General features: G+C 41.5%; 3 protein-coding genes across 3 annotated transcripts; 1 reads left to right on the top strand and 2 right to left on the bottom strand.

Moving 5' to 3' along the window:
• Positions 1-36,045: 36,045 nt before the first annotated feature.
• On the bottom strand, positions 36,046-88,008 carry PTPA (protein phosphatase 2 phosphatase activator). The gene is made up of 10 exons (XM_063432644.1): positions 87,934-88,008; positions 84,211-84,320; positions 78,874-78,960; positions 67,021-67,146; positions 65,636-65,753; positions 60,220-60,319; positions 59,548-59,672; positions 58,148-58,248; positions 50,586-50,693; positions 36,046-37,795 (listed from the first exon to the last, which is right to left on the bottom strand). The coding sequence occupies exons 1-10, from the start codon at positions 87,956-87,958 to the stop codon at positions 37,721-37,723; spliced, it is 975 nt and encodes a 324-aa protein (XP_063288714.1). The 5' UTR covers positions 87,959-88,008; the 3' UTR covers positions 36,046-37,720.
• Positions 88,009-88,533: 525 nt separating this feature from the next.
• Positions 88,534-121,170, top strand: CRAT (carnitine O-acetyltransferase). Its single transcript, XM_063432636.1, has 14 exons — positions 88,534-88,897; positions 93,878-94,138; positions 96,050-96,168; positions 107,052-107,105; positions 107,207-107,372; positions 109,849-110,023; positions 111,577-111,755; positions 112,357-112,457; positions 112,875-112,994; positions 115,113-115,235; positions 116,230-116,365; positions 117,899-117,961; positions 119,865-120,002; positions 120,087-121,170. The coding sequence occupies exons 1-14, from the start codon at positions 88,871-88,873 to the stop codon at positions 120,300-120,302; spliced, it is 1,878 nt and encodes a 625-aa protein (XP_063288706.1). The 5' UTR covers positions 88,534-88,870; the 3' UTR covers positions 120,303-121,170.
• A 1,728-nt stretch (positions 121,171-122,898) lies between these two features.
• DOLPP1 (dolichyldiphosphatase 1) lies at positions 122,899-132,090 on the bottom strand. The gene is made up of 8 exons (XM_063432632.1): positions 131,998-132,090; positions 128,231-128,331; positions 128,048-128,132; positions 127,093-127,192; positions 125,859-125,957; positions 125,628-125,756; positions 124,647-124,736; positions 122,899-124,010 (listed from the first exon to the last, which is right to left on the bottom strand). Exons 1-8 carry the CDS (start codon positions 132,071-132,073, stop codon positions 123,974-123,976), a joined length of 717 nt encoding a protein of 238 aa, XP_063288702.1. The 5' UTR covers positions 132,074-132,090; the 3' UTR covers positions 122,899-123,973.
• Between the last annotated feature and the right edge of the window lie 12,089 nt (positions 132,091-144,179).

The raw sequence follows: 144,179 nt of genomic DNA, 5'->3' as shown, positions 1-144,179 counted from the left end.
TTTCACTTTCAAACAGATGTAATTTACCTTAAATAATTGTATCTCAATCTCTAAATTGAACTTTAATCACATACAGGAGGCTCTTGCAGGGTCTAGCAAGCTATTAACATAGCAGGGGATAAGAAAATCTAAATTAAACAGAAAAGGGCTCTCTTTACAGGAAGTGTATATGGAAGGCTGTGCAAGTCACATGCAGGGAGGTGTGACTAGGGTTCATAAACAAAGGGATTTAACTCCTAAATGGCAGAGGATTGAGCAGTGAGGCTGCAGGGGCATGTTCTATACACCAAAACTGCTTCATTAAGCTAAAGTTGTCCAGGTGACTATAGTGTCCCTTTAAGTAATTTGAAACATTTTTTTTTAAATCATTAAATCACTTGAAAAGCTGTTAATGGACAAACAGAAATAGTAAAGATAAAAACCTATAAACAGTAGGTAATGTTCAGCAGTTAGTTACTAAAGTGTAAAAATCTAAATTGTGACTGATGCTTAAAGGACCACTATAGTGCCAGGAAAACAAACTCGTTTTCATGGCACTATAGTGCCCTGAGGGTGCCCCAACCCTCAGGGTCCCACTCCCGCTGCGCTGAAGGGGGAGGAAGGGGTTAATCCCTTACCTTTTATTCCAGCGCCGGGCTCCCTCAGCGCTGGGACTCTCCTCCCTCTTCTCATGTCATCGGCTGAATGCGCATGCGCGGCAAGAGCCGCATGCGCATTCAGCCAGTCAGGGCCGGTGCAAGGATTTTTGCCGCCCTAGGCAAAAAATTTTTGCCGCCCCCCCATATGTCCTGCCCACCATGTGACATCACAATGCCCTGTCCATATGCTCTGCCATATGGGCCAACGCCAGTCTTCACAAAGTGTCTTTTATCTGAAAAGACAGTGTGTTTACATTAAAAAGCCTACAGGCACAGGCTATAGACACCAGAACCACTACATTACGCTGTAGTGCTTCTGGTGACTATAGCATCCATTTAATGTGAGGTAAATTAGAGATTAGTGCCACTAATAATATATTGGATTGCCTACTTACCACCAGATGAGGACAAGAGGCTGATGATGGGCTCAGTCTGGCTCCACAGGTCTGGTGTAGAAGAGGCTCTCTGGAGACTGTTTTTAACAGTGCTCACAACAATTAACGAACAGGAAGCAGCTTCATTTTTTAGGGCCCCTTACACAGCTCAAGGTCTGGGCCCCCAGGGCTTGACCGTGAGTATGCCTACAATGCCCACCCATAAATCCACCTACATGGCCCATCCATGAGTTGGGGATGTTTTATATGTGCAATTTGTGTAAGGGGGATGTAGTGTGTTTATAGGGGATGCAGTGTGTGTTTGCGTATAAGGAATGCATTGTATGTTTCTGGGTGTGTGTGTGTGTGTAAGGGGTGCAAGGTTTGTTTCTGTGTTTGTAATGTAGTTTCTGTGTGTAAGAGAATAAGTGTTTGTGTGAACGTAAGGGATGCATTGTGTGTTTCTGGTGTGTCTGTGTGTGAGTAGGAATGCATTGTATGTTTCTGGGTGCTCATAGTGCTCTCCCCTCCGGTCAATTATTGATTTCCCCTTCCCTTCTGTCCCTCCATGTTCTCCCCTTCTGTCCCTTAGTGCTCTCCCTTGGCCCCCTGTCCCACTGCAGTCCCCCCTTGGTGGTCTTCCCATTCCCACCTCACCCCCCCCCCCTTAGTGGTCCTCCCTCTCCCAAACCCCTTAGTGGTCCTCCCTCTCCCAAACCCCTTAGTAGACCTTCCCCTACTCCCCCCACCCCCTTAGTGGTAATCTCCCCCTTCCCCCTCAGTGGTCATTATCCTCTTCCCCCCCCCCTTAGTGGTCCTTACCCTCCTCCCCTCTCCTTAGTGGTCCTCCCTCCTTTGGTGGTCCTTCCCCCCTTAGTGGTCCTCCCTCTCCCAAACCCCTAGTGGACCTCCCCTCCTCCTCCCTCAGTGGCCTTACCTCCCTACCCCCGTTCTCCCTGTGTTCCTTCACCCCCCTCCCCTAGTGGTCCTTACTCCCCCCTCCCCTAGTGGTCCTTACTCCCCCCTCCCCTAGTGGTCCTTACTCCCCCCTCCCCTAGTGGTCCTTACTCCCCCCTCCCCTAGTGGTCCTTACTCCCCCCTCCCCTAGTGGTCCTTACTCCCCCCTCCCCTAGTGGTCCTTACTCCCCCCTCCCCTTGTGGTCCTTACTCCCCCCTCCCCTAGTGGTCCTTACTCCCCCCTCCCCTACTGGTCCTTCCTCCTCCCTCCCCTAGTGGTCCTTACCCCCCCTCGTGGTCCATACCCCCCCTCGTGGTCCTTACCCTCCCCCCCTAGTGGTCCTTACCCCCCCTAGTGGTCCTTACTCCCCCCTCCCCTAGTGGTCCTTACCTTCCCCTCCCCTAGTGGTCCTTACCTTCCCCTCCCCTAGTGGTCCTTCCTCCCCCCTCCCCTAGTGGTCCTTACCTTCCCCTCCCCTAGTGGTCCTTACCTTCCCCTCCCCTAGTGGTCCTTACCTTCCCCTCCCCTAGTGGTCCTTCCTCCCCCCTCCCCTACTGGTCCTTCCTCCTCCCTCCCCTAGTGGTCCTTACCCCCCCTCGTGGTCCTTACCCCCCCCTCGTGGTCCTTACCCTCCCCCCCTAGTGATCCTTACTCCCCCCTAGTGGTCCTTCCTCCCCCCTCCCCTAGTGGTCCTTCCTCCCCCCTCCCCTAGTGGTCCTTACTCCCCCCTCCCCTAGTGGTCCTTACTCCCCCCTCCCCTAGTGGTCCTTACTCCCCCCTCCCCTAGTGGTCATTACTCCCCCCTCCCCTAGTGGTCCTTACTCCCCCCTCCCCTAGTGGTCCTTACACCCCCCTCCCCTAGTGGTCCTTACTCCCCCCTCCCCTCCCCTAGTGGGCCTTACTCCCCCCTCCCCTCCCCTAGTGGTCCTTCCTCCCCCTCCCCTAGTGGTCCTTCCTCCCCCCTCCCCGAGTGGTCCTTCCTCCCCCCTCCCCGAGTGGTCCTTCCTCCTCCCTCCCCTAGTGGTCCTTACCCCCCCTAGTGGTCCTTACTCCCCCCTCCCCTAGTGGTCCTTACCTTCCCCTCCCTAGTGGTCCTTACCTTCCCCTCCCCTAGTGGTCCTTCCTCCCCCCTCCCCTAGTGGTCCTTACCCCCCCTCGTGGTCCTTATCCCCCCTCCTCCCCTAGTGGTCCTTATACCCTCTCTCCCCCCTAGTGGTCCTTATCCCCCCCCCCTCCCTCCCACCCCTAGTGGTCCATATCCCTCCCCCCTCCCCTAGTGGTCCTTACCCTCCCCTCCTGCCTATGTAGCGTGGCCGGGCGGCGCAGAACGCGGGACAGGAACCTCTGTTTCCTGTACCCGGCTGCCGGCGGACTGAAGGGAAGCGCTCACTGAGTGAGCACTTCCTGTCATTCCGCCGGCAAAAGATATTTTTCAAGTTATTTTTATTTTTTGTTTTTTTTTATTCTTTCATTTTGAAATTGTCGTTGCATACAATTCGAGACAAAAGTACATAGGATATCATACAAGGCCATACCATCCGACTGTCCAGTAAGATATGATGCATGTTAGTCCATTGAAAGCCGCAGTATCACCTCATAGTCTCTGATAAGCGATAGTAACAGTTGTATATCTGACGACAAGGTTTTTTAGAAATATATAGAGAGATAGTACAACCATGGTTTTAACGATTTAACCACCCCTGTCCTACCCTCTTGCTGTTGACAAGTGTGTGTGAATGTATATATATGTGTGCCGGGCCGCCATCAGGGGGTGAAAACCATGATGGTTTCACGGCCCCGGCGGTCCTGGGGGGCCCGGACTGCTCTGGCAGTCCTGGGTCCCACTTTCCCTCTCTGCACACATAGATAGCGAATATCGCTATCTCTGTGTGCAGCCGCGGTCCCCCGGCTCCCTATTACCGCAGAGGTGGCCCAGCACACTGCCTCTACTCTTCTCCTCTCTTCTAATAACTCTCGCGAGACCCTGCTACCATGGCAACGCTCCGCGGTTCTCGCGAGAGTTATTGGAAGAGAGGAGAAGAGAAGAGTAGAGACAGTGTGCTGGGCCCCCTCTGTGGTAACAGGGAGCCGGGGGGGCCCCCCCACCGAACCACCAGGGACTGGAATCTCCCTCCTCCCTGGACACAGGTAAGAAGCAGGGAGGGGGGAGAAACATTTAATTACTTTAATATACACTAACACAACACCCACACTGCATACACTAACACAACATACACTCTGCATACACTAACACAACATACACTCTGCATACACTAACACAACATACACTCTGCATACACTACACACTAACACACACTCTGCATCCGCTACACTAACACACACTCTGCATCCGCTACACTAACACACACTCTGCATCCGCTACACACTAACACACACACTCTGCATCCGCTACACACTAACACACTCTCTGCATTCACTACACTAACACACTCTCTGCATTCACTACACTAACACACTCTCTGCATTCACTACACTAACACACACACACTCTGCATTCGCTACACACTAACACACACTCTGCATCCGCTACACACTAACACACACTCTGCATCCACTACACACTAACACACACTCTGCATCCGCTACACACTAAAACACTCTCTGCATTCACTACACTAACACACACTCTGCATTAACTACACTAACACACACTCTGCATTAACTACACTAACACACACACTCTGCATTAACTACACTAACACACACTCTGCATTAACTACACTAACACACACACTCTGCATTCACTACACTAACACACACACTCTGCATTCGCTACACACTAACACACACTCTGCATCCGCTACACACTAACACACACTCTGCATCCGCTACACACTAACACACACTCTGTATCCGCTACACACTAACACACACTCTGTACCCGCTACACACTAACACACACTCTGTATCCGCTACACACTAACACACACTCTGCATCCGCTACACACTAACACACTCTCTGCATTCACTACACATTAACACACTCTGCATTCACTACACATTTACACACACTCTGCATTCACTGCACTAACACACACTACATTCATTACACTGACACACTCTGCATTCACTACACACTAACACACACTCTGCATTCAATAAACTATGCACACACTCTGCATTCACTACACTAACATACACTCTGCATTAACTGTACACACAGCATCCACTACACAAACATCCTGTATTCACAGTACACACACTACATCCACCACAAATTGAAACACTCTGCATTCACTATACACACACACTGCGTCTAATACACCCACTACAAACACTGCATCCACTAAACACATTTCATCTAGTGCATACAAACACTACATCCACTATACAAACACACACTACATCACTGTACACACACACTACATCCACTACACAAACACACCCTGCGTTCACTATACACACTGCATCCGCTACACAAACACACACTCTGCCATAACTGCACAAACCGTATCTAATACACACAAACACTACATCCATTACACACATTCGAATTCACTTCCACTATACACACCACATTCAGTCCTGCATCATTGTCAGCGGACTAGGTACGGCGTGGGCGGGCCCGGGAGGGAGGGGCCCAGACCTTGTGCTTTGTCAGGGGCCCCAAAATTTCTGATGGCGGCCCTGTGTGTGTGTGTGTATGTATATGTATGTATGAATGTGTGTGTGTGTGTGTGTGTATATATGTGTGTGTGCAGGGCCGGATTAACATAGGGGCTGATGGAGCTGCAGCTCCAGGCCCAGGCCCATGGAATAGGCCCATTTAAAAAAAAAAAAAAAATTTTTTTTTTTTTTTTTTTTTTTACACACTACTCTTAGGTTTGTCACCTGACTGGTATTTTACTGGCACAGCCGGTATTTGAGGTTGCCTGGCCATGCCGGTATTGAAGTAATACCGGCAATACAAATGCAGGTATTTTTCTCAGAATAAATGGAGATTACTCTGCAATACCAGCACCGGCCAGTAGGGGTCACTGTGTGTGGAGAGGGGCAGGGATAGGAAGTTACAGCATATCCCTGCCTCTCTCTACTACTCAGTGATCTGTGGGGGAGCAGCTACACAGCACAGAGAGTCCAGAAAGCAGCTCTACAGCTCAGGTAAGTGAGGGATGGGGGGAAAGGCAGTAGGGACACATGGGGACACTGAGACACTAGGGGACACATGTGGACACTGAGACACATTGGGACACTGGGACACTAGGGGACATATGGGGACACAGACACTAGGTGACACAGACACTTGGGGACACATACACTAGGGGACAGATGGGAACACAGACACTAGGGGACACAGACACTGGGAGACCTGGAAACACTGAGACACTTGGGGACACTGGAAAACATGGGGACACTGAGACACTAGGGACACTTGGACACATGGGGATGCTGAGACACATGGGGATGCTGTGAGACATAGGGACATTGGGAGACACTGAGACATTGGGACACGGAGACACTATGTCCCCATTTCTCCCAGTGTCCCCATGTCCCCCATCCAGTGTTGCTAGGGTCTCAGTGTCCCCAAGTCTCCCAGTGTCTGTGTCCCATGTCTCTCAGTGTGCCTAGTGGCCCCATGTCTCCCAGTGTCCCTATATGTCCCAGTGTCCCCGTGTCTATGTCCACAACTGTCCCCATGTCTACCAGTGTCCCAAAGTGTCTGTCTCCCAGCCAGTGTCCCCTAGTCTTCCAATGTCCCCTAGTCTCCCAGTGTCTGTGTTCCTATGTCTCAGTGTCCCTAGTGTCTTTGTGTCTCCAAATGTTTCAGTGTCCCCATGTCTCCCAGTTTCCCTAAATGTCTCAGTGTCCCCATGTCTCTCAGTGTCCCCGGGTCTCTCAGGGACACACTGAGACAAATAGGGACACTGAGATACTGGGAGACTAGGGGACTGGGTGACATGGGGACACTGACACTGTGATACATAGGGACACTGAGACATTGGGTGACTTGCGAGACTGAGACACTGGGAGCAATCCATCTATACAGCAGAATCAAACTGTGAGTAGTTTGTTGGTGTTTTTACAGAATTTTCTCTGATTCACTCCTTTTGATTATGCAAATAAAGGCTGGTATTTTTTTTCCAAGAAAGGTGGCAACCCTTACTACTCTTCACATACTCTTGCTTAAAAGAGCACTATAGGGTCAGGGACACAATCATGTATTTCTGACCCTATTATGTTAAAACCACCACCCTGGCCCCTTCTTGCCTCCCTAAGTATAGTAAAATATAACTTGTATTCAAGTCTGCAGCTGCTGGCTCTGCCTCTGAACTGACTGTCTGCTGACATCATCAGAAGTGGTGGTCTGAGCAAATTACAATACTTCCCCCATAGGATTGGCTGAGACTGTCAACTAGGCAGATATGGGGCAGAGCCAGCACAGGTCCAACATAGCCCTGGCCAATCAGCATCTCCTCATAAAGATAAATTGAATCAATGCATCTCTATGAGGAATGTTCAGTGTCTGCATGCAGAGGGTGGAGACACTGAATGGCAGTGCTGCACACTAGGCAGTACTGCCACAGGAAGCACCTCTAGCAGCCATCTAAGGAGTGGCCAGTGGAGTTATTTTCTCTGAAAAGACAGTGTTTACTGCAAAAGGCCTGAATGGAATGATTCTACTTACCAGAACAAATACAACAAGCTGTAGTTGTTCTGGTGACTATAGTGTCCCTTTAAGTTTGGAAGCTTAAGAAGGATGAATGGGAACAAAACTTGTGTGGACTGGCTGACAATAAAATTAGTTTAGGTAATGCAGACGTTGGTCTCTCTAACACTGTGGCATGTCCCCTTTCTTCTACACTCACTACATACACCTTTTCTCTGTCGCAGACTATATACCAGGAACTTCTGCCTGCTAGTAAGAAGGTAAGGAGCCAAGTGGACCAGCGAGTGCTAGGGGACAGTCCTTGGAAAGCATGGAGTGAGCGCGTCATTAGATGCATTTATGTCAAGCTCAGGGTGCTGCCTGCATAGTATGCCCTTAGTTGGACAGCCTGCAGGATTGGCGGGCAGCCTGACATGCATTCATGCCAGGCTGTCCTTCAAATTCTTTGGACAAACATGCCCCCTTTTTGGGCATGTTCTCCCCTTTTGGCAGGTCTGGTGACGTGATTCGCACCAGTGGCACACCCTTTTACCCCGCCCATTGACTTCCTGCTTCACTGGACACTGCTGTTAGGGGTTATGGATTTACTTGAAAGATGAAATCATAAATTGGAGAGAGATTAGCATAGAGTATGTGTTTTCTTATAGCTGCATCCTATGAGTTTACCTCCAGCACCATCTTCATCAGATACATGACGCTTGGGAGGAATGACTGTTTTAGTGTTTTAGATCGATAAGATTCCGTAATTAGGCCCATCATAATTGTCAGCACCAGGCCCAGTGTGATCTTAATCCGGCCCTGTGTGTGTGTATGTGTGTATATATATATTAATTAGTATGAATAATACTAGTAGGTAGGTACATGTACTGGCCGAACCAAGAAACGAAAGAGCAAACATGTAGATAGAACGAAAAAGGGGAGGGGAAGAAGAGGATAGGGGAATAAAGGAGTACCCATGATGTTCTCTATGTGAGAGCTATCTACCATAGTTAGGGTAACCATTCATGGTACCTGGGAATACCTATTACCTCTAGAGAGCTTTCCTTCCCTCTTGTTTCTGCTCGCCGGGGTGGGGTTGGAATTATGTTTACTGGGTCAAGGGGCAAACTACCTCCCCCCCCCTCCCAGCTCTCACCTCTCCCACATTTTTTCTTTTAGGTTAAAACATTTAGCTTAATGTGGGGACCTCAATAAATTTGGAGAGCTTTTATAGCTATGAACCTGCGTTGGACATTTTTCTTTTTGGATTCTATATTGAATGACTGTGGAGTCATAGTTCATTTTTGCACCTTCTAGGGGTGAGGATGTATATATGGATATATATGGTGCCTTTTTTGTAAATCCGCTATTATTTCAGGTCTACGACATTGGCCTAGTTTTGTAACTTTTCTCAACAATTCCCAGTATTCCCGGTACAGTAACCCTGATTGACCCTGGCATGTTCTGTACTTGAGAATAGTTCACGAAAGGATACTTTTTGAGATCTACGTAGTTTTCATGTATCCACTGGATTGTACATTGTTTTCTTCTACTAACCGTAATGTACGCAGTTTAATTATTCTTTCAGAAGTTTGAAAGCCTACGTTGACATTACAGAAAATAAAAACTGTGACAGATATTTTCAAAAACGCTCAGAATTTTTTTTTTTTAAACTTCAGAAAAAGGAAGGTGTATCAACTAAGTGACCTCTCACGTGAAATGTATTAGATTTATATTTCCAGGCACTTTCTTTACCATAGGATTTCCTATATTTTTTCATGACATTAAAAGACTTCAAGTATTGACCATATCCTCTCGTGGGGCAAGAATGTTGCCTGTTGTAAAAATAAGGGTCAAAAAGGAAAAACCAAAGGAGGTCAGTAAGCGTTTAAAATAAAATTTAAAATAAATTCTATTTTTTTTTTTTTGCTGTGTCCTTCGTAGCTGCAACAGTGCTATGTCTGTCCAGTGAGTTGGTCCTGCAGACAGTGCCTGCTAGTGACCTATTCAAAGAGGGCAAGAACCCAGTGCTGCAGGGCCAACAGGAGAACAGAGATGGCCTTCATGAGGAACAAATTGGTCCTTTCAGTGTACGCATTCAGAAGAAGGGAGTTTGCAATGTCCCCTGTCATGCAGAAGGCTCGTTGTGATGAGGGAATTATGAGTCTAACCCTTCCAGACAAGATTAAATGTTGAGGCAAAAGCCATAGCAGAATAAGTGAGCTCTGGTGCACATAGTCTACTCACAATGCTCTCCACAGAACAACTTTTTTCGGTTAGCCATTCTACACGTGACACTCTTATTGTGTCCGGTTTGCAACCAATTTCCAGCAACACAAAGGCTAAAGTCACAGAGTGACACAGCCTTTACTGATAAAACTGACAAGACGAAATAGCTGTCTGATGTTCTTTCTCCGGAAACACAGTGTCTAGCAGTCTCTCACATTGTCCTTAAAATGTCATAAAGTTTAACCTGCTCATTGCCAGGGAGGTGAGCTACCAATTTTAAGGGTTAATGACGCATCATATTCCCCAAATCCTCCAAAATTACCCTCCAAGCATCAGTGTTGTTACCTAGTAATATAAGATGAAAAAAGTCTGGTCCATAAAGTTAAGCCTTCTATTGCTGATCTAAGAAAACACAAACAAAACATTCTTTTATACCATATCTTCTATAATGACTGGTCATTTTATAAAATTCCTGAATGAGCTTGTTGAAAGTGTGTAATGGATTAAAAAACAAAAACATATTAGTTGGCTATTAAAGGGGAACTTGTCCTAGGATTTTTTTTGATTTTTTTTATATGGTAAATTTATTTAGCCCCTATATTTAACAATATGTGATTGTACAGGATGAAAAATTTAATTAAGTTAAGAAATCCAAGGGGGGCGGAGCCTGGCAGCCGAGCGGAATGGTCGCACACACTGAGAGCTCTGCACAATCTGGCTCTTAAAAAAGCGACCCAAAACTTACAGCCCTCGACACTACAATATCGGGAGACATACCTAGCTCCCACACCAGTGGTGCTCCCAGCCGTGGTCGGTGGATAACCCCGGAGGAGGATCTGAGGCCTACAAAAGGCCTGGAAGCAGCGCACGAGAGGGAGGCGGCCGATCCCTCAGCCTGCTATCGAACACTTACCCGGGAGGACCAGCCTGCAACATCTCCCCCCCACCCCCCAGCCGGCGGGGGTTATCCCGGCAACTTTTAACGGTGACTAACTTGTGAAGTTCCTGCCACGATACACTTGAGACAAACTACCCGCCAAGACCAAGATGGCGGACACAGTGTGCATCTCACTGCCTCAACCCATCCGACTGTCTCTGCAGGAGAGGCTTGACGCCCTATTTACAAACTTCTGGGCCACTTTAGCCGCACGCCGGCACAAGCCTGATGGAGCCCAGCCTGAACCAAGCGTGCCGCTCACACCAGGGCAGCCCACGACTCCTGGACGAAGCTGTGATGCAGCATGGCCGCTAAGGAAGGAAAAACGGAGGCCACATAAACGAACATGGCGCCGGAAAATCTGCCCGGCAAGGTCCAGCACCCGTCCTGAAACACAGACCCAACCGGGAAAGGTACGAAACCTATCGACGGCTAAGCACCACCGCAAGCACTCTTCAAACCCACTTACACCCAGCCAACACCAACAGAGGGCTTATCTTGCACCGAGCAACCTGGCACCTTCATACCCAGCTAGCCCAAAGAGCCTGCCTCACGACGCACCGAGAAAGGTCGCGACCGCTCGGACGGACCCTGCAAACCGCAACATGTCTGTCCCACTCCCACGACTTACCAGCAGACCGAGGGCGTCTAAACCTGAAGTCGGAGCTATGACGTGAAGTACAGCAAGAAGGTTTGCCGGACCGAGCTCTGCCGCAATCACCCTTAGGGGATCCTGCCTTACCAGCACAGGGGGTTGGCTGATCACAGCAGAGATGCGTCAACTGGGACACTATACTCAATATTGGCGGTCCCATCTCATCCCGGACTTCTCAATGGGTCTGAATATCCATATACTATTGCAATGCCCTCTACTGATTTAATCTGCATGCTCCTATCCTAGGGCAGTACCCCAGTAATGTCATACACAAACCGGATTTATATGCTTATACTGTCATGTAAAATAGAGACACATATTTGCAAGTTTTACAATCATAATTGCACCCAGCAGCTTCTTGTCACCCTATGTCTAGGCTACATACTAGGCCAGCTACTTCCTATCTTTAGCCACCATAAGTAAGAACCATGAGCAAGCCTGTAAGATATCACACTAGAACTACTAGCCTGTAAGCTTGTCCAGCTACTATTCACAGTAACCAGCTACCGTAAGCACTGAGTAGCTATACATAAACTAACTACAGCCGTTGACACACAACTTGGTGAAAACGCCCTAATAACGATAGCAAGTACGTAGCCGGTTTTATCCCAGCCGCATACAACGCCAGCCTACTCAGATATAGTATGCTCAGCTTGGCTACCCCATACAAAAGCGCGCCCACGCTCCTGCGCCTAGACAGATGTGGATAGCTAACACTCAGGGACACTTACTGTTCCAGCACACTCTAAGCTCAACTGTTAAACCACGTTTCGTACTGTACTAACTAAGCATGATAATTACTACTCAAACACTTGTTTACCAAATCGCATGAAAATCGAGCCTGCTGAAGCTGTTGTGGTGATACAGGCACGGTTGTACCCACCTGCATATCAAAAATAAAGAATTTAAAAAAATAAAAAAAATTAAGAAATCCAAGCCTCTCTATCCTGCATCTTGGCCCCTTGTCAGTTATTGTTATAAACTCTGTCAGCAGAGAGAAAACATACAGAGCAGGAGAGCAATGAAACCATGTTTACATCTCTCCTAATTTACAACGTGTGCCTTGGTTGTGCCTGGACTGTGATGTAATTTGCTAACTCTTTAAAATAATTGGGAGGGAGGAGGGGGCAAACAAAAAATCAAAATGATTTTTTCAATGTTTTTTTAATTCAAAGGTGTGATTTCAAGAAAAAAAAATATGGTTTCACTTTAGGATCAATGAAAAGTCAAAGGATCAGGTCCAACCAACCTTGGTGAAAATTCAAAGTGGCTATTTTGATTTCACTTTGGTAAATAAGCCTGCCAATGTCTCCGCTTTCAAGAGGCTATCAAAGAAGTGTTTGTGTGGTTGGCAAAGATGTCTCCAGGTTAACGAGGCTATGGGATTGATCATGACCGTAACTTGTGGACGTAGGTTCGGAAATGGTAGTGGACACGTAGATGTACACAAAGAGTGCTTGGATCATTTGTTTTCAAAAAAATAAAATGTATGCTTTACATTTGTGTGAGGTTATTGTTTAATTTGCTGTGTTTTTGGGACACTAATATTTAATACATGAAAAAATATGTACAGTTCCAAAACCGAAAGAAATGAACGCTAATGGTAATCGGTTTGATACGATGTACAGTTATTACAGAATTATAGGTTCATGCCTATGAATGCCAAGTGTCAGTTGGTGCAATGTGGCATATTGCATAGAGTTCTATATATTGAGTATTCCTCTAGTGGGGTTTGGTACAATAAATTGTCTCTGGTACTCACAAGAGTACTATTATTATTTTATTATTTATATAGCGCCAAATTCCATAGCAGGGGAACAGAGGGGTTGAGGGTCCTGCTCGATGAGCTTACATGTGGCGATTTTTTTTAATTTGGAATATGACATTGTCAATTATATCCACCCTGAGTGGTAATAACAAATAAGACCACCACGAGTGAACTTGGGCTTTATATGGAATGCCCAGACAATCTTTCAGATTATTCACATTATACCATAAAAATACAAAACTTGTAACTTTCTATTTCTTACCAAAACTCCCAGCTTTTACATACAGTAGCAACCGATTGGGATATCCTGATTGTGGTAGAGAAGAATTTAAGTCCAGAGAGCCTTTGGTAGGTTACCAGTGTGGGGCTCTCTCTTCATTTGATTCTTAAGATGGTGAATGGGAAAAAGTATAGTTTTTGGGCCCCTGTCTAATCTCTGGGCCCTAAGCAGCCACTTAAAGAAACACTCTGGGCACCATAACAACTTCATTGGAATTAAGTGGTTAGGGTGCGAGGAGTTTCCAGACGCTAGCTTCCCTTTAGGGTATAAACCTTAACAAATGGCTCAAACTGTTGAATCCAGTAACAGGGAGCTCTACCCTCTCCTTTTGGTTTTGTATGAGGCTTGAATCGGGAAACCTTGGACAGGACCGCCGCTGATTGGCTTAGAGTGTCAACTGACATTCTCAGCCAATCAGTAGCTCCCTATTCACAAAACTGCTTGCGAAAAATACATATCTTTCCCAAGCCATTTTGTGAATGGGGAGCTCCTGATTAGATCATCAGCAGACACTTTCAACCAATCAGCGGAGCCCCTGTCTGAGGCTTCCTGATTCAAGCCTCAAACAAAAGCGTAAGGAAAGGGGCACAGCTAACCAGTGCTGGATTCAACAATTTTTGGGGTTAAACTATTTCATGGTTTAACACCTAAAGGAAAGCTGGTGCCAGGAAATCTCCTGGTACCATAACAACTTCATGCTTGTAAGGTCCCTTTTAGGTCATCTAAATATTTATTCCAGCTATAGCCTTTATATTTTCCTTCAGACATTCTTTATTTCATTTGCAAATTATAAATAACAAAATGTTAAAAATTTCTAATACCTCAAAATATATCTATTTATTACACCTTAATCAATAAACGAATGGCCGTATGCATGTTTTCTAATATTAATTTTACACTTTATAATTTCTACTAATATAAAACATTTTGTTGATAAAAGGGCAACTCTGTAACACAGACCAAGACTGAATAGGGACTAGGTTTTTTTTATTTTTTATTATTACAACATAGTACTCCGAGGGATATAACCTTATGTTCCACAGCATTCTGTTCCATTTGACTTTAGCGCAGTTCATTCTTTCTTCTTCCATTGAACATACCATACTCTTGAGTGTGTAGAGCACTGCTGTTTATCCAGGTTGGGTTAAGGACATTTGGAGATTATACTTTTAAAGGGGCAGTGCATAATTTATTAATAAATCGGCTAAACATCCATAGTACTGGTTACAATGAGTAAAGGATATAATACAGCCTATGGTTTATCAGTTCTACACAATTCTAGATTTTGTTAATAAAGAAAAAAATCTTCGATTCTGCTATATTGTTCAGTTTGACTAGTTTGGTCTGAGATATGGAAGACCCTTGTAGGTTCTCCATAATTCCCTCCATTCGCAAATAAATTCCTTAAAGGGACACTACGGACCCCTAAAGCACTACAGCTTAATGATTTGCTGTATGTGTGAAGTGTGTCCCCCCCCCCCCCACTTTTTAAATTTTATTTGACAAAAAGTGTAGATTTCAATGGAAATTGCTTGGCACTTTTATAAAATAAAGGAGAAATAAAGGGTTTGTCTGTTTGTGTTTCAGTGTTTGCGTAATAACTGGCAATGTGTGCCATAAAACATAGAGTTAAACAGAAACTATAAAAAAAGAACATGTTATAACCGTATGCTACAGTTCATTCTGTAGGGTGCCACTGGTGTGTGGCTCGTTGATTGGTGTTTCTTTGCCGCCAACATTGGAGAGGTGCACTGAGGTAGTGCCATCAATGCAGAGATTAAGTCACTGAATCCTGAGCCTGAGATGTGTTCCGGTTCCAAGATGGAACAAAGGGTGTCACATTAGGTATGTCCCAGTGATGGTGTGTTGCCGGTCTCGTTGGGTTTCCAGTGTGTCTCGTTAGGTCTAGGGCTGCGAGGAAAGTGGGGGCATCCGTTGGGGAAGTCGCTGTGTGTATCTTTCCTTCCTTGAGGACCGTTAGGGTTCGGGACGCGGACCAGCGGTAGGCCACTCCTGCCTCCTGCAACTTAGTTGTGATGGGTTGCATGGTCTTTCTCCAGAGAAGGGTTGCCCTAGTGACGTCCTGGTAGAATGGGAGCTGGTGTGATTCAAAGTCCATAGAGGCCCTGTCTTGGAAAGCCTTCATAAGCTTTTGCTTATCCGTGAGGGTTTGGTATTTGAGGATAATATCCCTTTGTCGAGCTCGTTGGGGCGCGCTGGGGTCTATTGACCCTGTATGCGCCATCCAGCGGGATTAGTTTAGCTTGTTTGGCGGGTAGAGTTGTGGCCATCAGCCGCCTAAGGAAGTGTGGCAGCTCCTCCGCGGTCACTGCGTCAGAGACTCCACGTATTTGTATGTGCTTGCGCCTGCTCCTGTCATCCAGGGTGTCCACTCTGTGTGTCAGAGAGGAGTGCAGAGTTTTCATTTGTTGCACAGTGTCCTCTAGGGCTGCCAGGCCTTGCTTTATGTCGATCACCTCTTCCTCCGTGGCTTGTACACGGTCAGTGACCGCTTGCACTTCTGTTTTAACTAGGGCAATGTCAGCGTCAAACAACAGCTTGATTCTATCGTAAAGGTCTGCAATGTCCTTTTTAGTGGCGTGTGCAGGGTTGTGGGACTCAGTTGTGGCGGCTGTCGCTGCGCCTGGTTGCAAGCTTTCGTTCCCGCTCCCCTCTTCAGTCTCTTGGGACTCTATCGTGTCTGAGTTAGCTGGGGGAGTTGAGTGCTCAGCCGTTTTGGGCCTGGAGCATTTGAGGAGTGTCCCTATGTCTCTCGCCTCTTGTATGGGCGCCCCTATCTGTTTCTGCGTTTTTCGACCCATGTTTGCTATGTCTGGGTTGTTTTGATAGGGGTTTAGGTACTCACTCCAGTCCGCTAGGAGCTCGGCGTGGTAAGTTGCGGCCCTCAGGCTTCCAGACCGAGGCTTCTGCCGGGTCTTGCGGGATGGCGCTGAGGTCGATACGACCCCTGCCTGCTGTATGTGTTTGTAATTGGCGGCTCGAAGTTATTTTCACCGTTTTCGGTGTTTGTGGAAGTTCAGGTACTGAGCTGTTAGAAATGGCGTCTAGGCTGTAGCGGTGCCAGGCCACGCCCCCCCTGACACTGGTTTCTTATTTTTACTGTCATCATCTTCTTCACTGGCATCAAGATTGTATTTTGATAGATCCCCTTCTTCATCTTCATCATCGTCGTCATCATCATTCCGGTCTTACCCCCCGCGGCACGTCCGCCCTCCAGCAGCCCCCCTGGCCATGTGAGAGTCTAATAGGCCTTTTAGCATAGCAGCAAGCATGATAAGACGTTAAACAGGAGGGCATGAATGTTAATGCTAGAGCCTTTATTTTACACATATGTTTAACCCTGTCTTTTCAATTACTGAGTGCCTATCACTGATATGACCCTAACTTTGCTGTTACACCCACAACCATACTGGCATTAACCACTGCTTGGGTGAAAGAGATATGTCCCTCATGTTAAATTGCATGCACTGTTGATTTCTACAACTATGTACTGTCTGGTAGAGCTTCATTTGGATGCCCTTCTTGTTTAATTTGTTTAATTTGTTAAGCAACCTCTATGTCTTAGATTACTGTCATGGCAATATAACTACAATCTGATGTGCAACTAGTTGAGTTAAACGCAATTTTAACCTAGCATGTTATACCATAAAGCGACACCTATTAGCTTGTTATCTTTACGTAACCTCAAACAAAAACAAAAAAAAGTGCATTGTCTATCTACCCCCTACTGTAACTAATGTCTTGAAATCAGCATATGGAATGCCATTGGGGTACCATATGTATGCCTGTAACCACTATACGCACTGCAAAAATAAAGAATTGAAAAAAAAATAAAAAAATAAGGAAGTGAACTTCCTCATTATGACATCTTCAGCAGAAAGGGCGGGCATAAGGTGCCTGGGCATCTCACTGTTTTTGCCAAACTACCTCAAACCTACAAAACTGTTCACCAAATGGAGGGACTTCCTAATACCATAATAACTAAAATAAGCTGTAATGCTTATGGTGTTTGGAGTGTCCCTTAAATTGTAAAACTGTAAACTTTTATTTTAAGCAGAAAGACTTATACCTGGGGAAACCTTTTTACTCTTAAACTGCGCCCAAACACTACAGCAGTGACCTTGGCACCCCTAATAAAGGGGAGATTTGATCTGGAACAGTTCACTTTCAGGTAGAATATAAATGGCACAATTCTTTATTTTAATATAATCACATAAAAATAAAACATAAAGACACCATACAAATTCGAAACCAACAACATTTCCTCTTTTCAGGACTTGAGCAGATCTACATTGATATTGCGCAAGGAAACGCAGCCCATCACTAAACTCCTCCAAAAAGCGGGACTACCGTACCGATGGTCAACCCCCAGGTCACTGCTGGTCACAAAGGAAGGGAAAACATACAAAGCAACTGACCCGGCAAACGGCCCTGCCTTCTTGACAGCGCTGGGCCTCACCCCGCAAGGGTTACCCATTCCGGGTACACCTAATGCTCATTTGAGAGACTTTGAGGACTCCCCCTATCCCACGCGTGTAGGAGAACAAGGCCCAGAAAGCTGAACTCATCCAAACAAAACCAGTACACAAAGTTTATATTCTTGTTTTTTTTTCTCCCTTTCAATGTTCATATTATCACAATGTTTCTCATTTCGCAAAATCTCTGATCCGGAGATGCCACCCACACTCTCTTTCTTAGACCCAAGCAGCAGGGCGGCAGCCCCGAACACCGACTCCAGCACTCCCCCTTCCTCCCCCCCCATGCCCTAGGGTTAAGGGACATAGTTGACCATGGAGCGCTACACTCCACACCTGGATCTCAACATATAGGGAACACATAACCACAGCGCACGGCCACAATAGGTGTACCCCACTGATTAAATGGATAGCCACGCTCCGAGCTACATCCCATCCCCATATAGACGACACCCTACTTGCTAGGCCGCAGACTACCCGACACCGGCTCAACGCGTTTAGGGACCGGTTAGACCCCAGCGCCATATAGTGACACGGGTCTGCTAGACAGCTGTGCTAGTGCATCGCTAGTTGCGCCTACCCCGCTTTTACGCCCCTCAATCCCCATCTGCAACCCAGCAGCCCTAAGACTAAGACCACCCGACACTAAAGGGGAAAACCATGCACCTACTAACAAACGGGGCTACCAGGCCAGAGGCACAACATCCCAGGTCCCCAAGATCACCAATGCCATGTTATGAGACTGATAGCTTACTAGCGCCTAGCCCAAAACAGACACCTCTCCGTGGCTGAGCCACTACATCGCAATTCCTAGCCTAGCACGTACCAGTACTAACGGAGGCAAATCGCTATAACCTAACAGCCCATTATATTAAAAAATGTGCAATGTATGTTTTAGCCAATTTACTGTATTGACATGTTCGGAATACCAAGTTAACTCTTTGCTGTTGTGGCAAATACACAAATGTCTGTAATAATGCTATTGCACTAAAAATAAAGAATTAAAAATAAAATGTACAATAGATTACACTATTCCTTTCTGAGCGAAATAAATTGCCCAAAATGACCAATTGTTTTCTCATAAGTCTTATTTTCTAACCGCACTATTAGAGCACGGGGGCTATTAAAAATAATCGTGGCTCCCAGGGAGATGAAGCTGCTGGGAGGAAGATTAGTCTTTTCAATAGAATCTCCAGCTCACCTAGTACCACATGCAAAGCTTTTACTGTGCAGACTGACATCTGAGAAAATTCTTCAGCTTCCAGGGTAGGCTGACGGCTTACGGCTTTGAAAGCAAACTCCACGAATTGACCAAGAATGTACGAACTTCTCCAAACAAGCTAACAGGCACCTATGAATGTGCACTGAACAAAATTATAAATGCAACACTTTTACGTTTTTGCCCCCATTTTTCATGAGCTGAACTCAAAGATCGAAGACATTTTCTATGTACACAAAAGGCTTATTTCTCTCAAATATTGTTCACAAATCTGTCTAAATCTGTATTAGTGAGCACTTCTCCTTTGCCGAGATAATCCATCCACCTCACAGGTGTGGCATATCAAGATGCTGATTAGACAGCATGATTATTGCACAGGTGTGCCTTAGGCTGGCCACAATAAAAGGCCACTCTAAAATGTGCAGTTTTACTGTATTGGGGTGGTCCGGGGGGTCTGAAATCCAGTCAGTATCTGGGGTGACCACCATTTGCCTCATGCAGTGCAACACATCTCCTTCGCATAGAGTTGATCAGGTTGTTGATTGTGGCCTGTGGAATGTTGGTTCACTCTTCTTCAATGGCTGTGATTGCTGGATATTGCTGGATATTGGCAGGACCTGGAATACGCTGTCGTATACACCGATCCAGAGCATCCCAAACATGCTCAATGGTGACATGTCCGGTGAGTTTGCTGGCCATGCAAGAACTGGGATGTTTTCAGCTTCGAGGAATTGTGTACTTTGAGTTCAGCTCATGAAAAATGGGGGCATAAACAAAAGTGTTGCTTTTATAATTTTGTTCAGTGTATTACTTAACGTATTGGCTGGAAAGAACAGACGCGAATATGAATGCTACAGACGGATCATTGAATGGGTCCAGTGAGCTGGGGAATGATGCAGATTGTAAATATAGCTACATGTTATCAGTATGTAACGTTTGCATTATGTTAGCTGCTTTAGAGCGGCTACTTTTGGGTACTGTGGAGAGTCCTGGTTTGTGTCAAACCGCTCAAAAAAACAAGTCGCAACGTTAGCCTGCAAGCACTCGTCACGGAATATTTTAAAAAAATTGTTTGACAAAAGCCACAGGGTTTACACTACACTACCTTAATGAGCTGGTGTGGTTGTGGTGTATAGAGTTCGTATACCTATAACTTTGTACACTACAACTTTTAAATGTAGAATTCTTTCATTGTAAAAATAATTTAAAATAGTGTAATGAATGCAAATACCGTATTTTACTGCACAATGGTCGCATATTTTATGCCTAATTCCTTCTCTTAAAAACTGTGTGCGACCATTATGTGAAGCTTTATTTTTTGCGATATTATATGTGACCATTATGCAAAGCTTTGGATTTTTTGTAACCGTTTTTTTTTTTCTTAACAGTTGCTGATAACATTATAGTTGCCGATAACACAGCATATTTTCTAATGCATTACGTAAACTCTGATCCTGATGCCTGTCCTCCTGTCATTTCGTAATACATTGCATAGATAAAATGCATCAAAATACAATAAACTGATAGCTAATAAACCCCCTCTTCAGTATAAGATCCGTAGGCTGTTCGCTATCAGTTTTCAAGAATAAGAATGTCTCACAGCAAAAACAGCAATGGTCTATGATGTGACTATCACGTGATGAATTGAATTTGAACCAATTTTTGGATAGAAAAAACAGGGTGCGACTATTATGTGGTGAAAAACAGTAAATCTCTTTCATGACCAAATATTCAATAAATGTTTGCCTAAAAAAAAAAAAATAGATTTCTTAAAGGACCACTATAGGCACCCAGACCACTTCAGCTTAATGAAGTGGTCTGGGTGCCTGGTCCAGCTAGGGTTAACTACTTTTTTTTCTTTTTTTATAAACATAGCAGTTTCTCTGAAACTGCTATGTTTATACTGAGGGTTAATCCAGCCTCCAGAGCCTCTAGTGGCTGTCTTATTGACAGCCGCTAGAGGCGCTTGCGTGATTCTCACTGTGAAAATCACAGTGAGAAGACGCCAGCGTCCATAGGAAAGCATTGTAAATGCTTTCCTATGAGACCGGCTGAATGTGCGCGCGGCTCCTGCCGCGCATGCGCATTCAGCCGATGACGTCGCGAGGAAGGAGGAAAGGAGGAGGAAAGCTCCCGCTCGGTGCTGGAGAAAGGTAAGATTTTAACCCCTTCCTCTCTCCAGAGCCCGGCGGGGATGGCACCCTCAGGGCACTATAGTGCCAGGAAAAAGAGTTTTCCTGGCACTATAGTGGTCCTTTAATTGCAAACTCCAGAGGCATTGCTTGGGAGGGGGTTTTGGGGGTTGAAAGCCAAGGTGTGGGTGTTCTTTACCCTGGGACCTCTACAGGTTATGGAATGGAAGGAAGAAACTAGTGTTTTTTTTTACATCAGTCATAGAAACATAGAATGTGACGGCAGATAAGAACCATTCGGCCCATCTAGTCTGCCCAATTTTCTAAATACTTTCATTAGTCCCTGGCCTTATCTTATATTTAGGATAGCCTTATGCCTATCCCACGCATGCTTAAACTCCTTTACTGTGTTAACCTCTACCACTTCAGCTGGAAGGCTATTCCATGCATCCACTACCCTCTCAGTGAAGTAATACTTCCAGATATTATTTTTAAACCTTTGCCCCTCTAATTTAAGACTATGTCCTCTTGTTGTGGTAGTTTTTCTTCTTTTAAATATAGTCTCCTACTTTACTGTGTTGATTCCCTTTATGTATTTAAATGTTACATCCGCATCTCAGCTGAATCTCAAAGCAGCCATCAGATGATAAAAAAGTAAAAAATCACTAGTATAGTACTGACTACAACGAAAGGGCATGGTCACCTCCTAGGGTAGGGGTCATGGAGCTTTGCTTTGGCTTAAGCCCAAGGTGTTTTTTTTTTTGTTTTTTTTCAATCAGGAAGGGTTTATTTGAGCTTATTTGAGTTTATTTGAGTCTGTTTTATATCTGTTTCCCTATTTTTGATCCATAAAAAAGGGGAGATTTCCTGCTAATTACTGCAGTTAACTACTAACAGGCTGGATTTCCTTGGTAAACAATAATAATATTTTTTTCAGTGTGCTCAACTGTTTCTTTTTTTTTTTTTTTAATTCTTTATTTTTCTCGTGCATTGGATTACTTAACAGAGTAGCCTTTGGCGCCACAACAGCGGTTACAGGCGTTTCGACGGTGTACATTGTAATGGCAAAAACATACAGCACATTTTTTTTTTTTTGAATGAAACAGGCTAGGAACATTTTTACATTGTAAACGTATTAAGCATAAACATTTGAGTGTTCGATGTAATTGTAAATTATATACACGTGTAGTTCAGTAGCTTAAGATTAGTGTTCATGTTGAGTGTCATCGTTTCAATTTCTCGATATTGGTTTGGGTACGTTTATCTACGCTTAAGAGAGGGACATGCATTTTATACAATGACGTCTGGTCTAAATCATCACAACATACACTCTGCCTTGTATATTCTAGCGACAGGCCTAATCTCCAGCATCACAAGTTAGGTATATCTTTAAGGCTCATCATAAGTGTGAATCTGCGCTGGAGCCGAACATTTCTAATGCAGGTTATGCGTGAGTGAAGGTTAGTTAACGTTCTTTTTTAGGGTGCCCTTAATGCTAGCAATTTTTAGGTGGTTAAACAGAAAAAAACTGAAAATAATTAATAAAACTTATTAAACATGCTAAGGCCAGGCAATGATCCACAGGTATAACATCACCCAGACTGCTCAAAAGTTCATTGATCTGCACACTGCACATTTCAGTATCCGATGCTTCGTGGGTGGTAGTGGACACATGGTCGGCCATTGCCTGTTCGCGTGACTCGGTGTTAGTGTCCTTCTAGGCTGAGGTTCTAGCGATGTCTCTCCAGGTGCATCTCTTGGGCTTGCCGCAAATGGTGTAGTCAGTAGGTTCGGGTCTGGTATGAGCCCTCCTGAGTGGGTGAAGAGGTATGGGAGATTGTATATAAAAGTCTCGTGGTGTAGGCAAGCGGTGCCTGGTGGTGTGCGGGCGGTGAGAGTCATCGATGTTGCTGTGGTATCGGCTTGGGTAAGTGGTTTAGCAGGGTTACTGGACAGTGAGTGGAGCTTCCGTGGGCCCCCTCTATGCTGGTGCTACCCTCCAGCCCCAGCCCGCTCGCCATGTAGTCGGATGGCAGGATTGTTTGGGTAGGGATATTGCTTAGCACTGTGGTCCCGCATGCAAACCGGCGAGGTTGCGTCGGCCATTGTGGATCCTGGCGCCGCCATTTTAGTGCCCTGGCTCATAGCGCATAGCTATGTAGGGCAGAGTTTCCCTCCGATGGGGACCGGGATAACCCCCCCGGTCCATGGGGGGGAAGCGGGGCCTGCAAGGCATATCCCAGGGCTGTCGCAGGGTGGCCAGGTTCACAAGCAGGACGGCGGCCGTCCGTCCCGCTCTCCACCCCAATGGGCCGCAGGCCCCAAAGTCCCATTTCGCTCCCTGGGGCTCTGGAACTCCCGATCTCAGGGACTGCGGTGGCTCCTGCTCCTGCCAGGGTGTTCAAGACGGTCTCTGGTCACTCAAATTGTGTTAATGTTGAGGTTTTGTGCCATTTGGGACCAAAGTCATCCGGAGCCTCTCTGGCCTGCGACCGGTCAGCATGGCGGTCAGGCCCCGCCCCCGCCCAAGGTGTTTTTGAAAGCTAGTAACACCCCTGGCGGAGACACAAATTTAATTTCCAACATCGGGCCAAAGTAGGTGTGCAATTTCTCTTGAATTCACCTTAAATGCAAACTTTTTAGTAAATAACCCTGACAAACTATATGAGAACGTCACGGAATTCCCTTAGTTATAAATGTATTGTTCCACAAGTGTACACAGACTGGAGTCTGCCTTCAACTTATCCTTACCTGGATTATTTATTTATTTTTGTATTAAAGGGACACTATAGTCACCAGAACAACTACAGCTAAATGTAGTTGTTCATGTTGCTACTGACTGTCCCTGCAGACTTTTTAGAGAAAGTCAGTGTTTACATCACTGCTTAGGAACACCTCCAGTGGCAGTCACTCAGACAGCCAGGAGAGGTGCTTCCTGGGTCAGTGCTGCACAATGTGCAGCGCTAACGTTCAGTGTCTCCACGATCCGCATGGAGTCGCTGATTGCTCCTCACACAGATTCAATGCATCTCTATGAGGAGCTGCTGATTGAAACAGCATTAGCCTGCCAATGATTTTCTATGGGATCAGTTGATGATCTCAGCCAAGAAGGCAGAACGGGGTAGACGCCAGCCGCGATGAGACCGCCGTGACGCTGGAAAATAGTTGTTTTACTCCTTTTTTAAGTAAGAAGTTGGGAGCTGGGGGCCCAAACGGCAATTTTAAAATTATAGTGCCAGGAATACACCTTTGTATTCCTGACACTAGAGTGTTCCTTTAAGCTATGTTCTGATTGTCCGACTAAAGCAAGCATCCATTGGTTCCTGTAGCATTTCTCTTTGCCTTTTGTTTTATTACAGCTTGAAGTAAAAGCTACTTAGGAGCCTCTGTTAGCTCTTCTGAGGTGAGCCCTGCCTTGCAGGACTAGTTCTTTGGCCGAGAGAGTCGCTACCGGGCTTAGCTCAGAGAGCTTCCAGCTCTGTGTCAAATGTAGTGGAGTAAGAAAGTGGCATCCGGCGGACCCATAGGGCTGCTGGCACCATAACCACTACAGTGTGATGTAGTGGTTATGGTACCTGGAGTGTTCTTTTAATATATATATTTTTTTTGTAAAGATAGTGCTAAAACGGGGAACATGACAGATCACATTTCATCAGATTTTAAAAGTGTAAATACCGATTGTTTAGAAAAGTGTAAATACAGATTGTCTTTAGCCCGTGTCACACATTGGCTACGGTTGCAGAGATTGTCAAAGCTCTCTGCCTTTCCCATTACCTACATCGAGCTCCCCCTCTTTCTAGGTTCAAAGCTCCCCGACGCCAATCTTCTGCGTCACAAGGTTTCTACAGGAGGGGATTCAGCTGTGAGCCTTCGTTAAAATGTACCAAAATCAAAGATTGGAGCAATACTCAATGAAAAAAATTTATTTCCTCATTTAAGAAAAACCCTTTAGAAACCGCTGTGGCATGGACAACAGAGAGTCTATTTATTTTGTGTTGATGCTATTAAATGTATAGTTTTTATGGCTCTATGTATTTAATCATGTTCTCCCATGAAGAGAAACCAGTATTTTTATACCTTATGAGCATGAATCTGTTTTCAGCCTTGCAGTAGCAGTAATGGGCTGGGAAATGTTTAATTAATCCAAGAGCTGTTAAAACGGAAGCATGCAGTGACTGGGACCCCACGTGTCAGAATCTATCGGGCTTGGTGTGTCAAATTAGAAAGGAAAATACACTATTTTGTGATGTTAATCTAGAAAGATTCACAAGCACTATTTTTTTTTTTTATTATTAAAATGTGAATTTTTGGGGAATTTAATCAGGTATTTACAAATGTAAGGCCAGAACTGCTGAGCCGAAGCAGTTTGCATAACAACATTTTGGCATAAAATTTGTAATTCCCTGGCGAACTCCTGACGTGTCACAATTTAGTGAAAAACCCTGAGGGTTATTCACCAAACCATGAATTTAAAATGGACTGTGACTTCTCCGGTATAAAGTCAATTATGCAAAAAGTCACTTGCTCAGAATAAGGCAGGCACAAGGCCCCTGCCCTTCGGTCCGTAGCTATGTAATAAGAAATTTAAATACCAGCAGCACTGACTCTTGGGTGAAGGTTATCATTCAAAGCATCTAATAAAGCAGACCTGGCAACGTTTGGACACATCTAGTGTAAGGATAGAAAAAGACGCTGTAGGTGTTTAAATGGTGTCAGGATCCCTCTGCCTGTTACAGGTTATCCCCAGCTGCTCTGGACCTACTTGATTCGCTGTTAAATTCTATACATGCGCACACATGCTTGGGCTGTTCTTCCACAGTGCAAATCTTAAAGCATGCCGACGTATGTATGGCACTGTGGGGGTTAAACTCATTTACATGGTGTACTCTGGCTATGCCAGGAGAGGGTGGTACACTATATATTATTAAAGGGACACTATAGTCACCTGAACAACTTTAGCTCACTGCTCAATCCTCTGTGATTTAGGAGTTAAATCCCTTTGTTTATGAACCCTAGTCACACCTCCCTGCATGTGACTTGCACAGCCTTCCATAAACACTTCCTGTAAAGAGAGCCCTATTTAGGCTTTCTTTATTGCTAGTTCTGTTTAATTAAGATTTTCTTATCCCCTGCTATGTTAATAGCTTGCTAGACCCTGCAAGAGCCTCCTGTATGTGATTAAAGTTCAATTTAGAGATTGAGATACAATTATTTAAGGTAAATTACATCTGTTTGAAAGTGAAACCAGTTTTTTTTTCATGCAGGCTCTGTCAATCATAGCCAGGGGAGGTGTGGCTAGGGCTGCATAAACAGAAACAAAGTGATTTAACTCCTAAATGACAGTGAATTGAGCAGTGAAATTGCAGGGGAATGATCTATACACTAAAACTGCTTTATTTAGCTAAAGTAATTTAGGAGACTATAGTGTTCCTTTAAATAAAATAATGGTGTGGAATTCAAAAAAACCTTTGCTTATCAAGCTGTACATTACAGGGCTACTTCAAGCACCATAACAATTTCAGTGATTTGAGTTTATCCCACGTTAACATGATGGGAAATTAAACAGCCAGCCCAGATGACCGCGTAGGACAGGGGTAGGCAACCTTCGGCACTCCATAATGCTGGCAAATCATCTGCAGTGCGGAAGGTTGCCTATGCCTGGCACAAGACATCATCAGCCAACCCGGAACAAGAGTTCCAGGCTGGGTAATGTCAGTTCTGTGCTAATTTCAATGCAAAGATACGCACTGGTTGGCTGAGAGGGGTTAGCCGACGCTCTCAGCCAATGAATAAGTGGCAGGATCGCCATCCGGATCCTGCGGTGCTAAACTAGCCTTTAGAGGAGACCCGGCACCTGGCAGGACACGTTAAAGGGCAAAACAAATGTTGCATCATAATAATGGAACACTACCAGCTACTCCTATCATCACAGCCATTCCAACAGGCTATTATAGGAGCTTGGAGTAACACTTCAAGCTTGGAATTGACATTTGTGCTTTGAAATTTTAGTTCGGAACGCAGAATTGTAAAGAAGAAAAAAAAAAAAGTCTCCGACTAAGCTATTATGACATCCAATTATAAATCTACTGATCAATTCCCAACAATTCAAGGATTACTGAATAACCCTGAAAACATATCAATATTTCAGGATAAGGAAACTAAACTTTTATTACCTACAATACACTATTACATATTTTAACGTGCATACCAAATCACCTTAGAGGTTAATTCACTGAAAAATGGCTTATGGCATAATTGGCTCCAACTGTGATTTAACACGTAGGTTGAAATCTATAACCTACTTACCAGCCTTCCCAAATCCAGCATAACATTCCTGATATAGGGCACTTATGCCATTATCCTGGATTCGTTCTTCTGAACGGACTCATGGGCGTTTATGCTTCAATTTCACTCTGTACACGGGCATCCCTGCTTGGCTTCCTTTCTGGGCAGCCAGTTATTTTGGCATGCATCCGTGCTGGGATTGCATGCTGCCATTAACGGGCGCAGTGGCATAAATGTCATCGCTGGCATGTCTCCCTACTGGCCAGCTTCTACGTCTCCTAGATTCAAAATTGCCAAACTTGGAATGTATGACGTAAGCTAGTTTGAGCTCTCGTCATCTCTCGTTCCTGCACTTAGAACGTGCCCTGTCACAATTATGCACGTTGTTTACTCATTGTACTGTGAAATGCTATGGTACCTAGTCAGAAGGCTGTAAAGCCAATGTAGTTATAATAACCAGACTCTTACATTATGTCACAAAATTAATTCCACAGCCTAAGGAAAAAACAAATATGATTATTTGTGAGGATACACATACAGTAACGGTTATTTAGACATGTCTAGAGCACACGTGAACCCCTATTGTTGTTTAAAATCCCCTCCACAGCTGTAGAGTTCAGGAAGTTACAGTTACTGGGTACCTTGCTAGGACAGAGCTGCCATCGAGTATAGTGCAGGGGGGGGGGGGACACCTTCCCAGGGAATTGATTAACTGGAAATCGAGGATGTGGCTGAACTGCCATCAAAACAGAGGTGGTTTGAAAATTAGTGAAGCTCGGTATTTATTTGAGAAAGGGGGGGGGGGGGGGGGGGGGAGAAACTTGATAAGCCAACCCTAGCAAAGAAAAATAATACATGAACCCACATCAAAACATCTGCTGTAAACTAAAAGATGTTGGGACAATATTTTGGGCTTTTTATTAGCCAAATAGAAGATTAACAAAGTTACTGTCTGTAACTTCAAATCAGTGATCCACACTTACTTAATATCGCAAATCCCAAGTAACATTGTGGAAGACTAAGATTTAGAGAACTGTCTTCTTTCTCCTTTGCTCACTCATAGTAAGATCAAATGCTTTCATTAAAGTAGCACGGTAAGTTTAAGGTTTTTCAGATAGGCAGAATCTTTATGACGAAATCGTATAGAAAGCATTGAAATTTCAGTGACATTCATACAAATCAGAAGGAACATTGGGACCTTTTGCGCAAGCTCATCCAAGCTTCCCCATAGAAAAGCATTGTATTCCATGCTTAATTAGTAGCTCCCACATCAATGACCCAATTTTATTCAGCGCCTCTAGTGGCTGCCAGTATTACAGTCACTCTTACTGAGAGGGTAGTGGATGCATGGAATAGCCTTCCAGCGTAAGTGTTAGAGGTTAACACAGGGAGGGAGTTTGAGCATGTGTGGGATAGGCATAAGGCTATCCTAGCTATAGGATAAGGCCAGGGACTAATTAAAGTATTTAGAAAATTGGGCAGACTAGATGGGCCGAATGGTTCTTATCTGCTGTCACATTCTATCTTTCTATGTTTGTGTCACGGTAATATACCCCAACACGCAGGAATAGTTCACAGTCAAGAGACAAGAAACAGAGTTCGTCTTACCGGACCTTAGAATGGCCGGACTAGGACGAGAGAAAGACAGAGTCAGAACAAGCCGAGGTCAAGGGAACTGAGAGACAGCGTAACGTAGAACAAGCCGAGGACTGGTACACAGAGGACAAAACAGCGGATAAGCAAGCAAGGATAAGGAGAGAGCGGAGTCAGGAACAAAGCCAAGGTCAAGCACCAAAAAACCAACTGAACGATACAAGCACTAAAGGGAACTGGACAGAAACCACGATAGGGCAAAGAGCAAGGGAAACAGGTGAGTATAAATACCCTAAGGTTCACTTTGATTGGCCCCTGTCATATCCACGCCCCCAAAACGTGAGTGTATGGGGAATGTGGCCTGACAGGGGCCAATGGGAGACTGATTCTAATTAAGTCTCCCACTGTTCCTTTAAGAGCGCGCCCGAGACGCGCGGCGCGCTCTTAGTGTCGGGCGGGACATGTGACCGCTTCTCGCGGTCACAGCCCGCCTGACTGATCCCATCGTTGGCTGAGCCGCGTGCGGCTCGTGCAGGAGCAGGACCGCGCGCGGCGAGAAGGGAGGACCCCGGCCGGCCCCTGGAGAGGGTAAGTACCGCTACAGTACCCCCCCTGAAGACACGCCCACCGGGCGGGGAGGAGCAGGCCTGGCAGGAAAACGAGCGTGGAAAGAACGCACAAGGCGAGGAGCGTGAACAGCGTCAGCGGAAATCCAACTGCGTTCCTCAGGCCCATAGCCCTTCCAATGTACCAGATATTGGAGGCGACCCCGAAGCAAGCGAGAGTCAATTACAGCCGCCACTTCAAACTCCTCATGGCCCTCCACCGAAACCGGAGGAGGAGGGGGGACATGCCGAGTAAAACGGTTGCACAGGAGGGGTTTTAACAAGGAGGTATGAAACACGTTAGGAATGCGTAAATTTTTTGGAAGATCCAATGCATACGAGACAGGATTAACCACATGCAAGATACGAAAAGGACCAATAAAACGAGGGGCCAACTTCATAGAAGGCACACGAAGACGAATATTGCGAGTAGAAAGCCAAACCCGGTCTCCCACAGCATAGGATGGAGCCGCCCTGCGATGTTTGTCAGCGTGAACCTTCTGGCGAGCAGCTGAGGCCACCAAAGAACACTGAACCTGCTCCCAAGTATTACGTAGACTAGCCAAATGTTCGTCCAGAGCTGGCATGCCCTGTAAGGAGAATGCAGCTGGAAGAACCACGGGATGCCGGCCATAAACAACGTAAAAAGGGCTGTTACCGGAGGATTCATGAGCAGCATTATTACGAGCAAACTCAGCCCAAGGAAGCAGGTCAGCCCAATTGTTCTGATGGTGGGACACGAAACAGCGAAGATACTGCTCCAGAGATTGGTTGGCACGTTCAGCAGCTCCATTAGACTGGGGGTGGTAGGCTGAAGAAAACGAGAGGGAGATACCCATCTCTGCACAAAACGCTCTCCAGAATCTGGAAATAAACTGGCTACCCCTATCGGACACGATCGAAGTGGGAATACCATGCAACCGAAACACCTCCCCGGCAAAGATAGAGGCAAGTTCCTTGGATGATGGCAATTTGAGAAGAGACACAAAATGAGCCATCTTAGAAAAACGATCCACAATCATCAGGATGACAGTTTTACCATTAGAGGGAGGTAATTCAACAATAAAATCCATGGATATATTGGACCATGGCCTCTCGGGTATGGGCAACGGATGCAACAACCCACAAGGAACTCTGTGGGAGGACTTCATACTGGCACAAGTGCTACAGGCATTAACGTAATCGGTGACGTCCTTGCGCAAGGAAGCCCACCAGAAATATCTAGAAACTGCTGAGACTGTCTTAGAAATACCAGGGTGTCCAGCAGTTCTAGTGTCATGATATAATGACAAGATGTCTCGTCTCTCTGGTATATCAACGAATAGCTTATCAGCAGGCCTCTCCTCAGGAGCCAAGTTTTGTTTAGCCTGAATAGTTTGTAAGAGAGAAGACGAAATAGAAAGAACAGTAGTCGCTATTATTCTGTCAGGCGGAATGACAGGGGTAACATCGACCTCGAGTTTGTCAGTAGTTTCGAATTGTCTGGACAGAGCGTCAGCTTTAGTATTACGATCACCCGGTCTGTAAGTGATTATGTAATTAAAACGAGACAAAAAGAGAGACCACCTGGCCTGCCTAGAAGACAATCTTTTTGCTTCACTAAGGTATGAGAGGTTTTTGTGATCCGTTAAAATGAGGATAGGATCCCTGGTACCCTCTAGCAGATGTCTCCATTCCTTGAGCGCCAAAATGATAGCAAGGAGTTCACGATTGCCTACATCATAATTCCTCTCTGCTTTGGACATCTGTCTGGAAAAGAAGCCACAAGGGTGTAACGGCTTTTCAGGTGAATCTCTTTGAGACAAGATAGCACCTACCCCTATCTCAGAAGCATCAACCTCAAGAATAAAGGGCAGTGAAGGGACAGGATGCTGTAAAACAGGAGCAGAGGCAAATGTAGCTTTCAAGAATTCAAAGGCCTCGAGTGCTTCTGGTTTCCAGACATGAGTATTACCATCCTTCTTGGTCATTCTGGTTATAGGCGCTACAATGGCAGAAAATCCTTTAATAAAACGCCTATAATAATTAGAGAACCCCAGAAAACGCTGAATGGCTTTCAAACCCTGGGGCAGAGGCCATTCCATAATGGCAGACAGTTTCTTGGGATCCATACGAAAACCCTTGGCAGAGATTATATAACCCAAGAATTGGACTTCAGATTGATCAAATGAACATTTTTCGAGTTTGCAATAGAGACCGTTAACCAGAAGAGTTCTCAACACTAATTTAACATGCATGTGATGAGTCTGTAAATCATTAGAATAAATTAATATGTCGTCCAAGTATACTATAACGAATGTATGTATAAATTGACGTAGGACATCATTAATAAATTCTTGAAAAACTGCTGGGGCGTTACAAAGACCAAAGGGCATCACAGTGTACTCGTAGTGGCCACTCCTGGTATTGAAAGCAGTCTTCCACTCGTGATCCTTTTTGATACGTATGAGGTTGTAAGCACCCCTAAGGTCCAATTTAGTAAAAACTGTGGCCTGTTTAAGCCTATCAAAAAGTTCTGTGATCAAAGGTATGGGGTACGCATTTTTAACGGTGATTTTATTAAGGCCCCTATAGTCAATACAAGGCCTTAATTCGCCATCTTTCTTAGACACAAAGAAGAACCCAGCCCCTGCCGGGGAAGAGGATCTTCTTATAAATCCCTTCTCTAGAGATTCCTTGATATATTCCTCCATAACCAGATTCTCCTGAGGAGATAAAGGATATATTCTCCCTTTGGGAGGCATCGTACCAGGTAATAAATTAATTGCACAATCGTAAGGCCTGTGAGGTGGCAATCTTTCAGCCTCCCTTTTATCAAAAACAGATTTAAGAGACAGGTACTGAGAGGGTATGACCGTAGGCACGGGAGGAATATGAGTAGAATTCAAAGGGGTGACTTTAACAACACAAGACTCTTGGCAAGAATCACTCCAAGAAACTATTTGTCCTGACTCCCAATCAATGGTGGGATTATGAGTACGTAACCAAGGATACCCTAACACGAGGTGAGAGGAAGGAGAAGTAATGATCTGAAACCGAATGGTCTCAGAGTGTAACACCCCTGTAGACATATGTAGGGGAACAGTCTCATGTGTGATAATTGGAGAGCATAATGGTCTACCATCTATGGCCTCAACGGCCAAGGGTGTCTCCTTCTCTCTGGTGGGTATGTTATTCTCCTTGACAAAACTGGAATCAATAAAGTTTTCGGCCGCTCCGGAATCAACCAGGGCTAGTATATTCCCTGCTATGCAGTCACTATCAAGGTGCAGGGAAACAGGAAGAAGTAACTTATTAAGAGGCAAATGTGAGGACTGTGATGTCACACCCAAGGCCAGTCCTCTATACGGTCTTAGGTGCGATAGTTTCCCGGACGCACGGGACATTCTTGTCTCATATGACCCCTCCTACCACAATAAAGACAAAGTCCCTCCTTTCTCCTATAAAGCTTTTCGGCGTCGGTAAGTTTAGCAACCCCTAACTGCATAGGTTCCTCCTCAGAACCTTTAGATCCCTCGGGAATCTCAGCTCTAGGGGAGTTAAAGGGAACAAAATGTCTATTTCTGGACCTGGTATATAACCTGTCACGGATCCTGTTATCTATATCGATAAGATAGTCAATCAGGTCCTCCAGGGGTACAGGGAGGTCCTTAGCTGCTACCTCATCTAAGATAGTATCAGACAGACCTTCCATAAAGGCAGTAGTAAGGCCATTATTAGTCCAATCTACCTGTGAGGCAAGGGTCCGGAACTGAATAGCATAATCGGCTACAGATTTAGATCCTTGCTTTATTCTCATTAATGCCCTGGCGGCATTTTTTGACCTTTTAGTCGTGTCAAATGTTCTACGGAACGCTGTGAGGAAGCTATTGAAGTCGTGTACCATAGGCCCATTAGCCTCCCAAATAGGATTTGCCCATTCTAGTGCCTTATCCGTAAGCTGGTGCATAAGAAAACCCACCTTAGATCTGTCAGTGGGAAATGAACGTGGGTACATTTCGAAGTGGAATTCCACTTGATTAAGGAATCCCCTACATGTCTTAGCGTCCCCTCCATACCTAGGTGGCGGGGTTAGATGTGCAGAAGCATTAGACATATTAGCTGTGTCCGGTATAGGGTTTACAGGAGGCGTAGGTACAGGTACCGGAACAGATCTGGATAACAGTGTCTGGATGGCTTGAGCCATTTGATCCATACGGTGATCCTGTTCTGCGAATCTAGCCTCATGAGTGGCCATCTGCTGACCTAAACCTGCGGGGTCCATGGCCCTATCGTAATGTCACGGTAATATACCCCAACACGCAGGAATAGTTCACAGTCAAGAGACAAGAAACAGAGTTCGTCTTACCGGACCTTAGAATGGCCGGACTAGGACGAGAGAAAGACAGAGTCAGAACAAGCCGAGGTCAAGGGAACTGAGAGACAGCGTAACGTAGAACAAGCCGAGGACTGGTACACAGAGGACAAAACAGCGGATAAGCAAGCAAGGATAAGGAGAGAGCGGAGTCAGGAACAAAGCCAAGGTCAAGCACCAAAAAACCAACTGAACGATACAAGCACTAAAGGGAACTGGACAGAAACCACGATAGGGCAAAGAGCAAGGGAAACAGGTGAGTATAAATACCCTAAGGTTCACTTTGATTGGCCCCTGTCATATCCACGCCCCCAAAACGTGAGTGTATGGGGAATGTGGCCTGACAGGGGCCAATGGGAGACTGATTCTAATTTAGTCTCCCACTGTTCCTTTAAGAGCGCGCCCGAGACGCGCGGCGCGCTCTTAGTGTCGGGCGGGACATGTGACCGCTTCTCGCGGTCACAGCCCGCCTGACTGATCCCATCGTTGGCTGAGCCGCGCGCGGCTCGTGCAGGAGCAGGACCGCGCGCGGCGAGAAGGGAGGACCCCGGCCAGCCCCTGGAGAGGGTAAGTACCGCTACAGTTTGACTCTTGGTGGATTTAACGCTGCAATGTAAGCCACTGCACCCAGACCACTTCATTGAGATTAAGTGGTCTACATGACTCTAGTGTCCATTTTAACAGTAACCACTGGTTCTGGTCAGAGTAACTCTTCCACTCCTGGTTCTGCCTGCCAAAAAAAAAAAAAAGGTCTGAATTCTTCCTCAGCATGCTGTGTGTGATGACTTATTTTGGACTGGCTGATGATGATGCTTACACCTTTGACAGTAGAAGGGTTAATCTCTGTACGTGTTTCTTTTCATAGCGTAACGATGTACATACAAATTGGTCATGGTGCTTGAAGCAGCCCTTTACGAAGAGAAGTCTTAGGCAAGAACAGATTAACTGGAACATTTCTCCAAAGCAGCATTTTGTTCCAAACACTGCTATTTTAGTGAATACATCCCATACCAAAAATATCCTTCTTACAAAACAACACGTTCTCCCCCGACCCCCTTAAAATTCTCAATTTTAATTTTCACGCCCTACCTGGCTCTCTGGGAAATTGGGAATAGCATGAAAATAAAATGTCAAGAGTGAAGGAATGCTTGCATATGGCGTCTCTTGGATACCATACCATCACAAACTCTGAAGACATCGTGTGGCATTGACGTTACCCTCTTTATGAGCGTAAAGCAGAGGTAACTTCTTACTGTATAAACTTGTCAATAGCATTTATTGGGGAATGGAAACTAGAAATGGACACTTCTAAGGTTTTAGAGAGCCTGTGAGGACCAAATTTGTCTCTCACACTCCATACGCTTTACTTGCACTAGGGTAAGTTCTCACTCTATATTAACCTTTCTGTAATCCTTTCCTCTTTCATAATCTGTTCCTCTTTTCTTATGTAGATCTATTTAAAAATACAAGACAAGGACTATTTTGTTTATGTATTTTTGAACTGTGAAAATGGGGAGGCAACAGGAATATTAAACCGTTTGGTGGCACGCTGATGACTAGGGTGGAAGGTTGGGAGAGAACATCCAAAAATAAATCTAGTGCAACCATCACAGAACCACTATAAAAGATTAGTTACATTTTAAAAATGTTGGCCATGCAACAAACATTGTTGGACCTTTCCAGGTGGAGATGGAGCCAGCACCACCGAGCGACTTTGGCGTTGGAATAAGGTGAGTGTTTTGCTGTTTTTTAAACCCTTTAACAAAGGGAGCAGCTTTGTATTCCTAATACTATTCCTTTAAATGGCGAATTTTACAAAATATGCAAAATTTCTAGCATTACATACGAGGTAAGGTGCTTAATTCTTGAATGAGATTTCCCCTTCCCCCCCACTTTTTAAAAACAGGCTCTTACTTACAACTGCGGAAAAATGTTTATTCACAAATATCCCATTCTAAACAGTGGTAGACCAACCATACAAGAGTCTTGATAATTTATTGGAGCTGTTCCCTCACAAGACCTACACAATGCAAAGGAAAGCAGGAGTCTGGCAGTCACGTGTCCTTCAAGTAGAACAATGGCCTTGACACTGATTATTATTCCTACACAAGTCTCCTTATAGCTGGCTCTAATACATTAGCAATACAGGCAACAATTAAACTACATCTTGTCATACACGGAAGAGCTTCAATCTACCCACTGGAGTGTCCTGTAACAAAATAATCCCAAATTGTATGTCAGGGTTGTCCCTTATGCCAGGTGAGTTTTCAAGATACTGTTTATCTTCTGGTTTGAAGCTTGACATATTACACACCGTCCCATGTCCAATTTAATAGGAAACCAATGGATCTGCTTATGGTCGAATGTGCTGGGGATGTTCTCGCCAATTTAAGCAGATCTAAAAGCATGTTTAGCATTAGTGCAAAAAAAACCCCCCAAAAACGCCCCAAGGTGAAATAATTGGCGCTAATATAAACAAATGCCAATAGTGATTAGTGCAGGGGAAAATTTGTGTTCTATATCCACTGTGAGCTCCCGTGAACAAATTAAAACAAAGAAAATGTATCTGTGCAAACATGGCTCATGAATACTTCTATTTATCTTCAAAGATTTTGGTAACGATGTCACACACAAAAAAAAAAAAAAAAAAGGACAAAAAATGGTGAAATATGCTTTGACTACCGAACAAACATCCGCCCCAAACTACTGAATTTCCAGCTCACATTAGTCAGAGGAATCAATATTGCTCAATGGTTTTTTTTTGTCCAATTTGAAAAGAAAGGCGACTTCCATCACATCCATAAGAGCAAGAGAGGAGCAGAAGGTAGGTAAACAGTACTTTATAATTTTATATATATATAGCTAATATAAATAAAATGCTCACACAAAGTCAATTGTGAGAAGTCGTCTACTTATGGGTACAGGTTTTTCAGTCTGCAGTTTGGTAAACTTGCCCCTCTCAATTAGAAAGCCAAGTTTATAAAGATGCCGAATGAAGAAGGAAAAAAAAAAAAATTTAAAAAAAAAAAATCGGCACAGCAAGTTTGGATTTTACATGTGACTATTTTATGTTTTAAGTAGTAAAATGAATGTGCCTACGCTTTTACGATTACCATTTACCTACCTTCTGGTCCCCTCTTTCTCTTATGAATGTCCATGTGTGCCAACTCAGAGGCAGAACATCAAATACCTATTTTGCTGGGATTGTACCAAAAACACAGTTCATGTGTAGTATTTATTTCCCTGAAGAATGCACGATAAAAATCGACTAGTTTGGGGGAAGAACTGTTCACTATTCGATATATTACACTATTTCTTGTCCTTGTATAATTAATGCATCTTTCAAGAAAAATATAAGTATTTAGGTGTTGTGAAGTTGCACCAAGGTGTTTATGTTTAGCACTAAACGCATTTATGTACAAACACGAACGTCCTTCTTAAGATTCAATGACAAAAGCCACTGCTCCCTTTCGTCCATAATGGGTGTAAAAATATAAGCATGGGGTGGAACAGGCCATTCTGTGGTCGGAATGGTGTTAAGAGGAGAGGGCATTGCGTCAAGAGCTTCTGCTTGTGTCACTCTAGATCCTTAAGGTTTGACAGGGAGGAGGGGGAGAAGGCTGCCAAATTTAAAATGTTGAATCACAGGAAACTTCTCCAAGCACTGCAAAGAGAGAGAGAGAGAGAGAGAGAAAGAAAAAACTTTAGACAGAATTATTTGCAGTACATGGGGTTCATGGAAAATAGCAAGAAAATGTACATTGTACATTTACCTTTGTCCTAACACAAATATATAAAAAATATACAGTATACAAATTATTTATTGTGGTCTCTGTGCCATTCTAAGGTGAAAGCAGACCAAACACTAGAATTCCATGTTGTGTGTATTGTGCTTTTACTAATGTAAATTCCAGACAGAATACAATAATAAAAAAAAAAGCCACCTTAAAAAGATCTACCATCTTTAAAAAAAACAAAAAAAAAAAAAAAAAAACACCCCCAATAAAATTGCAAAACTCCCCCTCCAATTTACTATGTACATTCTGTAGGCTTTAGATTTATAGATTGCGCATATTAACGCTCGTTCTACAATGCTGCTGAATGTGTTGGTGGCATTATATAAAATACATTCAATGGTTACACCAAACACCAGGACCATTTCTGCTTTTAGAAGTGGTCATGTTAGAAGGAATCTGTATGTATAGATTTATCTTCACTTTTGTTTGCAGGGCTAGTTGCACCCCCGGCAGACATGACTCTGTTCTACGTGGTCTAATGTCAATTATATGCAAAACGTTTGCACTGTGCACTGGCGACAGACACCACCAGCTTCTATCCATGCAGGTAGCAATGTCCTCCCCCCTCATGTCAGCCTCCTTCCATTGTTTAGTGCTAGTTTTTCCTTTTTTTTTTTTTAAGTTATATCCTTTTGTCCACCCTCCATTTCCTTCCTTCCTTCCTGGCCCTGAGCAGGTGAGGACAGGCCAATCAAATGCTCCTATATTAGAAGAATTTGATTGGACCTCATGAGAGAAGCACTGACATCAGTTGGGGCGTTCAAACCAGCTAGGCAAGTTCCTTTGTTTTACCCTGTTTTCTTAAATATAAATGAGAGGGACAACAATTTACTAATGCCCAACAGATTATGCTAAATAATAATGAAAAAGGGCTGGATTAACGCTTTCAAGTATTTTAGAAGAAACAATATAGTGAAGATTTTCTCTGGTTTCCATTTATGCTTCAATAAAAACACTATAGGAACCAAACAACCTTAGCTTAATGAAGCCGTCTAGGTGTATAGATTATGCCCCAGCAGTCTCACTGCTCAGTTCTCTGCCATTTAGGCGTTAAATCGCTTTGTTTATACTGCATTGTCACACCTCACTGCATGTGACTGCAGAGCCTTCCTAAACACTTCCTGTAAAGAGAGATCTAATGGTTAAACTTCCTTTATTGCACAGTCTTTTTAATTTAGAATATTTCCTGCTTTGTTAATAGTCTTCTAGACTCTTGCAGGAGCCTCCCGTGTGTGATTAAAGTTCAATTTACAGAGCAGAAGGTAAAAGAATCTACAGCAAGTTAACATCTGACTGGAAATGAAACCATATGTCAGTCACAGCCAGGGGAGGTGTGGCTAGGGCTGCATATACAGAAACAAAAGTGATTTAACTCCTAAATGGCAGTGGATTAAGCAGTGAAACTTCAGAGGCATGATTTATACACCAAAACTGATTTATAAAGATAAAGTTGTTTTGGAGCCTTTAGTGTCCTTTTAATGGTGCAGCTGTTATTTTTACCAATCTCAACTGAACACATTTTATTTATCCAGGAAAAACAACAGACTGAGTCATCGTTTCAAGAAATGAACAAGTAAGGGAAAACTAGCTAGAGTCTGCTGCTCCCCGCCACCACTACCTTTGACAGAGCCAGAAGTTCCTAAACAAGAATGTCAGTTAGCTTCTTGAACTAAGCCTTTAAATGTAAGGCTTAGCTAATTGGCTGAGAGTGTCAGCTGATCTGTCAGCCAATGAGCTAAGCCTGGCAACTTACAACTCTCCGGTGCTGGTATGAAGGCAGGCAGCAGCTCCCGGCAAACCCCAGCTAAGAAGTTAAAACGTTCAAAAACGGTTTGACTCCATACAATGGTGTGTTCACTGAGGCACTCTGTCCTGGCACCACAAGCACTAAAGCGAGCTGCAGTAGTTTTGTCAATCTTTCTTTTATTAGAGACAAATAAGATGGGGTACATAAGAGAAATTGGGGGAAACGTTCAAATGAATTACAGTATAGAGTCAGTACAGCAAGATTAAATTACATTTCCTGAATTGCGATGCCTCAATTTTTAAATTTTTGTCGTTAAAACTTTAGTTAGAAAATACAGGCTATGGATCATAAGATCCGGTTAGTAACATGCTAAAATATTAGAGGTCATACAGTTGGTTACACATGTGTAGACAAGAAGCTCACAGTTGAAAGAAACAGTGGTTAGACATTAGGTTAAATGTTATGAGTGTCGATCAGTGAATTAAAACATAAACAACGTGTACTTATATTGCATGTAGGGTCCTATTCAGTGTAGTGTACTGCTAATTAACAGCTTTAGGCCAAATAAGGTCCTGGAAACTCCTATATGCGCCATAGGAAAGACAGTGTTAGATATCTTATCAAGATAATAGTAAAAGAGGAAATGAGTCGAGCATAGGGAGTCCAAGGAGGTCTAATTAGCAGGTAAAACAATATGTGCTATGCTTATGGACTACATTGCCATATGTGGCTTTAATAACTTAAGATGCAGGTGAGTTAAGCTAAGAGGTACCTGCTACACTCTGCTGAGGCAAGTAAGGCTGGTACCTGAGGAGTCGGGTGAGGAGCACCTCAGTGAGTGGTTTAGAAAAGAAAAAAAGATAAATAAAAGGAAACTGAGTCCTCGGCAGTCCAGTGGTGCTCATGACCATCTTGTGTGTAGGAGCAGCAGGTATCCCTGCGAAATAACAGGTAGGTATGGGACACCTGCCGCTAGTCCGTCTTAGGCCCTCAACCCACGCCAGTCCTTGCGGCCCGCCGCCCGGCAGCAAGAATCCGCTCGGCAATATGCTGTGGCCAAACGGTCTCGATGGGGTGTTGTGAGGGACGTTGGAGCCGGACAGATTTGGTGATGTGAGGCTGTGCCGTTCCCCGAGTTGCTGTGCGGGTCTGCATATGCCAGGTTGCGCTTTGGTGGTCGGAAGGGTCAGGTTCCTCTGGGTGGGGAGTGTGTCGAGCGGGATCGGTTGTGTCGTTCCGGTAGTCGTAGGACCGTCTGCCAGTCTCGGAGGGAGATGTCGTCCGCACTCGCCGCTTCGGTCCCCGGTTCTGTTTCTGGCCGGAGACCGCTCCAGTGGCTGGGGGTATGTGTCTGCCTAGTTGACGCCGGGTCGCTGGTCGTATCCATGTCGCCAGTGCACACATTACTGAGTGGAGGGACCTTCCTCTGATCTGGAGTTTGGTCCACAAGTGATTGCCGATCCGTTCAAGGAATACACAAATGTTTTCAGGTGGCTTAGTAAGGGAGCGTTTTGGCGCTGATTGTGCTTTGGCCGCCATCTTGATTGGACCTCGAGCTGCAGTAGTTATGGTGCTCGGAGCATTCCTTGAACACACAATGCTATTTCACCAGCTGACATTTATAACACCACTGTGGATTATTTTAAAACCGAAAAAGCATTATCTACAGTGGAAGTCAATGTTGCTACTTTAAAAATTGCCCTGGATTGGCAATATAATTTCACTTGCGTAGCCTACTCTCGATGGGAGAATCACAAGATTGTGAATAAGCCAGGTTTGTAATGGCAACACTGCTACCCATCCTAAACATTGTGATTATTAATACACAATAGACTTGTACTGCTGCTATCAATTAGAACACTCACAGGATTCTAGCCGTCATTTATTTTAGACCTGGAAACATTCTCCAAGTTACCTTTGGTTTCCGTTTAGCGCTTTTGACTTGAGATGTAAAATTCCCTTTCATTCCTGACCATTTACAATTTAACGAACGTTATAGAATACATGCTCCGACTGAAGCACATTCGGGGTTATTCTATAAACTAGAGAAGAATTGACGTGGAAAATGCAACTTTTAGTCCAAAATAGACCAGATTAAAAATTAAAGAGCTCAGTTGAAAAATTGTTCCAATAGAATGTTTTCTTTACAAAGTCACAGTTAAGTAGACAAACTTGTCAGTTCATTGTATTATGTTTTTGGATTGGAGTACAGATCTATGGAACACTCAGATTTAAAGCACCTTTCAAGGTGAGAAGGTGGAGTTCTGTCCCGAACGAGTCCTTTAAAGTTCTGCTGTTTGCACTGTGTTGCTTCGTGTTTTACATAGCAGTAAATGCTGTTAGGATAACGAACAGGCTTGCTGATTAAGACAGGATGAAACACAGAGGGAGGGGACTGTTTGAGTTCTTGGTTTCTACAGGAAGTTTACTAGTAATAGACTTTCCACGTATGTGTGGGAAGAGACAGCAAGATCTGCAGCTGTGCTTTCCAAACAGGGCAATAAATGGTGTTAACTCTTCCCAGTATCTCATGAGGTGCTGTCAATTTGCCCCCAAGCTGCACCGTATCAAAATCTACTATGATAGCTATCCTAATCATCGAATATACAAATACAGTACTTCTACTAATTGAAGGCATTTTGCCTGAACTTGCTTGAAGCACACACACACACACACACACACAGCGTCTATTCTTGTCTAACGAAGGAAATATCATACACAGATTATAGAGATTTCAACAACAAAAAAAAAGTCTTCTTTAAAATTAAATATAGAAAAGAGATCTTACACCACTATTATGTGAAACAAAAAGATTCAACCAATAGCTTTCCGGAAGACATTCTAAGAATATATAACAGCAGAAGTATAAATATAAAACAATAACAAACAAGGCAATATGCTTCCGCAATATATTATTTTATTATTTATATAGCGCCATCAGATTCCGTTGCGCTGTACAATGGCTAGATGCGGGGCTCTATATTCATGGATTCTAATAGGATTGCTTTAAAAACTGTATTCACTAATTTTGTCCTTCTTCACCATGTCCCATGTTCTCCAGAGGTACTCCATCTGGACACACTCCGTATATGCCTGCACTAATCCCCCTGGTGCTGTGATTTGTCTGACCATTGTCTAACCTTGTCAGTGAGAATTTAGCCCAGCACAGAACCTACACAGGGCCCTGCATAGTATCTTTAAGCTACCATGCCCCTATCTGTTTACACCTTAACGGATGCACAATATCTCCTTAAAGGCTTTGTCAGATCTGGTACCAAGAAATGTAAACTATTTGGTATTGGCACAAGATCTAGCATTGAAGGAGATATAGTGCATCAGTTAAGGTGTAAACTATTTGGGATTGGTACCAGATCTGGCATTGAAGGAGATATTGTGAATCAGTTAAGGTGTAAGCTATTTTAGTGTACAAGGTTAATTTGTAGTAAACATTACATTGTGTGTAAAAATAAAATAAAAAAAATAAATTAAACTTCATACAAGAAGCAGGCTTTTTTTTTTGTCTGTTTAAGCTATAATCTTAAAAACTGATCCAAAGTTTCTTACAGGTCACAAAATTCAACTATTTTGGGAATACCTAAAAGTACAATTTTTGCAGTTAAGCATACCTTCAACATAAGTTGGAGTCCACTGATGGTTGTACATACAGCCATCTTGCCCTAAGGAAACACAACATAACCTGCAGACTTGGAATTGCGGGATGCTGTGCAAATCATATGGAGAGAGAGAAGTATTCGCCCTGTTCATTTCTGCACCATACTGGACTACGGTGAAAGCCATATTCACGTAGAGCTTGGAACAGGGTTCAAAGTTTCCACTGATCACTAACCACTGATCAGTGAAACTTTAGCCCTGGTGAGTGGACATTTACCCCTGAATATGCTATAGCTTGAAGTAGCAGGCCTGGCTCGTAGCGTATACCTTTAAATTTTATAAGATGTATATTCACATGTGCTGAGGATTTGTAAGCACAAATGTTTTATTAACAACCAAGTCTAGGTCAGGAGTAGATTTTGGACTACATCTCCCATAATGATCTTATAGCCATAATGCTGGCAAAGCATCAGGGGAGATGTAGTTCACAATACCCTGAGTGCCAAAGGATGATTTCCCCTGATTTAGCTCATAGAGATAATGCAATAAAATAGGCATCAAAAATAATGAATCCATAAAAAAAAATACCACCTATTAACTTGTTTTCTGCCTCAGTATGTAGAATTTAGATCACTCTCAAGTAGCTTCGTTCATGAAAACACATGAATGACGCCATGTCTGTTTTAATGAATTGAACTATGCAGGGAGACCAGGACAAGGCAGCTATAACCTCTGCAAGGAGCATAGGTTGTTATGGTGCTTTAGTGTCCATCCAATGAAAGCATTATGTAAACATATACTACAAGAATGCATTAAAAATCAGGTCTATAATATAGGGTGCCATTCTGATTACAGTCCTGCCCTTAATGGCGATACTGTGCACCGTATTAATGAAGGATCTGGCAATAGACTGAGAATTATTTCATAGCAATTGAAAGATAAAAACACATTTTGATTTTAGATTAAGGCCAAGGTCTGCCGTTACCATCTTAAAAGCTAGTTGGGGCCGGGGATTTCTTCACCTCTTGTCTCTGTTATATTTCGTATGTAATAATAATAATATTATTTAATTAATAAATACATTTAAAAAAAGCAATTTAAGTGGCACTTTTTTCTCTCTTTATTTTAAGTATTATAACTGAACATCAATTCACTTCCACCCATCGAGCATGCAAAAGTTAGTTTGTGATTTAATGAAAATAAAGCAAGAATTATATATTCAGCGGCACATAAAGAGGAGGTGGGGGTACAGGACATTGTACATCACAACATTATTTTACATTGTAAACAGCAGAATTGTGCCAAGAGATCAAGACGATAAAGGCTTGGTTCTATTGATTCCCAACCGAGGCACCCCAGATGTTTGCAAACTACAGTTCCCATGATCCTTAGCCAATCATAGGGTGCCAAGATTAGCCATCACTGTGCGTTGTGCTACTGCTAATTTGTGATGATAGTGAGTCTATCCTTACACACCTGGTGTTTTAGACAAAGCGGATTTATGGTAAGGATTGCTGGCGTGGCTTTATTTTACAAAAATTAAAAAAAGTGATAGTAAGTATGATATCAAGCGGGAGCCTTTTACAAATCTGTAAAGTCCAGGGTTAATAACATGTATGTATAAAGTTGCAGTAATGATAGATAACGGTGAAAGCAAGCAAAGGGAACAGGATCCTAGGAGCCATAGGAGTCCCCTTGTATCCTCTGTTAGCCCGAGCGCGTTGCAGCTGCCGGCTCTGCTGATGTCATGAGGGAGGCTGGGGGAGTGTAGCGATCAGACCACATGGAATTCCAACCAGGGTGAAAGTTCGCCTCGCTTCCCAGAGACTCTGGGGCCTGGAGGAGACTGAGCAAACAACAGCCCAGCTTCAAACCTAAATGCTATGCTGTTCTGCAGCCAGGAGTGGGTTTCATTTGGTAGGGTGAGAGGAACACACATGAGAGATGAAAGAAGGAGAGGTTTAGAAGTGGTTAGTGTTAGTCACAAGCGAGCACACATGGAAGCAGTATGCAAGAGGAAGGGAGCAGCGCTTTGGAAAAGTCAATGTATGGAGCTGATAATTAGCTCCAATTTAGTGCGCCTGGGAGGTATAATCGCCGCCTGTAGATATGGACCTGGTGTCTTGGTCCAGGTGGGCGGGGGGGGAAGGGTGCCATAATACAGAGATATGAAAGAAAAACAGAGAATGACACCAATATAGTGTAGTATTTATGTTTAAATAATAAAAAAATAAAAAGCTACAAAACTCACTCACATTTAATGGAGCCTTCTTATAGCTCCTAGTAAATAACGTGGAGTGGAATGATCCCCACTCTTGGATGTATATAGCAGAGATCCTCACCGTGGAGTATATGGATAAAACAAAGTAAAATATAGTTGCAGTATACAACACAATGCTTGGTTGTATAGGGAAAGATATAAGCAGTAGAAAGAGGGAAGTGCTCATGCCATTGTACAGATGAGACCTCACTTGGAGTATTGTACGCAGTACTGGAGACCGTATCTTCAGAAGGATATTGATACTTTTGGAGAGAGTTCAGAGAAGGGCTACTAAACTGGTTCATGGATTGCAGGATAAAACTTACCAGGAAAGGTTAAAGGATTTTAACATGTATAGCTTGGAGGAAAGACGAGATAGGGGGGATATGATAGAAACATTTAAATACATAAAGGGAATCAACACAGTAAAGGAGGAGACTATATTTAAAAGAAGAAAAACTACCACGACAAGAGGACAGTCTTAAATTAGAGGGACAAAGGTTTAAAAATAATACCAAAAAGTTTTACTTTACCAAGAGGGTAGTGGATGCATGGAATAGCCTTCCAGCTGAAGTGGAAGAGGTTAACACAGTGAGGGAGTTTAAGCATGCGTGGGATAGGCATAAGGCTATCCTAGATATAAGATAAGGCCAGGGACTAATGAAAGTATTCATAAAATACGGGTTCTTATCGGCTGTCACATTCTATCATGTTTCTATCAGAGTAAAAATTTGGTTTTGCTTAATCCATAAGGCGTAGGTGGTATATAGCCCACCAAGGAAGATGATGTTCAAACATCAGGATAAAAGGAAGGTCGGTATAAGAGATTAAAATTTTGTTTTACCGAAAACTCCTCTTAAAAACAGAGTAAGATAAAACACCAACGCGTTTCACCTATTACTCAGGCTTTTTTAAAGTGTTACAGGCAAAGGGACCTTCACTGTTTATATAGCAGAGTACAGATTTGAAAGAAACGGTCACGTGGTCGTCAAGTAATTAGCATTAAAAAAAAATATTAAATGTTTACTAAGAAGGGGAGAGGATAACAACACATATGGATACTTTAAAATATAAAAATGAAATGGCCAATATGAACAATGTAAATAGGCAAGGAGAAAGTAGGACCAACATGGCAACGAGGCCTGCGTCACATGGTTGGCACGGCGCAGTAAAACAGATAAAATGAAGAGTAGACTATATAGCTGATACGCAAGAAGGAGGGAAGGTGGAGAGGCTGGGAAAACAGAGATGAAAGAGGGACATTTCTATGTTTTTAAGTGGTTAGTCACAAGCGTTCGTTACACATGGAAGCAGCATGTAAAGCTGCTATAGGCTGTAAGGGGACACCAGATCTGCAGGACTGTACGGCTTGGTATCCACAAATACTTTAGGTGTTTATTCAGAAAAACGAGGATCGGAGAGCACCAACAAGAAAGAGAAATGCTAGGACAAAAAAAAAATTATAATAAAAATCTGCGTTGGGACATTTTTTTCTACAGTAACTTGTCTATTTTGCCCTAGAATTTCAAATCCCCAATGAGTTCTGCACAATTCACATTCTACTGAATAACCCCACATATTTTCCTTAAAAAGTCTGCTAAAAAAATAATAAAAAAAAAAGTCTGCTATAACAGCTTAATCATTGCAGCCATTGTGGGCTACAACACCCATCAAGCTGGACAGGAAAACCGTTTTTAATACCACATCAGACAGCCAGACTGAGGCTCCCTAGTGCGATCTCTGAACTCTGCTGCTTAGTGATGCAGACTCAACTGTGAGAACACATGGGAGTGTTTATTCAGCAATCTCCATGATTTAGATAGCTATAGCCGAGGGCTGAACTCTGAAGTTTCACTATTCAGCATATTGCTTGAAGAACTGATGGGTTCGTCTGGTTTGGCGTTCTCCTGAATTCTCCTGGACCTGTAGTTTTACAGCTGAATTCAAAAGGCAGGCAATGTTAACTTGCCGAATTCCAAACTAAAAAAAAGCTAAACTTAAACGGAGTTTAACGAAGAAAAAGCCGTGTTCTGATTGAGTTTACTGAAGCCAGCAGTTCTTCCCAGTCTCAGTATTGAACTCAGCAGAGTTCTAGATGAGCCCAATGGGACGGCTGCATTTATATTACCAACTGACTAAAAACCATAATTCTACTGAACCGAAATTCAAATGCCAAAATTTAAGGCACACTATAACGTTATGAATCCAAACACTTCTTCACCTGAGGATTTAAAATGTAAGACTTACCTTATATTCGTCAATCTTGCTGATCTCATCCAACCCAATGCTTCCCCATAAAGGAGCATTGGGAGGCTGTTGCGCATGCACAGCAAAACACAATGTGTTGTGCCAATCAAATGCTCTCCATGAAAAGCATTTGATAAAGTAGCTGTGTCGAACTTGGCTGATATGCTGTGATTAGGGTGTTTTTAGTCTTAAGTTGCAACTGTAGCCAAGTTGGTGACTTTTTACAAACCAGCTATTTTGTGTTCTGCCATTTCTCTGCAATTCGTAGCTCAGTGAATAATCCTTCTGCTTTCACTATTGCTGGGTTTTCGTATGACAACTATCTTTTCGAGATTATATTCTCGCCCCAACAAAGTCTACAGGTGATCTCCCATGTCACTGACAAACTAATCAGTAGATATCGCAGCCTCCTGCCACTGTGCAGCAATGCAAAATATTACGGCACACACAAATAAACATCGTGCAACCAGCCGCAAGTGTATTCAAACTGTACTGTAATGCAAATCTAACCCAGGATGCCCAAAAAACTGTAAATAAAAAAAAAAATAGATTTAAACAAAGCTCATCCTCTGAAGAAAAGATGGGATTTTCTAAATTATAACCGAAAAGTAGAAAACACGAAACAGAATTGTGTTTAACACTTTCTATGCTGCATCGAGCTCACTCACAGAATAAAAAGGGTTAAATTGCAGGGCCATGAAACTTCCCAGCCAGCACCTGGTCTGTGTGTGGATGCATAGACAAAGCCTGGTTTGCAGGAAGGAGACAGGACAGACTTCCAACAGACGCCTCCCAGATTACAGAGGTATGTGGGTGGAACCACACACAGGATGTGAAGCGGAGGGGTGGGGGGGGGGGGGGGAGATTGAGGAGGGGGGAGGAGGAAAGACTGATTCAGTTCTAAGGAACTTTTAACCTCTTTAATCCTTTGTCCCTTCATGCCTTAGCAGAGACATGGAGGGGGTTAACACCAGCTGACTGTTAACAGGAATTAAGCCTTCTCTATTAACTATTTGAAGACACAACATTCTAAACCCCCCCCCCCCCCCCCCCCCCCGCCCCCTCCCCTTCTTTCAGATGCTGATTGCCTTAACTCTGTTTCCCATCAGAAGAGTATGTTTATGGCACCGAAAAAAGTTAATAATTAAATTGAAGCTAAAATACACATGGCGATTTGATTGTAGATGGCTACAGAGTAGGTTAAAAACTTAAATAAACGTTAAATAAAATCTGGGATTATTCACTAAAAATTAAACTGAATTAAACTGTAATAAATGGATAGGACTTCAAAATGTAGGCAAACAGACGATTTGGAAAAATTCTCCAACTCGACTAGAATAGCTTGACTACTTTAGCCTAAATTTTATAATTTGGGTTTCAATTCTCTATAATTCTGTGTTTTTATTAATTTATTTAATTTTTATTAAAGGGACCCTATAGCATTAGGAATACAAATCTTTATTCTCAACACTATAGTCTTAATGTCTGTATTAGTCCCGTCCCCCGGCACCCACAATGTACAATAAATAATAATAAAATAAAAAAAAAATTATAAAAAAAAGATTTCCCCCACTGCCAAGCCTCCTTCGGTGCTGCCGGTGCTCGTCCTTGCATTACGTCCTCTTGAAGGTGTGCCTACAGGATGATGGTCCAATCCAGTGTTCCTTATAGAGGAGCTCTGGGGAGTGAAGGGGCATGTGCAGCGCTGGCCACAATCCGCCAATGATTCTCTTGTCATAGAGAATAAATGAATGCATGACTCCCTAGGACAACCCATGATGGCACTGCGCATACAAGACTTGGAGGCATAGCTTGAAGCCGAGCTTCTAAGCCTTCAAATTATTAAAATCATGCTATTTAGAACCTAGGGCATATGGGGTAGGGGACGACGACTACTGTAGGCACTATAACAACTTCATTTAGATGAAGTTGTTTTAGTGAGCACCATGCTTATTCATATGCTTATGTAATTTTCAAAAAGTTATAGTTACCTTTTAACATGTTTGTGGAGGGAGAAAAAAATTCCTAAATGCAACAGTAATAAACATCAATATGGAAATCAAAAGCACACAGCCAGGATTACGTTATTTTGAGCCACACACATCTTCCACGTTTGTGGCTGAGCTGGATACGCCTTCAACAGATGACCTGCTGGCTGATAGACCATTTTTGATAATATTTTCGTGCATAAAAGAACACATTCTGCCAAAGGGAAATCAATTAATTAGCCACGGGAGTTTCTGTAGGATTTATTTTGTGATTAATCCATTTCCCTCTATCAGAATATAGAGGGAGGCATTTTTCATGTATATCCCAACAGAGCATGGCATTTGTGTATAACCAGTACCAAGTGTCCAAATCTGCTACCTCTAATAAACGGTCATTAAAGCCATTGGAAGCTAGGATATAATTCTTTTTCTATAACCTTGTTACTTCTCTACCCCATGTCAAACCAAAACAGATAGTAGATTTGTGACTGGAGGCTATTCTGTAAAGCGGGGGTTTCAAACCTTCTCATTCAGCTGCTGTGGAACCACAATTCCTGTAACTCTGTGGCAGAGAATGTAGGGAAATGGAGTCTAAGTCCAAGGCTGTACTGGATCATTGACTATTAGGATATTGTTTTATGCTTTTTATAGACAATCTGTCCATTGGATGTTACCAATGTACATAATACACATTTCACATTTTCAATGGTTCTAGTCTGAAGGAGAATGAATGTGATATATTAAACCCACTGCAAGATTGGTGGGCTCGGCTATCTTGTTCCATGACGCCATAGTTCGCTTACCTCGGCCTTATACATGCGAACGAGCCCTTGGTTCACTTTAGACCAGGAAGGGACCGCGCTGATATTCCAAAGCTGGTTGGAGTGCTCCGCAAATGGGCCTGTCTTCATCTACGAATAGAAAGAAAGAATTTTACTGAGAGAGGTTAAGGCCGGTCATGCTCTGGAAGCAATTTTCCAATATGGCAGGTAGACTGGAATAAACACACAAGGAGCAGCTGTTTTGTTTTTGCAGCAAACTTCATAAAATGACTAAAAAAAAAAAAAAAAAAAAAATATTCGTTGACATCACTTAGATCCCTGTGAAAAACAAAATTTTGGAGGTTTTGTACCACTATAAATAAATGGTTCACTACTTACTTGTGCTCAGTCATAGCACAAAATATGTGGTTGCAAAATAGTTTATATTCAAACAAGGCTGGGAAGAAGGGAAATGTACACATATTATGGAGGCGTTTATTTATTAAATTGAGAACTGCCGAGAATTGACGAGTTACAGGCCAGAATAATGGAGATGGAAAAGCAGATCAAAGAGTAGAAGATTTTTCTTCTTCAGTTTGGCCAATTTTGCAATTCCCTCCAAAATATCAGATTTTGAGACTAAACCTCTAAAAGTTCATTATGCAAAATATTCGGGCATAAATTTCGTACGACTCACTGTTCTAATGATCATTGCTAACTTCTGCTGTCAAGTAGATCTCTTACTTGGATTGCTAGCCTTTCTGACTAGAGTTTGAACTTTGCACTGGTTTTTCTTCACACTTTTGAAAAAAAATATTTGATATTTTCAGCGTACAAAGAGAGGTTCTATTGCTGTAAAAACATTACAATGCCATAAGACAGTAGGACGAGATTTACTACACTAGGAATTGTGCACAATTCTCTAAAGCTGGATTTATGTAGAATTAAAAATGTTGGCGTTTCTGAACATGAAAAATTCTCCAATTTGGTTATTTTTCCTCCACTGCTATCTTGGCTTCGAATCTGAAATCTCGTCTAGTCCTCACAACGCTCGTTTAAGCGAATAATCTTAAATAAGTTGCTTGACACTCTGACAATTAAATGGTTAAAAGATTTGAAAGCAGGAATACTGTCCCAATCTGTCAACGTTGTATCCGTTAATAAAAAAGGGCGTCTAGATCTATTTCCAAATATTTATTTTCAGTGAAGCTGTGCTATTTACAGAACGGAATGAAACGCAATGTGATTTGCAGTACGAAACGCAATTTTTTTGGTTCGGTTTACTGCTCTCCTGTTTCCCAAGACACTTCCTGGTTTTGGCTATCAGTGTTCCTTCCTGAATTTCGAGATAAAATACCTGCAATTATCCAATAGGACTGCAGCAACATCAAACCTCCCGCCTACCCCCTTCCCTCTTTAATAACTTGTCATTCTATTTGCCTGTACAATCTTGTAGTCCGTTTAATTGCTAGGTTGCACTGAAGCAGAGACATGCAAACTGGCATTTCACAAGCCGGGACTTTCCCAGCGCTGACACTAATCTGTTATAATGCCAGACAGTAACCAGTGCACCGTATATGGTTAATGGTAAAACTTACCAGGGGCCAGATTTCGAGAAACAAGCACAATGGAGGGTATAGGTGGAAAACCTAGGTTTAACCCTTTGATATCTGACAAAACAAAGAACGAAAACTGCTATAGAACGTACGGCTGCAGACAAACGGAAATTTTTGCGTTCTCTCTTTTTTTTTTATTTCCTCTAAAAACTGAAGAACTTCCAGTTAAGAGAGAGCAGGAGGAGGAACTATTTTCGTTAAAAAAAAAATAAATAAAAAAAATGATATTACATAGACATGACTGCAATTTGGATATATATTTTAAATATCGACATTTATAAAAGGTTTTTTTCATGTGCAGCAGGAAATTACGCACATATATTTATTAAGAATTGTTTGTTTGTGTGTGTTTGATACACACACAATATGTACACAAGCAAATCCGAAGTACATTAAACACTTAATTTGTTTTTGTGTTGCTTGATAAACGTATTGTACAGAAAAATAAAAAATTGAAAACCAAAAAAAAAACACTTTTCCTCCTCATTTGAAGGATAAGAATTGTATAAAAATTGCCTGTTTTAAAAAGGGCCAGTAAAATAGAGAAAGAACGGCATACAAAGAGAATCCAGGGATATGTCAGAGGAGAGAGACTGCAACAGAAAGAGTCCAGAGCTGAGAGAGAGAGAGAGACATCACATGATGGAGAGGGGAAGAGAGAGAGCCAATCCTTCAGTATCCTCAGGGGGATTGTATGAGTCAGAGAAGCCATATTGAGCAGGAAATTACTCACACAGGCTTCTACGTTCCTGACTCTACTCTCCCCAGAGAATGAGCCTTTTGTAAATGGTTCCTCAGTCAGTAAGAGGAGGGAGAGCGGGGAGGGAGACAGGGGGAGATGAGGGATAGATGAGAACAACCCCTTCCTGTCAGTTCCTTCCCTTCCAGCAGTAACCTGAAACCTCCCTTCTCTAGATCGAGAGCAGGGAGGGGGAAAAAAAGAATTTCTCCTCCAAATTTAGAAGGGCAGAGTGAAGTGGAAACTGTGTTGCGAGAGATTTCTCAGGCATGGCAGGCTTCACTGTGTCCTTTTTAATTTGCTACAAGTCATTTTCGTTTTGTTGTTTCTTTTTTTACTCATTTAGAACTTCAGCGATTTTACACTTTATTCTAGTACATGTTTAACACTTTCAGTGCCTCGGTGTACGCAAGACTTTAACCCAAGTGTGGCTGACAATTTGCCCTTCGGTTCTTGTAGCCTTTCCACTCGCATGGTGCAATGCCAGCATATAGGCTGGCAAAGGGCAGTGAGGGTCGTACGATGGCTACAGGGCTGTCTTTTGGTCACCCCTGCTTTAAACAAAGGCTTTGCCCTGGAACGGGGGGCATATGCCACCTGCTCAGTGCAAATGTTCCATGCCCACAGAGGGAGGGGTTAAATATATTTTAGACACCTTTTTAAACAACGCCAACAACCTTAGCCATTTATGTTCCTTAGGGTACAAAAGCTATGTGCGCAGAGTGAAATTTCCACACAGTGCCCATCCCTACCAACGGAAAGCTGTGCCACGCATGGTTAGGCATACGGTTGAGCAACAGGGAGCTATTAAAAAAAGAATACATTGCTGGGCAGAAGGGAAAGGAACCGGCACTAAACAGGGCTATTTATGAGCCAGTTCACGTTTCCGTCTTTTTTCGGTAATGGTTACTGAGTGACTAAGGGAATATGCAAACTATATTAAATACTTTGAAGGGGGAAGTATATTTAAAGGCACTGTATTGTGCAAAACATTACAGAGCCACGTTGTTCTTTGTCAAACCTTTGGGAGTAGTTTGCAAAAAAATCAGGGCTGTTCACTCCCCCCACTGCCATCCAGGTTGGACACAACAGATATTTATTTTGAAGAGTAAATTCTGCATTATCATTGCTGCCCAGGAGGAGGTGGGCTCTGGGTGCTGTGGAAACCCACATTATGTTGTCAGACCGCACCTACAGCATTTGACAAAGAACCAGGGATGGCATTGAGATATTATTGGCAATCAAACTACAAAATTTACGCCAAAAGAAATAGGATTTTCTAAATATTTCAGACTAGATTTTGCTTTGTTGTCAATTCACAGCCTGCTTCCCAAGACGTGTCCCTTTGCAGAGGCTGTTCGTCACTGGGACCAAATTTGGAAAAAAAAAAAAATTCCTACTGCAGCGTCCTACTTTCTGGGAGCTAAATTGTTTGATGTGTATAAGTGTATTACACAGTATCCGACTTGTAAATCTCACAGTAATGATAGTAAACGTGTTCAGAAATTACATAATTTACTATTGTTAGGTCATGAAGTTACTAAAAAAACTTTCTCTAATCATCTAGTACAGAGATAGGCAACCTTCGGCACTCCAGATATTGTGGACAACATCCCCCATAATGCTCTTACAACCGTAATGCTGACAAAGCATCATGGGAGGTGTAGTCCAAAACATCTGGAGTGCCGAAGGTTGCCTATGCCTGGCTCTAGGAGAAGGCCATATCTTGAGCAACACTGCTAAAAGTGCACAGGTTTACTCATCTGAAATTATGGAACGCGTCTCACAAAAACAGTTTAGTGAATAAACCCCCACGAGATATAAAACAATATGACTGAACTGTAATGATTTTTCAGTTATCTGGCTTGAAAGTTTAACTAAAAAATAAAAAAATAAACTTGGTATTCTCCCCCCAAAATTGACTTTTTGGCAATTATGACTTATGCCCAGATGACAAAATATCCATTTTTATACAGGACATGAAACAAGTCAAAGATAATTTTCAAGGGAGTGGACCTCTAAACAAAAAAAATGGGTCGTATACCTTTAAATATGCATCCGCTGCAGTCAGCAAGTCAAGAGTAACTTGTCTTGGTACATGAGCATTAAAAGGTAACCTTATATTTACCCTTCTGTTAATGTATACACAAGAATGTTCCTGTGTTCAACACTGTAGCACACTGATGCTAATCACTGCAGGTGTTCTGGACGCACTGCTGCTGTTCCCATGTTGCTCAGCTAGAATGTAGAGTGCCTGAGCATCATGTGAGTGCGAGTCACTAGCAATGGTGGTGCCAAGGGGAGCGATCAGTGCTGTAGGATGTGTTTTTGTCTGACAATGGTTTAAAGGCATTATTCGATAAACGGTGTTTACAGTGATTATAGTGCAGTTTGAAAGAAATTCTGTACATTTTTTTAGTAAAATCAAACCCAAGTTATATAACATCTGTACTGTTTTAGCCACAAAAAGGCAGATCCAGATAACCTGAAAACCTTTTTTTTCTCATTGACTAAATACATCAGGGCTATTCGATAAAGTGTGAATTACCAGGGAGGTTTCCTTGTTGGGAATCCCGGCATAACATTAATTTACTTTGCATTCCTTATCATTAGTGAATAATTCTGCTAATATTTTTTAAAATTCAGCTGTCTATATTTCCTTTTCTACTGTCCTTTTAAAAGGAAAAATAAATAAATAAAAATAATAATGAATCAAATAGATGTAACTTCCATTATTTAGAGGATTTTACATATGGTTTCCATGAGGAATGCTTAAGCTGGCCTTTTAATTGATAAGGATCCCAAAGCCTGTTTTACAGGCTCACACGCTATTGGAATGAAAGGTGCCCCCAGGGTTCAATCCTGTATTTAGCCACTGGGGGGCAATACACAGTCTTAATGCACAAAAGGCTGGTATTCTCTCACTGACCGTGTTCATTCAAGTCTGATGTCGGGGGAGTTGGGTGTTAAATACCAATGCAGACCTACCCATGGAAACACTGCATAAAAGGAAAGTGGAGAAAATGACAAACTCACTGCTCTTATTTATGTTAAGACACCTTTAAAAGTTCTGCATCATAATAAATGAAATGTATTTATCTTTTTCCTTGTATAGGCGGATCTGGAAAAATGACCACAACGGTTTAATTTTTATATATTTTTTGGTATTTGTACTGGGAAAAAAAGCAGCACTTTGAGAGGTAAACACTTAAAAGATACATGCAGTTTATAACACAGAACATGTTATTTTTATGCATTTATAATTGATGGCATGAACTACAAGCAGAACATTCCACTTGCTTACTTAATAAAAACATGGTTGCAAAGCGTTTTATGTATTTTAGATTTTCAATGACTGGTACTTACATAACCCAATCCTGAATGATTCTCAAATTTGTCCTGGACAGATTGGGCCACAAAAGCCTTAGTATACACCTCTGACATAATTAATAGCACGTGTTTCAGCCACGGATCTATGGCTGCTTGTCTGTCATTTAATCTATCAGAGACAAAATGACCCATCTAGGCTCCTGTAAGAGGATCCTTAAAGGGACACAATAGTCACCAAAAAACAACAGCTTATTGTAGTTCTTCTGGGGACAACAGTCTGTCCCTGCAGGTATTTCATGTATACACTGCCTTTTTGGAGAAAAGGCTACAGCCTAGGAACACCTCTAGTGGCCACTCCTCAGACAGTTTGCATGAAGATGCTGAATTTTCCTCAGAGAGATGCATTAAGTCAATGCATCTCTACGGCATTTGGCCCCGCCTCCGCGGCTGAGATCATCAGAATTGACGACCCCAGCCATCACAATGCTTTTTTATAGGAAATCATTGTGATTGGCTGAGATCAACAATTCTGATGATGTCAGCCAAGGAGGTGGGTCAGGGGCGGAGTCAGAGGCAAGGAGCCTTGTGTTGCACTGAAAAAAAAAAAAAAGGTGTGTAAGTCACATTTCTAACCCTAGGTAAGGGGGAAGACCACCTAAACTGTGGTTTTAGAACTAGTGTCAGGAATACACATTTGTGTTCCTGACACTATAGTGCCCCTTTAAATATACATTATGAGTAGAATTTGAGGACAATGAACAGATTTGTCAGTGAGTGACATATCTGTATTAAGGACAGGAAGACATTAAGGTATAATAGCTTTTTTTGAGACTTGTTCATTAAAATCAAATTCCTTTTAATCCACACCTGAAAGATTCGATCGGTCTGGTACTTATCTGTGGAGTCCTATTCATAAACTAAGACTCAACAGGTAAATCCCACATGGATCAATTAGTTGAGATGTGGAATAAAGGAATTTGATTCGGACAAACTAATTTTTGCACAAATCTTTAATATATATATATATATATATATATATATATATATATATATATATATATATATATATATATATATATATATATATATATATATTGTGTACTGTGTCTTTAATGCACATATGTCCGACTTACTGACGGATATTACCCTGAAACAGAGAAAAATAAACCGCACTCAAATCCACTTAAAACCGAGTGCACCGAAGCAGTATCAGCAAATCAAAAAAATCTTCAGGCACTCACGGAATTAAAGGACCACTATAGGCACCCAGACCACTTCAGTTCAATGAAGTGGTCTGGGTGCCAGATCACTCTAGTTTTAACCCTGCAGCTGAAAACATAGCAGTTTCAGAGACTGCTATATTTCACGGAGGGTTAATCCAGCCTCTAGTGGCTGTCTCACTGACAGCCGCTAGAGGTGCTTCCGCAAGTCTCACTGAGTATCACAGTGAGAAGATGCTGACATCCATAGGAAAGCATTGAGTAATGCTTCCCTATTATTATTATTATTATTACAAACAGCTATGGGCTGTTTAAATGCGCGCACGGCTCTTGCCGCGCATGCACATTTGGCGCTGACATCTGCAGGGGGAGGAGAGTTCCCCAGCGCCAAGGGAGCCCGCCGCTGGAGAAAGGTAAGTGGCTAAAGGGGTTTTAACCCCTTCAGCCCAGCGGGAGTGGGGCCATGAGGGTGGGGGGGGGGAGAACTATTAACACTATAGAGCGAGTTTGTTTTCCTGGCACTATAGTGCTCCTTTAAAGACACAGGCAGATTTATTGCACAGGCAAAGCAACATTTGACCTATTAATCTTTATCAAGCCCACCTTTATCAAGGTATTACCCTGAAAATTGAGCGTGTCTACTGCCTTTGGGGATCTGATTTGGGCTATCCTGCCTAATAGATAAAATAAGCTTCTTACCTCTGTAATAAACAAAATACATTCCAGGAACATGTAATCGTTGTAATTTTCATTCACCACCTTTTCATCCACAAAATGCCTGGGTTCCAATGTAGGATTATCTGCAAATAAAAAATGGATTACTCTCTCTATTCATCTGATAACATGATTACTGATCAAAGCTATTTCTTATAGATGAACAGCCCATATAGTATAAGATTTATTTTCAAAGTTATTTCTCAAATGGCAAAGCCCATTTTTTTTGTTTACTAACCTATCTGCTTAAAGGGACACTAGAGACACCAGAACCACTACAGCTTAATGTAGTGGTTCTGGTGTCTATAGCAATTCCCTGCAGGCTTTTTAATGTAACCACTGCCTTTTCAGAGAACTACTAAAGGTGCTACCTAGTGCTGTGCTGCACAGGAGGGCTGAATGTTCCCCAAAGATAATTGATTCAACGCATATCTGTAAGGAGATGCTGATTGGCGCAGCATGGCGTTTTGTCGCACAAGTGCAATAGCCTCCCAATGCTTTCCTATGGGAAAGCATTGGATTGGCTGAGATCATCAAGTTTGATGATAGCAGTGATGGAGGCAGAGCCAGCCCCGGTGAGACCGGCACGGCTTGGGAAAAAAGAGTTTAAACACCTTTTCACTTTACAGAGCGGGGGCAGGACAACTAAACCGTTTAACACTGTAGTGTCAGGAATACATGTTTATGTTCCTGACACTATAGTGATCCTTTAATTACCCTTAAGTACTCAGAGGTGTGCCCATGTCACATGGCTCTTGGGGCGAAAACAGCCTCCACACAGTAGAAATTTTTATTTTTTATTTATGTGTGTCTCTCACTTTGCACACCCCAATCCCCTAAAATTCACTTACAATGAAATACACAGACACACAATAATATACACTCACTTAATTTTCCACAGTGAAGTCCATCCAGCCTTCTTTTTCTTACCTTATAAGGAAGCTGGAGTAGAACCTCATCCATGGAGGGCAGTGGTTTGCTGCACAGATATCCCTGCTCCCAGCATCAGTACATGGAGCCGGGCAGGAGGCAGTGCAGAGACATCCCAGCAGCTCTAGCACCACCCGCTCCGCAGCCACTTTAAACAGGCCCAGAGCAAGCTGGGCATGCCCTGGCCGCCTGTCCCCCAGGTCACACAACTACCGGGTTAAAACACCATTGGATGTACTACAACTCCCAGAATTCTTTGAATGCAATCGCTGGGCAACTAATTATTGGCATCGTTGTTTAACATCTGGGGAGGCTGGAATCTAACAACCTTGATGGACAGACAAAGACCGTCAAAGAGAAGGGATACTAGTGTTTTGCTTTTCCTCATATCTATATGACTCTACATTGGGATGCTGGAAGTACAGGTTAATATTGAAGGGTGATCTATTCTTTACCTACAAGTTGAGCACTGCCCCATATAAATGGAAGGAACTGGAAGTCATCTAGCCCCCAGACTCCTTGGCTGCCAGCCGGTTCCATTCTGTAGGTTTTCTGAAGCTTTCTCATGACCTCAAGGTAGCTGTTGAAAGTAAGAAAAGAAAACAGTATGAACACTGTACCAGATATGGTTTGCCGTTTTTATTTCAACGGAACACTATAGGGTCAGGTATACAATATGTCTATTCCAGATCCTATAGTGTTAAAAAACACAATTTAGCCCCTGACTGAGATTGTCAATTCTGATTATCTCAGCCACGGAGGCATGGCGAGGGGTAGAAGCCAAATGCTGCACTGGCCATTTAGCTTCTCCTCATAGACATGCATTGAATCAATGTATCTCTATGGGGAAAGTTCAGCATCTCCATGCAGAGTGTGGGGACGCTGAACGTCAGTGCTATATGTTGTGCAGCACTGACCCAGGAAGCACCTCTAGTGGCTGTCTGAGTGACGGCCACTAGGGAGGTTACTAGGTAGTAATGTAAACCCGGCTTTTTTTCCTGAAGCTGTAGTTCTGGTGACTATAGTGTCCCTTTAAATAGAACATTCTGTGAGACTTGGTTTCTCAAGAAATACTATGGATACAATACAATACAATGGAATTATCCCCTGTGGGTACTGGGTCTTACCGATTAAATACTCTAAAGACGATGGCCAGTTGGTCGTCCACTTTGAGAACTTCAATTTTACAGAGGCAGAAAAGGAAGGCTGCAAATGCAGCTTCGTGACCTGCAAAAGAAAATCGCTTGAGCTTGTGCAGAATGAAATCCACGCATCTTCATTGAACAGACACACAGTTATGGAAGGATAGCTTATACCATGCCAAAGGCACCCAGTGGGTTATTAGGGACTTTTGCTTAGACCAACACGTTACAAGGGGACATACAAGGTGTGGGTTGTAACGAAACAAGACACCAAAGAATAATGCACCTCTGGCAGTTATTGTCCCTGAAACCTTTATACCCCATAAGTCCTAGGACAAATTTGATCAAACGATGTCAAGTCAGGTGTAAGCAATACCAATCAGTTTCTGACAAACCTAACCAATCAGGTGAAACCAAACTCACATCAAACTCAGCAAGACCTAGGTTTTCAAGTCCTGGTTTAGAGCTACTTTAACCTGTGGTGCATTTTTCGCTTGATAGATCACATAGCAGCTTAATTGAGCAGTGTTTAGTCTGCTGAGTGGTATCTGAAAAAGGGCACACCTCATAGCTTCTGGTGTTTACATTTAAATGGACTTATATAGCGCTAGAAGTACAAACTTTTATTCCTAACGATATAGTGCTCTAGTTGCAGATAACTATTACTTTTTTCTCCAACTGTTCTGTCTCTTGCAACGTTATCCAGCTCTTGAGCGAATGGCTAAACCAATGCTCCTCATGGAGGGGTACTCAAAATGGCTGCTAATTCACGGCAAGTTTTACTTGATCATTTTAGAGAAAGCGCCTCTAGTGGCTATCTGGATGACAGCCACAAAAGGTGTGTTTCACCCTGCAATGCAAACATTCTATACACAGTTTATACAAAACTGCGGGTTTTACATTGCATAGTTAAAATTACAGGACCAGCACAACCAGGCAATTTCACAGAAATAAAGTGGTCTCAGTGACTTTAGTGGTCCTTTAGCGGAGTATAATTTAAATCACTGGTATACTACACACTCCTTATTCTTTGAAAAATTGTACACTATAGATATGCATTGTGGAGGTATAAAGTGTGAATTGTTGGGAATTCAGCCCGATTACAAAACACACAAATTGAAATATAGATGTGTTATCTATCTGACCCTCTATACAGAGGCAAAGTAAATACCATTGAGATTTGAAAATACTGGGGACAGAGCATTGGAAAAAATGTGGAAATCTGCTATTAAAAAGCACCAAAAAACTTCAGCTTAATGAAAGAGGTTTAGTGTATAGATCATTCCCCTGCAGCCCAACTGCTCAATGCTCTGTCATTTATGAGTTAAAAACACATTTATTTTTATTCAGCCGTAGCCACACCTCCCCTGGCTGTGACTGATGCAGCATCTCTACACCCTTCCTGAGAAATAGCCATATTTTTTAACTTCTGATCTCTTGCTCTGCTAGTAGCATGCAATATGCCTTTTAATTTCAATTAACAGGACAGGAAGTAAGAGTTTCTAAAGTAAACACACTGTGCTGACTGAAAATGCTGTGTGAGTCACATGCAGGGAGGTATGATAAAGGCTGGAAAAACCAAGTGATTTGAGTAGAGAATCTATACATCAAAACCGCATTCAATAAGCTAATGTTGTTTTGATGCTTAGAGTGTCCCTTCAATACAGTAAAGTCTGCAAAAAATAAATAAAAATAAAACACGTTGCTGCATATTGCAATTTACTGTTTAGAACTCTAACTACTCAACATACTTATTGACATTTTTTACACTCCTTTGTTGTAAATAAGAAAAAAAAAAGAAGAAAAGTTCTTAGAGTGACATGCATCACTTGACAAGTTTTTTTAAACTAGCAAATACTTTTAAAGAAATATACAAAAATATAAAAAAACTAAAATAAAGTAATAATTGCATTGAAAAATACGTAACAAACATTTCTTAACTTTCTATAAACTTGGTCAGATAGCATTGTTGGGTACGGATCTCAGTTAGGGGAGATTCTTCAGCCCCCATCCCCTCCTTTTACCCACATATATCTCAGTTTCAGACCAGGCCACTAATGAAAGAAACAGGGCATCAATGAACAGCAGCAGGAGAGAGAGAAACCCGACACTGGAGCCTGCTCTGCGTGAATCACACAGATCAGACCCCTCACTTCTCCCTCTGTCAAGATGTTATAAGGTGAAGAGATCTTCCAACTGCACATGGGTTTATCCGTCAGACATGCCCAATGCAATTTTTCCAGCATTTCTAGGGACAGGACGCTGATTGGTTAGATCACGTTCCCCCTGAAATGGGTGTGGAAAGCATAAGAAGGAAGAAGCGGGCACATTTAAAAAAAGAAAAATTAAAAAATTATTATATTTATCTGCTTTTTCAGCCAACTGTCTCATTCAAAGGTAACTTTTTTGAACGAGACTGTTGTCTCAAAGTGATGCATGCCCCATCAAGTTTTCTAGGCTTTATAAAAATGGTAAAGCTTTGCAAATATATAAAAATAGACTACATTGTACAGCGCCACAAACAAAACAAAAACCCCAAAGACAACAACAAAAAAAACTGCAAGCACACGGCATGTGATTAGCCAGCAAACAGAAATGAACAAAATAACAATACATTAGTCTTCAAACAGTGAAATATTAAAATCACTATAAAATAGAAGGGGGATTGTTCAAAGTTTTAATTCTGTATTTCCTTTAAAAATACATCTCTCAGTGAGCTGCCTGCCAGCCTATTCTTGTTCTGTATCAGCACAGATTATGGTCTGCAAGCAGACAGAATGAGAAGGAGGATGTAGTTCATTTACTGAGCAAATGCACAAAGGCTTTATTCAATACCAACTTCAGGCTAAAATAGATGCATCGGAAACATTCTCCCAATCAGGTGCCTTTCCAGCTTGACTATTTAGGTCTACATTTTGCAATCTTGTTTTGAGCTTAACACAATTCACTGTTTAGTGAATAAAACCCACAGAGTCTCCGAGATCGAGGCTGAGGAGGCTGATCTGATTCTGGAGAATACTTCTTGTAACATTAGGCAGGTTCCTTTATCGCTCGCAGTACACAGGTTAACTCTTTAGGCAGCCACTCACCTTGCCTGAACTATACGGTGTATTAAGCCACAGCTGGCAGACCTGACATTAGTCTCGTGATGGTTAACCCGGTGCACTCCAGCTGGCCAAGAATCATGTGAAACACAGTAATCACTATAGCACAAAAAAACAAGGTTGGCCATAACCAGAATAGACTAACGGGAGCCCTGGATAAACAATGAAAAATACAAACGCAATTGCAACAGAACAGCACAGATCGCACAGTGTATCACTTTACAGTAAGTTCTTTCGAGCTGCGCCCACATCACCTCTTGTTCCTGCGTGCCAAACGTATTCTGTAGCTATCATTTGCATGCATCAGCCAGAGAATATGCTGGCGTTCTATACGTATATATGTAATAATACAAAAACCATGATAGCGAAGCGCGATCATCAGTTTTATATATGGTGGGCTAGAAGGGATGGTAATTCATAAGCCACAGTGGAAGAGTTATAAATACGATTATAACCAGACTGATGGGCCGAATTAGTATTTTACCAGTAACTATGTTAACCCAAGTGCAATAATGTAAGCTTTGGCATAATTTGTAGTTTATTCCCATTATATAGCACCAACACGTTCTGTGGCGGTGTAGAAATAATAATGTTAAAAAAAAACCGCATGCTAGCATTTTGTTTCCAGATAAGGTGGGCAGCTATACAATTCTATTGTGAATCCGGTATATATTTTGTATTTTCAAATCATGCCACGAATACTAGATCTCAGATTTTGCAAAGTGAAGACAAGTAAACAAAAATAGGAAACAGGGAAGCTGTTTCCTTGAAAAAGGTGGCATTATTCATTACTGGTGAAAGCCTGCCTAAACTCTGGATCCCTCCCGGTGTGCTACACAAGTGAGATGTTATGCATGCCCATGGAGTATTGTGTGCGTAAAATCTCCTCTGTGTTTATAACACATCTTGCATGTCTACCAGTGTTCCGTTGAAACACATGTGAGTGATGCGGTCACCCCATGGAGTAACGAGGCACAAACTGTTTTAAAGTGACTAACTGAGAACCAAAAATGATGTAAAGGAGAGCGAGAGAAAAAGAGAGAGGGGAAAAGAAAATCTGACAGATCAGGAAGCAGTGGGCAGGAGAGTATTGAGAGAAACCTCTGCAGGCGACAGGCAAGCAGACACCTCTGTAGCAACAGAGCCCCCTAGAGTCTAAACACAAAACTGCAGCTTACACTTCATTTCCCCCTCTCTGCAACCAATCATAATGTCAGTGACCTGTGGATAATATTGCTTTAGAGATGATTGGGTCTGTAACCTCTTTTTATAGCTATGATCCTTTAAAGAAATGTAACCCTCTCACTCACAGGACAGCCAGACCCCACTTTTAAAGGCTGGATGCATGCGGAAATGGCATTTTGCAAGAGAGCATGAGTTAAGACCATGATTCTCAGTCAACCCTTAGCTAAAACTATCGCAGAGACCCCAGAAACATGCCCCTGAAACATTAGCTTTATATTACTAAAATGAAACATAAATAATAGCATCATCTATTGTCACAGAAGGTATTTGATGTCACTTTGTGATTTCTCAGTTTGGCTTTTCCTTACAAAATTCCCTCTCATCCTCGTGAAAAAAAAACAACCCAAAACAATAATAAATGTTTTCTGTTTTCTTAATTTAAACACGGTTTACACTGAAATGATTTAAGGGAAAACTGTCACTTTCCAGTATTGTTATATTATGTTTACTTGTGCGGACATTTAACAAATATGTATTTGCAAGGTGTCAAAAATGAATTTTAATGTAGAAATCTAAACCTTTTCACCCTGCTACTGGGCGCCTCCATCTTGGCTTCCTGTCAACCATTGTTATAAGCTCTGTCCTTTGCACCTGGCAGTCAGCATAGAGATAGAATACATGGAAGAGGAGATATGAAACCGTGTTCCGATTTCTCTCCACTCGCAATGTTTACCCTGGCCTTGCCTTGTCTGAACTGGAACTAAATCTGTAATATAATTCTAAAAGAGAATGGTGCCTCTCATGAAAATAAAATGTTAACACTGGTTATAGGTGATTGTCAGCGTTTTATGCAATGATGTGATTTCCAGAGATGTCACGGTCCCACTTAAATTATACCATAAAGCTACACACTTGTGTGGAGTGGAAATGGGAGAAGGAATAGCTTAATTGTGAAACGGTCACTCAGCAGAGGGGAAGCAGATAAAGGTTAAATGTTTATACTAATCAGCAAGTAGGAACAAAAAAAAAAATACAATATAGATATGATTTTTATTATTCTAATACTATGCACAACTGTAAGCTACAAAGAATAACAACAATTGTCCAGGTACCTGTGCCATAGTCAATACGGGTAGAGTTGCCGACGGATTCCTTAAGGTACACGGCCACTTCGGGTACTGCCGCACTTAGTGCTGGTGGGATAACGGTGGAAACCAGGTTTTCTGCTTCCTATGTCAACGAGACGCAAACATTATATCGGTACTGTTTAACATAGCAAATCAACACTGGACCTTCGTTTTCCCAAGGAGTAGTCAATAGGTACCTACTGTTAATTTACAATGGTCGGCAGAGGCTCACGGGTGTTGTAAATAATTAAGAGACGTAGAGCTGCCGTTTGTCTCCATTGTTGTGAGCTTAGTTAAGAGCAATTGTAACGGTTACGAGCCTCTACAAGAAATTTGTTGTACATGGTTGAATTGAGTTTTTAAATCAGCCTTTACCCCCTATGTACTTATTTGTAACAAGGGTGCAGAAAGGAAATTCTTACAGTTTCATGTCTGTGTTTAGAATTCCTAACTCTCAAGACCGCAATATTTTTAAAGTGAGCCTGCCATTTTTCAACACCCTTGACCAAATGGGATATGCAATCATGACCTGACAGTCTTTATCATTTCTCTCCCTTAACTCAAATTTTTCAGTATTATCACATATGAGGAGGAGGGATTAGCCTATAAGAGAGAATAAAAAAAAAAAAAAAAAAAAAAAGTCAAACTATACTGTTCAGAATATTTTAAAAAAAACGAAACAAAAAAAAATCCTCAAGATTTGCTATTTTTGAAAGGGAGACAAAGATTGTAAAAGCAACATTTTCACTTTACGCTTACAGTCCTGACCATGAGTAGGAGTTTGTTAAATCTTTGAGTTACCTATCCAGCGATGCTCTCCGAGTGGACCTGTCAGAATACTAGGCCTAACCTCTATCAAGCCAGGGATTCTAGCAATCAGCTCTGTGTTATTATATACACTGAAGGGGAATGCGGTGGTTGTTATGGAAACAAAACCATTTATACTTGGAAGGGTTCCAGATTAATAAAATCTTTAAATAGAATCCACTATTCTCTGCACTGTGTCGGAAGACTTCTACCGTGAAAGTTAAGAAGTATCCATGTATTTCACATTAAAAAAAAACCAGTATAACGATAGTCAATCTTAAATACTGTGAACAAGAAGTGGTAAAAATTATATACCCTAGAGGCCGTGACGGGGTTAACCATTTGAGTGGCAAATTATTCAGCAGGTGTGGTTAAATGATACCAGAGGCCAGTGCAGCTAAAATGAGTTCCTAATTAATAGTCCAAACCAGTGGATTGTAGGTGAACCATTTGGGTTCCTCATGCATTTATGGATACAAAGTATCCCCTCTCTTTTGTAACACACTCTGCTGGAGACCCCAAACCATAATTGGCCGCCCCTGTAGTTCTCTCGTTGTTCCCACCTGATCCAGCTTTCCGTACCAGGTGCGAAAGGCCTTGTTGCCGAATCGTGACGGTTGGTCCACTGGGGGCGTTTCATCAATCCAGCGATCCAAGATGTCCAGGAGCTCCATTAGCTTCTCGGTTGCCTGTGTAGATGCCAACAACAAACTCAGCTTTCCATTAGTCTACAACTCCCTACAGACACCAACCCCAGCTACCGGGCACTATGGAAATACTTTGTGTTTTCTCACTTTATCATGCATTCTTCCCCAGCCACAATCAGTGGTTAAAGACTTGGGGCTCATATTCTAATAATTTGGAAAATTACTGGAGATACAGTTACATGAGAAAATGTACGAACCAAAAATATAAAACACAACCAGTAGGGGGAGCCCCGAAATGCACACCCATTTCCTGGTGACATTACTTTTCTTTTTACAATTCATTTTAACTTTAGCAGAGAGGGCTCTTGGATCTTTTAATCGTGCCCTACTCCTTGGCTGCTGCATTTCCCATTTCAACCTACAACATAACAATGAGCAACTAGCGTTGAACCCTTCGATTGCCAGTGTGAACACAGTAGCCACAGTGGGGTGAACTTGTTAATAATGTAATGAACAGGGTCTTCGTTTCCCTGTTCTGATGCCTAATCAACATGGGCTATGATCAGACAGAAACGGCCCGACTGTGCTGGTTACAGATTTGCGTTGCAATTAAGAATCAGGGAGCGAGGCGCTTGTAAAACAACGTATACGATTTACATGTATACCATCCTCACAGCCATAGGCAGCTCATTACGGGCAAACCGGCTTCCTGCAAGCCTCTTGCAAAAGCAGTGACGGGCTGAATAATGGCTGGCAGGGGATGTTGTACCTCTAGGCTTAGAAGCTGGAGAAGAGGAGGCGGGGGGAAGGGTATGACAGTCACGCATCCATTGCTTTCTGCTGCTTTTTAAAAGGGATTAAAAACAGCAGAGCTGTATGCATGGAGCAGGCCCCAGCTGCCAGCCCAGGCAGCCTAATACATAATTAAAGAGACACAAGGGTTTGCTGGTGTCTGGGTCTCTTTGAAAGGCAGTGTGGAAGCGCAGCCGTCTTTCTATTGTCCAGCTAAATTAATATTGCAACGGAAGCAAAAGGCTATGTGCCCAGCGTAGCCAGGGTCAGCGGCAGCAGCAGCCAGCGAGGGCACTGGATGAAAAGCCATTCTGTGAAGCGGGGTAATATTGTACCTGACAAGGCAGAAGACTGAAAATAAATGAACTATATAAACCCACACAGACCTTTCCATAGCAATATAAACGTACAGATAGATTGCAAGCTCACAGGCTGTCTTACATAGAGCTCATTATAAAAGTGCTGCAAATGTTACATTAAAGCCCTGTTAGTAACTGTTAAATAAAGATCGAGAGACACAACGTATGACCTCTATACCTACTGCCCTTTTAGATATTGTGACACACTCAATTTTGCCAATATATATTTTGATTCCAGTCCACTAGTATTTTCTATCTGTGCATGGATATCTAACACATAAATATAGCTATACTCCCACACCCGTTATCTGGATAAGAGAACATAGATTACCTATACATATGCAGAAGTGAGACAGATAGACACACATACAGAGACACACACAAACACTTCTTTTTCATGTTGCAGCCTTCTGCTACAATTGTTTAAATTATTTTATTTTCACATCAGTCTACCCTGAATGCTCACACCCATTATACCCAAATAGTAAACAAAATACTATAGGTCAAGAAAAATAACAAAAAAAACACACTGAAAATTCGGCCTTACATATAACAAGTTCACTAGCTGTGTTATTACATTGAATGAAACAAATATATTTGTATTGCAACAGTTTCTCCATAACATCCATTTAAAATAGTGTACGACCATTGACATTGTAATGGTGCACAATCTGTAACAGCACAGTATCAAGGGATCACCATTACTAAAGGGACACTGTAGACACCATAACCATTTCGATGGACTGAAGTTATGGTGCCTGGAGTGTGTAGGTGCAGGTTCCGCATCACGACTAAACAGCTTCCATTGACGATATGGCAGAGATATGTTTCCACCTCTCACCATACCAATTCGTACCAGAGATTGGCTGAGAGATGTCAGCTGACACTCTCAGCCTATCACTGCCCACAAACCCTGGTATGGAGTGAAAAAGAGTATAGCTCCGTCTCTGTATTGGAGAGAGGTCTGCAGGAACAAAACCAATTCGCAGGACCTTGCACTCACAGACTAAACACCATACGCACTTCAATCCACTGAGGTGGTTATGGTAACTTGAGTGTCCATTTAAATCAAACTTTTTGACATAGCTATTTTAAAAGTTAAAGGGGCACTATAGTGACAGGAACACAAACGTGTATTCCTGACACTAGTTCTAAAACCACCCCCTCTTACCTCTGTTTAAAAAGGGGATTTACTGAATTTTTTCCAGAGCCACATGGGGCTCCTTGCTTCTGGCCCCGCCACTCTTCCTTGGCTGACATCATCAGAATTGACGATCTTAGCCAATTACAATGCTTCCCATAGGAAGGCATTGGATTGGCTAAAATAGTCAATTCTGATGATCTTGGCAAAAGAGGTGGGAGGGAGGGGAGGGCGAGGGCAGAAGCAACGAGCCCTGGCCAATATACATCTCCATATAGAGATACATGGAATCAATGCATCTCTATGGGGAATGTTCAGCGTCTACATCCACAAAGCAACTTCAGTGGCCACTGGAGGAGTCCCTAGGCTGTAATGTAGACACTGCCTTTTCTCCGAAATGACAGTGTTTACAGCAAAAAGCCTGCAGGGACAGACTGTACTCACCAGAACAACTACATTAAGCTGCAGTTGTTCTGGTGACAATAGTGTCCCTTTAAGCCAAGACAATAAATTATATGTATGTAAGTGCATTTTGATGACATCAGATCAGTGCATCAAAAGGCTCTGAGAAACGGTTATTCATACTCTGTCAGCTATACAATGACACCTTAAAATAGCAAATTAAAATTAATAAATAAACCAAATCAGCTGTGTTTTCTGCAAGGCTATGTTGAATATATTTTGTATTCCTAGCAACGCACAGCTTAGTGAGTAAATCTAACAGAGAATCACGCTGGAAAATGAAACAGACTGCGTGTGACAGCAGTACTATGCACACAAAGAGACAGAGAGACACACACAAAGACAGCTCAAAGGATTTATTGGCAATTACAGCTCAGGGTCAGAACTCAGGTGGACAGTGGCAGCATCGCTCCCCTAAAATTTCGTTATTTGTGACCATCAACAAACGCAGATTTTAAAACAGGATTTATGGCTGTGCAACGTCCATAAGCAATTACTTACATTCACCAAAACTAACAAAATAACAGTCACACAATTTAAAGCAATAGAAGTTACTTTATTCTACTCTGCGGCAGGTTTCATTTTTAGTTGAGATGCGATATTTCCTTTAAGTAGGCAGACCCATACTTCACAAGTGTCCCTATTTCAGGTCTAAAGCCCTCTGTCCCTCATGTCTAGGAGCTCCATACTGTTGGGGTGTCGGAGCGTATAACAGAGCTCCACAGTCATATGTCTTTAAAACTACAATAAATGTGTTTAGAAATCAGTCTGCGTAAAGAAGATACATTATTATTTATATAGCGCCATCAGGTTCCATAGTGCTGTACAATGGGATGTGTTCATATTCTGAATTACATTTTAGTTCCATACATTGTTAGAAGTAAATCACCTAACAATTCGAAGACCAGCTATTAAAGGAGTATATAGGTGGTTGTGGGGTTTGGCTCTTTAAAGTATGACAACACTACCTGTGAATATAGATTGTCCTGCTTATTGTGTCAATTCTGCTTCTTAACAGTTTTCATATCCCATTGTCTAATCGTGTGAATCTAAGCCTCTGGGCAGGGACTGAAACTAGGGTTCCCATGCTATTATTAGAGTGTCCCTGGGATGGATGCATCCTATTCTCCGGGCCCTAGGCATCTGCCCACAGTTAGATGTTTACTTCACAGCACTGCCTTCCCGGGGCAATGGAAACACTGAAGAGTCTTATAAAGGCTTTCTGGAGAATTCATTTTAGTACTTTACAATTTAAAGGGTCAAAGAGTTAATTTTAGATTGGGGAATGGGATACAAACCTAACATTGTGCAAATAAGTTAAGTCCCTGTCAAAAAAAGGTTTAGAATCACTGGTCTAAATGTATTACCATTATTTAATAATACCTATTGTTTATAACAATGACTAACAAGAGACCCAAGGGGCAAATGAAAGTCATAATGAAGGGTTATGCTATGGATCCTCTATACCTGGTCCTTTTGGGTGCCTACGCTAAAACTCTTCTTCTCCTGCATGAGAATTCAGATGTCTCTCAACAGCTATGCTTGCTGTAGTGGTTATGGTGCCAGTGGCGCCAGGTGCTGTTCCAGTGTAATTTGTCTAACCGTTTTACTATTATTACTGGTATTTATATAGCGCCAGCATATTCCATAGCACTTTACAATATTATCAAAGGGGGAGATTTCACAATAAATGAGAATTACAAAAACTTACAGGAACAATAGGTTGAAGAGAGCCCTGCTCAAACGAGCTTACGGTCTATAGGAGGTGGGGCGTAAAACACAACAGGACAGGAGGTAGCAATCAAACAAGGTTGGAGTAAAGCAGAGCTGGAGGAGACAATAGAGTGCTGCCCTTTAGGAGAGAGCAAGGGACAGGTATGTAAGCTAGAGGTTACTCTGGGAGGCCATTAGCTTTCCTAACGAGATGGGTTTTAAGGCACTTAACAATTGAAGACTAGGGGAGAGTCTGATGGCGGTAGGCAGGCTATTCCATAGGAAGGGAGCCGCCCGCGATAAGTCCTGCAAGCATGAGTTGGCCATACGGTGCAAGCAGCGGACAGGAGAAGATCCTGGGCATAGCGGAGAGACCGAGAAGGGGCATACCTGCAGATCAGTGAAGAGATATAAAAGGAGCTAGAATTGTTCAGTGCTTTATAGGTGTGGATTAGTACCTTGAATTGACTCCTGTAGGATACAGGAAGCCAATGTAAGGACTGACAGAGGGAAGGTGTGTGAGAGGAGCGACAGGAGAGGAAAATCAGTCTAGCTGCAGCATTCATTACAGACTGTACCGGGGCAATACGACTTGTGGGAAGACCAATTAGGAGAGAGTTACAATAATCCATGCGAGAGATTACTAGAGCATGGACAAGTTCCTTAGTAGCATCCTGCTTAAGAAAGGGGCAGATGCGGGCTATGTTTTTAAGACTGAATGTGAGGCCAGAATCAAGTATAACGCCAAGACAGCGTGCTTGCAAGGATGGACTGATGTGGGTACCACTAACTTGAAGGAAGAGTGAAGGAGAAGGATCAGTATTAGGAGGAGGAAAGACAAGTAGTTCAGTTTTAGAGAGATTGAGTTTCAAAAAGCGGGAGGACATCCAATCAGAGATGGAAGAAAGTCAAGCAGTGACACATTGCAGGAAGGCAGGGGAGAGGTCCGGGGAGGAGAGCTATATCTGAGTATCATCAGCGTACGGGTGGTATTGTAATCCAAATTAGGTTGTAAGTTTGCTAAGAGAGGCAGTATAAAGAGAAAATAGAAGGGGACCAAGTACAGAGCCTTGGGGGACTGCAACCAAGACAGAACGAAGGGAGGAGGTATCATTAGAAAAGGAGACACTGAATGAGCGTTGTGAGAGATAGGAGGAAAACCAAGAGAGGACAGTGTCACAGAGACCAAGTGATTGAAGAGTTTGGAGAAGGAAAACATGGTCAACAGTTTCAAATGCAGCAGAGAGGTCAAGAAGAATTAGTATAGTGCCCTTTGGATTTAGCTGTGATTAGGGATCAGTAGAGTGGAGGGGGCGGAAGCCAGACTGAAGAGGATCAAGGAAAGAGTTGGAACTGAGGAAACAAGTCAGATGGGCAAAGACCAGTCTTTCCAGAAGCTTTGAGGAAAAAGGGAGCAGGGATATAGGACGATAGTTAGAAGGGGAGGATGAGTCGAGACATGGTTTCTTTAAGATGGGTACTACAGTAGCATGTTTAAGGGCAGCAAGGACAACACCAGAAGAGAGAGCGCAGTTGAAGATGTGTGTGTTAAGGAAGGCACAAGACAAAAGGAGAGAGATCTGATAAGGTGAGCCGGGACAGGATCAAGCGGGCAAGTGGTGGTGCGAGAGGAAAGGAGAAGCGCAGCCACCGCTTGTTCAGTAGCCTGGGAGAAAGTCTAAAGGGTAGGAAAGGCATGATCCAGGTGTAGTTGAGAAATAAAGGGGCAAGGTGGTTAGAATTCTTTCCTTAGCTGTTCAATCTGGTCGGTAAAGTAGCATGCAAAGCTATCAGCTGTAAGATTAGTTTGGGGGGTGGCCACAGCAGGGCAAAGAAGGGAGTTAAAAGTATTAAAAAGACGCCTGGGATTGCGGGAGCATGAGCTAATCAGGGAGGAAGAGTATGACAGTTTGGCTAAGGGGAAGGGCTGTGCTGTGTGAACGCAACATGAATTTGTAGTGGAGGAAGTCCGACTGGGTGCGTGACTTCCTCCAGCAGCGTTCAGCACAACGGGAGCATCTCTGCAGGTAGCGTGTTGATTTTGTGTGCGACGGTTGGTGTTCTCCTCAAGGTGCATGTTTGGAGCGGGGCTGCAGCGTCCAAGGCAGAGGTTAGGGTAGTGTTACATGAGGAGATAGCCAGTGAGGGACAGGAGAAAGTAGGGATGGATAGAAGTTGGGAATCAATATTAGCTGATAGCTGCTGGAGGTCAATGTAATTCAGATTTCTTCTTAGTTGAGGGGGGGTTAGGTTGAGGATGATGGTTACAGGGCTATTGAGAGCAAAGGATAAGGGGTGGTGATCTGAGAAAGGAAATGGGAGTGTTGCAGAGATTAGAGATTGTACATTCATGAGAGAAATTTTTAGAATGTTTTATGACAACTTACCTGGGTCCAAGGCTGCATCTCCTGCTGGGGAATTCAGTTAACTGAACTTAAAGGATCACTATAGTGTCAGCAAAACAAAGCGGTTTTCCTGACACTATAGTGCCCTGAGGGTGCCCCTACTGTTAAAACCCCTTCAGCAGCTTTCCTTATTCCAGCGCTGGGCTCCCTTGGCGCTGGTGACCTCTCCTCCCCCGCCGACATCAGAGGAGCCGAATGCACATGCGCGGCAAGCGCCGTGCGCACATTCAAGCTTTCAATAGGAAAGCATTTTTAAATGCTTTCCTATGGGCACTCTGCGCGAAGGAGGCATAATATGTCTTAACTTTCTCTGAAACTGCTATGTTTTCATCTGAAGGGTTTAAACCTGAGGGACCTGGCACCCAGACCACTTCATTGAGCTGAACTGGTCTGGGTAACTATAGTGTCCCTTTAAGGACAAAAGCAGAGACACTCAATGACACTATAATAACAATACATCAGTCTGCAGTAGTTATGGTGCTTGGAGTGTTTCTTTAATGAAGACACAGGCACTTTCGCCAAGAGAGTAAAGAGATACTGTCAGAATCCTGCCTATGCAGATGGATTAGGTATGGCTGTTTCAAGCAGTTTAACACTCTCTGCATGATAAACTGCCTATAAAAAGCAGTGGTAGCAATCAGGTACCCCCTAGTCTGTTCTAAACCTACAAATCCCATTATGCTTTACCTGCAGCAACTGGAGGTGAGGTCAAGGGGGATGGCACAATTTGTATATTTTTTTTTTTTTTTAATTAGGCTACCTTAGAATATTTCATTATTCTATATTTTAGAAATGACAAACAGTGATGCAAAACCAGCACAAAATGTACCCGTTCACATCTAAATGGATATAAACAGCACTGAACAAGATGTGCTCGGTGTGTATTGCAGCATCGCACATGTGCTGGCTGCAAAGGGAGTGCGTCACGCGGTGTGTCACAAGCCCCATCCTGCAGACGATGAGATAATTACGTTATTCTGGAGATTGGACCGGCGCAGTGATTGCAAGGATGTCACAGCAGTGATCTGTAAAGGGGGTCCGTGGATTCTTTTTTGTAGTTGTTGCAGGCAGGAATAACCTAGATTATTAGAAATTTGCCTGTACACTTTTTATGTACCATTTGTTGTATATTTAATAAAATATAATAAAGATGAGAAGATAAATTTGTGGAACTGTGCCGATTCGGTGTCTTGGACTGGCAGAGGATTCTAAACAGTCCATTAGACAATGTACCTGTATCTTTAAATATATTTTCTTATCACCACTTCTAAAAGGAAACTCCATGCTGTAATCCTTAAAGATAAAGAGGTATCTACACATCTATTATAAAACTACAATTCCATCATGAATTACCAACCTATAGCAACTAAAGGTGAGACAGTGGTCTAAAAAGGAATAGCACCTTCAGTGTGTTATAACAGAAAACAGGCCCCCTAAGTATGGTTCATTATCTCATGTACATCTCTGACCTTCTTTAACACTACTTAAAGGGACACTCCTTGCTGAAATTGGTACGTCTTCATTGCAATATATAGGTAAGGCATTCAAATACAAGCAAAAACAACAAATGTTAAAAAAATAAAATAAAATAAAAACATGCATACTACTGGGAGGTTTGAATGGACAAAGCAGATCTCAAATGCCCCCTATGGGCTTCAATAGCATGCATAGATCAGGAAGTGCTCCTAATTTACTGTAGTAATCTGGTCACAAACAAGAGCTGTCTATAAACCAGTCATCTTAACACAGTACATAGAATGTGTGTTTATAAGTTTACATACACAATCTCACAGAATACAAATAACGATCTCAACAGACAAACGACACATGCAGATATTATATTCTAAACAATGAATACATTTCTTCTCCCATAGGAACTGACTGTGGCTCACTAAGGAAGGTGTCAGCTCCCCTCATCGTTCACCCACCTCCTCATGTTCACACTCCCTACTCCCCCGACACCCACTGCGTTCTTCAATCAACCCCCCTTAACATCTGCCTCTGTCACTCAGCAAGCAATCCTGTTGTGATAGATACAGACTGATCTGATATTGAATATTATACTTTTTCAACATGTATTTTATCTGACACACAAAGAGATATGAACACACGTCACATAGTATTAGTTTCAGGACATAATATTAAAATATACACAAATGAAATGAAATAATATTTGGCAGATTTGTTTTTATTTGACATGCAGATATACAACACCTAGCAGGAAAACGCAGAGCACAATTCAGGAGAAGATGGGATAAAACATTAACAAAGGTGGGCTTTTGTCCAGAGCCCCCTGTGCCATTTGATTCATTTTGACTACATTGACTGGGTTCTGGTGGATCCTTTTGGATCCTAGCCCATAGCCCCGGATCCTTTTGGATCATAGCCCATTATTTATTTATTTTTTATATTAAACGTCAATTGCCAAGTGTACCTGCAGAAATGCAATATGGAACATTATGACTGTCTGTGCTCATTTGCATGTCAAGCTGGGAACTCTGGGATAGTTGTAGGAACACGATTTCTAGAGTTTCTGTTTCCAAGAAGGACAACTTAAGTCCAACTTGAAATACGAATGTGATGCATAATAGTAGTTTTGTATTTGCGTTGTAGGGAGTTTTATTGTATCTGGTCTCACCGCAATCGTGTGGTACCGAGCTACAATATGCGTCGTCAGCCATGTTTCTGCTGAAACTGTCCAGTGTGCAGCGCAATAGATCGGTGCTTTATAACCAACAATAAAAACAGGGCAATAAAATTATAATCACTGTCAAACATTTCTGTTTGTAGTGCAGCATTTATCTCACTTTATACAGTATAGTTAAATTAGTTTTGTACCCACTCTATGCTTCACATTTCTCGATTCACAATATGATGCACAATCAGGATTGTTAAAGGGACACTATAGTCACCAGAACAACTACAGCTTATTGAATTTGTTCTGGTGAGTAGAATCATTACCTTCAGGCTTTTTGCTGTAAACACGGTCTTTTCAGAGAAAATGCAGTGTTTACATTACAGCCTAGTGATAACTTCACTGGCCACTCCTCAGATGGCGGTTAGAGATCCTTCCTGGGTCATGGCTGCCTAAAATGCATCCAAACATTCAGTATCTCCTCCCTCTGCATGCAGACACTGAACTTTCCTCATAGAGATTCATTGATTCAATTCATCTCTATGAGGAGATGCTGATTGGCCAGGGCTGTGTTTGAATCATGCTGGCTCTGCCCCTGATCTGCCTCTTTGTCAGTCTCAGCCAATCCTATGGGGAAGCACTGTGATCAGATCAGGTCACCACTTCTGCTGAGGTAAGCAGGCAGGTCTAATGGAAACGGAAAAAGTATGCAGCTGCAGACTTGAATTCAAGTAAGATTTTACTATATTTACGGAAGCATGAGGGGACCAGGTTAGCTAGATGGTGGTTTGAACACTATAGGGTCAGGAATACATGTTTGTGGTCAAGACCCTATAGTGATCCTTTAATGAAAGTGTGAAGTTCCGGTTATTAAAAGTGAATTTCAAATTTTAGGCAAAACAGTTGAACTGGGTAATATTGGATAAGTCCAGTCAAGACTGCATTGAATTAACAAGCTATGCTCTACTGCAGAGGAAACCAGCAGGCAGCTGTCCAGTCAGGGAACTACATTTCCCATGATGCTATACCAGTCTAACAGGGTTATTCACTAACGTGAGAATTACCAGGAATTCAAAGTAAATTTAAAGGGATCCTATAGTGCCAGAAAGGTTCCCTCCTCCCTCGGCACTGGGTCAGGCTCTGCCCATGCTCCTCCCCCGCCGTCAGCCTGCGGGGTAGACCTAATGCGCATATGCGTCAATGGTCGCGCTCGCATTAGGATTTCCCCTTAGGAACGCATTCATCAATGCTTTCCTATGGGGGAAATCTGACACAGAGCGTGAGGACGTACAGCGTCGGATAACGGACAAAAGGTCAGTTTGGATTTCGGAAGCCCTCTAGTGGCTGTCTGGTAGACATGTTTTACATTGCAGCACCAAGTGCAAGAGGGTCACAGCACGCGGACCACTTCAATGAGCTGAAGTAGTCTGGGTGCCTACAGTGTCCCTTTAAACTGTAAGGTCAAAACAGCCAAACTGAAAACAGAATTGACTGGAAGAATTTTTAGTAATTTGGTATTTTGGCCTAAATTGTTCAAATTCAGTCTGAATTTCCAGCAATTCTCACTTTAATTATAAAAAAAAAACAAAAAAAAAAAAACGTTAGGTTTGCATCATCACCATCTTGCAATAGCTGTGCACCTACTTGTTGGTCACATGTACTTTAAAGAAACACTCTAGCGATAGGAATACAAACCTGTATTCATAACGCTATGGTCCCCGCATTTGCAGAGTAGTTTAAGGTCTCCCGCCCATTTTTCAGTAAAGTCCTAAAAAAAAAAAAAAATCTTTTACTTATCTTTTCTCCAGCACCCAGACTCCCTCTGTGCTTCCGAATGCTCCGCCTCCTGTGATGTTATTCGGCTCTTTAGCCGATGGCCAATCCAAGAGGAGCATTGGAAACTGATGCACATGCACGGTGAGTGTCACACACATCCAAATGCTAGTCACGGGAAAGCATTGAATTCAACCTCATGTAACCGGGTTTTACTTGGTTGTTCTAGAGGAAGCGCCTCTAGTTGCTGTCTGCAAGACAGTCACTAGCGGTGTGTTTAACTTTAAATTGTAAACATTGCAGTTTCTATAAAACATTGCAGAGTTAAAATGATAGGACCACGTCACGCATAACAGTTCATTGAGATGAAGCCGTCTGGGTGACTTTAGTAGTCCTTTAAGGAATCTGACGCACTAAGTGGATTCTTCCCACCATATACTTTTATTAGACTGGTTATTTAAGAAAGTGGTCCCAAACTTGCACACCTACCTCGGAGACTTTGTATTCACAGGTCAACTTCTTTCCTTTGACTGCATCATTTAAGGCCAGGACAAAACCCATGTAATCTGCGTAGGCCTAGATCACAAGAGACAGATATCAGAATGGTACATAAAAAAAAGTGCCCTTGCGTTAGAAATTGGAAAAAAAAAAAAAAAAAATATTGGTTACTTTAAAGGGCAGGCCTGGCCTTCTTAGTGGTTATGGTGCTGTGGTCTAGGAGAGATGTCTATTGGAATGAGGGGGTTGCCTTGTTCCCCCCTCTTTCTACATGTATCTGCCTAGTGCTGAGCTCATGTGGACAGCGATGGCACTGAAGACATGTATGAGCGCACAATGTGAGACTGTGGTGGCAACAGGAGAAAGTTAATTTTATGTCTGACAGTTGGTCAGTGTTTATTAAAAATAAAATTACGCCCCATGCCCATGGTGCCCAAGTCCAAGGTAGTAGGTAGCACTGCACATTTTAAATTGTGATTCATTAAAAATGGAGTGAATTTAAAAATAATCAAACACCAGGAACAAGCAGTTTGAATAGGAATGACATAGTAAGAAGTTAGTATGAGGTGACCGAACAGTACTGCCTTTATATACAGATTGATGCCCTTAGTAGGCGCATGCGCAATTACTGATGAGACTGCTGGGAAGTTATGGTGAAACAAATACAAAAGTGCCAAGGCAGCCCCAGACACGAACTCATGAAAAATAAAAAAAGACACGAAGGAGTTAAAATCTATTTTTATATAATCTAAAGGATTCCTGTCCTGTTCCCTATAACCTTTGCTCCTTTTAAAGGAGCATACAATTGCATGTATACATGGAGCTAGCAGATTTGCTGGCATATGCATAGATTGGGAGAAAAAGCTCTTTAAAAGTAGGTCTTTCTCACACCCGTCAGTCAATTCTTCCAGACAGAATCTAACAAGGGAGAGCAGAAGAGGCCTTCCACAGGCGATCCTTCTGCTCTGCGAACACAGTAACACGAGCACATGCGCTCTGGTTGCCATGGCAGCATCATGACTTTGTCCTATAGAATTATTTCCCTCTACACTTTTTTTATTTATTTATTTTAAAATTATTGCGATAAGTGCACAATTGTGTTTTTACAATAAAAGTTCCGACAAGCTGACACGGTTATTGCTAGCTAGAGAATACAGGAACCGAGTGACTGACATCATTCAGATGCCAACAACAAAGCCAGTGTCGGCAAGACAGAGGAGGTTTGCCCCTGTGCGGGGGACGTGTCCCCAAGCAGGGCAAATCAAACAAGAAAGCAGGCAAAGCACATTAGGAGTGGAGGTCATCATGTTGGTGGATCAGAGGTGAGGCAAATTAAAGGAACACTCCACTGCCAAAATACTAAATACCCGGTAAATAAAATACACTGTACAGTAGATATACCGTACTCCAAATGAAAACATGAATGCATTTAATTATGCATTTTTTCCATTTGGAGTATATCTAAAAACTTGCAATAGTTGCAGGTCTCAAGTTTGCTAACCTTTGCAAATCCTTCCCTTCAAGCCCCGCCCATACTTTCTGTGGCTGTCCAATCAAAGACTTCTCAATGCAGCTCAATGAGAAGTCTGAGTAAGGCTGGTGCTCTGAGCAATTGCTGCCAATTATATTTAGCTCCACTGAGCTAACCAAACCAGGATGTAACAGGACCTGTTGTCTACTTGAACACCACAGGGCTGTAAATAGTATAATTTATAAAAAAAAAAGTGTAAATTTCTTTTGAAACATAGAATGTGACGGCAGATAAGAACCATTCGGCCCATCTAGTCTGCCCAATTTTCTAAATACTTTCATTAGTCCCCGGCCTTTTGTCATAGTTAGGATAGCCTTATGTCTATCCTATGGATGCTTAAACTCCTTTACTGTGTTAACCTCTACCACTTCAGCTGGAAGGCTATTCCATGCATCCACTATCATCCCAGTAAAGTAATACTTCCTGATGTTTTTAAACCTTTGTCCCTCTAATTTAAGACTGTCCTCTTGTTGTGGTAGTTTTTCTTCTTTTAAATATAGTCTCCTCCTTTACTGTGTTGATTCCCTTTATGTATTTAAAGGTTTCTATCATATCCCCCCTGTCTGGTCTTTTCCCCAAACTATACATGTTAAGAAATTTTTTCAAATCTGTTCTTCTTGCTTTAGGGGTCTGGAGTGACCCTTTAATATCTGAAATATTGACATTAAATACCATGTGTATTTCTGTGTTAAAGTGAATGTTTCATGACAGGTGTCCTATAAGGTGGTTCTGTCACCTCATACTAACTTCCCCCACGTGTGTATGTATGTGTGTATTTGTGCATGCTTTTAAGCAGATTGGCCCCCATCAGAAATACATGCCTTAGAAGCAATCTAAAATTATCTGAGGCGTACCTATGGTTGCTCCTCCGGTGTCATTACACTTCTCCTCCTTACTACTCACATTGTTCCAGACAGTAATGTACCTAAGAAGGGCCACGGGAGAGGACTTTCTCTGACCCGTCTGCACTGTGCCCCCACCGTCCATGCACAGGAAGTCACCTCCATGATTGTACGCTACTGGTAATCACTAGGATTGGCTCTCAGAGTGATCGCACTGCACAGGAACTAATAAAATCACTATTGCTGAACTCTCTCACTGTTGAGACAGCTAGTAATAACCCAGTGAGGCTGATTTCAGCAATCACTGCTGTAACCAGGTACCCAGCTGTCAGTTACAGCATATGATCACTGGGAGCGACTTTTACAATGTTCGTTAGCTCAACATTCTTGGGCTATTACTGGAAAGTCTCAGTGCAATTGCGGTGTTTAAATGGAAATCACATGATGCCTACTTGTGATAGACATGTGATTGCTGGGGGTGAGGGACTTCCATACTATTTCACAAATGAGGCATAAAGAAAGAGAAGAGTACCAGTTTGAATTGTGTGCTCAAGTGGTTATGGTGTCAGGAGTGCCCTGTACCCCTCCTATTTCCCCTATGTAAGTAGTCAAACTCTTTGTCAACGGTTTGTTTTATTACATGAGGTCGGCCAGACACCAGATCTTGCCACCAGATGAGATCCGGAAGCTATGAGCCATGCCCGGTGATGCAGGACCTAGCTCATTGGCTGAAATTAGTTAGCTGACGCTCTCAGGCATTAAAAATTCCAAATTAAGGATGAGCCCATTCTTTTTAAGTTTTCTTTATTTATGGTTTCATTTTTCAATTTTGAAATTTCAGGAATCTTACAAACAGACTCGGCGATACAGTTGCAGAGGTAAAGAATATACATGAACCATTAGCACTGCTTTTGAACATTGGCTAACAGAGTTCTAATGAATTACGTTTTCTTATTAAGATTGCCAGACCATTATTTCAGTAGAAGAGGTCTATAGAAAAATTTTAAAAAAGATCGAACTTTTGGGATTGTCTAAGTGAACATAACTACAAAGTATTGTCGTCCCGGTCCCCCCAGTAAAATTAAATATGGAACCAATACCTTAAATCACTAAAGGGACACTCCACCTCATAATAACTTAATCTCAAAGATTTCACAGGGGCTGGAGTCCCTGAGCACTTTTTCACCTAAACCGTTTTTGAACGGTTTAACCTCAAAGCTGTCCCCCAAACAGCTGTCTATCGTATCACCTCAGTCCTTCTCCAGCTGCCACAGTGATCATAAAAGTTTAGCCTTGGGGGTTGGCTGAGCAACCTACCCCTAGTCGATCATTGTAACAGTTATTACTGGTACCCAAGGCAAACCGGTGCAGCCAAGAAGAAGCACAGAGGAGGGGAAGCTGTAGCAAGGCACCCAGGAACTCTGGAGTGTTGCTTTCATACAAAGTTGATTCATACACACATACGTATAGGTTTTTAAACCTCATATACTACATTTCCATTCATCTGTGAAAAAAAATATGTTCTATCATACTCATCATTTCCACTAGCTCTGATTTTATCTAAGGAAGATTTTCCTTTGCACAACAAAAATAAATAAAATAAATGAAGCTCTTTCGAGTTTTGGAAAACATTCTACTTATACTTTGAGTGTTACATGGTAATGGCTGCATTAATACTAGAATCCTTTTGCAACTGTATGCAGTAAACTATTGATCATTTTAAAGAATCATAAATCAAGCCACAAGAAAATACACTACTAGAACCTTACTCCCAAGTCATGTGGACTGAAATCAATTTAAAAGGCATGTTTTAAATTTGACTTCATCTACTGACTGAAGCCAACAATAGAACCAATCCTAAAATCTGTGATCTCTGCAGTGTAATATGAATTTATATCACTAGAGGGCGCCTACAACACATTCTCTGACTGCAATGATGTGCACTTTGTGTTTGTTGCTAAGCCTACGTTTGGTCTAAGAAAAAATATATTCAAATGCTACAAGGGTGTAATGATCAACAGCAGATAGCTTGATTTTTCACTAGGAATATTGATGGGGAACATGGGGCTTCATGATCCTTTTGGCTTTTTAAAGGGACACTAGAGGCACTCAAAACAATTGAAGACTAAAAAATGGTAAACAATGTAAGTGCCAAAAGAATTCAAACACCGTTTTTCACGTTTAAGTGTCAAATAAGCAATGCTTTATAATGTGATAAACGTGAAAAGTGCCTGGTAGTCCTCTGAGTAGTTCAAAAGAGCGTGTAAAGAGGTCACTAGTTGTAAGTGCCAGATATGAGCAAAAAAGTTTTTTGCGATTTCCCAACATTTTCGCTTTTGGCACTTACTACGTTTACCACTTTTAGTCCTCAATTCATTTTACTGAAGTGGTCTGGGTACAGAGTCCCTGTCTCATAACTCGTCACTGTAAAACATTGCAATTTTAAAGAAAATACAATGTTTACATTGCACTGTTAAGACAACCTCTAGTAACTGCCTTTCAGGCACTTCCTGGTCTCTAACGGAGTTTTACTCCTTGAAATAATGTTGGACAGCCTCATGCTTTAGTTTACTACTTTTCTATAGGTAAGTACTAGTTCCCTCAACGGCGTTACGTCGCGGGAGGAGAAAATCTAGCCAGAGCTGAGAGACCTCGGTGCTGGAAAAGGGCAGGTGGGAGAAAAACATTTTTTTTTTAACCCTTTCAGGAGCAGGGGGGTGGGGGGACCAAATAAGTTAGGGACAGGGCACACTATGATGTTAGGAGTACAAGTTTGTATGGTACTACTTAAAATGGGTTTGAGTAACCCTTTAATATGGACAAAGTTATTTGCCTCGTCTAGCATTTCTTCGCATCCTTGGCAACCCTCACAACTACATTTTCAGAGCCTCCGCAATATCCCATAAATATAATAAAAAAATTACAATCATTAACAGAATATAATAAAACAAACACCTGGGATCGCTTCCATTTGGCCATATCAGGAACTGTACTGATTTCCTTCTTTGGGACAATGAAGCAATGTCCATGAAGAGATGCAGGGACCTCATCCTTTGGAGATGGGTCTGAAAGAAAGGAAAAATGGTACAATTTAAATAAACATGTGACATCAGTAGCTATTAAACATGTAAGGTAGCCACATAGCTTTGTTGAACAAAAGTCTCTTAATATGGATCACACATTTAATACATTTCAAAATAGTAACATGAGTGACCCTCAACTTGAAAAACAGAAAATGACATCAGATAAAGTCGTGAGGCCTATTTTACAACCAATGCGTTTTACTTGTCTGGCGGTAAGGCGAAATGCATTGTTGCAGGCTTAGAAAATGCAGATGACCAACAACTCTCTGAACATCATCCTGAAAAATTAGGTGGTTTTTAATATTTTAATGCTATGTGAGAGTAGCCAGCAGTTCATCTCGCTTTGCTGCTTGGGTTAATGAGAAAGCATTAGCCTGAACACAAATAGAGCAGCTATGATCGGCTGGGAGTGACAGCTGACTGCTTTCAGCCTATCACCATGCCCATTCCGATATGACCAAGTATGGCTAGAAGGAAGTGTGTAATCTCTGCCTTACGCACACCTCCATTGGGGGCGGGGCTATGGGAAGCCTGATACCCTCATTAAGTGTTGAACTGCTCATGAATGGTTTAACCTTGAATGGAGGGACAGTGCCAGGTGAATCCAGGCACTATAATCACTTCAATGAGATGAAATAGTTATAGTGCCTACTGGGTCCCTCTAAGCTGTTCCTCCTCAGTGCTGCCAAATCCCTTTGACTCCTTCCCAGAGCCATCTTCACTATTGCACTTTCACGCAAGCACAAGAGTATAAAACAGTCAAATGAGGGTCCTGCAGGCCATAGGATCTTCCATATATCCTCATGGAAGTACAATAAGGTGCCATGGACATCTACTACTGCGGTACGATGCCGGTTCCTATCAGCTGATGGCAAAGGCCAGTAGAAACTCTGCCTTTTGCCAAAGAGTGTTTACTACATGACACAAAGTAGAGATTTTGTCTCATTATATTTTGCGCATTCTAAAACATCAAAGAAATCCCAACACAATCAAAATGCATTCTGTAAAGATCCTATTTTTAGCAAATGCTTGGAAGAGATAGATCCACTTGAAAAGACTATGATGCCTCGAATTCTTTTTTTAACAGGTGATAATATTGACTTTGAACAATCATTTTTATATAAAGTCGCTCCTGTAAGAAGTGGCACTAGCAGATTCGTAAATCCCTCTGTAATGATAAAGACTTGCAGCAAAGTGAGAAATAAACATTTCGTCCCTCTGCTTCAAATAAGCAAGTAAACCTCTCATCTACAACCCAGGAATAGTCATGAAGTTACAGAGTTACCATTTATCGTTCAACATTATCATAGGACTCAAAGTCCATGGATCAGTATTGACGTGAGCCACACAAACATCACAAAAACTGATAAAACGTTATAGATTTTGAGGAGTAAACTCTTCCTTTGATTGTGTGGTAATTAGAGCTGAACTTTTGTTATTATAGGACTCGTTCACACTAAATGAAAAGGGTAAAGTTCAGGTTTCTGCGGTCCTACTTTATCACGACAGTTGGCAAACTTGTGCCCCTCTACCGTTCCACTGTATTTGTGTACCAATGGTGACATAAAATCTTCAAGCAACTGGAGAATGACAAAGGATTAGAAAATAAATGTCTCAAAGCAACTATTTGGAGAAAAATACAAATTATTAGTTTAGAAATATGCATCGTTAGGGGAAACAAATGACTTTTGGTTTTATGCCACCAGTGATTTTGTCAGCAATTCTGTCTCCACAACCAATAATCCCAAGGCAGATACGAGCCTTGACAAATGGTTTTATTGTGCAGTGTAAGTGCTTGTGTTTAAGATTTCTGTGTTATCTATGCCAAGATTTACCTTTCACCTGGAAAAGTTTCAGTAGATAAACTAGCTCATAGTTCAGCTGGCATAGTATTCAGGTAACAGTGGAAGATTATTTAAAGTAACAACAGTGGAACTGATTTTATCAAAAGGAACACAGATTATGGGTCCAAAGCTAAATAAATAAGAACCATTAATTGGGTTTTATTACAAAAATACCTACTACTCAGCTGCTCAACATAACATGATGCCCTAAGTGCATAGCCTCAGTGGGAGACGTATTAAAAATTAAAAACAATCATGATTTATCATGGAGGATGAAATGGGATTACATATGATGATGTCATCAGTAATGTCCTTACATGTGTCATTGTGAGGAGCCCTAGTAATTTGGGGAAAGTAAGAAACCTGTGCATATTTGCAAAGACGCATGTCAAAGCTTTAAGACTCCCAGCTGGATGATTTACTACGATAAATAGACAGTTGAACAAACAACTAGGAAGTAGTGTTGAATCCCAGACATGCGTGTACTAACAAGTTACGTACGCAGCACGAACACATATCAGGCATTTCAATAATAACCTACGGGTAATTCCTGATCTAAAGAAAAAATAAAAACAATAAAAAACAGCTAGTAATGATTTTATGACAATGCACTCATTGGAATAATAATAATAATAATAATAATCGATTTGTACCCCAGCATAAAGAGGAAGACTATACTTCTCCTAGAAAAGCATTGGTTTCAGTTTTTCTTTAAGAGAAGTATTGTAAGAGCAACTCTGCAATTGCCACACATGTCCTAATTCTAAAGGTTCCTTAATGGGTTGTATGCACCCAACATTATGTTTCATTATGGGAAGCATCACTTTGGCTAGCACTAATAGTTTCCCAGGGGATGAGAGAAACTGCGACAAGGGACTGGTTAGCCAATTAAATAAACTATTAAATAACTACCACAGCCCGCTCTTTCTTTTACTCCCAGAATAAATTGCCAAACTGTATTACAATCCACTAGATTGCCAGCTCCACAGACCAAAAAGAGAATACGTGATGTTACATTTATTTAAAGGGACACTATAGGCACCATAACCACTACAGCTTAATATAGTAGTTCTGTGGAAAATAGAGTGTCTCTGCAGCCTGTGAGAAGAGGCAGTGTTTACACTGCTGCCTAAGACCATCTCTAGTGGCTGTCACTCTGACAGCCACTAGAGGACCTTCCTGGATGAGGTCCTACAAAGATTGCAGGACCTACATACAGTGCTCAACACCCACTGTAGAAATGCACTGCATCTCTATGAGAAGATGTTGACTAGTTGCAGGGCATTTGTTTTGTTTTTTTTAACATACTTCTGGTAGAGTAGGGGCAATAATCTATATAGGTGGCCTAACACTATAGCATTAGTGTCCTACAGCTGTAATGTTCTTTAAGGGACATCACTATACAGGGGGAGGAATAATTAATTAATATAGCACTTTTGCACAAACTTGATCTACAGAGAGAATAAACTCTCAGCAGCCAAACTGTGATCACAGCTGATTTGGAAAAAAAATTGAATTTCGATTTGATTATTCTGGCCTGAAAATATATACATATATATTTTTTATATAAATATATAAATTACATCCCACCAGGGCAGAATGTAATGAATAACCCTGCCAGAGTCGTGTTTACATTATCCAGGCTCCCACATGGGACAGATTCCATAGTAACAGGTCCCAGCATGATGGCCCCGCACCCCCACGTGTGTTTGGTTATAATTTGGGGTGTCTAGGTCCCCTCACTGACAGACCTGTCTGCTGCTCCCTCTCAGCCATCTTCCTGCAGCCGGGATCTCTTCACCTTTTACCTCTCACCTTTCACCCCCACCAGGCGGCCACGCCCACCATGGCTTCGATTTAACTATTTCATCGCGATTAAATTGGGGATAAAGTCACCTTTTGCAGTCCTACAGAGAGCCATGATGAAATGAAACATACCCGAAAACGTTTAATGCAAAAAATAATAGAAATATATCTCCCAACTTATGGCACTTGCCCTTTACCAAGATGGCCGCCTTACAGCCTGCAGACGCCATATTTACTAAGGGCAAGTGCCCATACTTTGCTTATTCAATCTGTTTGGAGCAAAATACGACAGAATTACCACATAAACACAAGATGTAGAATATTACTGTATGGGAATGACAAAATATAGACACAACATGGCTTGCCCTTAATAAATAATTCTGGGCTCTGTTGTGACGTAATGACTAGCAAAGCATCACGGGAAACGTAGTCCGCAGCCTTTTTTTTTTTTGCATTTAAAAAGTAAACATTTGCGAGCTGGAATTCTGCCATCGACAAACATGGCGCAGGTATTTCCGCATCCGCCATTTTTGAAACGGGCAGCTGGTTTTTTTTTTCACTCCCTTGCCCTGCCTTACATTTCTCGGCTATGATTGTCCGTCATATGAGAAGTGATCATAAACGTGTGACCAACATAGCTGTTTGGGGTTTTTATGCGAAGTATTAATTTATATGAGGTAGCTCTCCCTTGGTAAACATGGCCGCTGCGCCCCTCCTAGGATTTCCCAGGGCAGCACACAGTCCTGTGGCTCCTGCAGGAATGAGCTCCCAGTGCAGTGGACCCTGGTAACACTGTCCTTGTGACTGACAGGCACAGTGACAGCTCCCAACTTTGAACTCAAGGACTTTGGACTGGGGTTCCCCTTTTTTCTCTCTACAGATATGTTGTCTTTCATTGCAAGAAGCATGGTGAGTACAGCTGTGTGCTGGCCAGGGGACTCTGTTGGGTGTGATCATAATTGATAACTTTTGGGGTTCACTTGTATACTTTATTATGGGGGTTCACTTGTATACATACAATGTTTTTTTTCCCTACAATATATGAATGCATGACCCTGCAATGTACATGGAGGATTCCTGGATTGCTGTCCCAGAGCCCTAATTGCTCCTGTATTTTATTTAGGGGACTTTGTGACACAACAGGTGCTATTTTTAGATAAAGTGCTAAATATGGAGTTGTCTCCATGGAAACACTTATAGAATGTCTCAACTTTGTGTCTGAGAATAGCACTTATTTTACCTCTTTAAATATACCGGTAGCTTACAATATGAAACTGTGTGAATATTATTTATTTAACACGTTGTACAGTGCTATGGAACATGTTAGCATTTTATATGTGTTTACGCTGCGGACGCTACCGGTTTTAGATCGTTAACACATTTTTAGCAGATTTTGTACGTGTGAGGTATAGCATTCTTCGATAGTTCTGATCTGGTAGATTGCCCGCTCGTTCTGTTATTTTTAACCCATGTGTATATCTGTCACGATAAAGGATTTTAATGAAAATTTAGGAAATCTGTGGCACACTCGCTAAGCGATGAACTGCAACGAGTCGCTAACTGACTGGCAAAGTCATGTCAAAAACCATTGAATGCAAAAACTTCCAAATTCCCAAAATTAGAAATCTGTTGTAGATTTTTTTTTCCAGACTTTAACCTCCATTTGGATTGTAGTTGGCCACAGTTTGTTGTTTACTGAATAAATCCCGCAGATGAATGTTTTGTTTTTTTCCCCAGGCTTGGCATTTTTGGTCTAAGTCGCTGTTGCTGCTCAATGAATAGACCCTTCTGATGCTGGTATATGTGATACTTTTGTGTCTTAGTCACATGTTTTCACAGTTTCTTGAGGAACTAATTTTAGGGGGAGGGGGGGAAACAAACTATAAAAATGCTTTTTTTTTTTTTTTTTTTTTTTGTTTGTTTCAGAAAAAGTAAAAGCTTAATAAACAGTGAATTGTGTGATCTGTCAGCATTTATGGGGGCGATGTCACTTTTGGGATCTTTGCAATTGTTTTGCAAACTACCAAGGTGAATTGCTCCATTATAAGGTAATGCCCAAGGTGTAGATCTACTTACCTGAGCCTCTCTTTTCTTGGCACTACCATTTTCTTTGTCGCGATCATCATCTGCCACTCTCTTAAATGTGAAGAATACAAAATTGCGGTCTACAGAAGATCCCACAAAACCACAGCATCTTCCATATGTGAGCATTCACAAAACAATGACTGTTTTCGTGAGCGATGGAAGGTCTGCCTCCAGCCACATCTGCCAAGACATCAACCTACATGAGTAAAACTAGTCCCAACTGCGTACCATATATATATATTGATTTGGAGTTACTTTAGGGGTGCGCAGAAGATTGGGGTGTGACAAAGTATTACTGGGAGTTTTGGTCATTTAGGGGTAAATGAAGTATTTTATAGGGACACTATAGTAACCAGAAAAACTACAGCTTAATGTAGTTGTTCTGGTGAGTATAATCATTGCCTTCAGACCTTTTCATGCAAACACTGTTTACATTGCCCCTAGGGACACCTCCAAGTGGCCACTCCTTAAATGGCCACTGAAGGTGCTTCATGGGGAAGTGCTGCACAGTAGGCAGCACTGCCGTTCAGCGTCTCCACGCTCTGCATGGAGACGCTGAAATGTTCTCATAGAGATGCATTGACTCGATGCATCAATATGAGGAGGTGCTGATTGGCCAAAACGGTGTTTGGCCCCACCCCCATCCTGCTGATTTTTGCCACTCGAAAGCATTGGATTGGCTAAAAATCAGAAATTCTGATTATGTCACCGAGGAAGGGGATCAAGGCAAGGCCAGCGTTGGCGACCCCTCACAGTGCTGGAAATGTAAGTTTTAACATTTTCTAAGGGGGGGGAAACCCACCTAAATGGTGGATTAAACACTATAAGGTCAGGAATACATGTTTGTGTTCGGGACCCTATGATGTTCCTTTAAGTGTGCAGCACTGCCATTCAATGTCTCCTCTGCATTGAGACACTGAACTTTCCTCATAGAGTTGCATTGATTCAATATATCTCTATGAGGAGATGCTGATTGGCCGGGGCTGTGTCTGGCTTGTGCTGGCTCTGCCCCTGATCTGCCTCCTTGACAGTCTTAGCCAATCCTATGGGGAAGCATTGTGATTGGCTCAGACCACTACTTCTGATTATGTCAACTAAGCAGGCAGATCAGAGGCAGCAGCTGCAGCCTTGAATACAAGTAAGATTTTACTATATGTAGGAAGGCAAGGGTGGACCAGGGTAGACTAGATGGTGGTTTTAACACTATAGGGGTAGGAATCAATGTTTGTGTTCCTGACCCTATAGTGTTCCTTTTAAATAAGTTTGAGATCGGGCACTGTGAATCCCAGATAAGTACTTATATGACAGCACTGTTCTTGCTGAACCTTAGCATTGTGACAAGTATCAGATAGCAATTACAGTGTATTGTGTTACAAGCATACCCAGCTTGTGATTTATTTATTTCATACCCTTGAGCTACGATCTTTGGAACAGTTGTCCAGACAGGATTAAAACAGCAGATTGGACAAGACGAGGATACAGTTAGATAATAAAACAACATCTAGAGAACACTGTCTGCTACAAATAACTGATAAATGCTCAGTCCTGAATCGCTTATTATTATTGTGTACAAGAACACTGTGTACCGCAACTCTGGACAATGGGCAAATTAAATATACACAATCAGATAAGACTGAAAGGAACAACATTTGATAGTAGGGGCCTATTCAGACATGTATCGATCAACTCTCTGAGATATACTCATTCAAAGTCGTCACATTTCAGTTTTCTTATCATTGATATGTGTTGGAACTTTCCAAATGTGCTAACTTCAGGATATTCCAAAATCTTGACCTGTGTCAAAAAATCAAAAAAATGGGGCAACAAGATAAGCATTAAAGGGACACACTATGGTCACCAGAACAACTACAGCTTAATATATTTGTTCTGGTGAGTATAGTCCGTCCCTTCAGGATTTTTGCAGTAAACACTGTATTTTCAGAGAAAAGGAGTGTTTACATTACAGCCTAGGGACACCTCCATTGGCCACTCCTCAGATGGCTACTACAGGTGCTTCCTGGGGCAGTGCTGTTTTTAACACTATAGGGTCAGGAATACCTGTTTGTGTTCCTGACCCTATAGTGTTCCTTTAAGGAGCTTCTACTTGCTTAGGGTGCCATTTCTTGATGAAGCATGGGAAGAAGACATCTTATCTAATGCTCATCGTATGCCTAACACACCTCCTCATTGTACATATGTGAGAAGATGCTAATACGCCCGCACAGGATCTGTCATCGATGTAAGACTTGGTAGTCTTATCTGTCAGAAAAAAAAAAGATGGAGCTCAATTGCAACATGGTGGTGCTAAAGGAGGGGACAAGTCTCTGTGGGGAGGGGGGTATTGCAATATAGTTCCTCTCCATTTCTTTATTAGAGTGGTATTCATTAATGTCATCTTGAACAAAATAGCTTATTGATACTTGAGTGTGGATTATACCAACAAAGAGAAAAATTCAATACGCTTTTTTTGTGCATTTTCCAAGACGCTTCTTCAGCAGCTTCTGAATATACATTACCGGGTACATTTTACACTGAAATGATTTTTTTTTAAAGCAATTTGTTGAAATATATGATAACTTGGCGGCATAGCTACAAGTTTAGTTTACGTTTTCCGCAATATTCACTTATGTGAACTTGGATGTATTTTTTTGGAGTAAACGTACCAGCAGGTTTCTTTGGCACATGTCATCTTGAGTTGAATTTAAAGTCTGCCGTGGTCTGACGAGTTTATCTTGACTGAGATCCTAATGTTGAGTTTTTTTCCCGGTACCTGGGTTATCTGCCTCGCCTTTGAAGACAATGAAGCTGAACTTGGCAAACTATTACATTACCTTAGCCATGCTTAGGCTGACTGCTCCCTCACTGCAACCTTTTATGTACTTTGTGTAACTAAGGAGCTGTACCTTTTAATGTTTAGTAAATAGACTGTTTTGTGTTTTATAATCATTTATGTGCATATAGTTAAACTGGTTTTCAATTGCTTTTTTTTTGTTTGTTTTGTTTTCAGTGATGCATTCAGTGCATTTGTTTCTCATGTCATGTATGTCATGACACTGTATGGAATTGTTTATATTCATTGAGCTTGTAGAGCTGTCGTGGCAATACAAGCCTGTATGTCTATCTCTTATTGCACACCAAAATAAAAAATTTAAAAAAAAAGAAAAAAAGAAATGATGTAATAAAGTGGTAAATGTACTAAAGATTGACACTAATGTGAAAATGAATAGAATAATGGTGCAAAATTAGTGCATTTTATGTACAAATGTGTGCATACTCAAGTGTATTCAATAACAAAAACTTGTTTGAATAACTGTAAGATGTAGTGGTTTTGGTCATTACAGGGGCTTTAGCTGGAACTGGTTGCAATTGTTTTTTTTTTTTTTTCATACTCTTTTTATTGTGTGCAGTTTATTCTTCCAGCACTGACATTTTCAATTTTATTTGTTTTATTATTTAAATTTCACACCTGGTGAGCTTGTGAATGCATGTTTTAGCAGGTCATTATTGAATGCTTTCTTTTAATTGTGTTCATTACTGTGCATATGGCTTTATATTTTCTTTTTCAATGCGGTTTGTTTTTAAGTATTTGTTTAATTCATTACAATTCTAATTTTTTTTTTCTTCTTCTTCTTCCACATAGATTACTAATTACTATGTACCAAGTTGTTTAGTTAAGGGCAGAACGCGCAATCAGTGCTTAAAATAAGAGTCAGTTTTATTTTTGGAGCAGACATTTACTGGATTTAAAGGCTTCACATCCGTCAAGCGTTGCTGTAAACATCCTTTTGTTCATTTGCCTTGCAGGCCAAACCAGTGCGATTGGTAAAGCCCGTTTCATCGGTGAAACTGCCAGGTAGGTACTTGGCACATCAGGAGGGACTACCTCGACTGCCTGTGCCACCGCTGCAGCAGACACTAGAGAAATACCTGCTAGCTTTGCAGCCCCTCATCAGCCAGGAGGAATGGGGCCACACCAAACAAGTGGTCGAAGATTTCAGGACATCTGGGGTTGGCGAACGGCTACAGAAACGCCTGGAGAAAAGAGCAACAAAGACTGAAAATTGGGTAACGTCAAGTATATCGTGCATGTAAAGTGACTTTGAGGACCACCCTACTTAAACATGTATTCCTGACCCTATAGTGTTAAAAACACTATCTACCCCCCCCCCCCCCCCCCCCGGTCACCCTAAATAAAGGCAAAATATTACGTTTTTTTTATTCAGCTGCTGATGCTGGCTCTGCTCCTGATCTGCCTCCTTGGCTGACATCATCAGAAGAGAATGATCTCATCCAATCACAATGCATTCCCATAGGAAAGCATTTGATTGGGTAAGATGGTCAATTCTGATTATCTCAGCCAAGGAGGCGGGCAGGGGGTGGAGCCAAACGCCACAAGGCCTATCAGCATCTCCTCATAGGGATGCATTGAATCAATTTTCAATAAAGAGGCACTCTAGGCTAGAGGTTTTGTACTTTAAAATTTAGCTTGTAGCTGCAACAATTTTCACTAACTGCTAAATTTATAAGTATCAATGCAGGGGTCTCTTTGCACCATACCCAACTTTAAGAGCACAGATTGCCCAGAGGGTTATTTTAAAATGAACCTGTCAACCACAAAGCATGCGAGTTACAAGTTCACCTTTAGATGGGTTAAATAAAAAATTGTAAGTCATATTTGGCACGACAGTTGGACTTTAAGTTTTTTTTAAACTGTAATAGAAAGTAACCGTTTCTCTTTGAATTGTTTGTTTAATTTAATTTACCTTCGCTAATTATCAACAAAAAATGCATATTGATTACGATACATTTTTAGGCAAATGTACTCTTATCTTCACTATATATGCAGCAGACAAACAGAAGTATAAAAAATGTATTGACTGAGCCTTATGTTTGACTAACTAAATGATTTGGTTGCCTTGTAAACATGGGTGTATCTGGTTACTCTTCCAAAAACTCTAGCGTGGAATGCTGGCTATCTTTGCACTGCAGTTGTTTGTGGACTACCTTTCCCATGATGCAAAGCATTCTCTGCTGTATATAGGTTAGCCATTAAATGAAGAGATCTACAATACTGCGTTTACCTCTCTCCTGGCACTGAGTGTGTCCATCTTGGCTACATGTCAGTCATTGTTATAGGCTCTGTCCTTCTTCTTTGTCATTGAACAGAGTAAGTGGAGAAAGTGAAAGAATCCGGAAGAATTCTCAGGAATTCTAAGTAAATGCAAAGGGAATTCCATATTTAAGATCAACGTAACTGAACTTCAAGATGATCTGACTTAGAGATTTTTTTCAGTTGCGCTATTTTGGCGCTAAAGTCCACTAAAGTTACACAAGCTCCTCTCAATAAAGTAGTCTGGGTGCAGTGATCCTGCCTTTTTAACCTTCCAATATAAAACATTGCCGTCTTGTAGAACCAGCAATGTTTCCGCTTGACATTTGGCTGCACATGCGTGTCTCCAATCCATTACTGCTCTATGAGAAGCATTGGATTGGACGATATCTTTGGAGGTGGAGCAGACATCTGCAGCAAAGGAATATTGGCACTGTAAATTAGGTTTGTAATCTCTATTTAACTTGAATTTTTTTTTATTAGCAAAGGGGGGTGGACCGTGGTCAAAATTTAAATATCCATTTATTTAATTATGCTTTTTTTAAATTAGAGTTATATCTAAAAAAAAAAAGCTTGCAAAAGATGCAGATCTCTTGCCTGCAGCCTTTGCAAGCCCTCCCCTTCTAACCCCACTCAGAATTTCTGTGTCTGTCCAATCACAGACTTTGCAAATGCAGCTCATTGAGAAGTCTTTAATACATATATAAAAAAATAAAAAAAATAAACTCTGAGCATTACATGAAAAAGGTTAGCAAAAGTTATAGGTGTGTTTCAATGTTTTAATCAGTTGTGTATTTTCTAGAGTAATGATGGTTCCTTTTTATTGTTACTGGATACATTTTGTAATACATTGTTGTTATTATCAGCTCTCTGATTGGTGGCTAAAGACGGCCTATTTGGAATATCGACTGCCAGTCGTGATTTATTCTAGTCCCGGAGTAGTTTTACCAAAGCAAGACTTTGTGGACCGCCAAGGCCAACTCAGGTAAATAGCCTACTAGTCATACGTTTGGACTTTGCACTAACCTTTGTCTGCACTGTTTATTGGAGGTAGTAGAGTTTTAATGCAACTGAATTGCTGTTGACCTTTACTCAGCATAACCTTTCCGATACTTACTCCAGTGCTCGGTCAGCTGCAGTGTATGTGATCTCAAAATATTTTCCAGTTACAGCTCCCATGCTGAGTTTTGAAACCCAGCCTCAGTCACACCAGCTACCGAATCCTTAAACTCACAGATCGGTCACTGCTGTTAATCTTTGTGATCAGAAAAAAAGTTTGTTTCTTTGTTTTTGTGATTTTTCTTTTTACTTTCTTAATATATATTTGTTTGCTTTTGCTGTTTTATTTTACATCAAAATGTTTATTGTACGGAAAAGTGTCTAGATATTCTTTTATTTTTGTGCAGTTTTATTTTCATATCTTATAACCTTTGTTCCTCGTTACTTAAATGATTTGATGGGAAATTGTACTGTCCTTTTTAAATACTTTACAAAAATATAAACTGGGTTATTCACTGAAGTGTGAATGGATGCAATTTCAAAGTGAATTTCAAAGTGTAGTCAACAATAGCCAAATTAGAAAAGTTCTCCTCCCGCTTTTGTTTTTAATTCTGCTATTTTAAACTAAAATTTTAAATTCACTTTGAATTCCTTACAACTGACCGCTTAGTAAATAACCCTGGATGAGCCCAACTTATTCAGCGAATAGTAAAACTGGGGTTCACAAGCCATGGAGGTTGAGGCTTATTTGGTAGGCAGACCACGATGCTATGGATGGCAACATCCTGGGTTGGAAAAACTGTTCCCTATCAATAGCTGCAACACTTCGAGTGTCGCATTCTTTAGCAGCAGGACTTGAACTTTCCACGTTCCCATCAACCCTCTTTAAACATCCCTGGTTTCACTCCTGGCCTGGAGGCAAGGGCTTTCACATGACTGTTGGGAACCACAAATAAACTAATGCAGCACCCCTTTGATGGGGGGAACCTCAAATCGCTTCCATGGCGGACCTGGCATTATTTCTGGGTTGCCTGAACCCATATGTATATTTTTCCCGAACAATCCCATATTCCCCTGTGCGTGGACCGAACAGAACTTGTGTGGTCCTTCTCTTTAACTGATTCAGAACACCGACCACCCGTTTCTGTTAACCGCAGAAAGAATCCATTTGAGTGCTTTCCCTGGGTGGCCGACATTCGTGTAACCGAATGCACGTGGTCCATTTTGTCTCCCAAACATGGGCAGCGGTACTTGGTCGTCGAGCGCATACTCTTTTTGGGTACACGTGCTCCCAATCCCCGGCAAAGATGGTACTTGTGGCCAGCCAGTCAGAGCTTCTCCTCAATAGTGATCCTGTTTCACCGAACTGATCTGAGCGCTTTTCGGATATGTTGGACGCTCAGACACCGGCTATTTGGTGGATATAGTAATTGTAGGTTCCTGTAGTATTTTATGTTTTGTTTTGGGGTGATTTGTGATATTTAGCGTTATTCCCTGTAGCTGAGAGATAATTGAGTTATCATGTTATCATGTTTCTCAGCTCAATTATCTCTCAGACGCAGAGACTCTTGGGAAAAAACCCTTTAAAATTGCTTTAGAGACCCTATACTATGCGACTGTGCATAAAAACCTGTCTGTCGCCCAATAAAAATCAGTTGACTCCCAGAATTGTGTGTCGTCCACTTACTGGGGGAATGGGCTATAACCACTGAATAGCGTTTTCTTCCACCTCCAGAGGATCCCAGTGGAGATATCCAATCTTGCAGCTCTGCTACAGGTTCATTCCCTGATAGAGTCTCACAAACTGACATTCATGGAGCGCTCTCGATATAGACAACAGACCGCCTTTGTAGAGGTTGTCCTCACCTGGTCTTACTTCTTTTGAGACCATGTTTGATGATCCTGAGCCATTGGGACATGGGATTACAATTCTATATGCAATGCTTCAACAGCAGGCAACAGTTCCTAGTCCTAAATTTTTCAGGAGATAGGAGGATGCTTTGTGGATAACACTTATCACTAGACAATGACTGAAAATGTACAACCTCCCCCTACACTGTGCCATCGCGAGCCAGTATCAGAAATCAAATTATACGGTTATATGTTTGAGATGCAGAAATGTGGAAGGTACCTTCTGGAATATTTCGTGGGACTGTTCCTTGATCTGTACGTTCTGGGAACAGATCCATAAACTCCTAAAGAGGTTCTCAGATGGTCTTCCACCCTTCCAACCCAGCCCCATCCTCCCACACCACACCACGGTCAACACCCATGTCTACAAAATATTGATGACAAAATGAATCCCAAATGTTGCAAAATGTCTGATCCCACTTTAATGGAGGCAAACCATCACACCACCTCTTATCTGGTACAGATGTATGAAAGAATTACGCTCCATGGAGTAACTGATATTCAATTCGGAGGGGTGCAAGCAGATTTACTTAGCCATCTGAATTCAATAGCTGTTATGCACAGCAGCAGATGACTTCCAAGAAGGGTTGAGAGAGATGGATCGGGGAGAGTAGGGAATACTCCCAAAGGCCCCTTAGGTCATTGGGCACAGGAGGGGACACATTACAATTTAATAAAACCACATAAGACAGATGGTATACTCTGAAAACCAGTTTACACGTTGAGGATTATAGAGCCGAGGTATGGATAAGCCCGGGCACCTTTTTATAGGCTTACAAAGAGATGGGAGATGACCCTCACCACAACTCTGTACCCGTACATGCTATTTACATTTAATTGCCGGCATGAATTCACCTGTTGGAAGGGATTGAATTCCTCTTAATGACACCCATTTACAATTTTGGTGATAAAAAGTTATTAACTTAATGATTGAATTTACCTGCTTTAATGTACAGTGAATTGTAAACATGCAATTACATCATGCCCAGGCAATGTAGGCTTTACGGGACAAAATCCAATAAAATAATGGTAAATAATTCACATTAACAACTAGTAGTTCTAGTAGGGTTTACGTGATTAAAAGGCATGTATATACATTCCTTAAAAGATAAGATTTATTCCCATAGCAGTGAGTTCACAAGCAAAATTAAATGTATTTATTTTTAATTATAATGTCATGTAAAGTGATATCATTGAATATTCCCCTTATAATTTGTTTGTAGTTTGGAATGTTATTTATTACATTTTTCATTTTTTTTTTATTATGGTACTTCCACTTGACTCAAAACCTTGCAGCATCTTGCAAAACTTCCTTCCCACTCTAGACTGTTCACATGCGGTTTGACACATTCACAGACAGGTCATTGACCCTAGATAGCCTTAAAGCCACACTGCAATAGGAAATGGCACAGATTGCTTTGAACTATGACCTACATTGCTGCTCACATGAGCCATTTGCACCTCACAACTTCCCTACAATTCCAAAAATACAGTGTGAAAACTAAACAGTTAAAGTGATAGTGCTTTGATGCAGGGGCGTACCTAGAGCATTTGGCACCCGGGGCGGACCCTGAGTGTGACACCCACCTGCCCCCCCCCCCCATAATAAAAATGTAAGAACACCCACAATTTTTTGCTTTCCTATGGACTGTTTGAATGTGCGCGCAGCTCTCGCCGCGCATGTGCATTCGGCTCCACTCGGGAGCTGACGTCGGCGGAGGAGAAGAGGTCACCCCTTAAACCCCTTAAAACCCATTCAGCCACTTACCTTTCTCCAGCGTCGGGCTCCCTTGGCGCTGGTGACCTCTCCTCTCCCTGCCGACGTTAGATCCGAATGTGCATGCGCGGCAAGAGCCGCATGCGCATTCAAACTGCCCATAGTAATGCTTTCCTATGGACGTCCAGCGTCTTCTCACGGTGAGTTTTACAGTGAGACAGCCACTAGAGGCTGGATTAACCCTCAGTGAAACATATGTTTTCAGCTGCAGGGTTAAAACTAGAGGGACCTGGCACCCAGACCACTTTATTGAGCTGATACTTAGAAATAGCATAGGAAAGGGATTTGGGTTCAAATGATGAAGCGGCTAGGGCAGAGGTTTTGTAGAAGGGGGCCAGGGCAGGGGTTTTGTATAAATGCGCCAGTTTTGTAGAAGGGGGAAGACCAGTGCTTTTGTAGAAAGGGGCTGGTGAGAAACTTCTAGAAAATTCCTCCCCTGCCTCTTTGTACAAAGCCCCTGGTCTCGCCCCTTCTAGAAAACCCCTGCCCTTCGCCCTTCATATAAAAACCCTGCACACTGATCACATAAATTTCATACACTCCCTACACATAAAAACCCTGCACACCCCCCTTAAATGAAAAAAAAAAGCTGCACACCCCCTTAATTAAAAAAAACCCTGCACACCCCCTTAATAAAAACCCTGCACACCCCTTAATAAAAAACAAAAACTTGCACAACCCCCTAACAAAAAACATGTACACCCCCTTAATAAAAACCCTGCACACCCCCTTAATAAAAAACAAAAACTTGCACAACCCCCCTAACAAAAAACCCTGCACACCCCCTTAATAAAAAACAAAAATCTTCAGTGCACATCCTCCCTTAATAAATAAAATACCTCAACCACCTTAATTAAGAAAAAAAACCTGCACCCCCCTTTAATTAAACATACCCCCTCTAAATAAACCTCCCCCGTGCTGCACCCCCTTTAATTAATCCTCACCCTCCTTTAATTAATCCACCCCCTCTTTAAACCACACCCCTCTTTAATTAATCCACCCCCTCTAATAATCCACCCCCTCTAATTAATCCACCCCCTCTAATTAATCCACCCCCTCTAATTAATCCACCCCCTTTAATTAATCCACCCCCTCTAATTAATCCACCCCTCTAATTAATCCACCCCCTCTAATTAATCCACCCCCTCTAATTAATCCACCCCCCTCTAATTAATCCACCCCCTCTAATTAATCCATCCTCCCTCTAATTAATCCACCCCCTCTAATTAATCCACCCCCCTCTAATTAATCCACCCCCTCTAATTAATCCACCCCCTCTAATTAATCCACCCCCTCTAATTAATCCACCCCCTCTAATTAATCCACCCCCCTCTAATTAATCCACCCCCTCTAATTAATCCACCCCCTCTAATTAATCCACCCCCCTCTAATTAATCCACCCCCCCTCTAATTAATCCACCCCACTCTAATTAATCCACCCCCCTCTAATTAATCCACCCCCCTCTAATTAATCCACCCCCCTCTAATTAATCCACCCCACTCTAATTAATCCACCCCCTCTAATTAATCCACCCCCCTCTAATTAATCCACCCCCTCTAATTAATACACCCCCCTCTAATTAATACACCCCCTTTTTAATTAATCCACCCCACTCTAATCCACCCCCTTTAATTAATCCACCTCCCTCTAATTAATCCACCCCCCTCTAATCCACCCCTCTAATTAATCCACCACCTCTAATTAATCCCCCCTCTAATTGATCCACCCTCCCTCTAATTAATCCACCCTCCTTCTAATTAATCCACCCTCCCTCTAATTAATCCACCCTCCCTCTAATTAATCCACCCTCCCTCTAATTAATCCACCCTCCCTCTAATTAATCCACCCCCCTCTAATTAATCCACCCCCTCTAATTAATCCACCCCCCCTCTAATTAATCCACCCCCCTCTAATTAATCCACCCCCCTCTAATTAATCCACCCCCCTCTAATTAATCCACCCCCCTCTAATTAATCCACCCCCCTCTAATTAATCCACCCCCCCTCTAATTAATCCACCCCCCTCTAATTAATCCACCCCCCTCTAATTAATCCACCCCCTCTAATTAATCCACCCCCCTCTAATTAATCCACCCCCTCTAATTAATCCACCCCCTCTAATTAATCCACCCCCTCTAATTAATCCACCCCCTCTAACTAATCCACCCTCCCTCTAATTAATCCACCCCACTCTAATTAATCCACCCCACTCTAATTAATCCACCCCCCCTAATTAATCCACCCCCCTAATTAATCCACCCTCCCTCTAATTAATCCACCCCCCTCTAATTAATCCACCCCCCCTCTAATTAATCCACCCCCCCTCTAATTAATCCACCCCCCCTCTAATTAATCCACCCTCCCTCTAATTAATCCACCCCCCCTCTAATTAATCCACCCCCCCTTTAATTAATTCAGCCCCAGACATAAAATAACTACTTTCTACTTACATTTTTATGATGCCTTGCTTGCCCGCCGAATCCGACCACTGGGTGCCTCACCGCCCGTAAATGGATCCTTCTGCTGAAGATCCGTGAAGGCGGACTGACGGCGCTGCGCACGTCGTCATCACGTTGCGCAACGCCGCGGCCCGTAACGCTCCTCCCCCTCCTCCTCATGGAAGAAGGAAGTCCCGCCGGGCCGCAAAGGTGCTGCGGCTGTGCGCAGCGTAATGATGGGGGGTGACACATGACACTGGACGTCATGGCACCCCCCTAGTCAGTGGCACCCCCTTAGTACGCCACTGCTTTGATGTATATACCTTGTTATGGATAGAAATTAATGTAGGTAAAATGTCTATTTACTGTGTATACTTGTGCTCAATTATTTACTCAAAATGGCTGCTAGAGCACCCCCTCCCATCGTCTAAGACCCTCGTGTAGCAAGATGGCGTGTCCATCCGGAGCTACACACAAAGACAATGATGACATCACACCTTGGAGGAAGTACATCAGATAAGACACTTAGCACTTACCAATTAAAAATTTACTTTTCATGTTATCTCATGTTTTGTTTTGAATATCTTTATTGTTGTCACAATATAAACGCATATATCGAACTGAGTCATTGTAAAGCAGATATTTGCCCACGCAGGGGCATAAGCATTGGTAAGTAAAGGTATAGACAGTTTGTCGCTTACGCAGAAGCGAATTAGTCTTAGCCTGTATAACGTGACATAACGGATTGGTTCATATTGTCAACTGGCCTATGTACTCAGATTAGTTTTACGGCTGTGTGTTTTAGTATTTTGTTTTAAATATTTTCATTGTAGTCGTGTTAAAAGCTAGGTTAACAAACATTTTTTTTTCTTTATAGCATGCAGGTGCCTGCGCAGAGGCATGAGTCTCAGTACAGCGTTATAAGCCATTGGTTGCCTACGCAGAGGCGAGATTGGCATTCCTTATGCATTGTAATTATCTGTCATACTGTGCGATTTGTGCATGTCTGGATGTGCACGTTTTTTTGTTTTTTGTTTGTTTTTTTTTTTTTTTTTTTTTTGGTGGGCACCTAGGTACATTTTTGGAGCTTGTTGTGGATTTGTTGTGTCTAGTTAGTCCCTGTGTGCTTTGCGTGTGCTTGTGTTTTCGTCTATTCGTCGCGTCTTTTGGGATTGCTGATGTTGCGGTTGATTTTTACTTATGGCTGTGTGTAGTTGGCCGTTATATGAGAGTGTAGTATTGTGTAGTTGTGTGTGACATATCTCCTGTATGTTATCTCTCCTGTTTTCCCCTGCAGTAGTCCCGCTCGTCTCGGCCTCTCGCCGTGTTTACTACTGTAGAGTTTGCAGGGTTTGTTGGGGTCTGGTGGGTGGTGCGGAGTCTATGTTTTCTAGTAGTACTGTGTCCTTGGGTCTTTTGTGAATCTTGTCATGTTGGCCCCTCTTTCTGCGTCGGTTTTATATTCGGTCTCCGGGTTGGGTGAGTGTGTTTGTGTGCGTGTTCTTTTTGTGTAGTGTTTGTTTTAGCGTGTTTCGGGTGTGGTCGTGTTGGTTGTTCGATGTGTTGGTTTGTCCGTGTCTCAGTGGGGATCGCCGTAGCGAGTAGTCGTGTTTGTGTGTTGTTTAATTGTCTTCACTCTGTTCGGTAGCGTGGTCTTTTTGCGTTGGAGTCTGTGTTCGTCCGTGTTGGAAGTGTTAGGGGTGGGAGGGGTTAAGGGGGGGATGTCTTGTCTCCCGTTGCCGCTCCGGCTCACCGCGCCCCGCGGCCTTCCGAATCCCCACTCGGGTCTTATCTCATGTTTTGCATATGATGTATTTTTTGCTTTATAAGGGGCTCACCGCCTCCCTCAGTAAACATTCCAAAGTTTTTCATTCATCTGAAACTTGTTGTCAGTGTGATTTACTTCGGCGTACACGCACCTCATTACAAACAATCTGAACAGGGGCAGGTACTCAAGCAAACACTTGGTTTGATCTAAAACAACCTCACAATGCATATCTTATATCTACTCTAATAATAATGTTTTATTTGATATAAAGTGACATTGCTATCCAAAACCTCCTCAAATTTATACTTTCATCCAGCTTTAGATGCTCCTACGGAGGTAACCACAGCAAAGTATAAGTTTGAGTAGGTTTTGGGTAGCAATGTCACTTAAATTATAATTTTCTTTTGGTATGGAGCAGATGTATATAATGCATTGTGAGTATATCCATCAAAGCACTGTCACTTTAATTGTTTAGTTTTGACACTGCGTTTTTTTAAAATTGTGTTTTTATCACATTCATTTTGCCTTATGTATTCTTACAAGAGGTTAATGAAATACACTTTAGTTCATTTAGCACTAACTATTTTAATTTGTCTCCCAGGTTAAAATGAGTGTAGGACCCATCGATATGTGGGTACTGTGGCGTAGTGGTGGGCTTAACACAATATGGGCATATGGTGGAACTGAATTCCCATGTTTGTTTGCTGAGATAGGTGATTTTAAGTAGCCTTATAAAGTTTAAACATGTGTGCTGTTCCTGGCCTGTAATCCATAACTGTTCTAGCAGTGTAGGCGATTATTGATTATGGTATGCAGGGGCAGACTCACCACTCACAGTGGGAGATCAAGCCCTCCCCCCCCCCCCCCCTCCTCCTTGTACAAGGTTTTTTGCCCCCCCCACTACTCTTTTCTCCCTTCTTTCTGCTGCTTTCACACAGATATGTGTACGCTGCCCTGCACACAGAATGGCTGCGTGAGAGCCGCAGAGAACCCCCAAAAGTGGCCAGATTTACTTTTTAAGGGGTTAATCCAACCAAAAACAGTGCCCGACTGGTCAGTCCGCCCCTCTTGGTATGCAAAGAGCACAATGGAGTGTGATTCTCATGGTCAAGTGACTTCCTGTAGTCAACGGCACTGTAATACAAACAACAAAACTATAATTTGCGAGTGATGCAGCATTCGTTATTTCTATAAGCTGTGTGCTCATAACAGAATCACTGTAGCTTAGTGAACCAGAGTTCAGTGGGATTATTCTAAAATATAAATCTTTATTAATTAAAACAGGAAAAATAAACTGTATTGTGTTTTTTTTTTTTTATTTAAGTTTTTTTACAATTTTCTTAATTCCATATTTTAATTATACTTGGAGAAATATTACACTAGTTCATAGTCTATATATAGTTTTAAGGAGGCTTTCTGGCATATAGAGCCTCAAATTTTCATTGACAACTGATGACTTCCAACGTGATGCCCAGTAGCTGATGATTTAAAATATATATAGTACGTTTTATATTTTAAATGTCCAAACATTGCATGCGTAGGAAGCTACAGTGATGTCTGCCATATCACACGAGGTTCAGTAGATACTGTTTTTGTTTTTTTATTTTTGAGAAGCCATGAGACTATACCTGTCACTCTGCTGTGATAGATTGTTGGCCACCATTCTAGGCAGATAGGAGCTTTTCTGGGAAATTCCAGTAGAAACTGTCATAGTGGATGACTTGGTCAGCAATGGTGTAGAACTTGGGCTACGGATTTTGAGCCATGGTTCTAAAACTTATTTTTGCTCACAAATTAGGTTTAAAAAAAATATATATTTGGCTGAATTCCCCTTATTTTATTGCCACTGAACAAAATAATTGATCCTGGCTCAGTAGACCAAGAGGTCCAACTTTGAACTCTATAATATAACACAGTTGGTGGCAAAGCAATCCAGACTTTCATTTGAATGTCTATACCATCAATAAACGTTGTACATTCGTGGTCAGTTTTTCTTTTCAGGTGATCATCCTGCTTCATGCTAGAATACAGAAATAAATTCAGATATTTACTTAAACTATCAAATATTATCTGCTTTCCTCAGGTCATCTAGCTAACTGCCAAAAACTGAGCAGTAGTGCTAGTTAGAGTCGATACCACTAGGTTTCCTTACTCAAATACCAAAATAATGGTGTGCTTGGAATACTTATCACAATAATTTTTAAAACCAAGAACCTAAAGACTAATCCATTCGAAGCATAATAGTGCAGACCATCTGCTATGTTAATAAAACAAAACATGCTTTAAAAGGTGTGTATCTTGGATTAGGAGACAGAGGCAAATGCGGACAGAACCCGGAAAAATAGATCTGCTAGTGTAATGGTGAGAACCCAGCTGGGAGACCCACCAGTACTTCTACTTATCCATTATTTTATGTTGTTCTACTAAAATAAATCTATGTAATACTGCACCATTGTGTTCTTCTGTGTTTGGTTTCTCCATATCAAGAATTTAAGTTGAAGCAAGTGTGTGGCAGACTTCCTACGGTATGGGATATTTCCCTTTCCAGTGAAGATATCTATACCCAGAGCCAGGGTTGACAGGGCTCTGGGGAATGTGAGTTGAAACCCCAGATATACACATTTAAAAGCACATTTTGTTTTGTTTACAAAGCAGATGGTCTTCACTATTATGTTTCTGTAGGATTCATTTTTAGGCTCTTTGTTTTGAAATGATTGTGATAAGTATTCCAAGTACACTATTATTTTGCTACTTATTTGGATTTGTATGTCCCTCTTTGTGTCCTGCTGGTACATAGAAACACTTGCTAATATATTGTTGTCACAATATCACTGGATGTATATGTAAGCACTTACACAGTGTTTTTAGAATCAGAACGCTCACTCCACTTTTTTCAGTTGTATTAGGTTTCCTTACACGTCTCTGGGTTCATATTGGATTTTTTTAACTCGGTTTCTTTTTATTTTCTTCCATAGATTCGCTGCCAAGCTGATTGAAGGTGTTCTCGACTTCAAGACTATGATAGACAAGTGAGTAGACCTGTACATCGGAGCTTTGACTTTTGTTTTTGAATGTCAACGATCCAAATTCCCATACTCTTACTGAAATAGGATTTTTCCATTATCTGCAGTGAGACTCTACCCGTGGAAAACCTTGCTGGGCAACCTCTCTGCATGAATCAGTACTACCAGATCTTATCTTCATGTCGAATCCCAGGGCAAAAACATGACTCCGTTGTCAACTATAGTCAAGCAAAAAAGCCACCCACTCACATCACAGTGGTTCACAACTTCCAGGTGAGGTCCAACAGAGTCAATCGTATCATTTCTGTGGTTCTGGTCAGCCATACCACCTGGGCAAGCTTATTCCTGCTTAGATTCTGTATTAAAGGATCACTATAGGGTCAGGAACACAAACATGTATTCCTGACCCTATAGTGTTAAAACCACCATCTAGCCCCCCTGGGCCCCTCTTAACTCCATTAATATAGCAAAATCTTACTGTATATAAGCCTGAAGCTGTAACTCTGCATGCTGCTTGCCTCAGAAAAACAAGCAGTTTGTTGACATCATCAGAAGTGGTAGCCTGATCCAATCACAGTGCTTCCCCATAGGATTGTCTGAGACTGACAAAGAGGCAGATCAGGTGCAGAGCCAGCACAATTCAAACACAGCCCTGGCCAATCAGCATCTCCTCATAGAGATGAATTGAATCAATGAATCTCTATGAGGAAAGTTCAGTGTCTGTATGCAGAGGGAGGAGATACTGCATGTTTGGATGCATTTTAGGCAGCCATGACCCAGGAAGGATCTCGGAACAGTCATCTGAGGAGTGGCCAGTGAAGTTATCACTAGACTGTAATGTAAACACTGCTTTTTCTCTGAAAAGACAGTGTTTACAGCAAAAAGCCTGAAGGTAATGATTCTACTCACCAGAACAAATTCAATAAGCTGCAGTTGTCCTGATGACTATAGTGTCCCCTTAAGGGGCGGTTGGGTCGTATCTTCTAAATTCTTAATTTCCTACAACTTACTTGCTTGTTGTGAGTTTTCTTGTAACCAACCATCTATGCTTATAAATCAGCTGTACAAGTTATATAATGGGTTTAGAAGGATACTCCAAGCACAGCACCTCTATATATTAAGTCAACATTATTCCAATGTTCAATATCAGGGTTTCTTAACCTTGATTTTGACATAATGTATATTAAGCAAAATAGTTATTTGAAGCACGCATCACACACTGTTTCAGAGGGTTCTGCTATGGTATACCAATTATTGGGGTCGGTTGTCTAGCCGCCTTGGTCTGTAAAACTCACCTAAAAAGTTTACCTTGGCATTTGCAGATGAGCTTACTCTTATAGAGGCATTTTATTGGTTGTAAAAAGGTCTTTCGAGGTTTGGGATTGAGTGTCGATAACGTTTTTTGTTTTGTTTTGGCAGTTAATATTATTAGAATTCATAGAGCACTAACATATTCTGAAGCTCTTTACTATTCTAGAAAGGGGAAGAGCTGAAGAAGGCCATGCACAAACAAACTTAAAATTATGATCGCCTGCTCCAATTCATGGGGAGCTAATACACTCGGGTCTATATAATGCTAAATAATTGTTTAACAGGGACAATATAAAGCGAAATTAGTGACAAGGTATTGCAAAATTATTTAACTCCTGGTTTAAACATTTTTGGGGGATCAAATCGTATTCATCTTGAGATGGTTTTAAAAAAACAAACAAACCGAAAAAGGCTAATGTAAAATTATAGGACGGGTTAACTGGAATTCACATAGACTGTGGTACGTATAATGAATCAGAAAACTCTATTATATTAGAAGTATTTAGTACACCACTTAGCAGTCATGACTGATCTTCTTGAGAGAACAGAAAAAGCAGATAGATTGAGGTCAGAAACTATATTGGATTAGTAAAATACAGCATTTAAATTACCAGCCATTAAATGATGAACTGATGGAGTCATTTCACGCAATATTTTGTCTCAAGTGTATCCCTTCTTCTTAAACAGACAGTGATTTTTCTTCTGCTCGAAACATTACAACCCTAGATGTTCTCATAACTCTGTGTTCTAGATAAGAACCTTCTATGCAGCTAATAAAATGGTGTATGATGTCACCTCCTGCTTTGTCATTCCGCACATGCCAGGAGAGAGCTGTGCCAACTACAGTACAGCCATCTGTATACTCCACAAGACTTGCCATTTTAGAAGATGCTCTGACCCAGTCGTCTAGCTATTACTATTTGTCCCTTGTCAAGGTCACTCAGATCTTTTCGCCAACCAATTTTTTCTGCTTCCAAAACATGAAATCCAAGAACTGAGTGTTCGCTTGCTGTTTAATATATTCCACCCATTGACAGGTGCCATTGTAACGATATAATCAATGTTATTCACTTGACCTATCAGTAGTTTTAATGTTGTGGCTGACCAGTGTGTGTATATGTATATATATATATATGTGTGTATATGTGTGTGCGCGTTTGTGTGTGTTAAAATGTGATGTAAGGTAAGAATGCCTTTGAAAACAAACATGATCAGTGTAAAAGAACAAGGAGTCTTGGAAGTGATGGTATGGACTCAATTATTTAAATATTGATTTAAATATTTCTTCTATCACTTTGCATTTTGTTTATTGATAAACCAAAATATTAACATTTCTATTTAAAAAAAATAAAATTCATTGAAGAATCTACCTTTCATGTGCTATTTATATTGTTGTTCTTATGCTGACCTCTCTAACGTGCACCGTCTCTTCTTCCAGTTCTTTGAGTTGGATGTGTATAATAGTGATGGGACACCTCTAACATCAGATCAGATCTTCATTCAACTGGAGAAAATCTGGGGAACATCGTTGCAAACCAACAAGGAACCCATCGGGATATTGACGTCCAATCACCGGAACAGCTGGGCTAAGGCCTACAACAACCTTATTAAAGGCAAGACAGAGACTATCTGAATTCTGACAAAAACCATTATTAAATGCACTCTGAATGCTTCAAATGGTTGATGAAAGAGTCTGCTTCACAGGCTTATACACATTTCATCTATGTGGCGTAGCTTCAATATTCAACCAAAGTATCTCCGCCAAAAACTCTCAATATTCCCGCAAAGTAATATGTGAATTGTAGCAGCCCATCTAAACATCACTCGAGACTTAATGAGGTGTGAAAACAAGAACACTTTATTGGGTTTAACACACTTTTATACACAGACCCCCAGCAGCGGGTCGTTAACTCACACAATCGAGATCCCACCTAGGCGAATCTGTGTCTGGGAGATGATAAAATTAAGTACCGGTAATCTGATCAACCTCCAGACACCAGTAACCCCCATGCATGTGGTATCCCTGGATAGCTTGTCCCAAGCACCCTAGCTGGCAAAATACTGCCCTTATCCCATGTCCGTGGCAGAATCTGCACCCGGTTAAAGATTTGGCCGGTTGTGGCTAAGCTTCAGTCTGAGGAATATCTTACCACGTGGCCAGCCTGAGTTACTGTCCGGCATAGCTAGGCGACTGGGTGGTCAGATTTCAGGGTGCTTGGGCTTCAAGTGTCTGCTGGAGGGGTAAGGAGCCATCGTATAGTGTTTAATAGTTTGTTTATGCTTATTTCATACAGTCTTGTAATAATCTATATGCCTAATGCGTGTGAACTAAGAGCAAAATTCAAATTTACACACTGGGGATCAGTGATTAGGAAAACTGTGTGATTTACAGAACACCTCTAAGTGTTATCACTTAATAGTTCGAAGCATTATGGACTTAATGTTCAAAAAGAAAGATGGCTGCACTCACGTTTCTTGTTCATATGATTTATAATCAGATGATGGAATTTGCTTACTTTAAAATAACTGGCCAATGAAAGATATGCTCCATTCATAAAATGAAGTGAATTCTCGCCGAATGCTGGCAAATAAACGTGCATCTCCAATGCACTAGAAAAGTTCTAACTATTTCCCCTGCTCATGCAAGTCCCGGCCCACCATAAAATTCTATTTTACAGGCTCTCTCATAGCATTTGCGTGAGAGCCTGTGCTGCTGCATCTTTAGATTCAGGAGATAAAAAACAACTATTTGGCAAAATGTAGAAATTAAGCTTCAATGAACAGTGGTTTTCATTCATGTGTATTCATTAATGAAACTCCTGACAGCTGCTGAACTACATATACCGTAAACAAATTTTTATTAAATAAATTTATTTAATAAAATATATTCCCCGTCCGTCTTTCTTTTACCAGCCAGTTTCATTTGAGCATAACCTGTAATACGGACACAAGGAAAAATTCTGATTAATTGATTGAGTGGAACGCCAAAACATTTCTTTTTTTTGCCGTAAATATGACATTTACACACCCATGTCTCAGACTGACAATGCTGTTGACGGTCGATAGGCTGAGAGTGTCAGAGCTGATGCTCTAATCTTATCGCTGGCTTCCCTTTTTAAATAGTAGTACATACACTGTTTTGATGCAGAATTCTGTCTTTCCCCAGATAAAATCAATAAAGAGTCTGTGCGAACAATCCAGAAAAGCATCTTTACCGTTTGCCTCGATGCCCCTATGCCCAGAGTGTCTGATGACCTGTACAAAAGTCGTGTTGCTTCACAGATGCTGCATGGAGGAGGCAGCCGCTGGAACAGTGGAAACCGGTGGTTTGACAAAACTCTTCAGGTACGAGTTGCGATGGTTTACTTAGAAATAAAGTCAACTGGTTATATGAACACCGAAAAATCAATTAGGGGTTTATGTTAAGGCATTCCTATTTCTGAAGCTGCCAGGACATAGCTGGACATGTTAAATAAATCGCGATTAAAACCTTTTTTGGTTCAGATTGTTGCCTTAGCTAGCTGAGTATTTGGGTGGGTTTGCAGATCTACGTTAATATTTTGTGTCCACCTGGGGTCCACCAGGCACCTTCTGCAGCTGAAGCTTTTAGCCAGTGAGCCAACCCTGCGTGGCAGAGCTTAGCTCAACGGGGTTAATGGACACTCCTTACAGGCTATTCCAGTGCTGGCAGATCCCAGGTAAGTTGTCAAAAAATTCTTAAACCGTTTTACTATGGCATTACACCAGAGCATTCCTGGTACCATAACCACTACAGTACTCAGTAGTGGTTATCGTGTTTGGAGTGTTCTTTTAAATTTAGAATTCCCTAGGAGTTTCAGTGCCTTAATTCCAAAATACAGCTGAACAGTGTGGCATTTAGCTATTTTCCTTTTTTTTTTTTTTTTTTCTTGCATGACCAGTGCATTTTTGTTATTCACCTTACCAGTTTATAGTGGCAGAAGACGGATCATGTGGACTGGTTTATGAACATGCGCCTGCCGAAGGACCTCCCATAGTTGCCCTGTTAGATCACGTCGTCGAATTCACGTATGTGTTTATTTTATTAAAATTCAGTTGCAGCTGTATGGCAAAGTTTGAGTGGACCTGTCTTTTTAACAAGTTTAGATGTAAAACTATTCAAATTTAAAGAAACCCTTGGAGATTTTAAAATCACATTTTCTCATATAGTATAGTAAAAATTTCTCATATAGTACTGATCTAGTTCTCAAATAGTATAGTAAAATGTTGTCGTATAGTACAATTTTATAGAAACCCTTGGAGATTTTAAAAGAAAATTTTCTCATATAGTACTGATAGTTCACCTACCAAAAGTCATGTGGTCATTAGAGAGAACTTTTGATCACAGCCGAATCAATGCAGCGATCCCTTTCTCCGTGATCAAGATATGTTCATGTAATTTTCTTTTTAATTTTATTATTTCAACATTTATCTGTGTTCTTCCAGGAAGAAGCCAGAACTTGTCCGATCACCCATGATCCCTTTACCGATGCCCAAGAAGCTGAGATTTAACATCACTCCTGAAGTTAAGAATGATATCGAGAAAGCCAAGCAAAATCTCAATATGTAAGAGACAAATGGTTTGGACTTAGAAAAGCAGACGCGTGGAATACTGCTCATTAATTTTAACATACCAGCATGGGGATTGTATTGGGGCTTACTTGCCCCATGTAATCCACCTATGCTGCATCAAACAAATTTATTTTTTATAAATTTTATAAAAAGCTTTTCTGATTTCAATGGAAGAAACCTAACTCATCACAATTGCAGTATTAGTGCATGGGCAATTACAATTCATTAATTTGATACAAAAATATACTTAGTAAAGAATATACCCTACGAAGACACATCATCACATAATTTGTTTGTATTGTTTTATTAATAGCGTTTCTAATGGTAAAAAAATCAAAATTAGAAACACACAAAGAACATGTAACGGGAAGCAGACCCCCCAATGGGTAGTGTCTGCTATTTTACATACCGTATATACTAGAGTATAAGCCGACCCGAATATAAGCCGAGGCCCCTAATTTTACCCAAAAAAACTGGGAAAACATATTGACTCGAGTATAAGACTAGGGTGGGAAATGCAGCAGCTACTGGTAAATTTCTAAATAAAATTAGATCCTAAAAAAATTATATTAATTGAATATTTATTTACAGTGTGTGTATATAATGAGTGCTGTGTGCGGATGAGTGCAGTGCGTGTATGAGTGCAGTGCGTGAGTGCAGTGTGTGTGTGTGTGTGTATGAGTGCAGTGTGTGTGCGTATATATTAATTGAATATTTATTTCCAGTGTGTGTATATAATGAATGCAGAGTGTGTGTGTGTGAGTGCAGTGTGTGTATATGAATGAAGTGTGAGTGTGTGATGCAGTGTGTGTTTGTGTATGTGTTGGTGGGGGTGGGCATTTGATATATTATTAATTTTTTTTATTTTTTTTTTATTATTATTTTTTTATTTTATTATTATTTATTATTTAATTATTATTAAAAAAAAATTTTTTAATTATCTTTTTTTTTTCGTCCCCCCTCCCTGCTTGCTAGCTGGCCAGGGAGGGGGGCTCTCCTTCCCTGGTGGTCCAGTGGCATTGGTAGTTCACTGGGGGGAGAGGGGTGCTGGCAGAGCTGTACTTACCTTTCCTGCAGCTCCTGTCAGCTCTCTCCTCCTCCGCGCCGTCTGTGCAGCTCCCTCTGTCAGCTCCCAGTGTAAGTTCTCGCGAGACTTACACTGGGAGCTGACCGAGGTGCTGAACGGACGGCGCGGAGGAGGAGAGAGCTGACAGGAGCTGCAGGAAAGGTAAGTACAGCTCTGCCAGCACCCCTCTCCCCCCAGTCTGTATTATGGCAATGCAAATTGCCATAATACAGACTCTGACTCGAGTATAAGCCGAGTTGGGGTTTTTCAGCACAAAAAATGTATACTCGAGTATATACGGTAGTTACATAGCTGAAAAGAAACTTGCGTCCATTAAGTTCAGCTTTCTTCACATATGTTGTTGCTGTTGATCCAAAAGAAGGCAAAAAACCCAGTCTGAAGCACTTCCAATTTTGCATCAAACTAGGAAAAAAATCCTTCTTGACCCCAAAATAGCAGTCAGATGTCTCCTTGGATCAAGCAGCTATTACCCCCACTAATTAGAAATTATATCCCTGTATGTTATGTTTTTGCAAGTATTTATCCAATTGCAGTTTAACCCCTTAAGGACACATGACATGTGTGACATGTCATGATTCCCTTTTATTCCAGAAGTTTGATCCTTAAGGGATTAAACATCTGTATGGACTCTGATAAAACCACCTCTTCAGGCAGAGAATTCCATAGACTTATTGCTCTTAATATGTGGGTCAAAAAAGTGTCACAACGTAACTAGAAGACAAATGAAAGTTGTGGGTACATCAAGCGGTTGTTATTGGATGAAAACATGGGCAACATTTTGGCTCTGCATACTCTTCTTGAGTATGACCTTTGCGTGCCCAGACCTTTCCACTCGGTGTACACTAGAGCTCTAAGCATTTTTCTCTTATCCTGTGAAAGCACTAATTCGCTGTATGGCGCATAGAAAGAGATGTAATGTCGAAATGCTCACTTACATAGTCCTTACTAATTAATAAAGCATGGTTTGTGTTTTTGCTAATGTTCTATAATTTAGCATTTTCATATTTTTCTCCCTTTTTATTTAGAATGGTTCATGATCTAGATATTAAGGTTTTTGTTTTCGGTGTGTTCGGCAAGAATTTCCCAAAGTCGGAGAAGCTGAGCCCAGATGCCTTTATCCAGGTTGCATTACAGCTTGCGTATTATCGGTGAGCAATCAATGCAACATGCTTCTTTTATAATCTGCCAAAATGAATGGCACCACATGGGCACCACAGGCATACATTATAGATGTATATGGGCAGAAACAAACTAACCATGACACCACTTCTGAGGATAACTAACTGACAGAGGGACCTTCACAGCAAGCCACATAGAGCAATCCATACTAACTACAGGTGGTGGTGGATTGAATGTATGTATGCAAGCATTCAATACCATGCCAATCAGGTTTCGTACAGGTATAATGTATTGTACCTGGTTTGGTGTAGTTTTTGTAATTCTCTTTGTTGTAACTGTGTTTAGATCTATGCATTACCATTACAGTTAAAGGGCCATTCTACACACCATAACGTCTACAGCTTATTGCAGTGCTTGGGGGGTAAATAATCTCTGGGTGCTGTCCTCACAGTTTCAACTATTATAGAACTATTGTTCTATTATGGAGCGGTTTGACAAAACTATGGGTCTCTTCCAGCACCAAAGGCCCATTCCCTATCCTGTGGCCCGGCTAATGAGGAAATGAGTGTCTTCATTAGTCCATCCAGAACAGGACAAAAATGCTAGGCTGGAGGCAGGTGAGTCAAAATCTCTTGACCTATCGTTGTTGGGCAAACTTGGACCGCTAAGGTAGCTGTTTGTCTCCTCTACTGTGGCCTGGCTAATCCAGAAACTGCCTGTTTTTGTGAAAGGGGCTTGACGCAATGTGCAAAGACCTTTTGCGTCATAACCACTACAGTGATGGAATAATTACCCAATTAATAGCAACACAAGCAGGATGCTGACCATTTGTAGAGCTAGGCACTTGTTACACTACATGGCCTTTAATGATCACATCCAGGGAGATGTAGACCACAATCTAGAGCACCGAAGGTTCTGCTGGTTTAGTGCCTGTGCCTCATGTCTGTAGTGTCCCTTTAACCTGCGTCTTACATGAGAATAATTCCTCCACTTACAGTCCATGTCCATTCTCTTGCTCCCAAGGATGTATGGAAGAGCATGTGCTACTTATGAAAGTGCTTCACTTCGAATGTTTCGCTTGGGGAGGACAGACACTATTCGCTCTGCTTCTATAGACTCCCTGCAGTTCGTACAAGGCATGGAGGACTCTGCTGTGCAGGTAAGGAGTATGAGAAAATGAGTATGAGTTCCAAGGCCGAGACCTAGTTCTGTTTCATATATTACATTGTTGTTTATTATTCATTCACATTAAAGGGACAGTACAGGCACCCAGACCAATTTATCTCAATGAAGTGGTCTGGGTGCAGTGCCCCTGTATTTTTAACCCTGCAATGTAAAACATAGCAGTTTTGGAGGAACAACAATGTCTACATTGCAGGGTTGACCTGCCTCTAGTGGCTGTCCTATTGGCAGCCACTAAAGGTGCTTTTGCAGAATAGTTAAGTAAAACTCCACTATTTCTATCAGATAGTTTCAGAGTGGGACTGAGTTCCCATTTTACTATTAAACACATTACTGGGTCTCCTTAATGTCAGGTGAACCTGAACATAATTCTAGTACATTGGTTCCATTATCAGGATTTTCATTTTAAACTACATAATCAAATTTACTTTAGAAACTTCAGGTTATAAATTAAATTGCTGAACTGAAAACCAATCTGACTTGGAGAATATTTCCCTTTTGGCTTTTTAATTTAGAATTTCACTTTTAGCTTCCAACAATTCGCACTTCAATAACTAACCCTGATCATGTTATAAACTATAAACGAACAAGTGCCCAAGTGAATATAGTGTAATAAATACATTCTGGCCTTGACATAAAATCGTTCTGAATTAACCACATGGCATTAAAAACAAACACAGCTGAGTGCTGTAGGCTATAGGCTCAGGTAATCGATATATCTGGATGCCTGTATTTGTGAACAATGTACTCGTTCTGGTGGAAGAACTTTTTTGACCTCTGTAATGATTCTGAGTAACCAAAGGTTGGCTACGTGTTCAGAAAAGAAAAAACTTCTGAACAAACAGAAAATGATCAACACAAGGCAAACAATGTTTAAAGGGACTCTCCAGTACCAGGAAAACAAATCCATTTTCCTGGCACTGCAGAATTCTGCAGTGCGATCTCCCTCCCCCCATCCCATGTCGCTGGGGTTAAAACTCTTTAGCTACTTACCTGAATCCAGCGCCGTGTCAGGCTCCTCCCCATCGATATCAACCGGCAGGGGAGACCTAATGCGCATGCGCAGCAATGGCCACGCATGCGCATTAGACCTCCCCATAGGAAAGCATTATTCATTATTCAATGCTTTCCTATGGGGAAAATCTGGCGATGGAGGTCCGTGAGTAGGTCCAGTGTCAGATAACGCACCGAAAGTCAGGTTGAATTCCGGAGGCGCCCCCAGTGGCTGTCTGGCAGGCAGCCACTGGGGACAGACTTAGAGCTGCAATGTAAACATTGCAGTTTCTTCTGGAACAGCAATGTTTTACATTGCAGCACTAAGTGCAATAGGGACACAGCCCCCAGAGCACTTCAATTAGCTGAAGTGCCCCTTTCTGCAACACTATCTTTAAAAATAAATATGGCTTAATAAGGCTTAACCCCTTAAGGACGGAGGCAATTTAACAAGTTGTAATCAAAGCATTAATCAGCTCTTCTTGCTGAATGAGTATTAATTAATTCATCTTTTTAGAACCAGCAAAAGGTTGACCTGCTCAGAAAGGCTGTTCAAGCACACCGCGCTTATACAGATATGGTAAGAAGAAAAGTCAATTTTTACTGGGAAACTCCACTTTGGTTATATTATTCTGCTTTGTTTTTCAAATGCACCAAAACGAAATGGATCACATGACATAATGGGAAATGTGCCAACTTGTTTTTACTTAATTTTCCATTCAGAAATGCTTTTAAACAAACACTCCAAGCACCAGAACTAGTACACTCCTCTGTAGTGGTCTTGGTACCAAGAGAACTCTGTTGCCTTCATAGTGTAAGTAATATATAAAAAATACTTTAATGGCAGTTTGACATCTTACCTGAGGTCCACATGGAGCCCACTGCTGCCTGCTATGCAGATTCAAGCTCCTGCACTGAGCAAAACTCTGGTTTGCAGAGCGTCTCCCCATTCTGGCTCCAGGGCAGGTGGCGACTGGCATCAAACAGACCCCATGTAAGTTGTCAAAACCTTTCTTAAATGGTGTTACTACTCTGGGAAAGAGCAGGCTGTTGTTTAATTGGTTCCTTAACCCCTTAAGGACACATGACGTGTGACATGTCATGATTCCCTTTTATTCAAGAAGTTTGGTCCTTAAGGGGTTAAACAACTGCTGTATTTATGATATTTAGGCATAGATCACTTCTGTTTTGTGTTTCACTTGTCATCTCCCAGTGATTTTTAGCTTTTAAACCGGTTTTCTCCCAGTTATTCAGTAACTCCAAATGTTCGCAAATTAAATCCAAATGGAACCGATGAGGAAACACGTGGATACATTCTCCAGTAAAACTATAATCACAACTTGGGTATTTTCCAAACGTAATTTCTCGAAAACAAAAAGAAAGGACGTTTAGGGAATAACACTGTCTGTGTAAATCTTATTTTACTACATTAAAAGCTTTTGTGAGCAGCATTCTCACTTTCATATCTGGCAAGTTTAGCTTTTATACTTTTGAATTTAAAAAAAAAAAAGTGTTACATTTTTATTTATGTTTTCTAAGTCATACTACTGGCACCCAGACAGTAAGTGCAATGTTAAGATTAGATTTAATACCATTATCAGTCTTTGGTAGTTTTGCTCCAAAAGCATTTCCCTCCCTGTAGAGTTTCCCCCTTTTTTCCAGAGAAATAATGTTGTTTCTGATATTTGCAACTAAGCTACTGGTGATTCATATTCAACCCTAAGTAAGTCCCTGAATCCCTACTTTTGAGATAGGTTTAGCACTGATACAGAAAGCTTAGTAAACACCAGACACCTCCTGGTTTGGTTGGAACTCACTTCGGATCCTGCACAGTTTGAGTATTTGCAGCATATCTAGGAACTTCAAATGTTTCACTTTTTTAATATAAGTTTTTATTAAGAATGTCTGGATACAATGTGTGTGGTTGTAGGCTATATATCAGCTTATCTGAGTAAGCAGTCAAAGAGCTCAGTGTAGGAAGTGACCAGTGACATTCTCAAGCAGGTTTACATATTAAACCAAGTAAGGAACACAAAAAAAAGTGTCCCATTTCCCCCCCGAAAAAAAACCTGACCTTGGTTACATAGTATTAAAAGAGACAACTTTATTAGCCTACCTGGTTTATATCACCTCAGTGGAGACTAGGTTTAGTGGTCATGGAGAAGACCATAAAAACAACAACCCGAAACTGTTGTGTAACAAAGATGAATCAAACTCCTTTGCTGGCCAGAGATCCCCTATTAGCCCAAAAACCCAGATGTCCCACACTAGGGAGCCGAAGACATGAGTGTTAATGATAAATATATTGTAACCACATTTATTATTTTTGCGTGTAAATGTTAAAAGCCATGTTTAATACTAATAAATAAGCCTATTGTCCCTTTAATGCAAGAGGTTTAGTTTTAAGTGGAAGGGATTACTTGCTTGACCTTCTTGATTTTTCTTTAACTACTTAATTTTATTTTTTTTCGATCCTACTAAAGGCTATCAGTGGGAAAGCGATAGACAGACACCTGCTGGGACTGAAGCTCCAAGCCATTGAAGACTTGGTCAGCATGCCAGAGCTTTTCATGGACACCTCGTATGCAGTGTCCATGCATTTTAATCTCTCCACCAGTCAGGTACTAGATGCTATAAATGTAACTAATTGGGCAAATTGAAAATGTGAAAGCCTTTACTTATGCATGTTTTGGATTTAATTACAGGTCCCAGCTAAAACAGACTGCGTTATGTGCTTTGGTCCTGTGGTTCCTGATGGCTACGGCGTTTGTTACAACCCTATGGAAGAGCATATAAACTTCTCAGTATCGGCATACAACAGCTGCGCTGATACCAACGCAGCCCGTCTTGCTCATTACTTGGAACGTGCATTGTGCGACATGCAGCAACTGATCATACGCACTCCAAAATCGAAACTCTAACCGGAGCAATTGACTCTTGAAATTTTCAAGACTGCTAACCTTTTTCAAATCATAACATTGGCTGGTGTTGGCCATAACAGTGGAATTTACCGTAGGTAGTCATTTTGTCCTTGTTTCTTATTTTGGGTCTAGAACAAGCCACTCAATATTCAAAACAACAAAATAGCCTGAACATGGAACAGGCAAGGAATGTTTCTTGTGAAGATCAGTGACTTGCTTTTCGATTTAGGCGCTTAGCCCAAATGTGCGTTTTGATAAAAGTTGCACATTTATGTTTGCTACGTACATTTACATCCGCAGAAGAAAGAGGTTAGGTGAGCCAGAAACACTGTGTGCTTGAGAGAAATGTTGAAGCAGAAAACACCTGTTGATGTTTTGGTGTATACGTTTTTTTTTTTGTTTGTTTTTTTTTTACCCAGTTTAGGCTTTGAAACGGGGCAGTCATTGAGATTCTGGCCTACTGCATTTGTAAAAGAACATTTAAGTGCTCAGGAAGGTGCTTTTAGCCTGCCAGACAAATCTGAAATAATCCGTCCACACTTAACGCAAGGTGTCCTGCCCAATCCATTTCACATTTGTGAATAGCAGAGGATGCCAAATGAAAGCATTGTGACCAGTGTGAACTTTGGGTTCATGAACAGACTCTTAATTTGTAAATCCCGGTTGCTACCATCTGAATACAACATACACCCTTTTTATTTTTTTTTATTTTTTTAAACACATTCGGCTTTGAATGTATCTTTCAAAAAACATTTAAAATCTTCACTAAATGTTGTGATTATAAGAATGTTTTACATGTAAGCTTTAATCATTTGCACACCCAATCGTTGACACTCATTTTTAACATGATATATAAATGAATTGAAAATAAATCTCATCACCTCCATTAGACAAGATTTAATTGTAGGTAAAGTGTGCTCCAAAAACAAATCACTAGGTAGTACTTTTAAAGGAACATTAAGCCATATAACCACTCCAGCATGCTATTTTGGTAATCTTGCAGTCCCCTGGTGACCTATCAAACCATTTAATAATGGCTTCACACCACCTGTGATTGATCTGTTATGATGATGTAGAAGCCCACACCAAGTCATAATCATACCACAGTGTAACGTTATTTAGTGGCTGAGAACAATCACCAGTTCTGCTAGCACACTGTATACAGATTTAGTTTATTCCAAGTTTGCATGTATCATGTGTACCTTGTTAAGCACACTTACAGTGTGTCTGAGCATCACTTCCTGACATATTATTGACAGCAGCTGAAAAAGCTGTAACTCATGCATCACTCTGATGTGTGCGAAAATTCCTTTACACTACCTTAGCACAACCCATTCTAAAATATCAGTAAACATTATGCACAGTGAAGAAGAATGCCATCTTGGGATCCTGGAGACATTTATAATCCACCTTCCCTTCGGCCTCATGGTTAAAGATTGGAGAGTATTCGTTTTGCTTTCTATTTTTTCCCTGCAGCTGGATTTTTCCCTTTAAACTGCTCAATAAACTAACATTAACCAGCACGACTTAGACTGCCATTTAAGAGGTATTCCCACCCTGAAATATGCAATGCGATATGAATATAGACAAATTAAAGTGGTGAGGTTTTGGATTTTCCCCTCTCTGCAGAAAAGCATTAAAGGGACATTATAGTCACCTGAACAACTACAGCTTAATGTAGTTGTTCAGCTATTATCTATCGATAGCTCCCTGCAGGCTATCTAATGTAAACGCTGTATTTTCAGAGAAAATACAGTGTTTACATTGATTGATAGGAATACCTCCAGTGGCCGTCATTCAGACGGCCACTAGAGGGACTTCCTATCACGCAGGGCCCTAAAAAGGCCCTGTACACGTCAGACGTATTAAAATACGTCTGACGTGTTCAGGAGAGAGAAGGCACTGTGTGCGCACCTTCTCTCTCCAGCCTGTCAGCGGAGGAGGGGGGGCGGGCAAAGACAGCGAGCTGAGTGCGCTCAGGACTTCAGAGGGCGGCATGAATGCCGCCCTCTGAAGTATGTGCGGCGAAGTCGCGCATGCGCACAAGGGAGCAATGACGCTTCCAAATGGAAGCGTCTGATTGCTCCCTGCTCGCGCCCGCCTATTTCGTCATTTTGACGAAATAGGGGGCGCGGCGCTGGAACCAGGTAAGTTAAATCTCTTCCCTGGAGAGTCCCTTTAAACAAATAACATTCTCTCCTCCATGTAGGGAAAACGACAAAACATTAAATCTGGAATAAGCTTTTTTTTCCAAATGGATAGCTGCATTTATTGCCAGAGGGATGAGAAACAGAATATGCACCACTCTTGACATCAACAGGTTAAATTGGAATGTCACTTTATATAAAAAAAAAATATGCAGGATACAAGTTATTTTAAAGTAGGCTATCAAATTCTCATTTATGCATACACCCTCTGTGTTAATAGTAGGATTTAAAATTTCTTTAAAAGCACATTATCTACAGAGATGGTAATTTGAGGCAAAATGTTACTACCACATTTGCTAATTAAAAAAACAGATTGTTCCAGTCACATTACAGGTTGAATCTTACAAAGAAACTGGATAAGTTCTATGCATTAAGATTAAGAAACAATCTGGCTTTCAGAGTTTTTATTTACCACCCACTACAGATAAAAAGTTAGGTAGCAGCAGTTATAAAACAGACTGAGGAAGAAGGATACACACGGGTCTGCTTTGTGGCAAGGAATTCATGCACAGTGGGATTGACTTAACCTATTGGACATTACTACAAGGGTCAGCACCAAATGGGTTTACTGAGACATCACTGTAAGATCCAAGGTAAGCCGCAGAGAGTTCAGTTCATTCACTGCTGCAGAAAACAAAAAAGGGGGGGGGAAACAATCTGTTAAATGTCAACAAGTAACAAAATCAAAATCCCACCTTCCACTCTGTTTCACGGTTTCCACAAGAGGGGAAAAAAAAAAAGGAATAAATCACTAGTGTTAAAAAGGGTTAGTCCTTTCTCGAAATCTTGAACAAAGTGCAAAAAGAATTGCTTTAAGCTTACCAGCCCTCATTCGGTCAGCAAGAGGCACCTGCGTGAGCATAGTTGGTGCGCTTAGGCAGCCATTTGAAAGAACGTTTTCATAATGCAGGCGCTTTATTCTAGATAGTTAAGGGCACGGGAAGAATAGATTCAAAACAGCAGGAGACGTTTCCTAAAGGTTAGGCCAAGAAAAAAAATATTTATAGAGAGCTAGATATTCACAGCATTTTCTATCCCAACCGATTAGGCGTTTAAAAAAGATTGAATAAATAAAAAAGGAGGTGGATACCCATGCTATAAAAAGGGGGTGTTAGGGAATATACATTTTGTTTGATCATCTCCTGGAAGCAGAAATTATAAATCCCTCAGCTTGCTTTTGCTTTCTTCTGTCTCCTGAGTGGAGTGATAGGAGAAAGTTAATTGGATAGCGTGCATTTCAGAGCATGAGCTCTCGGGCCTGACATGCAGAGGAGAGCTGCGAGCAAGCCATAGAGACGTTGTGAATCCAGCAAAGGCCTTGCTCTCTCTCAATTATTTTGGTCCGTCAGTTTGTATGTTCCTCACTACGCCATGAGTTGTACTGGCTTCAGTTCCTTTCGGATGCTGTGATTTTGGTGAATCCTACTGGTTATATCCCACCCTGTCAGTTTGCTTGTCTGGGACTCACTGAAGCTTCGTACCATGTTTTCGTTGTCGGTTTCTGTAATGGAATACAAAAAAAAAAAATTTATATACAAACTGTTATTTTGGAGGAGAATATATATATCCAAAATATCAAAAGAGAGAAAAAGCTCTTGAAAGCTTGTTTTTTAAATATTATGTTAGTCCAGGTATCATTGCATACTGCAATACTCTGGTATTTTGTCTACTGGACTAATACAGCCAATCTAAAAAAAAAAAAACTAAAAGCTAAAGTGCACATGGTTAATAATGTCACTGCTTGAATACAGGTGTAAACCGTTATAGTGATGTAAGTATCTATATAAAATTAGTACCTTGTTTTATTTTATGGCTTACCCCCAATTTTACATTTAAAAAAAAAAAAAAAAAAAAAACAGGTTTCCCTCAACTGTGGCTTGACTAACTTCAACACTAGCTGTCCAATTCGAAATAACCAAGACAGGCTGAGAGCACTGAACTAACACACCCCCAGCCTACCTTGGCTATCCAATGTTGGACAAGCCAATATAGAAGTCAGTTTTGCATTGACTGAGCACTACTAACTAATAACACTACTGTACAAAATTTGGTAAAAAAAAGTCTGTAAAAAGCAGGCTGAAAAGGAAGCAATACTTCAATCCCAAGTATAAGATTATGGAATCATTCTTAACATTACCTGGCTTCTCCCCGAGTGACTGTGTATTCAAACCATAAGATATTGGGTATTAGACTGGTATCACGGATGAGGAAGAATTCTGAGACTGGCCTGGAAGAAAAAAAAAAACATTTGCAACTTGCTTAATAAAAACCTGCCCAATTTACCATGTTTTATAATAGGGGCAGGGGAACATTTGCACCATTACAGTTATTTGGAAGGGTCATAAAGCAGGTAAACTTCAAGTATACCACGTAGAGGTTATTCAAACACACACAGCACTGTATTGGATGGTATTTTGAATTCTATTTTTAATGCCAATGTGATTATAAATATGCTCGTGTATAGTGCTGTGCACTTTTTTATTTAACTTCTTTAATTTGTGTGTCTGGTATTTATAATGCAGCTTACAATTATATTTTAGTTTTTATTTTTATTTATTTTTATTGGCCAACATGAATTGGGAGTGGGTCTCCTTGATCTGCTTGTTTTTTTCATTTTTTGATACCATCTAAACCTGTAGCACTTAGTGACTATTTCTTTAGTATTTATTTGGGGATTTCGAGTCTAGACTAACTCCCTCAAATCCTGCCAGATATGTGACTTACAGGGTTATTTACTAAAAAAAAAAAGTGAGAATTCAAAGTGAATTTCAAATGTAATTCCAGAGTAACTGAACTGGAAACATAGCGGACTTAGAAAATTCTCACAATATTTGGATATTTTGACCTTAAATGTGAAATTTACTATGAATTCAAATAGAATTTTCACCTTGGTAAATAACCTTATTATTCTATGCTCCCAAAACTTCCCACGACTGTTAAAAATTGTTCAGGTTAACTAGTAATCACTTATTTACTGGATTGTAAAACAAAACGCAAACTAGATACCAATCCAAATCTATGTAAACTCATGTGAATGTTTTCATTTTTCTACAGTTTGAGAATTGTTAACAATTATTAAAATATAACACTGTCTTTAATGTTAACAAGTTCAACTCACCAGGATGCAATTCGGGGGAACAGTGGAGTTAGGATTTCCTGTGTGATGACAAACCAGCCAATGGCCAGTATACTCCCAGCCAACGCGCCGTACACTACCTGACTCCAGCTGTGATACAGCAGATACACTCTACAAGGGAAGTAGCAGACATTAGCAGATTTTCAGACAGTATAGTGCAGTCGTTTAGCACTGGCTCAAAGACAGGAGAACATGCTACAGGATGGTGCATACCTACTATATGAGACTAAACAGGCGGCCGTTAGCAAGCACAAAGAGAGGATGTGTCGCCAGAGCAGATCAAGGAAACGTGCGTTGTTTGTTTGGTGCATCCTAAAATAAAAAAAATTAAAAAAGGGACAGGCAAGTTCAGTAAGTTTTCCCCCCCCAGTCTGTTATTTTGTTGCTAATTGAGCAAGCCGTTTCACCATTACCCACTGTTTAGCTAATAGACAAATTGTATTGATTTTTAATGTGCAATAGTCACATTTGGGGTGATGGGTTCTCCGCAAAGGTTTGTTATTCTTTATGTTTAGAAAAGAGTTCTAAACCTTTGAAAAGTGATTTTTTTTAAATACATTTTTTGAAATATTGCCATAATAACAAAACACCCCAAAACATCACGGTTTGTCCTGAGAATTGATACTTGAAGTGTGTGGCAACGATTTAAAAGGAATCACATCCCTGTCTAGGGGTGCAGTACACTAATCTTGTCTTTCTATAAACAATCTGTATATATGTTAGCCATTGTATGTTTGGCGGTCCTGGCACAGCCAGAGAATACCAGCCATTTAATTTTACACCTAACTTGCGGTATGCATGGACGAATGGCACTATAGTATACTGAGGTGATGTTGCCCTGGGCACAGAAACACCACAGAGAATAGTGTTTTTATTTTACCTTTCACTGCACAATTGACAAGAGCTTCAGGAGCAATGACAGGGATATGGAATTGACAATTGTCTCAGAGACGCAACTGTTCAGCTTTACAATTAAAGGACCACTATAGTGCCAGGAAAACAGTTACCTTTTTCCAGCGCTGGGCGGGGAGCTCTCTGCCTCCGATCCTCCTCCGTTCCGCCCCGTCGGCTGAATGCGCACACGCGGCAAGAGCTGTGCGCGCATTCAGCCGGTCGCATAGGAAAGCATTTACAATGCTTTCCTATGGACGCTTGCATGCTCTCACTGTGATTTTCACAGTGAGAATCACGCAAGCGCCTCTAGCGGCTGTCAATGAGACAGCCACTAGAGGATTTGGGGGAAGGCTTAACCCATTTATAAACATAGCAGTTTCAGAGAAACTGCTATGTTTATAAAAAAAATGGGTTAACCTAGCTGGACCTGGCACCCAAACCACTTCATTAAGCTGAAGTGGTCTGGGTGTCTAGAGTGGTCTTTTAACTAGCCAATAGGCTAGTCCATTTTGGCAGACATACATTCATAAACACATTAATGTTAGTGACTCACCTTAAATATAAGAAGAGGAAGGAATACACAGAGAAAAACCAAATGAACTGAGAATGGCTGGAAGGTAACCCATATTCTGTGGTGACTGTTGTGTGGGTTCCTGGGAAAAATAACCGAACAAAAGAATCCACAACAAATTAGGATTCATTAGACAGCAAAAGACGGTCATTCAGGTGGTAATCAATGTAAAATTCCAATGCAATAACATTTACATCTAAAAAGATACTCTAGGAGGCAACAACTCACAATCAAATATGGTTATTATTAAAAGGAATGCCAACTTTAAAAATAAGTTTTTTAAGTTAAATTGTTTCCTTATTAGCTTTACCACCCACCCACATATTTGTAAAAATACATTTAAAAAAACATTAAACTTAGCCAAAATTCAGCAATGAATTGCTTTCATAAGGAGGCAGACCGGGGCAGAGTACCAAACACAAACACACCCTGGCCAATCAGCACCTCCTCATAGAGATTGATTGAATCAATGCATCTCTATCATGAAATGTCATTGTCTCCATGCAGAGGGTGGAGACACAATGGCAGTACTGCACATTGTGCTGCACTGCCCCAGGACGCACCTCAATAGCCACCTGAGGAGTGGCCAGTGGAGTTATCCCTAAGCTGTAATGTAAACATTGCATTTTGTTCCACTGGAAGGGAGATTACTCAAACAATCTCTGAAGCATGAAGGCTATAGTTCAAGTTAAAAGGGCATGCATCTCTTAATGTAAATGCCATTTTATTGCCAGACAAAACAGTCTCTTATATGTCATTATAGAATAACAAATATAAAAAAAAACAACAAAAAAAAAACACCAACACCACACCAAAGTGACTTGCTCAAGACATTTATTCTCCTACCATCCCTTGAAGTAGAAAGAACTTTCGGGCATTAGGATTTAAACGCAACTTGAATTCATATACATGGCTGAACTTCAACTATCCTTAATACCTTCACATGGCCGTGGCTCCCTAATTATGTTCTTTATCAGCCAGTTTACTCCTTCATTGAGTAGCAGTCCACAGAGAAAAGAAATCTGAAAACAGAAACAATAATAAACAGGAAGGTCTTGTGCATATTGCCTAAAAACACAAATGCAACTGCTAGTGTGAGTACAAAATACTGGGGTCTTACTGTATGAAGCTCTCGCTTAAATATGATTAGCGTTCCAAAACTAATGAGAATGAACACTGGTCCTAGGCTGAGGTATGCCAAGAGCTGCCCATAAACATCACCTGTAATGACAAAAAATTAAGTGTTAATAAAAATGAAGATGGGATCGGTAAAGAACACATAGTGAAAACAAACAATTTTAAAATATCACTACTTAAAAAAATAAATAAAGGGAAATCATCACACAATATAGCTATTTTGCACTGAACTCATCCAACCATCACGGTTACATCTTATACTAGTTTTAGACATTGGAAGAGAGGCCAATCTAAACTGCGGTGTTTATGGTGTCATCTCCAGAATAATCTCTGCTACAAATTATATGTGATACCAGAGGAAGTTGCCATCCTGGTTGGCAGCTATTGCAGCTGCTGTCATAAACTCAGTGCAGGAACAAGCGAAATGAACCCAGTTGCCACTCTGGAGTGTAACGCCTGATCTCAGACAGACTTGGACATTGTGGTTCTGCTCAAGATTATAAATCCTTGAGCTAAACAGATGTGATGCGCTGTGCATTATTCCTGGTTTTCAAAAAGAAAATATAGTGCATACAGCTCTTTATGAGAGTGTGTCTTTTAGCCCACAGAATTGTGGTTCCTACTGCTCAGTCAAAGCACAGATTGAGAAAAGAACCAACTAGAATAATCCTTATTACAATCATGCAAGAAAAGGACTTTAAAAAAGGTAGACAACTATGCAAATTTTGTATTCAAGCTGCAGCTAGATTCTTTTGCCCTTTTTCAGATGGATTATAACCAACAGGCAGTTGCTAATGGTATTAAAGATGCCATCTGTGCACACAAAACATCCAAACTGGCCAAAGGCAAGGATTGGACTCGGTATGCCAACTCTGAAGATGACGAACATTTCTTCCAGGATTAGGAGCATGGCCTCTGCATATGAAGAGGCGTCACTCTCTAGAAAATCCACGGAACCTAACTGGCAAACAGTGGAACCAGGGAAATATTACGGCACAGTGGTAAAATTAATAAAATCGGCATAACCGCCGTGAGATTTTCCACTGGTCTCAGAGCTTTGGCCAGGCTGCCCTTTGGATAAAATGCTGCACCAAATGCTTTTAATGAAAACTGTTCTCCTGCAAGCTCTGAACACAGACTGTAGAGCAGTAGTAGGCTCCAGATGTTTTGGACTACATTGCCTATGATGCTTTACCAGTATTCTGGAGTAAGAGCAGTATGTGAAATGTGGTCCACAGCATCTGGAGCGCCAACAGTTGCCTACCCCTGCTGTAGAGTATCAGAGATTTAAGCAATTTTTCGGATATCAGCTCTTTATTCTTTTTCATGAATACAGTTATACGGAGAACGACTCCTGAATTCTATCTTAACGAGTTTTCCGACTTTCTTCAGAATTAAGAAGTCAACATGCCTGCCTGACTTCCTTATCCAGTTTCTAAAAGATAAAGATTGGCACAATCCTCCCACACAGAGGACTGAAAAGTTGACACAAATAAACAATTGAAAATATGAAATTATTTTAAAAGGTCATTCAAAAAAAAATATGATATATTTGCAAAGCATTTTGTCTCTCTGGTTCATTATTTCTATCAAGTTGGACTTAAGAACCAATAGTAAGAAATATGTATGACAGTCATTTGCCCTCCAAGTTATAGGCCACATTACACACCTATCCTTGGGACAACCTTTATATTAGATGATAGTTCTAAGAGAGGGGGGCTGTGTTTTTTTTTAATGTGTTAATGTTAAAGGAACACTATAGTAGTGTTGGAAATACAAAACTGTATTTCTAACACGATTGTGTCTCCCCCACCCTCCTTTACACTTACCCAATTCCAGTGCTGAGGTACGAATAGTTCTCACTTTACAACTTAACTGTTTAACGAAGGCTTGGACTTACAACAAGCTCTCTAGTGCTGGGATTCAACGGATGTTCCCCGAGCACAGATTTGAGGGATTCCCTGCTCTGGTGCGCTGGTCTACGTTCGGGAAAATTTCCCCAAACATAGACCTGAACTGATGTGCATGCTCTGCAGCGCAACCTCACTTACCGACCAATTTGTTTTTTTTGTCGTAAGAACGGAACCCGGTCGGTAAGTGTGGAGTGTCTGTATTGGGTCAGGCTCCTCCGACGTCAGACGATGAGGGTAATCTAATACACATAAGCCATGTGTACACATCAGGCATTCAATGCTTTCCTATGGGGATTTATAAGACGCTGAAAGTCCTTATACAAAGCGTGAGGACATCCAGCATTGTTTCACGGAGTCCATGAACCACCTCTAGTGCCTGTCTGGTAAACCCTGCAGGGACAGGTTATATGATCCAGAAGATCAACATTAAGCTGTAGCGGTTCTAACGGGTATAGTGTCCCTTTAAATCAAGGTTCTGTTTAATTTGCCAAAATAATTCACCCATACGTCATCCATCCAAAGCATCTGACAGAAGGCCAAACAACAGACAACACAAACAGAGAAAATAGTGCTGCCAGGAAAGTAAAAATAAATAAATATTTATAATATATAATCCAAGTATAAAGTCCCGCAGAAGACTGAAACGTTGACACGAATGTGGTGTTTCCATATTATACAATAAAAGAATTGAATAATCATCTACAGAGCCCTGTGAGTGTATTTTTTTTTTTGTTGGATTATGTACATTTTGGCTGAAGTAAGCACCCAGGCAAGCACAAGACCGTTAGAGACTGCTGGACCCACGTGGATAGAGACATATATATATATATATCAAGTGGTGCAGTAATAATTATTAAAATGTAACGTGCATAAAAACAGAACTCAAAAGGAAAAAAAAAAAAAAGGAGATAGTTCCGCTTTAAGATTATCATACTTGGATGATTCACGCTCTGCTAACGTTTCTGAAGATACAGACATTTGATAAACTTGCATTTAGGGTTGTCATATCCACCATGATCGCAGCCATATTTTGCTTTTGCAAGCAATTCAGCACTACATTTCAATGTACACTGATGACACCGTAGTAGATACAGTTGACATGCTACCAAAAAAGAAATCAATGTATGTATTCATAGAGGTAATGCCAAAAGGAACTGCTTGATGAATCAACTGGTTTCCCAACGGTATTATGAAAGCTTACTACTGAACAAAAGGCTCTCCATCTGATGCCCCTCACCACCAGGCAAAATATATCCAGGGGAACATGGTGGAGCTAGCACATGACAATAATAATAATAATAATAATAATAATAATGTGATAGAATGAGTTGGATAAAACAATAATAATAATAATAATAATAATTATGTGATAAAATGAGTTGGATAAAACAAAACAATAATAATGTGAACATGAGTTGGAAATAATAATAATAAAGTAATAGAATGAGTTGGATAAAATAATAATAATAAAGTGATAAAATGAGTTGGATAAAAAAAAAGAATAATATGAGAGAGAAAAGTATAAGAGAGAAAAGGAAGGGACAATGTAGAAAAAAAAAAAGAGAATAATAATAAAATGTTAAAAAAAGTCACTCTCTCTCCATCCCAATACAAGGAAGCTCAGGTATGTCTGCTAATGCAGACACATCACGCATGCGCACTGGGTAGCTCACTATCTGGCAGGGTGACAGGCTATTACTGCGCATGCGCACAGCCCATTACACCATAGGATAGGATCACTATTTTGCAGCGCCGCTTGCCCTCTCCAATTCCTATTTGAATTTGTGAGAGACCCCGGGAGGCTAAAAGCGGTAGTGAAGGAAAGACATGTTCTCACCTGCGGGATATTCTACGTGAGTAAGAGAAACCGGACGCCATTCAGCAGAGAGCGAGCACTGTTCTACCACCGCCATCTTACCCGGATACCGGGCGTTTGGAAACGACCAATTAGGAACGAGCGAGGAGGCGGTTCCAGCCAATGGGAGGGAAGCTGCAAAATGATTCGTCGAGGCTGACCAATCGGGAGACGGAGCAGGTACACAGCGGGTCCAATGTTGAAGCGGAAAGATGGTCAGACGACGGCGGCACGTACACGGCTGTTGCGTGACCAATCAGGAAACAGCACACCAGATCGACTAGCCAATCAGAATCCACAATACGATTTGAGCCTTTGGTTAACATTGGCCAATGGGCGTCGAAGCGGTCAGTGACTGGTGTCCCAGCCAGCCAATCAACGCGCAGATACAACAATGCTCAGCCAATCAAAATGGGAGGGACAATTTGGCGGGAAGTGCATGGAGGGCAAGACATTATTTGAGCTATTATTGTATTATTAACCCCTTAAGACCGCAGCCAAATGTACAAGTTGTGAACCAAAAAAAATGTAAACAAACCACAGATTTTGACTATATGTCTGTTCGACAATAATTTACCTCTTTCATATTAAATGCACCCCCCCTTATTATATATCATTTTATTCAGGGGAAACAGGGCTTTCATTTAACATCAAATATTTAGGTATGGAACATAACTTAATATGAATACAATATAAAAAAATGAGAGAAAATAAGATTTTTTTTTTAAAATTTTCTTAGTTCTATGTGACATTCTAACTGTGAATGTCATAATACTGTTTGCTTTTACTGCAATAAAATACACATATTTGTATTCAGCGATGTCTCACGTGTAAAACAGTACCCCCTATGTACAGGTTTTATGGTGTTTTGGGAAGTTACAGGGTCAAATATAGCATGTTACACTTTTCAGTTTTTTCACATTGAAATTTGCCAGTTTGGTTACGTTGCCTTTGAGACTGTATGGTAGCCCAGGAATGAGAATTACTCCCATGATGGCATACCATTTGCAAAAGTAGACAACCCAAGGTATTGCAAATGGGGTATGTCCAGTCTTTTTTAGTAGCCACTTGGTCACAAAATGTCTTGATAACATTTAAACTGAACAATGCACAGTCATGATAACAAGCATCCTTGAACTTTGTAATGTGCTTTCTTTGACCAACTTAACCCCTTAAGACCGCAGGACGTACCATGCCGTCCTTATTTGGGCGGCTCTAAACGCCGCAGGACGGCATGGTACGTCCTGGGCGGTCTTACCCCCCCACGTGGCCGGCGGAACATGGCCGCTGCAGATCGCGGTCGGGGGGCATGCCTGGCCCCCCCAGGCAGCCCCCCTGTGCCTAGGGACCGCGGTCTGCAGCTTCCGATCGCAGTGACAGGCTGTCACTGCGATCGGTATTTACCATGTGTCAGCCGATTTTAAAATCGGCTGACACATGGAGCCGGCGGAATTCTCTGCAGCAGATCGCGGTCGGGGGACATGCCTGGCCCCCCAGGCAGTCCCCCTGCGGTAAGTGACCGCGATCTGCAGAGTATGATCGCAGGGAGAGGCTGTCTCTGCGATCTGAATGCAGAGACAGCCTCTCCCTGCGATCTGATCGCAGTGACAGCCTGTCACTGCGATCAGAGTTACTATGTGTCAGCCTATTGGCTGACCCATAGTAACTGCAGGCAGGATCCCCCTGCAGATCGCGGTGGGGGGCATGCCTGGCCACCCAGGCACTCCCCCTGTGGCCAATTACCGCGATCTGCAGGAGGTGATCACAGTGACAGCCTGTCACTGTGATCACTGATCCTGTGTGTCAGCCAGTGATGTAAAATCACTGGCTGACACTGTCTCTGCCCCTCTCCTCCCCTATTAACCCCTTAACACCGCAGCCAAATGTACAAGTTGTGAACGAAACAAAACGTAAACAAAACCTGGCATTTGCGCTATATGTCTGTCCAACCGTAATTCACCTCTTTCATATTAAATGCACCCCCCCTTATTATATATCATTTTATTCAGGGGAAACAGGGCTTTCATTTAATATCAAATATTTAGCTATGAAACATAATTTAATATGAAAAAAATGGGAGAAAATAAGATTTTTTTTGATTTTTTTCGTTCTACATGACATTTTAACTGTTAATGTCATAATACTGTTTGCTTTTACTGCAATAAAATACACATATTTGTATTCAGCAAAGTCTCACGTGTAAAACAGTACCCCCTATGTACAGGTTTTATGGTGTTTTGGGAAGTTACAGGGTCAAATATAGCGTGTTACATTTGAATTTGAAATTCGCCAGATTGGTTACGTTGCCTTTGAGACTGTATAGTAGCCCAGGAAATAAATTTACACCCATAATGGCATACCATTTGCAATAGTAGACGACCCAAGGTATTGCAAATAAGCGATGTCCAGTCTTTTTTAGTAGCCATTTGGTCACAAACACTGGCCAAAGTTAGCGTTCGTATTTGTTTGTGTGTGAAAAATGCAAAAAACGCCAATTTTGGCCAGTGTTTGTGACTAAGTGGCTACTAAAAAAGACTGGACATACCCCATTTGCAATACCTTTGGTTGTCTACTATTGCAAATGGTATGCCATCATAGGGGTAATTTTCATTCTTGGGCTACCATAGGGTCATAAAGGCAACGTAAGCAATCTGGCGAATTTTAATGTGAAAAAAATTAAACACAAGCATTATATTTGACGCTGTAATTTTTGAAAACACCATAAAACCTGTACATGAGGGGTACTGTTGTACTCAGGAGACTTCGCTGAACACAAATATTTGTGTTTCAAAACAGTAAAAAGTATTGCAGCAATAATATCGTCCCTGTAAGTGCTGTTTGTGCGTGAAAAATGCAAAAAACGTCACTTTTACTGGCGATATCATGGTTGTAATACATTTTACTGTTTTGAAACACTAATATTTGTGTTCAGCGAAGTCTCCCGAGTAAAACAGTACCCCCCATGTACAGGTTTTATGGTGTCTTGGAAAGTTATAGGGTTAAATATAGTGCTAGCAAATTAAATTCCCTATACTTTCGGCATGGGTGGTCAGGCAGGTCCCGCTAATTGTAATTAATTAGGATACCTAATTATGTAAAATTATTACATAAATATATGTGTAGAATTAATATATGTATATATATACATATGTGTATATATACGTATATATATATATATATTTTTTTTAATATTTTTATTTATATATAGGTATATATATAGTGATATATACGTATATATTTATGTATATAGATATATATATTATTTCGTTCTACGTGTATTTTGATATAAATATATATATATTAATATCACAATACAGTTAGAACGAAATAAAACACATCTATATATTTTTTAATATTTTATTTTTAATTATTTATTTTATTTTATTTTATTACGTATTTACATATTTATTTTTTTTATATTATTTATAAATATATATATAACAATAATTATATATATATTTAATCAGTATCAGTCTACGTGTAATTTGATATTAATATATATATATATATATATATATATATATATTAATATTTAAATACACGTCGTGTATGTGTAAATGTGTGTGTATGTGTATATATATATATATATATACTTAGATCATATATATATAATATATATGATCTAAGTATATTTTATTTGTAACTGTCATTTTTTTTATTTCTTTTTTTAACTAATATTTTATTTTTTTTACAGGACAGGGGGCAGAGACAGTGTCAGCCAGTGATGTCACATCACTGGCTGACACACAGGATCAGTGATCACAGTGACTGTCTGTCACTGTGATCACCTCCTGCAGATTGGGTAATTGACCACAGGGGGGAGTGCCTGGGTGGTACAAGCACTCCCCCCTTCCAATCTGCAGGGGGATCACTGTGCCAGTTACATGTGTCAGCCAATAGGCTGACACATGTAACACTGATCGCAGTGACAGGCTGTCACTGCGATCAGAGCGCTCTGAGATCGCAGTGACAGCCTGTCACTGCGATCTCAGACCTAGCAGATCGCGGTCACTGACCCCAGGGGGACTGCCTGGGGGGCCAGGTAAGTCCCCCGACCGCGATCTGCAGAAGGGGAAAGCCGCCGGCCGCATGTGTCAGCCGATTTGAAATCGGCTGACACATGCTTAATACTGGTCGCAGTGACAGCCTGTCACTGCGATCAGAGACTGCAGATCACGGTCACCGGCCACAGGGGGGGTTGCCTGGGGGGCCAGGCATCCCCCCCGACCGCGATCTGCAGCGGGCGATTAGCGCCGGCCACGTGGGCGGCCATTATGGCGAGGACGTACTATTACGCCCGCCGGCGTTTAGAGCCGGTTCCTGCAGGGCGTAATAGTACGTCCTCCGGATTTAAGGGGTTAACCCCTTAATGTAAAAAAAAAAAAAAAAAAAATTAAAGTTAAAATTAAATACACTTACATCATTTATATATATATATATATATATTATATATATGATCTATATATAATATATATATATATATATATATATATACGCACACATTTACACATACACTAAGTGTATTTTAATATTTATATATATAATTATATATATATATATATATATATTAATATCAAAATACACGTAGAAGGATATTGATTAAATATATACATAATTATAATTTTTTATATATATATATAATAAAAAATATGTAAATACGTAAAAAAAATTAAAATAAAAAAATAAATAATTAAAAATATATATGTGTGTAATTTCATTCTAACTGTATTTTGATAATATATATATCTATATATATATATATATATATATATATATATATATATATATATATAGATATCAAAATACACGTAGAACGAAATAATATATATATGTATATACCCAAGTATATACGTATACATCACTATATGTATACCTATATATAAATAAAAATAGTAAAAAAATTATATACATATATATACATATATATATACACACACACACACACACACGTGTATATATAATAATTTTACATATATATTTATGTAATAATTTTACATAATTAGGTATCCTAATTAATTACAATTAGCGGGACCTGCCTAACAACCCAGGCCGAAAGTATAGGGAATTTAATTTGCTAGCACTATATTTAACCCTATAACTTTCCAAGACACTATAAAACCTGTACATGGGGGGTACTGTTTTACTCGGGAGACATCGCTGAATACAAATATTTGTGTTTCAAAACCGTAAAATTTATTACAACAATGATATCGTCAGGGAAAGTGAAATTTATTGCCTTTTTCGCACACAAACGGCACTTACACTGACGATATTTTTGCTGTCATACTTTTTACTGTTTTGAAACACAAATATTTGTGTTCAGCAAAGTCTCCTGAGTATAACAGTACCCCTCATGTACAGGTTTTATGGTGTTTTCAAAAGTTACAGAGTCAAATATAAGGCTTGCGTTTCAGTTTTTTCACAATGAAATTCGCCAGATTGGTTACGTTGGCTTTGAGACCGTATAGTAGCCCAGAAATAAGAATTACCTCCATAATGGCATACCATTTGCAAAAGTAGACAACCCAAGGTATTGCAAATGGGGTATGTTCAGTCTTTTTTAGTAGCCACTTAGTCACAAACACTGGCCAAAATTGGCTTTCAAATTAGTTTTTTGCATTTTTCACACACAAACAAATATTAACGTTAACTTTGGCTAGTGTTTGTGACCAAGTGGCTACTAAAAAAGACTGGACATACCCCATTTGCAATACCTTGGGTTGTCTACTTTTGCAAATGGTATGCCATCATGGGGGTAATTTTCATTCCTGGGCTACCATACAGTCTTAAAGGCAACATAACCAAACTGGCAAATTTCAATGTGAAAAAACTGAAAAGTGTAACATGCTATATTTGACCCTGTAACTTCCCAAAACACCATAAAACCTGTACATAGGGGGTACTGTTTTACACGTGAGACATCGCTGAATACAAATATGTGTATTTTATTGCAGTAAAAGCAAACAGTATTATGACATTCACAGTTAGAATGTCACATAGAACTAAGAAAATTTTAAAAAAATCATATTTTCTCTCATTTTTTTTATATTTTATTCATATTAAGTTATGTTCCATACCTAAATATTTGATGTTAAATGAAAGCCCTGTTTCCCCTGAACAAAATGATATATAATAAGTGTGGGTGCATTTAATATGAAAGAGGTAAATTATTGTTGAACAGACATATAGTCAAAATCTGTGGTTTGTTTACATTTTTTTTGGTTCACAACTTGTACATTTGGCTGCGGTCTTAAGGGGTTAAAGGAACACACATTTGTATTCCTGATGCTACAGTGCAGGAGTGCCCAAAAGGTAGATCCCCAGAGATTTTAAAACGACTTCTCCCATAATGCTTTGTCATGCTAAAGGCATGCAAAGCAACATGGGAGGTGTAGTTTTAAAACATCTGGGGACCTGCCTTTTGGGCACTCGTTCTATAGTGTCCTGTTAGCAGTTTTGGTCCCCTCCCACTGACCGGAGAAAAAATTTAAAAAAGCATTATATATAATTTTTTACTTACATTTTCTCCTTTGCAGCGTCAGTCTCCACCCTGCTTTCCCACCTCCATGGCTGAGCTCATTAAGACTTCTAATTGCAGGCAACCCAATGCTTTCCCAATCAATGCTTGCACCAATTAGATTGTCTGAGACCATCTGATAGACCAGTTTCGCAGGCCTGTTTTTTGAAGGTTGAGGTCTTATGGCTGCCAGAGTGACAGGCAGTAGAGGTATTTAAACCATGCAATGTAAACACTGCCATTCCTGCAGAACAGCAATGTTTTACATTGCAGGGTTAAACAGACAGGGACATGGCTCCCCGGTCACTTCACTGAGATTAAGTGTCCTGGATGCCTATAGGGTCCCTTTAAATTGCATTTATATAATTTGCTGCATTTTCAGGTATGACTTCTAATAGTCATCAGAAGAAAAAAAGGGGGGGGGGGGGGAATTTGATATGTTGATTAAATATTCTATATATCGTTCTATTTAAACGGTTTTAATCTCTTTAAGACATATTACAAAACACTGGAGGGAAGTTCTTGGTGAATCATGCTACAAGTGGAAACCAAAAAAAATTAAAAAAAAGCTAAAATTCTGAGCAGATGCAAATAGTGGTAACTTAAACACAGCTACAGAGCTATTTAGCCTCTCTTACCTCCTGTAGACCTAGTTTTGTACTGTACCAGTGGACACTGGAACAGAGTGGGGCGATGATCAAGCTATTTAGTGCCTACCTACCTGTTCCAGTCTGACAATGTACATCAGCTGCTGAGTGGTAAGGCCTGGACAGCTGGTCTAGTGGGAGAAGCAGACGATCTCCTGCATGGTGTGAGCAATGTACTTGGCTGGAAGCGGAGGTTTTCCTACCTTGAGTTGTCTGGGTTCATCCTGTTGGCCTTGTAACTTCAGCAACCTTCAAGGCCGTATAGCCAACCAGCATAAGCCGCCCAAGACACACAATAGAGTCAGAGAAGAGAGGCAGAGCTCAGAAGACTCTTGCAGACATCCTGGGGACAGCAAGCTTTTCTCTACCTTGAGTTGTCTGGGTTCATCCTGTTGGCCTTGTAACTTCAGCAACCTTCAAGGCCGTATAGCCAACCAGCATAGGCCGCCCAAGACACACAATAGAGTCAGAGAAGAGAGGCAGAGCTCAGAAGACTCTTGCAGACAGCCTGGGGACAGCAAGCTGGTGCAGAGACCCATGGAAAGAAACATCCTTCCTTCCTGCATGCTCACCAGTTGGAAGACTATATTGGCAAGTTGATACAGTGAGTGATATTACAGGGACTTACCTGGGCCTGTTAAGTTGTCCGATCCTGCAAACTCCGAAGTGGAACCCAAGTCAGACCTGAGTTTATGATGACAGTCATTGACTCCATGTTACCTATATTGGCGCCTAGGTGCTCCCGACCGAGTGTGGGTTGAAGTGGGCTCTACTACTGTAGTTTGCAGCTGGGTGTTCAAATGTGTTTCATAGTTCTTTTACATTTCTGTGACATAATTACAAAGTGTATCTCTCACTCCATACTGCTAAAATGGTTATTTCTTCTTGTTTGACAGTATACATATAAAAAAAAAAAAAAAAATGTAAAAAAAAAAAAAACTCCAGTCCGCCCGCCAGATGCTAATTGACTAAAACATGCACAATTATTTAAATGCATTACAATATCAAGGGACAGAATTTGACAAAATTGGCATTATTCTTTCAATTCAGTTACCAATTTTACATTTTACTTAGTAAATTGCATAATGGGGGGCGGGACCTGGGAGCCAAGATGGCCGGACGTGTATACCCACAGCTCCGACATCGCGGCCTGTAAACATCGCCTATACGACAATTTCCCTGCCAAGAATAACCCACCGGGGGCCGATCTATTTCCAAGGGGGCACACATTGACACCTGAATCGTGCAACTGACCCCGACAGAACCGCGGATAGGCCTGGCGGCCTAGCCTGAAGCGAGACGCACGCGGATATCGCGGGAGAGACGGCCGCTCTCCCTCGGCCACAGTGCGCAACTACTCTCGGCCTGGGACCCCGTTCCCCCCCGCTATAGACCGGTGGGGGTCATCCCGGTCCCCTACGCCCCGCAGCAGACAACAAAGCAGGCTCCAGCTGGCTTACCGCGACAAAGGTATGGGGAAGAAGAGCCTCTCAAAATGGCGGCCGCATCCCAACGAAACTCACAGACACAAGCACAGCTTGGAGGCCAGATACAAGCAGGTACTCACTCACAGACTGCTGACAAACTTGAGTCAAAAGACCAAGTCACAGACACCCGCACAAACCGACTTACCCCCAGTGAATGGGCACTTGACTTTCAAACTAGGTTTGAGGCCATATGCAGGTGGTTCTGGGCCAGCTTGGAGGTCAAACAACAGCCTCTAAAGTCACCGACGGGCGGCACCACAGCGAACTCACCCACAACAAGACAATCAGACAGGGCTCCTCGCCCTAAAGAGCAACGGACCAGGGCACAGCTAAGGACGCCCCAAACTGGGCCCAGAGCCACACGGGGTGTAAACCTTACATGCCACCCACACCGGCAAAAGAGAACAAGGCGCAAGCTGCAACACCGGAGTGGGACCCTAGGCAACCACATACCACAACAAACATCTCAGCCACATAAGCAGAGGGCTGCAGAGGGCAAACGGCACAACCCGCTGTCACCTCATGGCGCCCACAGCAGCAACCCCCCCAGGAAGATCCAGGACCCCACAGGACAGCGGGCGCAAGGTAGCAGACATCTGGCTTCACGGCAACCCCACAGCGGGGAAGCACCCCACACCCACAGCGCAACGCTGCACCTAGCAATGTATTGTGTACAACGACGAACACCGCAGGGGCATCGGCTGAAAGACCGGAGCAGCAACAAGAGGGGCGAGCTTGAGGCACCAACCCTACTTAAGACTCTCGGCACCTTAAAGGACGCTGAACAAGTCGACATCCCCTTGCAACCTATTTGCGGACATTTACACTAGATGGACACTACACTGACATATACATAGCCTGGTCAAAAAGTGCACCAGGCCAGTCACTAGGCTACCCTTTACCTTGCCATACCTTGCACGAGCCTTAACGTCCCAAACCTCCCTCCACTCTCTGGGCAGGACAATTTTGCTTCATGTGGGCATGTTCATGTCTCTATATTGGCACCTGATGTTACAGCATATAATAGTTATTTAGCGTTTAAGTGACTGCCAGCATATAAAGGGTGTATAGCCTACTGACAGTTTAGTCTGGCTGAATGTCAGGAAAACTTGAATCTGCATTTAAAAACAGTACCTAGCTAAAATATATAGATCGGGGCAAAACATTTAACTAAATGTCTAACTACTGACCAAATTCACTTAACCTAACGTAATCTTGATGCATAGGCTCTAGTTTATCCTTACTGACCTACTTTATGTTTGTTAGCCTAGTATAGTTCACGTTGTCAATATCTCACTTTATATAAAATGTGCAGGTTTGTACCGCTTACCCTATTGTTACTCATGATGCCAAGCCGGAGGAATGCCGTTGGGGTACCTCTGGCATGACTGTACTAATCTTTGCACGCCAAAAATAAAAAAATTAAAATTGCATAATCCACTTTTACTGTATTGTAGCACAGTTAGAAGAGGTTTAAATACTTATCCAATCTGGTATTATAGAGAACCGGTAGAGGAATACATACTTTTAATTCCAAAAACACATTGTAATTCAATATATATATATATATATATAAAAAAAAAAAAAAAAAAAAAAAAAAAAAAAACAGTTTTTAGTGACTGTAAATACCATTTATAAAATTATACGAAAACTGTCAAACAAGTGACTGTATTAAGAACGTTTGTTACAACTCAAAATAAGCCTAGTAAGAACACACTCATAAGTTGTTGTTTTTTTGTAACTTGATAAAAGGAAACTGAAATTTGGGAGAGCCATTGGGAACTGTACATTTTATACCAAAAATAGCTAACCTATAAAATAGACAGAAACCAGGAAATGAAAAACCATCACTTTCCTGGAAATTGATAACTGAATAAAACTCGGAAAATCACCTATAACTTGTGTTCACCTTTTTCAAGTGATGCTGCCTAAAGTTAACGTTATATTCAACATTTAGCAAATTACATAACAAACCAGCTCATCCCAGGCACAGCCATAGCACACGTCAACTAGTAATGTATATCTCTAGGTGACCCAGTGTGCGTCCGGTGCTCAACATAGCTTCTCATTATCTTTTCTATTAAGCAGCTTGATTGAACAAAAATCATTAGTCTTGACAAGTCCACCTGAAAAAGATTGGGCTGCAGTAAAGAGACTGTCCCCATATTGAAGGCACTAAAAAGGTATGTATTATGGCTCCTTTAAATATATGGGATAAACAAACTACTTGGAAGTAAAAGGTTTCCACCTCACTGTGAAATTCTCCTGCCAATTCTCCACAATTTAAAGGAACACTATAGTCACCTAAATGACTTTAGCTAAATAAAGCAGTTTCAGTGTATAGATCATTCCCCTGCAATTTCACTGCTCAATTCACTGTCATTTAGGAGTTAAATCACTTTGTTTCTGTTTATGCAGCCCTAGCCACACCTCCCCTGGCTATGATTGACAGAGCCTGCATGAAAAAAAACTGGTTTCACTTTCAAACAGATGTAATTTACCTTAAATAATTGTATCTCAATCTCTAAATTGAACTTTAATCACATACAGGAGGCTCTTGCAGGGTCTAGCAAGCTATTAACATAGCAGGGGATAAGAAAATCTTAATTAAACAGAACTTGCAATAAAGAAAGCCTAAATAGGGCTCTCTTTACAGGAAGTGTTTATGGAAGGCTGTGCAAGTCACATGCAGGGAGGTGTGACTAGGGTTCATAAACAAAGGGATTTAACTCCTAAATGGCAGAGGATTGAGCAGTGAGGCTGCAGGGGCATGTTCTATACACCAAAACGACTTTATTAAGCTACAGTTGTTCAGGTAACTATAGTGTCCCTTTAAGGTTTATTGAATAAACCCCTTAACCCCTTAAGGACCAAACTTCTGGAATAAAAGGGAATCATGACATGTCACACATGTCATGTGTCCTTAAGGGGTTAACATGACGGATGCTCTTCTGAAGAATATTGTTTAGAATGACCCAGGAAGATTCACCATTTTGCCTAAACTAAACTACACATTGAACGGACCCGATGAAATTACTAAAATGTAAGCAGTTAAAGAATGCAATCCTCACGATCTCTGCAAAACGTTTACCTCCGACAAGTGTGAAGAAAAAGAAAAAAAAAGAAAAAAAAAAATACTCATACATTTACTTACAAAATATAGTCCATTTAAAAGAACATAATTGTTTTTCACAACACAGCACTTAAAACAGCTGATTTATAGGAATCTATTTTTCACAATGGAAAACAAAATTGAGCGGATACAGAGATCTAGAAGAAATGTGTGTGTATATACAAGCACCATATCCTACACTGTATACATTAGGATTCAAGAAAAGTGCAAAGTTACAGCACAGGTCAGGGATAACCAATAGATTGCCTTTTAGCCATTAGTGAAATATAACACCCATTGAGCCTTGCCAGTCACAGCTGTCCAGCAAAAGTTTATGGGCACTGCTGTTCACTATTGGATGACAATATATGCCTACCCTTAACATGTAAATCCAACATGGC

The sequence above is a fragment of the Pelobates fuscus genome, chromosome 9, assembly GCF_036172605.1.
Source record: "Pelobates fuscus isolate aPelFus1 chromosome 9, aPelFus1.pri, whole genome shotgun sequence".
Lineage (NCBI taxonomy): Eukaryota > Metazoa > Chordata > Amphibia > Anura > Pelobatidae > Pelobates > Pelobates fuscus.
This window is presented reverse-complemented; position numbering and strand designations above follow the sequence as displayed.

Bases quoted from the DNA above. Each gene is read 5' to 3' on its own strand.
- PTPA (XM_063432644.1), bottom strand. From the start codon at position 87,958: ATGGCTGAGAGGGAGCAGCAGACAG. The intron at 59,673-60,219 runs GTAAGACCCAGT...TACTTTCAACAG, and splicing joins GTCTTTAGAGTATTTAATCG to CTACCTTGAGGTCATGAGAA. The intron at 50,694-58,147 runs GTAAGAAGCTTA...TTCTATTCGTAG, and splicing joins GTATTTTGTTTATTACAGAG to ATGAAGACAGGCCCATTTGC.
- CRAT (XM_063432636.1), top strand. From the start codon at position 88,871: ATGTTGTCTTTCATTGCAAGAAGCATG. The intron at 112,458-112,874 runs GTATGTGTTTAT...GTGTTCTTCCAG, and splicing joins GATCACGTCGTCGAATTCAC to GAAGAAGCCAGAACTTGTCC. The intron at 120,003-120,086 runs GTACTAGATGCT...ATTTAATTACAG, and splicing joins TTAATCTCTCCACCAGTCAG to GTCCCAGCTAAAACAGACTG.
- DOLPP1 (XM_063432632.1), bottom strand. From the start codon at position 132,073: ATGGCGGTGGTAGAACAGTGCTCGCTCTCTGCTGAATGGCGTCCGGTT. The intron at 127,193-128,047 runs GTATTAAGGATA...TATTTTTCCCAG, and splicing joins GGAGCCACGGCCATGTGAAG to GAACCCACACAACAGTCACC. The intron at 124,737-125,627 runs GTGAGTTGAACT...TTTTTCTTCCAG, and splicing joins TTCCCCCGAATTGCATCCTG to GCCAGTCTCAGAATTCTTCC.